Here is a 117,337-nt window from a genome sequence, read left to right on the forward strand (position 1 = left end):
TGAATGTGGAGAATTAAAACCATGGGTTTAGGGACTTCCCTGGAGGTCCAGTGGTTAATATTCCGTGCTTACACTGCAGGGGTTGGGGGTTCGATCCCTGGTTGGGGAACTAAGATCCTTCATGCCGTGCAGCGCGGCCAAAAAAGAATACATAAAATAAAATTTAAACCATTTACCCATTTTTAAGTGTCCAGTTCAGTGACATGAAATACATCCACATTGTTGGGCACCCATTCCCACCACCCACCTCCAGAACTTTTTCATCTTCCGCAACTGAAACTCCGTCCCCATGAAACCCTAACTTCCTATTTTTTCCTTTCCCTAGGTTGTGGGAATTTTTTTTTTTTTTTTTTTTTTTTTTTGCGATACGTGGGCCTCTCACTGTTGTGGACCCTCCCGCTGCGGAGCACAGGCTCCGGGCGCGCAGGCTCAGCGGCCATGGCTCACGGGCCCAGCCGCTCCGCGGCATGTGGGATCTTCCCAGACCGGGGCACGAACCCGCGTCCCCTGCATTGGCAGGCGGACTCTCAACAACTGCGCCACCAGGGAAGCCCGGTTGTGGGAATTTTTGACCTCAGTTTATTTCTCCATGTTTACTGCTTACAGAAAGCTGTATCCAAGGATGATGGACAACATGATTTTGCAAGTTTCTAAACGATCTCACGCTGGTACGATATTGAACATGTTTTTTTGTGACTTGCTTTGTTAGTTCAGACAGAGATTTTTTCATCTTCTCCATGTAGGCACAAGTATTTCTAGTCTTGTCTTTTTAATTGCTTTGAAAATGCTCACCTCAGCAGAGTTAGCTGTTCTCCTACTCATAAACTTTTAGGTACTTCCCATTTTGTTCCTCTTCAAACATCTAGGCATGTGTTGCACGTGGTTAGTATCTCTAGGGTGTCTAAGTATATAAGGAATTAGGAAATTCTGGGTTAGGGAGAAGGTGCATTTTCATCTATCCTGAGTATGATATTCATGCTGGTTGCCCAAACCTCACGATGTACCTTTCAGATCACCACTCTCCCGAGACTCCCTTTTAGCCCTAAGACAAAGTCCAAGTTCTTCTACCTGCGGTTCTGGCCTCACTTGCCACCACACCTCATCAGGAGACCTAGCCTCCTGCACCTTGTGGCCTCAGGGCCTTTGCGCCTGCTCTTCTTTCTGCCCACCACGCCCTGCCAGCTCTTACTCATCCCTCGGATTGCAACTCTGGTGTCACTCCCTGATGCTGACCCCTCAGGCTAGATCTGGGCCCCCTACTCACACTCAGTGAACCCTGCCCATCTGTGCAGGCACCCTACTCCTAACTCTCAATTACTTGAAAACGGGGCTTCCCTAAAGCCAGTGCAGGCTGGGCCTGGATTGAGTGCCTGGTCTCTGCTTGTGGATAGCTGGAGGAGTCTGTGCATCTGCCTTGGGGCTGGGGTGGCAGCTGCACAGAGACCTGGGCTCCACTCCCAGTTCTACCACTTGCTAGCTGTGTGACCTCAGGCAATGGCTTAACCCCTTTGAGCCCCTCACTTTCCTCTCCTGTGAAACCCTTCCCAGGGCTGTTGCAGGGGTTGAAATGAGCCCCAGCCAGGTCTGGCTCAGGGTAGACCGCTTTTGGTAGGAGCTGCTGTGGGTCTGAGCCAAGTTCCGGCCCCATAACCTTGGATTAGGGCTTCTCTCCTTCCTGGCTTGGCAGGGCTGGGAAGTGATGCTAGGTCTCCTTGTCCCGCCAGCTCATTCCTCAATTCCCAGGCCTTTAATGGGAACCACATGCACTGGACGCCTGCCTGTCCACCCGCCCTCCCTCCTCCATATCCTCCCCCAGAGAGGCCTCCTGAGTCATCTGGTCCCCCTCCCCCTCCCCTGCTTCTCACAACCTCATTCCCACACTGCTCTGGCCTGGGGTTTGCGTGTTGTGGGTGTCTGTGTTGTGTCATGGGTCCCTGTGGGTGTGTGTGAACTGTCTGCCTGTACTTTGTGACTGTGTCTGAACTGTGGGTTTTATACAAACGGTGTGCCTCTTTTTTTTTTTTTTTTTTTTTGGTTTTTTGTTTTTTTTGTTTTTTTTTTTTTTTTGCAGTACGCAGGCCTCTCACTGCTGTGGCCTCTCCCGTTGCGGAGCACAGGCTCCGGATGCGCAGGCTCAGCGGCCATGGCTCACGGGCCCAGCCGCTCCGCGGCATGTGGGATCTTCCCCGGACTGGGGCACGAACCCATGTCCCCTGCATCGGCAGGCGGACTCTCAACCACTGCGCCACCAGGGAAGCTCCCCCGGTGTGCCTCTTTTTTTGTGTCTGTGTGTTGTGCTTAAACTACCTGCCCTGTTTTGTGTGATTGTCTTGTGAGTTTGTGCATGTTACTGTATGAACGATATGTCTGTTTCATAGATCTCCACATACATGAATCTGTGTGTGTGAGCTGTGCGTCTGAACCATGGGGTTTGGGTGTTTTTTGTGTCGGGGGTCTGCGTGTGTGTTGGATCAAATGTATTTGTGAGTGCTGGTTCTTGGGTAACTGTGGTTGGGTCACCTCTGACGTTATTCCACCATTTGATGGGTGTGTGTGTGGGTTTCTGTGGGCTCTTCTGCCTGGAACGTGTATCAGGCTGTGTGTTGCATGTGGTTGTATGTGCTGGTTCTGGGTGACACTGTTCCATCTGAGCATGGCATTGTGCCTGGACCATTTATCAGGGTGCAGTGTCCCCGGGTGACTCTAAGTCCATGTTGTGTGTTTGTGTGTCAGTTCACTTGAGGCCAGGCCTGTGCAACTGGGGGACAGATTCTCATTTTCACATGGTCAGTGTGTGTGTGTGTGTGTGTGTGTGTGTGTGTGTGAGATGCCTGGAGGGGAGGGAGTTCCTTTGGTGGCTGCAGCTCCATGGTGAGAAATGTCCAAGAGAAGGAAAGAATGGGGCTGAACAGTGGGGCCAGTCTGTGGGGAAGCCCCAGGCTCAAGGGCTGAACTTAGGAGCTTCTCCTAGGTCATGGAAGGAGAGCTGGGCTCCATTCTGAGTGAACAACTGGAAGAGCAGAGCCCTGGACCTGGAGGGCGCCTGGAATGATCGCCATGGAGTTGCATGTGCAAGCCGGGGAGGGGAAGAGGTGATGCTCAGCTCATCTGGGATGGACCAGGTCTTCTGGATGCCACGTGAACATATCCCCTGCCACGTGAACAGATATCCCCTGCAACCACAGCATAAAAAGCCTCGTGTCTGGAATCCGACACGAACCAAATTATGGTCTTAGCTCTGCTATACACCCTCTCTGTGACCTTGCTCAAGTGTCTTAATTTCTCTGAGCCTCAATTCCTCCATCTGAAAAGTGGGACTGAGGCAGAGGATGTCGGTGTCCTGCCTGTATCCCCCTTGCCCTCATGGGTTCCTGTGCACACTTTAGCCTCAGGGCTTTCTCAACTCATATTCCGGCCAAACCAGAAATGCTGAGGACCTGATGCCCCTGGGAGCAGGCCTCCCACAGTGACACGTGGGACTTGGAGAATAAATACCTCCCTCCCTCACCCTCTGGTGGGACAACTATGAAGGGCAGCATCTATGCTCTCTCCAAGGGGTCTCCAGGAGGACTGATCCTCAGTTGTCTATGTGGATTTGATAGGAAAGGAAAGATGCAGAACAAGTAACCCAGTATCATGCTACAGAGGTCAATAGGTTGGCTTTGAGTCAGACAGAACTGGGTTTGAACCCAATGTCTGCTGTTTGTAGCTGGGTGGCCTTGGTCAAGTTAGCTAACCTCTCTGGGCCTCAGACTTTGCATTCTTAAATTGGGGATAATCATTCCTACCTCATAGGGTTGTTGTAAGAATTCAAGGAAATAGGGACTTCCCTGGTGGTCCAGTGGCTAAACCTCCATCCTCCCAGTGCAAGGAGCCCAGGTTCAATCCCTAGTCAGGGAAGTAGATCTCACATGCTGCAACTAAGAGTTCACATGCCGCAACTAAAGATCCTGCACACGACAACGAAGATCCCACACGTGGCAACGAAGATGCTGCATGCTGCAACAAAGATCCCGTGTCCACAACTAAAAAAAAAAGAAGAAGAATTAAAGGAAATAATGCGTGGAGAGGACTTCACCTGGTGTTGAGTCCTTAGTGGGAGCTCAATGAGTGGGGATGGTTGTTATTAAAGAGATGTAGGGAATTCCCTGGTGGTCCAGTGGTTAGAACTCTGTGCTTCTATGGCAGAGGACATCGGTTTGATCCCTGGTTCATGAACTAAGATCCCGCAAGCCATGTAGTACAGACAAAAAAAAAAAAAAGTGTGTGTGTGTGTGAGAGAGAGAGAGAAAGAGAGAGAGAGAGAGAGAGAGGGAGAGAGAGAGAGATGCAGCCCTGAGTAGGTAGTCGCACATAGCCTGGGGTATTAGGACTTCATGAATGACAAGGTTTTCTCCAAACAGGTAAGGGGAATGAATATTCCAAGAACATATCAATCAGCGTTTAGCTATAGGAAATAAGGACCAAAATCAGGGAAGCTAGTGCTTACAAAACTGTTGGAAGGCAGAAGGATGGGGCTCTAGGCTAAGCCTATTGGATGACTTACTACAGAACATGACTTCTGAATTGACCCTTCCAGGAGCTTCTGCCTCTGATATTCACATAGGAAGGTGGGGAATAACACACTGGGAACCACTGACTTCAAGAATACATCACCATAACAAGAATGAATATATGTATATGTGTAACTGAATCACTTTGCTGTATACCTGAAATTAACACAACATTGTAAGTCAACTATATGCCAATAAAATAAAAAAATACATCACCATAATGCATAAGCAAAATCCGGTCTAGCCATACAATGGAATATTATTCAGCTATAAAAAGGAGTAAAGTTCTGATACATGCCATACCATGAGGTTTTTTTCCGTTGTGGCCTTTCCCGTTGCGGAGCACAGGCTCCGGACGCGCAGGCTCAGCGGCCACGGCTCACGGGCCCAGCCGCTCCGCGGCATGTGGGATCTTCCCGGACTGGGGCACGAACCCATGTCCGCTGCATCGGCAGGCAGACTCTCAACCACTGTGCCACCAGGGAAGCCCATACTTTGAGGTTTTGTTTTGAACCCCATGTTTTGAGGTTTTGATAAACCTCAAAAACATTATGTCTAGTGAAAGAAGCTAGACACAAAAGGACAAATATTTTGTGACTCCACTTATATGAAATATCTTAGATAGGCAAATTCATTGAGACAGAAAGTAGATTAGAGGTTCCAGGGGTGGGGATGGGAAAGATGAGGAGTTATTGTTTAATGGTTACAGAGTTTTGGGGAGACGAAAAAGTTCTGAAAACAGATAGTGTTGATGGTTTCACAACACTGAAGAGGTAATTAATACCACTGAATTGTACCCTTAAAAATGGTTCAGGGAATTCCCTGGTGGTCCAGTGGTAAGGACTTTGTGCTTTCACGGCTGAGGGCCTGGGTTTGATCCCTGGGTTGGGGAACTAAGATCCCACAAGCCACGCAGTGTGGAAGAAAGAAGGAAAGAAAGAAAGAAGAGAAAGAAAGAAAGAGGAAGAAAGGAAGGAAGGAAGGAAGGAAGGAAGAAAGATGGAACTTCCCTGGTTGCACAGTGATTAAGACTCTGAGCTCCCAATGCAGGGGGCCCGGGGTCGATCCCTTGTCAGGGAACTAGATCCCAAATGCATGCCACAACTAAGAGTTCGCATGCTACAAATAAAGAGTTGGCGAGCCGCAACTAAGGAACCCGCCTTCTGCAACTAAGACCCAGAGCAACCAAATAAATAAATTAAATATTTTTTAAAAAGAAAGAAAGATAGTTTAAATGGCAAATTTTATGATACTTATATTTTACTACAACTTAAAAAATTAATAATGTAATATACCAAAAGCCATTGAAGTATACACTAAAGGGTGAATTGTATGGTACGTGAATTATATCTTGATAAGACTGTTTTTTTTTTTTAAAGAAATACATCTCCATGGTTGTAATTTAGAGATTTGGAAGCTACCCTCATTGTCACTTGCAACTGCCTCTCAACAAAAGCTAGTGACACTGGTGACTGAAGACAGTAACATCTCTGCAGGAAAACCCACAATAGAAAGATGACCTCCATCCACTTCCCCCACCCACATCTCAATCTTCCAATTGATAGAATCTCATTGCCATACAGAAATCTAGCTGCAAGGGAGTCTGGAAAACATAGTTTTTAGCTTTGCAGCCTCTGTAGTGTAGGAATGCACACTAGGAGGTTGGGATGGTGCTGAGAGTCAATTCATTGTCTTTTGGTTTTGCTTACACAGGAATTTTTCCCTCTTTCAATGGTAAAAGTTCCATATCTCCCCCTGCCACATACACTTCACTCCCTTGTTTTCCATCCAATATAGATTGAATGAGGCTAACTCCACTTTCTGGGTCCAGAGGGGTGACCTATGAGCCAGGTCTGGTCAAGCCACATAATCAATTCCTCTGAAACCATGATTGGCTCAGGGATGGGCACATGACTTGGGATGGACCAATGAGAGACATTATTTTGCAAGCTCTCTTTTTGCTGAAGTTGCTGAGCTTGGAAGAGGTAAGCTCCTGGGAATTATCTTTAACACCTCCTGGCTAAAAGGGATCCCTTGTAGAGAATAGTAGAGATGATAAATGGAGAGAGACAGAATTCTGATGAGGTAACAGAACCCCTGGATCCAGCCATGCCTGAATTCCATTACCTCTGGATTTTTCTTTCAGTTATGTGAGCTAATAGATATTCTTTTTTTGTTTAAGACGGTTCAAGTTGCCTTTCTGCTACTTGCTATCAAAGGAGCCCTGAATAATATATGGAGGGGTCAGCAAGAGCAAATGTATGGGTAGACATGAATGGCCTAGATTCATTTACTCATTAAATTCTTCTTGATCATCTTCTCCATGTCAGGCCCTGTGCAGAGTATGCAAAAACAAAGGCCTGGACTGTTTCTTCCTCTGGCTGGACACATAGAGGGGTCACAGGTGAGTAAAGCCAATGGCTGCCCAAGCATCAATTAAGAAAACCCAACGGCCAGCTGGCGAGAGTTGGCAGGGGTCCACTGCCCTTCTCCCCTGCCTCTGCACATTGTGGAGAGCAGACTGCGCAGTACCAGACCCCAAGCCTCCTGGTCCATCAGTTTTATTGTACAAGGTCCTCGAGAAGCTGATCTCTCTTCAGTGACGGTGCACAAGGCAGACATCATGCTCATCGTAGCACTGACCATGGTGCTGATCTTGAAGCTGACAACCATACACCTGGGACACCGAGTATGACCCTGACCACAGTACAACACGATAATAATTCTGACCATAGCCTGGCCAGGTCACTGTCCAACGCTAGGTCAGAACACTGACCACAGCATGACCAGGACAGTGATTGTGACTCTGAGCCACACACAGCCAGGAAGCTGACCACCACACTGACCACAGCACAGTCAAGAATGACCAGTGGAGACCACAGTACTGACCACGATGCTGACCACAGTAGAACCGGGATGCTGAGGGCAGTGCAGATCACGGTTTAATAGAACATTGACACAGCATGATCAGGCCACTGGCAGTGCCACTGACCACAGCTGTGGTTACGTCTACAGCACTGAATGTATTGACCAGGGTCTAGTCAGAAAAACAAAGCTCACGCCAGATAGTTCAATAGCAAGAATTTAACATGGGGATTTAGTTACAGACGTGTTAGTTAAGCTTTAAGAGCAAATAGGGGGCGGTGAATCTACTCTAGGATAGCAAGCCACCGCCTTCCAAGATCTGAAGCAGCAAAGGGAGGAGGTGTTTACCAGAGTTACGGCCACCTGGCAGGAGCTGAATGAACCATGGTGGGGACCCTCAAAGGGGCTGAGACCACAGAGGCTGAGACAACAGCCACGGCCAGAGACACCCAAACTGGAGAGAGAGGGAGAAATACCCTGGCTTCTTTTTTTCTCCGGTCCTCCAATCTCTCTCCAGGCTTCCCATTGCCTGAGCCCAGCCTGGGAAATGTAGTTTGTAGGGATCAAGGGAACCTGGGAAATGTAGTTTTCAGGGGCCATCTCTCCTGAAACAGAGCAGGGGAAGGGTGAGGAATGGACCTAAGGGCCTATTGACCCATGTCAACCACACAACACAGGCCATAGCTTGACCATACAATGACCTCCTCCGTGACCAATCCCAAGGAGAACATTGTCCGTGGTTCTGAAACACAGCACTAACAAGGGCAAGGAAAGGGACAGGGACGAGTAGGGCCCTCCTCCACCCGAGTTGACCACAGCCCACTCTTCGTCAAGAGCTCGTGGGTTCCAACAACCAATACCCCTCTCCTATCCCATGCCTAATGCAGGCTTGGCCTGAGGAGTCAGCAAAAAGATCATCTCCCATCTGGGAAAAAGAGGGAGAGGGATGACAAGATGCCTTTCCTGGCTCAGATTCTGTTTGTGTCCCACATCCCATGGCCAGTGTCCTCAACCCCACGCTTCATTGTAGTAATGCCCTCTGGGGATTGGGCGCTGGTTAGGTGCTCTATTCACTCATGAGTCACAGAAGTCCCCAGCACCTCAAGAGGAAACAGGTCTCCTAAGAGAAGGAAAGCTCTTTGCCTGGGGTCACATGGCCAAGAAGTGACAGAACCAGGGTCGAACCCAGATCTTATTGGATAAGAAGCTCTTTCTCCTTGCTTTGACAAAACCATAACTTATCTACAGGGCACACAGTAGGGTAAGAAAAATGCCAGGCTTCCCCACTCCCAATATTTTATGGCTGATTTCTCTATAACCTGACTTGCTTGCTCCCTCACCCAAAAAACCATAGAGGAACTTTGGTGAGGGAAGATATCTGGGGAGACCGATGAGGGGGGACAGGCAGAGAAAGTCCGGAGGCTGGACGAGGACGTCCTTCATATGCAAATAGCTTCGTGTGGAGGTGGCCTTAATATTTTGATTCTCTCAGGATCTGGTCTCTTGTCTTGGGCCATTGCAATGGGAAACAGAGACTGTCCCAGGTGTGATGGGGGAAGGAAGATGCCCACCAGCTGGCCATCCCCTTTGGCCTAGTCTGGAGATCTCCCGCCCCCTGTATCTGTCTCTCACTTTCTGTCTCCATCTCCGCCCCCGTCCCTGCAGTGATCCGTCCCTCGAAGCCCAATTTCACAGACTCTGTGTCAGTTTCTCTGTTGACTCCTGAGCTTTTTAAAGAGGAGGCCTCTCAATTTCTCTTCTTTGCTACCAGGCCTTCCTCCTACGCCCCCTGCCCCTTGATCCCTCTCCCAGCCCCATTTATAACGTGGGAAATGTCCAGGGAGGGTGAAATTGACTACCACGTGAAGGAACCCCCTCACCGTCCCCATCTCCATGAGCCACCCCCAGATTGGCCTTGGGGTTCTGGGTCGCAATCCCAGCTACCCTCTCGGGTGCCGGCTTCCCCCCCGCCCCGCTTCGCCGACCCCAGACCCCGCTCCTTCGGCGCCCTAAGACGAGCTGGGGGCGGGGCGGGGGGCGGAGCCCGCAACAAAGACTCGGAGCGAGCGAGGGGCGGGGGTGGGGCGGAATCCCAGCCGCCCGCGAGGCCGGGGAGGCGGCGGCATAGGGTCGCCCGGCCCGGCGGGCGGGGTAGCGCCTGGTGGCGGTCCCCGTGCCGAGGCGTCGCTAGGGCGGGCGGGGAACGGGACGCCGGGCCGGGGGCACGTCATGTGGCCGCTCACGGTCCCGCCGCCGCCGCCGCCGCCGCTGCCGCTGCCGCTGCTGCTGCTGCTGTGTTCAGGCCTCGCCGGACAGGTAGGGGCCCGGCAGGCAGGTGCGGGCGCCGAGGGCTCCAGAAGGGGCGGGGGCTCAGGGGGCCCCGCAGAAACGGGACTGGGGGCTCCATGAGCCCCCCGCGGCTGCGAGGGAGGGGGCGTCGCGGCGAGGGAGGGGCTGGGACGTCCACCCTGGCTTTGGGAATGGGAAGGGGAGCTTCAGATCCAGCCTCAGAAGTGGGATGGTTTGGGAGACAACCTGATCCCAGCTTTGGGGTTCTCAACCTCTCGGTGACCCGGAGCCCACACCCGCCATCTCGCTCGAGCTAAGTGGGGTCGTGGGGGGACTTCAGGGGGCCTTGTGTGTCGCTTATCCTTCACGTCCCCCATCATGGCAGGAGGTGCCCGGCTTTTATAGCCCCCCACTCCTCGCCCGCACCCCCAAGGTGGGCAAGGGGGCGGGACTCACGTGTGAGTGACTGACGGGGACGTGTGTGAAGTGCTGGAGGGTGCTGGGTAAACGTGTGTGCCTGTGTGTCACAGCTGGGTGTGACTGAGAGTTTGCGTGTGTGGCTGTGCAGGTGTGCCCAACCGTGCATGACCTGGGGCATGATTGGGGGAGGGTGTTTGTACCTGAGGCAGAGTCTGTATGTGACAGTGGGAGGTTGTGACTTGGAGGGCCGCTGAGGAAGGCTTGTGAGCCTGAGACCGGGAGTTGTGTATCTGTGTGTGACCGGCTGTGTGACAGCAAGTGAGGACTGTATTAATCCCAGCGGTATGTGGGCAGCTGTGGCCGTGTATAAAGGACGGTGTGTGTCAGTGTCCCCATGACCCTGGCCCATCTGCCCGGGTGTTGTACAAAATGTGGGTGACCAGGTGTGTGGGAGCTTTGGGTAACCATGTGTCATTCTGTGCCTAAGTCACTCTGAAAGCGGATGTGCGGGGCAAGGGCTGTGTGTGCGAACGTGCACATCCGTGTGTGTGTGTTGGTGCCTTGCACACTACATGCTTTCACAGGAGCACGTCTCCCTCTCCATGGTACCTCATCTCTTGGGCAAGAGATGGGGGCTTTTCAAAATGCGGGGGGGTGGTCCCAGCTTTCTAATGCTATTGGAAACCTCCTTCCTCCCCCATCTTGGGGGTGGGAGCCCCCTAAGTTCTCCAAAATAATAAAATAATTATAATAACAGCTAACACTTATTAAGTGCTTATTATATGCTGGGCACTCTTTCAAGCACACCGAATGAACTAAGACGTTTAATCCTCTGAGCGGCTTACCTTCATTTTACAGATGGTGGGGGCTGAGACACAGAAAAGTTAGGTCACTTGCTTAAGCTCAGACAGCTTGGGAGTGGCAGAGCTAGGATTGAACCAAGGCAGTCCGGCTCCTTAGCCCACACATTTACCCTCTTGTTAAACAGTCCACTCCACGGGTGTGAACAGTGCCTGCGTAAACACTAGGAGGGTTTCTGGGTAGAAGCTCAGAGGAAAAACAGTCCTGGCACCTTCTCTTTCCTGGCCAAGAGAAGAATCAGAACCTTGTACCCACCCTGAGGGGGGCTATTGGGAGGGATGGAGATCAGACTCTAGATAGAAAGATTTCCAGGCTACAAGGAGACCTCGTGAGGTCCCCTCCCTCACTCCTCTGTTTCCCTATCTCAGGACCCACATACTGGCTGGGATGGGAAGTGTGCTCAGAGGCCAAGCATCAGGCCACACACACTGGGTGCTCAACTGATATGTGAGCCCCAAAGAAGTAAAGAGAGTCAGCTGAGCGAGAGACGAGAGACCGAAAGAGGTATCCACTTGAGAGAATGGTGCATAAAAGTGCACCAGGAGTGAAGTTGAATTGGGTCTCCAAGGAGGATCCTTGAAGCCACTACCTGGGGATTTTCCTCCACCCCTGCCAGCCCCTAGGAAACTCTAGATATCCTGTTCGTTCTCCAAGATTGCCTAAGGGTGTGGGAGAGTGCAGTGAGAGGTGATGTTGGGTGACCCCAGAGGAGGGTGGGAGATGCTTGGGGGCAGGGCTAACATGAAGATGCATGAGAGCCATACCAGGCTCTTTAGGGGGCGGGACTAAACTGGGTTCAGTGGAGGTGGGGCTAAATGGCCGGTGGGGCGGAGCTAAGCTGGAGTAATCAGGTGGGGTGAGACTGGTAGGGTCCTGCCACCAACTACAGTGCCTCCAGGCGGCCATGGGCACTACAGTGTTGCGTGCCCCAGCTTGCCCACCCAGCCTGGCACCCCAGGGAAGGAAGAGGTCTGGAGAATGGATGCTCTGTCCCATCTCCGTCCCCTCCATCACTTCCCAGAACCCCCTCCTCGGTCCTTGATGGGCCCTGGTCTCCACCAGGGGTCCTTTCTAGAAATCATTCATTTGTCCATTCATTCAGCAGATATGACGAAGCATTGGAGATATAGCCATGAGCCAAGTCATCAAATCCCTGCCCTCCTGGAGCTGACCTTGTTGCAGGAGAGACAGACAAGAATCGAATAAATATATAATACAATGTCAACAGCTAAATCAATATATAATACAATGCAAGTGGCCTGAAGAATAATAAACAGGGCAAAGGGGATTAAAGTGTGATGGTGGTGCAGTGGGGGGCTATTTTAGCAGGTGTGGTAGAGGCGGTGTCTCTAAGAAGGTGGTATTTGAGGCGACACTTGAAGGAAGTGAGAGAAGGATGCCTTCTGTATCCAGGCGAAGAGAATTCAAAGCAGAAATAGCAAGTGCAAAGGCCCTGAAAGTGGGAACAAGCATGGTATGTTTGGGGAGCAGCAGAGAGGCTGGTGTGGCTGGATAGGTGTGAGTGAAGGGGGAGTTGGGGGGAGATGAGGCCAGGGAAACCAGGAGGGACCGACCAAGTGGGAACTTGTGGGCCGTGGACAGCAGTTTGGATTTGACCCTGAGAACAGGGGAGTGGGACCTGTCAGAGAAGTTGTCCATCCCTCCAGGGTCTGGAACTACCAGAGAGCTTGACAGGTCCAAGGCCCACCATCTTACCCGTGGGAAAGATGGTCCCTTCCTGACCACTGGGGAGTCCTCCTTAAGATCTAGCTACAGGGCTTCCCTGGTGGCACAGTGGTTGAGAATCCGCCTGCCAATGCACGGGACACAGGTTCGAGCCCTGGTCCGGGAAGATCCCACATGCCGCGGAGCAACTAAGCCTGTGCGCCACATCTACTGAACCTGCACTCTGCAGCCCGCAAGCCACAACTACTGAGCTTGCACACCACAACTACTGAAGCCTGTGAGCCTAGCACCCGTGCTCCGCAACAAGAGAAGCCACCGCAATGAGAAGCCCGTGCACTGCAACAAAGCCCCGCTCGCCACAACTAGAGAAAGCCCACGCTTAGCAACGAAGACCCAATGCAGCCAAAAATAAATAAATAAAATAAATACATTTACAACAACAACAAAAAGATCTAGCTACATCTTTGGTACTATCTGGGTTTGGGGTCACCTCTTTCCTGGGGTCCCCACAAGATGGGACAAGAGGAGTAGCTCAGTTTACAATGCATGCCTCAGGACCTTTGCACTTTGCATTTCCTCTGCCTGGGACACTGATCCCCCAGGTAACTACTCAACTTCCTCTCTCTCTTTCTGCTTAAATGTCACCTCCTCTGAGAGGCCATCAAAAATAACCTCCCACTGCCACTTTCTGAGCTCTTACTCTGTGTTATTTTTCTTCATAGGCTTTGTCACTACATTTCCAGGATTTGTTTCTTCACCTATTGTCTGTCTTCCCTTAGAGGGGCAGCTCATCAGGGTCCAGTGGTCTCTGTTGTATCCTCAATGCCTACAGCAGAGCCTGGCACATAGTAGGTTCTCAACAAATATCTGTTGAATGAATGGATGAATCCCCCTCCTCCTCCCACAGAATCTCTTTCTTTCTCAAACAGTGGAACTCTTATGTCAAGGGAGGATCGGGGGAACAACTCTCCCCTTGGGCTATCCCATACCCATTTCAAGTCAACCACAGCTCCTGGATCAGAGGCATCAGGAAAACCCATCTTCTTCATCTGTGCCTAAAATTCCACCATTGCAGGGCACCACTATTTGGGGTTAAGATGCTGTTTCTCCCAGGGCGCCTTTAGAAAATGTAAATGTCCCAGGTAGATGGAAGTAAAAGGAAATCTTGAGGACTCCCAGATAATAAGTGAACTGGACATTTTCTTCCTAAGGAATGGTGGTGTCGATGCTGAGCCGAAGATGAAGGAGCTGGGGCGGCACCTAGTGGTAGAATGAGGTTTGTTCAGAGACTGTGTACGTCCCTGGGACTCTGGGGAAGACGTGTGGGCAGATGCCCCTGGGTGTGTGTGTCAGCCAGGGTCCTGATCAGGGTGTGAAGCAAACGGGGCACTTGCCTTGGGTGCAAGATTGAAGGGAGCGCCCAAAGCCTCAGAGGCCAAGATAAATACTATTTTAATGCAATATTTTAAGAAACTCAAAATTAATGCAAAAGATCCATGATGAACAAAATATCAAAATTTAAATAAAGGCAGGAGCCACCTCTGCTCTTGCATGACTCACCTCACTGTAACTCTGGCCCTATAGGAGTGTGTCCGTAGTGTCCATGGGGGGGTGTGTGTATGTTTAGGGACATGTTTGTGGGTGTGTGGGCACAGTGACTCTGTGTCCATACAGGTTGACCATGTGGGCGTGTGTGGATTTCTCATAATCCCAGCAGTTGTTGTTGGCAATGACTCCGTGTCCCCAGAATTCAGTGTCAGTGCCTGGGAGGCAGTAACTTGCTCTTTTCATTTATTCATGCATTCACGTATTCATTTAGAAAGCGTCCATTGTGAGCCTTCTGTGTTTTGAACCTTATACTGGACACCAAGGCTGGGTGGCTGCTGGAGCTCTCAAGGACTGGGATGGAAGATTTAACTTCTCTAAAGTTGAGCCTGGCTGTGCTGGGGAGAAGGGAGTTGTGACAAGGGCAGGAGATTTTGTTCCCATTTTTCAGGAACTCTTGTCCAAGAACACTGACATATCTTTACTCCCAGAGCGGAAGCCTGGTATGTCTCACAACCTCATCCATGCAGAGCTCAGCCACAAATCAAGGAGAAGCCAGAGGAACAGAGAGGAGTCAGAATAGGTTCCATGAAGTCTGTGTGCAGAAACTGACTTGTGTTGCTTCTGGGAAACCCAGGAGGGTCTCAGTGCCTGTTAGCATCTAAGCCCTGCTTAACAGATGAGAAGACAGGGTGTCGCAGCGTGAGAAGAAAGAAACCAAGAGGCAAAGTCGGTTGAAGCAATTGAGTGAGATGGCAGATAGCTTCTTACCTTTTAGGTGCTGAGAGGATCCTGGTTGTTCCCAAGAAAAATACACGGGGAGCACATGATGAGCCAGATTCTTTCTAGTCCTAATTTCTCTAGTAATTCCTATGTGAATGACACCGAGCGAGGTACTGGGGAAGTGGAGGGGTGCGACACAGCCCACTGTGGAATCGTTCTCAGGGCCAAGTAAGGGTGTGTGTGTGTGTGTGTGTGTGTGTGTGTGTGTGTGTGTGTGTGTTTAAATAAAAGCGTTTTTTAAATTGTGTCAAAATACACAGAATATAAAATTTACCATCTTAACCATTTTTAAGTGTACAATTCAGTAGCATTAAGTACCTTTGCGTTGTGGTGCAAGCATTGCCACCATCCGTCTCCAGAACTCTTTTCATCTTGCGAAACTGAAATTCTACCCACTAAACAACAACTCCGCATCCTCTACCCCCAGCCCCTGGCAATCTTCATTCTACTTTCTGTCTCTATGAATTTGACTCCTCTAGGGACCTCACATGGGTGGAATCATGCAGTGTTTGTCTTTTTGGTTTATTTCACTGAGGATAATGTCCTCTAGGTTCATCCACGTTGTAGCAGGTGTCAGAATTTCCTTCCTTTTTAAGGCTGAATACTGTTTCATTGTATGGTTGGAACACATTTCGTTTATCCATTTATCCTTCAATAGACATTTAGGCTGCTTCCACCTTTGGCTATTGTGAATAATGCTGCTATGAGCATGAGTGTCCTAATATCTCTTCAAGACCTTGCTTCTAACTCTTGGGTGTATACCCAGAGGTGGGTCTTCTGGATTGTATGATAATAATGTGTTTAACTTCCTGAGGAATATGCATACCATTTTCCATAGTGTCTGGACCGTTTTCCGCTCCCACCGACAGTGCACAAGGGTTCCATTTTCTCCACATCCTCACTAACACTTGTTAGTATTTGACTTTTTGATCCTAGCTCATCCTAAGGGGTGTAAGGTGGTTCTTCATCGTGGCTTTGATTTGCATTTTATTAAGAGTTAGCGATGCTGAGCATCTTTTCATGTGTTTATTGGCCATTTGTATATCTTCTCTGGAGAAATGTCTAGTCAAGTCCTTTGTTCCTTTTCAAAACTGGGATGTTTGCTTTTTTGTTGTTTAAATAGAAGGTTTTAAAGCCAGGAATGAGACATGGTTGGATTTGTGTGAGGGACAGATCCTTTGACTGAAACTAGAGTAGGGACAGTAAAGGTGTGAAGACAGAATTATTTCAGGAGCTAACAAGACCTGAGGCAAGTTGGTGACAGCCAGAGGCATAGTAGGACTGATATTTGGGGGAGGACAGGGGGAATGTACCTCTCATTGTCTGGTGTCCAAGGTCCTCAGCCAGGACTACTGTCTCCTTTGGAATCTCCTCTTGGAATTCTGAAGCAGGCAGGAAAGCAGAGATGGCAAGAGAGAGAATTCCAGGGAGAATTCAACACCATTTCCAAACATTTGCTGTAACCGAGCAAAAAACTAAAAGCAGGCATAGGCTAGAAGATTAACACCATTTGTGTTCCAAGGGGTGCAAAGCTGTGTATGTGCAGACGTAAATTCATGCCTTTCCTCTGTGTGAATGAAATACTGTGGAGACCAAGAAGGCAGAGTTGGTTGACAGAGACCACTTGGCTTCTTACAAAGGACAGTGAGTTTTGCTTGGTTTACGTTTTCTAGCTTTTCTACTGGAACTTCTAGCATTTTTACCTGCTGCACATCAAACAGAAATGACCCTTATGTTTTATACTTGATACCTTAATTCATATTTTTGAGTAAACTTCCTTCTTGACATAAAACATAGCTACAAAGAAGTATGCAAATCATAAAGGTGCAGCTTGATAACTTGTCTTGAAGTGACATAATGTACGAGGTCAAGAAACAGAACTTTGCAAGAATCCAGAAACCTCCTCATCCTCCTTCTAGTTGCCACCTGCCCCCTCAAGAGTAACAGCTAAGCTAATGTCTCTCACTCTGCACTGGTTTGACCTGCTTTGTAACTTAATGAAGTCATTAAGCATGTAGTTTTTGTGCCCAGCTTCTTTTGCTCCACATAATGTTTGTAAGATTCCTCCGTATTATTGTTTTGTGATTGATTCTCTGTTATTGTTGCTTTATGGTGTTCCGTTGTGTGGACATATCGCATGTGGTATATCCATTCTACTGTTGCTTGGCATTTGGGCTGGTGAAGTTTGTGGCTGACACAAACTGTGCTGAAATAAACACTCTGACACGTGTCTTTAGTGAATGCTTGTTCACACTTCTGTTTGGTATATGTGTACAGTAGATTCTCTATTCGCGGTAATTATGTTCTATAAAGAATTAGTGAATACTGAATTAGTGAATACTGAATCATCGTGGGGTTAGATTCTTGCAAGCTTCTGGTCACGACATTTTTGTTGACCAAAGAATATGCAACCTTCTTTTATGAATGTTTCTGTTTAAAAACACCTTATTTCATATACATTGTTGATTCATTGGCAGCAAACTCACTGCCAAAGGCACTATATCTCATGCTTGAGTGAAACTTATGGACAAGTTGTATTTTCTCTGGAAGACATGTTACAACCTTCTTGCGCCTAGAGCACTAGACAGAACCTAGCGCTGTGCATGGGGCCACTTAAAAGAGCGAGATCACCAATAAAAAGCACGAGAATGTGAAAATGTTGGCACTAAGTAGACTGTGAAAAAGACACTTGATTACAGTTATGAGAGCTAAAACAAAAAGGCCAGAGCATGGCTGTGGTGGATCTCCATTGGGAACCTGTGTGTCAGTGACTCAAGTTTTTGCTACCCTGTGGATGTCCATGAACCACCACAAAAGCCCCATGAGAATTGACTTGGGGGTTACAAATAAATTGTAGTGAGTAGGCGAGTTTGACAATATGGAACCCACAAATAGTGAGACTCAAGTGTATATACCGAGGAGTCGAATTGCTGAGTCATAGGGGAGGAATATATTGAACTTCAGGAGATAACTGCTGAACAGCCTTCGAAAGTTCCAAAGACTCTTCAAAGAGTTTACCAATTTACTCTCTCACTAGTAGTGTCTGGGCATTCGAGTTGCTCTGCATCATCACCAACACTTGGTGTTGTCTTTATGTTTCACTTTAGACATTCTGATGGGTGTTTAGTGCGATCACATTTTGTATTTAATTTACATTTCCTGATGACTAATATTTAAATACCTTTTCACACGCTTATTGACCACTTGAGTATCCCCTTTTGTGAAATGCCTGCTCAAGTCTTTTGCCCATTTCTCTATTAGGTTGTCTGCCTTTTTCTTATTAATTTGTAAGAACATGTGTTTTTATACATCCAAATTTTATATCTGTGTTTCTCTCTCTTTTACATAAATTAAAAATGAGGATATCGGTTATTTGTTGGACATAGGATTGCAAATATCTTCTCCTACTATGTAGCTTGTCTTTTCATTCTCTTAGTGATGTCTTTGATAAATAGAATTTCTTAACTTGAATGTAGTTTAAATAATAACTGTTTTTCCTTCAGGGTTAATGCTTGTTAGTGTCCTGTTTTAGAAATCTTTGCCTACCTCAGAGTAATGAAGATAGTCTTCTATATTTACTTCTAAAAGATTTATTATCTCTCCCATTTTGATGTAAGATCTACATGGAATTGATTTTTGTATGTGGCTTGAGGTAGGGATCAACATTTATTCTTTCCCCTTTGAATAGGGCCAAATGACCCAGGAACAGGCTCCAGACTCTGGAGCCTGACTGTCTGGGATAGATTCCTGGGGGCTGGGAAAAGTTTCTTAGCATCTCTGTGCCACTATTTCCTCATTAAAAAAAATGGAATTTAACCCAATCTACTTCACAGTGGTATTCTGAGGGTTAAATGAGTTATTACATGTACATTGTTGCAGATGGTGCCGAGCTCATAAGTACTCAATAAACCTTAGCAACTATTGTTATTGTTTCTGAGAGTTATGAACTTTTTTCCTCCTGATCATTTTCAGGTCAGGGAAAAAAAATTTCTTTTCATGGCACCTGGCCTTAGTGTGTTCAGGTTGCTATCATAGAATACCATAGACCAGGTGGCTTACAAGCAACAGAAATCTATTTCTCACAGTTCTGGATTTAGGGAAGTCCAGGACCAAAGTGAAAGTGCTGTCAGGTTTGGTGTCTGGTGAGGACCAGTTTCTTGGTGCCTTCTCATATGATGGAAGGGAGAGGGAGCTCTCTGGGGGGGGTCTCTGTATAAGGGCACTAATCCCATACATGAGGGCTCCACCCTCTTGAACTAATCACCTCCCAGAGACTTCATCTCCAAATACTATCACATTGGGGATTAGCTTTCAACATATGAATTTGGGGAGGGATACAGGCATTCAATCTGTAGCACTCCCCAACACGATGTTTAGAGTAATGATGGTGACAGTGAGAAGGGGATTCTTTCTGGAGATATTTCTATATCAGTTTCAGCTGGCATTGGTGATAATTTGAATGGAGTAGGGAAAGAGAAGGAAGGTGAGAGGGGCACTATCTGTAGTTTCTAACTGTGGGTACATTTGGTCCAGGACCAGGGTGAGGCAAGCAAGAAATCTAGGGTGCAAAATTTAAGGAAGGACTCATTCTCATGTCAGTGCAGGGCTCCTGGGGGGAGGGAACTTGCAGGGAAAGTTTAGGTATATTCCTCCTTTTAAACAGTTTTATTGAGATATAATTTATATACCATTAAATCCACCTGTTTAAGTGTGCTACTCAATGCCTTTTAGTAAATTTGCAGAGTTGTACAAACATCACCCCAATCCAGTTTTAGAACATTTCCATCACTCGCAAAAGATCCCTCATGCCGGGGGCTTCCCTGGTGGCGCAGTGGTTGAGAGTCCGCCTGCAGGGGATACGGGTTCATGCCCCGGTCCGGGAAGATCCCACGTGCCGCGGAGCGGCTGGGCCCGTGAGCCATGGCCGCTGAGCCTGCGCGTCCGGAGCCTGTGCTCCGCAACGGAAGAGGCCACAACAGTGAGAGGCCCGCGTACCGCAAAAAAAAAAAAAAAAAAAAAATCCCTCATGCCATCCCCACCCCATCCCCAGTTCCAGGCAATCACTAATCTAATTTCTGTCTCTATGTATTTGCTTTCTCTGGACATTTTGTGTAAACTACTCATACAAAGTGTGGCCTTTTGTGTCTGACTTCTTTCACTTAGGAAAATATTTTTGAGGTCCATCCATGCTGTAGCATGTATCAGTAGTTCGTTCCTTTTTATCGTTGAACGACATTCCATTGTATGCATGTACCACAGTTTATCCATTCACCAGTTGATGAGCATGTGAATTGTTTCATTCATTGGGAACAATGCTGTTATGAATATTCACATGCAAGTCTTTCCATGGACATAGGCTTTCATTTCTCTTGGGTAGATGGAATTGTTGCGTCTTATGGTAAATTTCAGTTTACATTTTAAGAAACTGCTAAATTGTTTCTTAAAGTAGTTGCAGCATTTTATGTTCCCACTAGAAAGTGGTTTAAGTTTCTCCACTTCATCACCGATACTTGGTACTGCCTGTCTTTTTTTTTTTTTTTTTGCGGTACGTGGGCCTCTCACTGTTGTGGCCTCTCCCGTTGCGGAGCACAGGCTCCGGACGCGCAGGCTCAGCGGCCATGGCTCACGGGCCCAGCCACTCCGCGGCATGTGGGATCTTCCCGGACCGGGGCACGAACCCGTGTGCCCTGCATAGGCAGGCGGACTCTCATCCACTGCGCCACCAGGGAAGCCCTTGCCTTTTGATTGAGGTTGTTCTGGCGGGTGTCATGTGCTATTAGTCCTGTGAAACACACAAGTGGAGATGTCCAAGAAGCAGATGGGCATAGGGGTTTGAGCTCTAGATGGAGATCTGGGCTGCAGAAATGCTTTTGGGAGCCTCAGCTGTAGATTCATTTAGTCAGTCAATAAACAATTTCTTGAGCACCTACTATGTGCCAGTCACTGTGCTAAGCCCTAGGGATGAGGCTGTAAAAAACACAGCCATGTAGGAGCCCTTGCGGAACTGAAAGTCTAGTGGAAGAGACAAACCATAAACAAATAGAAGTACAATATAATGTCACATGGTGATAAATGTTGTTCAACAAGATAGAGCAGAGGAGGGGACGGGGGCAGAGGGGTTGCTGTTGTAGATGAGGTGGCCAGGGGATGTCTTTCAGGATACGGTAGCCAAATCGCTCAGAGACCCATCAGGGAAACAAACCAGTCTAGGTGTTTCAAAGAGAGGAAATTTAATATAGAGAATTGGTTAAGTGTGAGATGGAAGAGTTGAGAAGCCAGACTGATGGGATGATCAGGAATAAACCACAGCACAGAGCTACTGGAGGCACATGACAAAAGGGTGTGATGAAGTGTGATGAAGAAAAGTTTCTTGTGTGGGAGCTGGGATCATGGGATCATGGAGTAAGTATGGCCGCCGTCAGAATACACACCCCCACCCTAAGCAGAAAGAGAGAGAAGAAATACCCTGGCCTCTCCCTTCCTCCCCACTCTCCAGTCTCCCTCCAGTGCCTCTCATTGGGTGAGACTAATAGGAAGCCAGTGTGCCAGGGACCCTGGGAAGTGTAGTTTTCTGGAGAAGGGTAGGGCATTGCTCTGACTTGCACAATGATAGCGCAGAAATATAAATGAAGTAAAGGAACAATCTGCATGTGTATCTGTGGTAATAGTGCTCTGGGTAGAGCAGACAGCAAGTGCAAAGGTCCTGAGGTGGGAGTGTGCCAAATGGAACCTAAACCCTACATGTGAGTGTGATGGATGGTCCAGGCACAGTATACAGAATGACAGTGGCTAGGGACCTAGGGCAAAGCCGTAGGAGACATTTAGGGATAAGGCAGGAGACAGTGATAGTGCAGCCTTTAAGTCAAGGGACAAATGACTTTCAAGAAGGAGGGAATGATTCATGAAGACTTACCTGTGAGAGTGACTAAATGAGGGCTTGTGTGAGACTGTGGGACCAGCAAATCGTAAGGTCACCGGTGCCGTTAGTGAGAGGAGTTTTGGAAGCATACAGGAGGTGGGAGGTAAGGAAGCAGAGACAGCAAGTGCAGATGTGAGTGTAGACCACTCCTTGGAGGAGTTTGGCTGGGAGGAGGCAGGGCAGTTTCCTGCATCACCAATGGTGAGAGAGTGAGAGAGTCTCATTGGGTTCCAGATTATCTAAACAGGAAGGGCTTGGAGCCCAGGTCTGAAATCAGACCCACCTAGGTCCAAATCCTGGGCTCCCATTTATGTGCTGGGTCACCTTGAGCTGGTCCCCTCTCCTCTCTGAGCCTAGTTTCCTCTCTTGTAAATAGGGAAGTTGCTGTACTGTTCATGGGAGGTTGCATCCAGTACTCAGCAAGTGTGTTTGCAAAGTGTTCAGTACTCATAAATGCAAGCTGCAGTACAAGTAGGCAAGGAGGTATCTCATTTTTTAAAGCTCATTATCAGCTGCAAATCATTACAATGTCAGCTACTATTTATGAAACACCATGTTCCAGACCCCAGGCAAAGTGCTTTACAAGCATCATCTCTCCCCAGTCTGCCCCAGTTCACTCTGCTGCAACCACACTGGCCTCGTTCCTGTTCCTTGAACACTTATCCTCCTGCCCCAGGGCCTTTGCACTTGCTGTTCTTGGTGCCTGCAACTCTTCCTTCAGATATCCAAATGGCTCCCTCCCTCACCTTCTTCAGGTCTCTGCTCAAATGTCACATTCCCCAACCACCTCGATTAAAGTTTTACTCCCCTACCTAGTCCATATGCCCCTTCCTCCCGATACCCTAGGTATTTTACTCCCCACCCCACCCCCACTTGTTGTCTGACTTATTCCATAGAATGTTCATCTCCACATAGGCAGGCATTTTTAAAAATAATTAATTAGTTAATTATTTTTTGGCTGCACTCGGTCTTTGTTGCGTGCAGGCTTTCTCTAGTTGCGGCGAGCAGGGGCTACTCTTCGTTGTGGTGCACCGACTTCTCATTGCGGTGGCCTCTCGTTGTGGAGCACGGGCTCTAGGTGCGTGGGCTTCAGTAGTTCTGGTGTAGGGGCTCAGCAATTGTGGCTCGCTGGCTCCAGAGCACGGGCTCAGTAGCTGCCACACTGGGGCTTAGTTGCTCCACGGCATGTGGGATCATCGCGGACCAGAGCTCCAACCTGTGTCCCCTGCATTGGCAGGCAGATTCCCAACCACTGTGCCACCAGGGAAGTCCCAGGCAGGCATTTTTTAAATCTGTTGTTTACAGTGCTTGGGACATAGTAGATGTTCAATAAAGCTTTCACTTGATTCTCAGGACACAGGAGCCATTTACACGTATTAGGTCCATGGGTCCTTAAACCACCCACTTTGCAGATGAGGAAACTGAGGCAGAGAGAGGTCATTGCTGGAAGTCCCATAGGGGCAGAACCTGCCTCTCCCTGCTGTTAAGCTAAAAAAAAAAAAGGATACTTCAAGACCCCCACCATCCCTACCCCCATGTTCAGCGCTTCTCCCGAGACGAGCCCTCGGTGAGCTGCCACGGCCCAGGGAAAGGCCTGAGTCATCGCCGCCTCCATACGGCGGCGGCGGCCGCGAACTGAGGGCGACTGCAGCGGCCGCGGCGGCAGCGCGAGGTGATGCGGGGACGCCACGAGAGGGCGTGAGTGCAGGGAAAACAGAGGAAATTAAACCAGCCGGGCTCTCCTCCTGGCGGCCTCGCCGCCCCGCCGCCGGCTGGTGCGTGGGTGCAAAGCTGGGGCACTGCACTCCCCCTTCCTTCGAAAGGGCGGGCCCCGGAGCTGCTCCCTGGGGTCTGGAGGAAGGTCCGAAGTATCAGTTCCCCGCCCCCACCCCAAGTCCAAGTTGTGAGTGGAGACCCAGCTGGGACTTGCCGGCAAAAGGCTAGCTCCCGTGTCGGCCGTCCGGGGTTGTAATGCCGCCCCCTGGAGTCATGGGGGTCCTCCTGCTGCAGAAGTGACCCCACTCCCCATATCCCAGTAATCGCCTGTTGCTTTCGGACCTGCCACTCTGCGCTTCCCTCGTTCGGAAACAACCAAGCGGTCCCCAAAGTGGTCCTGGTACCAGGGAAGCCCCTTCCCCAAGGGAAAAGGAAACACTTGGCCACCCGATTCAAGGGAGCGCACTGGAGCCCACCGCCCCATACCTGCTCTCCCGGGTTTTAGTGAGCCGGGGTCGGTGTCCTAACAGTAGGTGGGTGGGGACTTGCGACTCCGGCCCCCTGCCAGCTTTGGGTGCACGGGGTGGGGCGGCTGCCCATTTAAACGCAGGCCGAGCGCCCGGGGCTCTGAAAGGGGCTGTGAGCGGAGGGTGGCCCGGGAATACCTCGCTTCGGGGGCAGGGGCGGGAACACCGCTGGGGGCGGGGCTGGGAATGCCGCGGCGGGGGGTGGGGGGCAGGTGGGGAATACCGCCGGAGGGGGCCCCTTGCGGGGTGGGGCGATCCCGGACAGAGGGGTTGAAAGGCCGGGGGAGAGGGGTGGGGACAGCCGGGGCGCCGCCCGCCCCCCGCCGGGCTCCGGGCCGGAGCCGTGACGTCACAGCGGCTGGAAGTGCCCGGCGCGGAGGCTGTGGGAGGCGCGGGAGGGGGTGGGGGGGGGGGGCCGAGGCGGCGCTTTATAAGCGGAGCCCGCCGGGCGCGCCGAGCCGCAGCCCGCGTCCCCGAGCCCCCCCGGCCGGCCCCGGCCCCGGCCCCCCAGCTCGCGCTCGCGTCCCCTGGGCGGCTGGGTGGCAAGGGACCGAGCACCAGGCGGCGGGCGGCCGCGGGGCATGAGGCGGGGGCGCGATGTCGGTGCCGCTGCTCAAGATCGGGGCCGTGCTGAGCACCATGGCCATGGTCACCAACTGGATGTCGCAGACGCTGCCCTCGCTCGTGGGGCTCAACGGCACCGTGTCCCGCGCGGGCGCCTCCGAGAAAATCGTGAGTGGCCGCCGCGCAGGGGGCGCTCCCGGGGGGCGTGGTGCTCGCGCCGCCGCAGCAGCAGCCCCCGGGGGCCCCCGCCCCCCAGCTTCCCGGCGCGCCCGGCCGGGGAGCGCCCTCCTGGGGCTGGGGACTGGACGCGGAGGCGGAGGAGCCCTAGGACCCGCAGCCACCTCCGCGCCTTTTATTATTGTTATTATTATTATTTCTTATTATTAGTGTGCAATGTCCGAGCGGCAACAATGTACTAGGCTCGCTCTGGCCCCGGGGCGCAGGCGGAAGGGCTGCGGAATTCAGCCTGGTCCCGGCTGAGTGGGGCGGAGCTGGAGGGTAGATTCGGGCGGCTGGTTGGAACCCTGCCTCCGAATAGGGAAGTCTCCGGGTCTCCGAGGGTCTCCACCTTCAGCATCTCTCCCTGTTTGTGTCTCGGTGTCTCTGAGTAGCCCCTTGTCTGTCTCTCTCTCTCCCTCTCTTCTCTCTGTCTCTGTCTCTATGTCTCTCTCTTTCTGTCTCTCTCTGTCTCACTCTATTCTTTTTCCTCTGGTTTGCGTCTCTATTTTCCTCTCTGTCTGTCTCTGTCGCGCTGTCTCCGAGTTTGTATCTTTTTTTTTTCTGTCTCTCCTTTTCTCTCCCCTGCACAACACCCCACCCCCTGCATCTCCCTCCTCATTACCTGCCTCACCACGTGCTGAATATTTATTCCCATAACTGACCCTCCGTAGGAGGCCCGGTCTCGTACTGGGGTGGGAGCCGGGGTTGGGGCTCATGCTGCCCCCAGAAACTGCAGGATTGCCCCCTCCCCCGTCCCATCCTATCCTCTTCTATCACCTTCATCCTCCAGCTTCCCAAGCCACAGAGTTTGGCTGGGGGGTGAAGGGGGGCAAGGGGGCACTCCTTCGGGGTTAATAATAGTGGTCCTGGGGTCCTGGGGAGAGGGGAGGAGACATCCTCCACTGCAAACTTCCCTCAGCCTCCTCCAGATACGCCCCTTCCCTCCCATTCCTTACCCTCTTCAATCTGGTTTCGGGACTCCTCCCAATACCTGGAACTGGGATTCATGGGGGCTCCCCCTCTTGCTTGATGTTCTGCCAACTTCATCAGCCCCCCTGTTTAGCCTCCAACTGCCACCACACTGAAAGCTAAGAGGTCTTTGCTCCCAAGCGTTGTGGGCAAGTGGAGAGGGGGGTGCCCTGTGCTCAGGCTTTGTCCAGCTCCTGGAGGGAATTGTCCCTGGGCTTGGCCCAGGTGAGGGCTTGCAGTTTAAATCCTCAGAATTGAAGCCAAGGTGTGAAACAGTGTTTATCTGTCACATCAAGCGATATTTGAATATGTCCTGGTGTATCTATCTATGCATGATGTGTGTATGGGTGTGTGTGTGAGTGGAGGGTGTGAGAAAGTGTATGTGCTTTGCTAGCATGAGGGCACAAGTGTGTCTGCCTGTATATGAGGGTGCATCCCAGAACGAGTGTGGGTGTGTCCCTGAGTACTCGCTGTATCTCGGTGTGGATGTGTCTGCAGTTGTATGTCCCTGACTATGGGTTTGCATGTATGTAATTGCATGTGTGCATATAAGTTTATATACATGAGTCTGAGACAGACTTCTTGCTATTGCCTTCTGAGGGGGGAGAGAGATGGTGTCTCATTGAAATCAGAAGTCAGATTCCCCTCCCCTACCATCTAAAAAGTTTGAGTCAGTGTAAATGTGTTCATGTATTATGTAGAGCATACGTGTAAATGAGAGCATGTATGTCTGGGGAACGTGTACATAGTGTATAAGAGCATGTCTCTGAGTTATGATTTTGTGTGTGTATATGTGTCTTTGCAAATATGTACAAGTACATGTCTTGTGCATATAAATGTGGACATGTATGTCTTTAGAAGTGTGTGCATATATGTTCAAGTGTGTATCTGTGAGTGGTCTATGAATGGTGTGTGTGCCTGGTTTGTATGCATGTGGGTGGATTCCTGTGTGTTTCATGATTTTTCTGTAAGTGTGAGCGTGTGTGTGTACCCAAACTGACCTGGTCTTCACTCTAGCCCATCTGTAGCTGGACCTTGATTCAATGCTTCCATGAAATCACCTGCTGAAAGCTAATAGTTCTCGCATTCCTGAACCCCACCCCATCCCTCAGTCTCACTAAGCCTTGCCAGAAGAGCTCTATGGAGTGAGATGCCAAGTAACTCAGGGTAGCACCTGGGAGGGGACTGTGACATGAGGGTGCTCAGGAAAGTGCCTTGGGAGTCTGATAGACATAGGTTGAAATCCAGACTTTCCCTTAACTTGCTCCACGACTTGCACTCTGGCCCAGTGACATCACCGTTCTGAGGTGCGGTTTCCCATCTATGAAATGAGAATGATAATTCCTACCTCACAGAACTGTGGTGAGTAAGAGGTCTACCATCCAGCCCTTCATCCATCCATCCTTCCATCTATCTCTCCATCCATCCATCTTTACACTCATCCTTTCATCCACCCATCCATCCGTCCACTCACCTATCCATCCATTTGCCCATCCATACATCTCTCCATCTTTCCATCCATCTCTCCATCCAGCTCTCCACCCATCTATCTTTCCATCCACCCATTATCCATCATCTCTCTCTCCATTGATTCTTCCACGCATCCATCCTTCCATCCATCCATCTCTCTATCCATCCACCCATTTTGTTTATTCAACAAAATAATTGAGTACCTCCTCTATGTCAAATGTGTATATGCTTGAAAATCCCAGCTCAGTGCCTGACGTAGTAAATGCTCAGTTAGTGGCAGGACTCTGAGATGAATCTGGGTTTGAATTCTGCTCCTGCAATTTACCAGTGGTATGACCTTGGGGAAATTATTTAATCTCTCTAAACTCCAATAACCTCATTAGTCAAGGGGAGTTCAGAGTCCCCATTAAGCCACAGGATCCATGAGAACATCTGTGTTTTACTCACTATTGAACCCTAAGCCCTGATGCAGAGGAGCCCTACAACAGATATTTGTCAAGTGGCTGAATCAACAATCGCATCTTCATAAGGATTCCATCTTCAAATGGAAAGATAGCTGGTTGCATAGTAGGTGTTCAGTAAGGAGAGTTTGTAGCCAAGCACGTAATAGGCATGGAATAAATATTTGTCAAGTGTCTAAATCAATAATGCACCTTCCTAAGGATTGGGGAGAACAAATGGAAGTGAGGAGGTACAGGGTCAGTGCTCAGTAAGGAGGAGTTGTGCGAAGCTACAGGGCACCGACGTGGGTAAGCTGAGGGGTTCCGGAACCCAGGTAGTGAGAATTCCCAGTCATGAGGCAGACAGTTGGATGCTGGTCTGGACTTTAAAAACGATCTCTGTGAGGTAGGGGTGAGCCCAGACCCTCAGGCCATTCTCTGTGAGGTAGGGGTGAGCCCAGACCCTCAGGCCATTCTTGTCTCTGGTTTCCCCTCCCCGATCTGATCCAGAGAAACAGTTTAGCATGCTAAGAGATTCTGAGAGATGGTGTTACAGATCATCCCTGAAAGGGGGGCGGGGAGGGAGAAGCTGCCACTGCTACTCCCTTTGGCCAACTCCCAGCCATAAACCATCCCTGTGGGATGGAGCCTTCAGTGGAATGGCTTCTCACCTGGGGGGTCATAAATTCAGAACCAGACTAAGAATTGTCAGCCCCATGGCCAGCAGCTGCCGTCATTACGGGGCCTGAAGTGAGTTACCTGCATCCTATATGTTATGCCCTTGTCCATCCCCTCCTCCTTGAGGGATGGAGGGAAGGAAGGGGAGATGGAGGAGGGATATTCTGTTTGGGGAGGACCCTTTTCCTCATGGGAGGAACAGGGAGGGTCTGAGCAGCTATCAGCAAGAGGCTGTTTGAGGACTTCCCAGTAAAAACCAAAGTTCAGAATCTATGTGTTTTCTTGACAGTTTTCTGTGCAGGGGGGAAGGACCCCAATACTCACTATCAGTCAAGAGAGGCAAGGTAACACTGGCATAACTCGTGGCCTCATATCTCGGTGGTTTAATACTGCACAGGTTTATTTTGTGCTTGAACTCTGTATCCGTGTTGGCTGGAGAGCTCTGTCCATGGTCGTCATGGACCTAGAATGATGCAGGCTCTATGGTGACATGATCACTGAAGCAGGGAAAGGAAGGTACAGCGTAGCCCCCACTGGCTCCTAAAACTCTTCCCTAGAAGTGACACGTTACTTCTGCTCACATTTCATTGGCCAGCACAAGTCACATGGCATGCTTAACCTCAAAGAGGGTGAGAAGTGTGGTCCTACTATGACCTGGACAGAGAAGAGCGGCCAAATATTTATGAACAGCCCTAAATACACTACTGATCCCTCTTCCTCTTATTCTACAACAAGAATTCTCTTGGAGGGTCTCTCCATTCATTCATTCACTCATTCATTTATTCAACAAATATTTATTGAGCACCTACTATGTGCCAGGCGCTATTCTAAGTGCCAGCGATATGACAGTGAACAAAACAGAAATCCTTGTCTTTGTGGAGCTGACATTCTAGGGCAGGGTAGGGGAGAAATAAATAAGTATACAGATAAATTTATAATACATGGTGATACCTGTACTATGAAGAAGCATAGAGCAATATAAGGGGAGTGGAGAGTGCTGGGGGGGACTATTTTAGATTGAGTAGGTGACATTTGAGCAGAGATCTGAAGGAAGTAAGCAGAGGGAACAGCAAGTGCAAAGGCCCTGAGGTGGGAATATGCCTGAAATTTTGGAGAGTCAGTGAGGAAACCAGTGTGGCTGAAGCAGAGCGAGTGAGGTGGGAAAGTGAGAAGAGATGAGGGCAGGGAGGTGGTGGGAGCCACATCATGTTCGGGGGAGAGGGACTTGCAGGGATTTTAGATTTAACTTGCAACTTCTCATGCATTCCCTCTCCTCATTTCACGCTTTCCTTTTCAACATGCACTTTTAACCTTCTAACATTCACTGTGTAGTTGATATTTATTTTGTTGTCTGATTCTCCCCACTGTAATGTCAGCTCCATGAGGGCAGAGATTTTTTTAAAAATCCATTTATGTTGACAGTTATAGTTCCAGTGCCTGGCACTGGGTCTAGCACATAGTTGGTGTTCAATAAATACTTGTTAAGTGAATAAATGGGATGCCAGGGAGGGTGCTAAGCAAAGGAGGGATGAGACTTAACTCAGGTGTTCACAGTTTTTCTCTGGCCCCTGTGGGGAGGACAGACTGTAGGAGGTGAGGGTGAGAGCTGGGAGACTGGGGAGGCGGCCACAGCACTGGTCTAGGTGAGTGATGATGGGGGCTGGACCAGGGTAGGGACCAAGGAGGTAGAGAAAAGTAGGCCTATTGTGGATTTGACCCACACCTGCCTATTCACCTGTTCCTAACTGTGGACTTAATGGCTTTTGCTCAAACACCTCAATATGTCAGGAAATATTTATTGAGCGCCTACTTTGTACTGGGAAGGGTCCTAGACTATGGAATATAGAGATGAATAATGCCCCGGCTTCAATCAGATCGCTGTCTCATCAACAGTACTTGTGACACGACATGGCATGTGTAGAGACAGAGATATTTCTGGAATGCTGTTGGGGCACAGAAGTGGGGCACTGAAATCAGCCAGGTTGCAATGGAAGTTTCTTGGAGGTGGTGATGTCCAACTGAGTCTTAAAAGTGGAGAAGGAACTGGCCAGGTGAAAACAGAGCAACGGCATTCCAGACAGAAAGAATAGCACGGACAAAGGCTCAGAAGTGAGGAACATCCTGTTGAGGACGGACACTGCAAGCTGTTCGGAGTTGCTGAAGACAATGTGCCAGGTTGGGAAGAATGTGGAAGTGGCCTGAGTGGCCAGAGGGGTCCATGTCACAAAGGGATTTGGACTGAGGTGTCTGTACTTCATTCTGAGTGTCAAAGGATGGGAAACTTGAAGGGGTTTGGAGCAGGAAAAGAATATGAGGCTGTCAGTTGCATTTTTCAAAAGAGCTGATTGTTAGAAAATCCTTCTAGATTGTGAGTATGAAATTTATCTCATTTTAACATTTTCCTGTCTCACTTGCACCAAATCTAAACTCCTTATCCTGGCCCAACTTGGTAAGCCTCAGTTTCTTCATCCATAAAATGGGGATAATAGTAGATTGTACCATATAGCATTGTGTTCAGCCATGTGCCTGGCATGTGGAAGGTGCCTATAAGGTTTGCTATTATTATTATCGCTAGACCCCTGCCTGAGTCTCAGATCTTAGATCACTCTTCCATCCCTTGCTGCTTTTCCTGCCTCTGGAACTTTTCACTTGTTCCCATCCTCTGGGAACATCCTTCCTCCAGTCCTCCCTCTAGCCAGCTCCTTCTCACCCCTCCTGTTCCAGCTCAAATGTCACCTGCTCAGAGACAGCTCCCCTGACCACCCCAGCTACAGTGTCCCCACTTTATTATTTGAACCTGTTCTATTATCTTCTCAGTACTCATAATGATCTGAAATCATCTTGGTAATTGTTTGTTTACCACCAACAGAACAGAAGTGCTATCTGAGTGAAAACTTTGTCCGTCTTGTTATCACTGGGATTTTCTCATTTGGGGCCATAGGTATTTCCTGAATGGTCTCAGTTCTGCCCCATGAGACCACTGCCCCTTTGTCCTCCTGGTGAAACTTCTGAGCCTTGATGAGTATTTCTGTGACCACTTAGTCTTCTCCCATTGCTCAGAAGTGTCTGCTTCTTATAGTTTTTTTTTATCGTGTCTTTGTTTCTCAACCCTTCCAACAAATGTGCACATTGTCACTTTCTCCATCTCTGTCTCTCGGTCTATGTCTGTCTGTCAGACATAGATCTTGCCACCAGAGAGCAGAGTCATCCCTGACTAGCAATCACTGAGCTCTTCTGTGTGCCAAGTCCTGTGTTGGGGGCTGGGGATACAGCAGTGAACAAGAGAAACTTGATCTCTTTCCTCACAAAGCTTCATAGGGAGACACAGTGAACTTGGAATTGTGCAGATGGCTATATAATTAAAGATTGGTGGGGGCCGTGAGGGCAGAAATTTGGGAAGGGTTAATCAAGGAAGGCTTCCCTGAGGAGGTGATGTTTGCCCTGAGACATGAAGGATGAGTAAGAGTTGGGCAAAGACAGAGCTGGTAACGTGGAGGGAGAGAGGCCAAGAGAACAGGGTGTGTGAAGGTGTTGGGATGGGATGGCAGGTGGCGTGTGAGGATCTGGCGAGATAGGCAGATACCTGACTGCCACTCTAGACCCCAAGCTTGATGCAACACATAGAAATGGCTTGAGATGTTGCCTTTGCCAACAACAGCACCATGGACAGCTACCAAGGGAGGTGGTCTGGGCTTTGGGGCTGCTTGAGTGTAGTTAAAACTGGCTTCCTCCTCTTCCAGAGGGAACCTCTGGTTTCTGCGTCTTGGTGTCTTCGTGCCCCCAGCATCCTTCTCACCTCCTGCCCTGGGCGGCTGACGCCTCTTTGTGAAACTCCAAGAGAGGAGCAACCGCAAAGCTGGGCGAGGAAAAAGCAGGCTTCTGGGGGAGGCTCAGGCGTTTTGAGAGAGTCTGATGTGGCGTTGGGTGTGTTTGTGTGTGGGAGTGAAGAAGTTGCCACTGGGAGATCTGAGGGACCAAGCTGGTTCTCAGTCCTTGTCTCTCTCTGTCTCAGCCTTGAGGCTTCTCTATTTTTAAACTTTGTATTTTGAGTCTGTCTCTGTGTGTGTGTCTCTCTCACATATCTCTGTCTCATTAGTTGTCTTTATTCCTCTCTGTCTTCACGATGTATCTACAACATATGATAGACTTTTGTTCTCTCTCTCTGCCTGTGTCTCATGTCTGCGTCTCTTTGTCTCTATGCTGCTCTCTGTTTTCTCTCCATCTCTGTCTTGTCTCTATCTCTGTCTCTAAGTCTGTGTCATCCTTTCTGTGTGTCTCTATCTCTATGTGTCTCTTTTGTCTCTGGTTCTGCCATCTCTGCCTCTTTGTGTCTCTGTCACTATATCTCTTCCATCTCTGTCTCTCAGTCTATGTCTGTCTGTCAGGATTCTGTCTCTCTCTCTCTAGAATTCTGTTTCCATGTCGCCGTAGTTACTGTATCACGGTCCAGGACCCTGACAGGGAGTGGGGGAGAGACTCAAATTCTCAGACCTAAGAGAGCTCCTGAGACAGGACAGGGCCAGAATGTATGTTGGGTGTTGGGCAGGATTCAGTGAGTGGGACAGGATGAGCCAGACCAGCATCAGCCCTTGAAGGCCCTGGGGGGACAAGGGAGGAGATGTTTGTACCCCTGGAGATGCTGGGAATGGAGGCTGAGCTTTGATTTCAGCCCAGGGTAAAGGGTGGGTGGGTGCCCAAGCTCCAGGTGACCCTGTGCCCTCCCCCACCATTCCCACTCCCCTCTGCTGCCCAGGAGGGCATCCCTCTAGGACCCAGCCGCCAGGCCCCAGCGCTGGCTCCAAGACGGAACAGCTGTCTGGGCTGCAGCTGCAGAAGCTCATTTTGAACAAGGGAGATGATTGCAGGAGTGAGTGGGGGAGGGTGAGAGAAGGGGAGGGTTGCAAGGGCCAAAGAGGAATCAGGCTTGATTGTTGCTGCTGCTGCAGCGGGTAGTGTGCCCAGGAGATGGGAGACTGGGTGAGGCAGAAAAAGGCAGAGGGAGGTCTGTTGGCCCACGCGTGGCCCATCTGTCCCCACTTCTGGTCCTCCCTCGTGTGAAGCTTTTCTGCCTGTCTCTGGCTGTCTCTCCCTCTGGCTGTGTTTCAGAGCCTGCATCTCTGACTCTGCCTGTGTTTCTTATTGTGACACCTTCTGCCCTGTATTTCAGTTTCCCCATCTCCCTGTCTCTCTGGCTGCCACGCCGCCTGGATCTCTGTGTATCTCTGAGCCTCCTCGCCTGCCCCTCGGTGTTGTCTTCATTATCAGAAGCACGGCTAAGTCTCCAGCAGCCCTTCGGACTGCTCTTTCTTTTGTTGGCATTTCTGCGATACTCAGGGGTTGGAGACAAACAGAGATGGCAAATTCCCAGGAAATGATGGGATCGTGTCCTTCCATAAAGGGATATTTACAAAGATATCTCAATTAGGACTAATGAATTAAGCGAGTCACTTCCCCTGCCCTCTCCCCAACCCTGAGGTCCCGCCGTCTCCTGGGAGAAAACCAGCCAATGACTGGATGACAGTCTGGTGCTCAGGTAGCGTCTCAATGTTTAATTTATAACAGCCTTCTCCTTGCTGCCCTACAATCCATCGGGAATGGCAAGGTGGCCTCAGGCGCGTAGACTCAGGCAGAGGCTGGAGACCTGCTGGTCCCCCAGAGCATGCCAAGGCATGTGTGCATATGTTGGAGCCTTCCCTGCATGTCAGGGCATGTTGTGGCATGTTTGAACATGTTGGGGTATGTCTTCATGGCGAACATGTCCCTTCGTGTAAGGAGAGTCCGATGGCCACCAGGCATATCTGAGCACACGGGACATGTTGGAGCAGGTCAGAGCATGTCTCTCATGTGGGGGACGCCTGAGCATGAGGACCCCAACAGAGGATGTGGCACGTGGCAGGGCACAGGGCACAGGATGGCTCCTATGCCATGCAGTGAAGGTCTGCACTTGCAGGTTAAGCATTTATCCTCAAGTGCAAGGCAGACTATGTCTTGCAGAACCCCCCTGGCAGGGATAACAGAGCCATAACAATATCTACAACTTCCAGGAGGAACTGGTCACCCCCACCCGCTGCCACCCCTGCAGCTGTTGCACTCTGAGTTTCCACATCCCCTTCAGCGCTGGTGGGTCAGGAGAGTTGAGTTCCAGCTCTTTTTTTTCTTTTTTTGCTGCACCGCGTGTGATGTGGGATCTTAGTTCCCTGACCAGGGATCGAACCCGTGTCCCCTGCAGTGGAAGCGTGGAGTCCTAACCACTGGACAGCCAGGGAGTCCCCGAGTTCTAACTCTCGATGCACTATTTGCTCCTCTGTCCTCTGTAGTTTCCCTCCGCCAGTGCATGGCATCAGGGTCCCCATTTCCCCCATTGCTACAGTCCTACCAGGTTCCTTGGGATTACTTCTCACCTCTGCCTGCACCTTCCCACCCCACACAGTCTGTTGATGCAACCCTCAGTGTAGCTCCCATCAGAGTGATGCAGCCTAAGATATAATGACAAATCTGGAGATACAGTCCTTAGTGTGATGCCGGGGTAGTGTCGGGGCCATAAACTATCTTGAAATCTGACTTCAGTTCTGCAGACAGGCACTGGCTGGGACATTTGGTGCAGTGAGAAGGAAGAGAAATTTGCTCATTCTGGTGAATACATTCTCTTGCTATTCCAGGAAACAAGGATTCCCCAGACCTGTTGGCCGAAGCTGGCTCCATTAGCCCTTGTAAGTGTCATGTGACCTCAGCAGAACACCAGGCTTATTAGTAACGCATAAATTCTTCAGGAATATTTCAGGACTGACTGCAGTGCTAATGAGTTAGTCGGGGAGACCTAAGAGTGCAACTGACAGAATGTATACAGATGTCAGTTCCTACTGAGAAGAGTGTAGGAATGCTCAAGGCTACAGGATGGACACGAATGGACCTGGAGGATTATACATGGAAGGGTGCGAGGGTTCTTGAAGGGACACAGTTGCGTAACATGTTTGTGGCTTCTGGATAGACCTACACATATGTACGTGGCTGTCCAGAATAGCACACAGAGGGTTGTGGGTATGTAGAGGGGGGCATTCCCCTGTGTGATGGGCACACTGTGGCAGAGCTGTTTGTGGGTTTAGGCAGTGTGCGTTTACATAGGTGGCTACTCTTTATATAAAGAGTCCTCATGCAGACTGACTCGTGGGCTCACAAATTGTGCACAGAATATATGGGAATAGAATGCTTGTGAACACGTCTAAATGAAGGGGATGTACACGGCTATGGACAACAGTGCAAGAGGCATGTATACTGGCATTTGCTCACTGATGCACACTGGCATTCGCTTGAATTTACACAAACGTGCACCTATGCACATAGCTAGTCACTGATGTATCCAGATGTTCCATATGTGTCCGGAATGTAGATGTTCACAGGTGCCTGTGGATAAACATGGATGCCCACAGACAGTCACAGAGCCCCCTGTGTACCCCAGTACCCACATGCCACTATTTGGGGATGCAAATGACCAACTCCCTCGCAAATTCCCCAGATTCCTGGCAAAGTGAGATCTCAGAGCAACAAGAGTGACCTTAGAACTGCCCCCAGACCCTTTTTGGAGGACCACGGAAGGGATGTCTCAAGTCACACGAGTGCCTGGGTGACCCGGCAACGCCATCCAGGAACACAGAGCCCTGAGCCAGCCTCTCACAGGCTGTCTTAGCTGAGATTCTCACCTGTTTGACATCCACCTTGCATAAGGGCCAATTACGGCAGCCAATGCTCAGAAGTGGCTTACAGTAGCGCCCAGCATGTTAAGGAGCATCATTACCACTGAGTAGAAATGTTACTACCATTGTGAATATTCTCCTTGAAATGCAGAGAGATCCTGGTCCTCTGCATTTCCGTCCTGGCATCCACCGCAGTGTCCCACCAGCGTTTCAGCTTCATCTGTTTCTCTCCTGCTCTCGTTGGAGAGAGTCAGTCAGTCCATTAAAGCCGTGGTTTCCTCTCCCACTGTGCACTCTTCCCTGACATCTCTCTTCATTCTCATTTGCCTCCAAGCATCACAGTTCCAGTCTGTCTGCCTGGGGGTGGGGAGGGTGTTAGAGAGTCTGTTTGGAATATAGAGCCCCCTAAAATGGGCTGGTGAAATAGGAGCTTTAGATAAAGAATGGAGGGAGTCTCAGAAAACCCAATAGGTGGGGCTTTAGGGACTCGGAAGGCCGTCATTCACGCACTCATTTAGCAATTCAGTTAGCAAATATTTATTACCCACCTACTAGGAACCAGGTGGACAAGATAGACAGGGTGCTTGCTCTCGTGGAGCTGACATTTTAGTGGGAAGAGACCAGTAGCACACAACGAGAACGTATCACCCAGTAAGAGCTCTGTGCAGACTTAAACCAGGGTGAGGGATGTGGTGGAGGTGGGGCTACTCTGGATTCAGGAGAAAATCCCCACTTTCCTGTCCTCCCCTCCACTCTGGGGGCCCTTCATTTCTGCATCCCTCACTTCAGCCTGCCCATGGCTCTGGTTTCTGCAGCCCCCAATCCCCCATGCATCTTCAGCTCCAGGGCCCCCCTGGCTCCATACCTTTTCATTGCTTTGACCTCCATGTTCCAATTCCATTTCCCTGGACTGGAGGATTTGTCTCTTTCAACTTGTATCAGGAATCCACTTGTTGTCCAATATGCCAGACACCTTGGGCACTTGGGAGAGCAAATACGTAAACAAGTTCATGTTGGATAGATAAGTGCTGTAATAAAAATAACAAGAGTAAAGTAATGTGACTGGGGAACCTCATTTTGTCAGGACACTGGGGTAGCCTCTCTGGGGAGGTGGCTTTTTTCCCAGCTTTATCGAGATATAATTGACATATAACATTGTGTAACTTTAAGGTGTACAACAAGATGTTCTGATACATGTATGTATCACAAAATAATTATCACCGTAGGGTTAGTTAACCCCTCTATCACCTCACATAATTACCATTTTTGTGTGTGTGAGGTGAGAACATTTAAGATTTCTCTCTTAGCAACTTTCAAGTATATAATACAGTGTTGGTAACTAGAGTCACCATGCTATACATAATATCCCCAGAACTTATCCATCTTATAGTTAGAAGTTTGAAGAGGTGACATGTGAACACAGATGAGAAGGAGTCAGTGGTGGAAAGAACTGGGAGAGGAGCATTCTGGGAGAGGGAAGAGCATTCTGGGAGAGAGAAGAAGATTCTGGGAGGAGAGCATTCTGGGAGAGGGAAATAACTGGGAGAAGAGCATTCTGGGAGAGAGAAATGACTGGGAGAAGAGCATTCTGGGAGAGGGAAGAGCATTCTGGGAGAAGAGCATTCTGGGAGAGGGAACCACAGTGCAAATGCTCTGACATAGGAAGGAGCTTCTTGCCTTCTGGAAAGAGGACCAGTTGGATCTAGAGGAGGAGAGGATAAGGTCTTATAGCTTGGCAGGAGACACCGCATGCAGGGCCTCACAGGCCAAAGTGAGCTGTTGGGTTTTATTCTAAATACAGTGAGAAGCCACTTGACAAGTTGCAGTGGAGAGGGGAGCCATGATCTGATTCACATTGTGTAAAGATCCCTCTAACTTCTGTGACGGGGAATGGATTCCAGGGAGTGAGCATGGAAGCAGGGAGATCAAGGAGGAGGTGACTGCAATGGTCCAAGCAAAAGCCGGTGGTGGCTGGGCCGGGATTGAAGCATCCGGAATGGTGAACAGTGGGCAGATTTGGCACATGTCTTAAAGTAGAGCCATCAGGACTTGCTGATGGATCAGATGTTAGGGGTAAGAGAAAGTGAGGAACCGAGAAATGGGGTGATGTTTACAGAGAACCAGAGGCCTAGGAAGCATTTCTAAAAGACCGCGGGGGGACCAGAGCAGACCAGATACCAGCTGGGTCACTCTGCCTCCTAATAACCAGGAAGATATAATGGCCTGAATCCCCTTCTAAGATCCATGGAAGGCCATTTATTCCCCAAGATTCCCCCACCCCCTGGAGGGCCTATATTCTCTTGGTCATCCCTGCCTCTGACTTCCTGCTTCTATGCAATTATTATTCTTCACTTGGTGTCTTGTGTCTTTTGGTCTCTGCTCTGACCTTTACCTGGACTGAGAGCTCAGTCCTTGAGGTCATGGAGAACCTCAAATGCCAGGGCAAGTCACCTAAACTTAATCCTGAAAGCATTGGGGCCATTTATGCAATCATTAATTTATTCAACAAGTACTTTTGAGGACCTACTGTGTGCCCTTGCTGGGAGATAAGATGATGAGCCAAGCAGTGCACGGAGCCTCCTTTGAAACAGGGAGACAGGTAACGATCAGATATTCACAGAGAAATATAAATTGCAACTGTGATAACAGCTTGAGGAAAAGATTCTTGGTGTTATATGAGATTCTAATAAGGGGATTTGATCTAATCTGGAAGGTCAGAGGAAGTAAGAACTGAGATCTGAAGCAGAGAACAAAGGGTATTCCAGGCAGAGAGAATTGCTCATGCAAAGGCTCTGAGGTGAGGGAAAGTGTAGGCAGTATAACAGAGCAAAGAAGGCTTTGGAGGGGAAAGACAGTGTAGGATGAAAGCAGAGAGGTAAATAAAGGGCAGACCTGCAGGGCCTTGTGACTTTGTTAAGGAGTTTTATCTGTATCCTAAGAATAAAAGGTGTCTACCAACGAGGTTTTGGTTGGGAGAATGATATCATCAGATGTGCCTTATAAAATTTCCCTACCCTCCTACACTGTTGCTGGGAATGTAAGTTGGTGCAGCCACTATGGAAAACAGTATGGAGGTTCCTCAAAAAAACTAAAGATAGGGCTTCCCTGGTGGCACAGTGGCTGAGAGTCCGCCTGCTGATGCAGGGGACACGGGTTCGCGCCCCGGTCCGGGAGGATCCCACATGCCGCGGAGCGGCTGGGCCCGTGAGCCATGGCCGCTGAGCCTGCGCGTCCGGAGCCTGTGCTCCACAACGGGAGAGGCCACAACAGTGAGAGGCCCGCGTACCGCAAAAATAAAAACAAACTAAAGATATTATGGTTTTCTCAGGGTACCCAGAGTCTGTCATACAGAGTGAAGTAAGTCAGAAAGAGAGAGACAAATACCGTATGCTAACACATATATATGGAATTTAAGGGAAAAAAATGTCATGAAGAACCTAGGGGTAAGACAGGAATAAAGACACAGACCTACTAGAGAATGGGCTTGAGGATATGGGGAGGGGGAAGGGTAAACTGTGACAAAGCGAGAGAGAGGCATGGACATATATACACTACCAAACGTAAGGTAGATAGCTAGTGGGAAGCAGCCGCATAGCACAGGGAGATCAGCTCGGTGCTTTGTGACCGCCTGGAGGGGTGGGATAGGGAGGGTGGGAGGGAGGGAGACGCAAGAGGGAAGAGATATGGGAACATATGTATGTATATAACTGATTCATTTTGTTGTAAAGTAGAAACTAACACACCATTGTAAAGCAACTATACTCCAATAAAGATGTTAAAAAAAAAAAAACTAAACTAAAGATAGAGTTTCCATATGATCCAGCAATCACACTCCTAAGACATATATCTGGATATATTTGTCTGGACAAAACTATACTTCAAAAAGATAATACACCCGTATGTTCATAGCAGCACTGTTTACAATAGCCAAGACATGAAAACAACCTAAATGTCCATCAACAGATGAATGGATAAAGAAGATGTGGTATATGTATACAACTGAATACTTCTCAGCCATAAAAAAGGATGAAATAATGCCACTTGCAGCAACATGGATGGACCCAAAGATTATCATACTAAGTGAAGTAAGTCCAACAGAGAAGGACAAATATCATATGGTATCACTTACATGTGGAATCTAAAATATGACACAAATGAACTTATCTATGAAACAGAAACAGCCTCACAGATACAGAGAACAGACTTGTGGTTGCCAAGGAGGAGGGGGTTGGGGAGGGATGGATTGGGAGTTTGGGCTTAGCAGATGCAAACTTATGTATAGAATGGATAAACAACAGTGTCCTACTGTATAGCACAGGGAACAATATTCAATATCCTGTAATAAACCATAATGGAAAGAAATACGAGAAAAAAAAGTTCCCTGAGGCTCCCATGTGTGCAGTGGACTGGTAAGAGGAAGCGTAGAGCAAGGTAGACCAGATAGACTTTCTGAATTGTGAGGGTGGCTTGGACCATTGAGTGGTGATAGAGAGTGGAGAACCCTGCATGAGTTGTAAAAATATCTAGGAGTTAAAGTCAACCAGACTTAGTGAGGGAGTGGAAATGGGGCTGGGGATAATGCCTGGGTATCTGAACCACTGGCCTGGGGGGATGGAGAAGGTGGCATAGGGAGTATTGAATGAGAACTGGGCTCAAGAGAGAAGATCTTGCATTTCATTTTGAGAATGTTGAAACTGAGGTGCTTTTGACATGTCCAAAGGTGTTGGGAGGAGGGGATCAAGGAGTCAGATGTATATATGGATTTGGAGTTCTAAGGACGTTAATGCACACAAGTGATGATATAAGATTTGGTTAGAGGAAGCATCCTTAGAGAAAGATTGACGTAAAGAGAGAGCCTAAGGCTGAGTCTAGAGCAGTGGTTCTCAACCCAGAGATGATTTTGCACCCAGGGAGATATTTGGCAATGTCTGGAGACATTTTGTTGTCACAACTGAGAGGGGATAATAGCGGTGTCTAGCGGGTAGAAGCCAGAAACGCTGCTCAACATCCTACAATGCACAGAATTGTTATCTGGCCAAAATGTCCATCGTGCTTAGGTTGAGTTACCCTGGTCTAGAGTAACATTTAATGGCCAGGTAGAGGAAGATGAGCCTGCAAAACAGATGCACTGGGGTAGGAAGGAACCATGCAAACATATGTGATGGCAGCCAAGAGAAGGAAATATATCAAGAAAGAGAGAAGAGTCAACAGAGTTGAACCCTGCTGAGAGGTCAAGAGAGATGGTGGGCTGAAAAGCAACCACTGGATTTAGAAACGTAGAAGCCATGGGTGGACTTTGCAAGAACTATGTTGGTTGTATGATGGGGTCAGAAACTAGATAGGAGCAGTGGAGGTGCGAGTTCAGGAAGTGAGGAAATGGAGGCAGTTAGTGTAGGCAACTAAGAAGAGGAGCAGTAGACAGATGGAAGGAGGAGTCAAGTAAGGCGTTTTGTTTTTTCATAGGAGAGACTTGAGTTTATTTAAAATCCAATGAGAGGGCTTCCCTGGTGGCGCAGTGGTTAAGAATCCGCCTGTCAATGCAGGGGACACAGGTTCGAGCCCTGGTCCGGGATGCCGCGGAGCAACTAAGCCCGTGCGCCATAACTACTGAGCCTGCACTCTAGAGCCCGTGAGCCACAACTAATGAGCCCACGTGCCACAACTACTGAACCCATGTGCCACAACTACTGAGCCCATGAGCCACAACTACTGAACCCATGTGCCACAACTACTGAGCTCACGTGCCATAATTACTGAAGCCTGAGCACCTAGAGCCCGTGTTTAGCAACAAGAGAAGCCACCGCAATGAGAAGCCTGCGCACCACAACGAAGAGTAGGCCCTGCCCGCCGCAACTAGAGAAAGCCCGTGTGCGGCAACAAGGACCCAACACAGCCAAAAATAAATAAAATAAAATAAAATAAAATGCCTTGGAAAAAAAAGAGAAAGTTCACTTGAGAGGGAGAGATTAAATATGTAAGATAAAGGCAAGTAATATGATAGATAGATAAGTATAGACAAGAGACAGATAAATGCAATACATTGTATAAGAAGGCAGAAGAGGACCAAGGCGAGAAAAGCTGCGTGATCCTTACACGATGAAGGGCAGCTCCTCCACTGTAACAGGAGGGAGGGGCTGGGATGGGGCAAAGGTTTGTAAATTATGTCAGGGGAGAAGAGGGGGTTCCATTTTATGGCTCTTATTTTCCCTGGGAGATCAGGGAACGTTGGAGGGGAACGGAGAATGTTTTGAGCCTTCCAGTGTAGCTGGAATTGCCCGTGATGGTGTGCAGGCCTTCCCCATGGTACACACCCATGAAGAAAGCCCTCTTCCACGTCTCTTACTGAACTCCTGTCCTGAGGTTTGGCATATGAGCCTAGAGAGAGATCAGATGGGGAGTGGGGTGTCCAACTCCAATATTTATGAGGTAAGACTCGTGATGGGTTCTCGTAAAGTTCCCAACTCTTGAAGATTAATGCTGTTTGGAATAACTTATCAAGAAAGCCTTGTAATAATCCTTGAAAGACCCGTAAAATCCACTCTAGTGAATTTTAGATAATGGCATTGGAAAAATAAAATCCCCTTACCCTTGTTAATCCTGGAACACACCAATCATTTGCAGTGGACATTCATTCAAGAGGCCTGAGCACTTGTGGGGGAAGCGATCCATGAGTGGGGAGACGCCCAGGAAGAGGAAACTTCAGCTGTTGATTTCCCACCTATTGTTGAAAGCTGAGCTAGGGCAAGGTGGGCTCAGATACTAAGATAGATCTGGGGGAAGCTGGGTTCTGAGATAGATCAGGCTCAGCTCAGGTCCTGAGACTGGAGATGATTTCAAGTCCTGGGGCAGAGCAGAGATACACCCCTGAGGTCTTAAGATACTCCGTGGTTGACCCTGAGACAGGAGCCGAGGAATGAATCCAAGTCCTGGGTGAGTCAGGGCTACAATATGAGTTTGAGAGAGACAAGGCCAAACCCTGGTCCTGGGATAGACAAGAGTTGAACCTGAGTCCTGAGATGGTCCAGTGCTGAACCCATATCCTTAGAGAGACCAGAGCAGAGCTTACGAAGATACAGACAGAAAATGGGCTTCTCTTGGGAAAGCTGGAGAGAGCAGGCTTGCCCTCGGGGGATCTCCCAACCTGTTGAGCCACTTTGCTCTAACTGGTGAGTACCTCTTTGATTAATGTCCATTGTAAATGACACGGCATATCCCAGGACTAATGAGGGGGAGTGAATTTTATTTGCCGATGCCAGGTCATCCTAGGACCCAAGTCAGAGCCAGCTCAGGCCCATAGGCCTAGAAACACGTTCAGCAGAGCTGACAGCTTGGGAATGCCCAGGGTAGCCAAGCCTCCCCTCCCTCCCTGTGTTTTGTTTGTTCTCATTTTTGCTTTTTTGTTTGTTTGTTTGTTTTTGTTTTTCGGGGTTTTTTGGTCGTGCCACACATCTTGCAGGATCTTAGTTCCCTGACCAGGGATCAAACCTGGGCCCCGGTAGTGAAACCACTGGAGTCGTAACCACTGAACTGCCAGGGAATTCCCCTCCTTCCGTATTGACTGTGACCACTCTGATGGAGACTACAGTGACGCTTACACTTCACACGGGCTCATCACACACAGGGGCTCATGCAGTCACACTGCAACAGATACACACACACAGCACACAACCCCATGCATGTGCCTCAAACACACAGCAACACGCTTTGCACAAATACGCACATTGATACAGCTGCCATATACAAATCCTCACACACACACACACACACACACACACACAGAAGCACAGACCGCATCACAAATACACTACCAGCCAGCCAAGGCAGTGCATTCAGACATAGCCTCCCACACCGTAGTCATAACACTTTCATATGTACAACAGTGGCACTACTCTAGGGGACGTGGTGTTCTCTGAGAACAGTGCCCCCAGGAGTTGTGCGTGCAGTGCCTCGCCATTCACATTCACATTTTCTTACCCACCTGCAGAGTCTTGCATAGACTTACTCAGTCCCTGTTTATACACTGATGTGTGCAGTTGCATACAGTTGCTGATGCTTTCACACTTAAGCCTGTACATGGCTACAGACTCACGTGTGTTCTTGGCCACACGGACACAGACGTGCCACTCGTCCATCTCACGCACTCTCAGGCTCTGTGCTAGTCAGCGTAGGCGAGGCTGTGCTGCGTAACACACAGTCCCCAAGTCTCGGGGGATTAGCATGACCCAATGAGCGATTGCTCATGCTACATGAGGGCTGGCAGGGGTCTCTGCCTTGTGTGGCCACCTGCTGGAGGCTTCTCATCAACACACAGTTCCGCAATTCCTGAGGCAAGAACGTGGCAAATTGCACGCTGGATGTTAGAGCTCTTAGCCGGAGGTCACTTCCATTCACATGGCGTTGGCTAAAGGAGGTCCCAGGGCCACACTGGAGAAGTACAGTCCTATCATGTGCCCAAGAGAGAACTGGAAATTGTGTGAACAGTTCTATCAGCTGCCACAGTCTCTTACACATTCGAAGAGTTAGACATTCACAGAGGCAGGCCCATACATGCACATTTTATTTTTCCCCATAAATAAAATATGGGGCACCTGTTCTCCTCCATGGGACGAGGCAGCAGGCCACACATGCCCTGCCCATAGTTTGCCTCCAGAGCTCCATTGTTTCATGGCACATCTGAGGGGTCTTCTGCTCCCTCCTGAGCTGCGGAGTCTCAGGGTAACAAGTTTCCAAGCCCGTGCTACAGTCAGAGCTGAGAAAACAGCATACATACCTTCTCTTCCCCCTGGGGAAGAAGAATAATAGGCATTGGGGGATCTCCGTATTGGCCGAGAACCTTCCCCATCTTGCCAACTGCAGCTTGGAAAAGGAACCCCGAGGGGAGAAGGCGATTCCAGAGAGACCCCAGTCCTCTCCATCCACGTGTCCTCCCATCACCACCAGGACCCTCTCCTTCCCCTCTTACGGCCCGCCCCACTCCTCCTCTGACTACTTAAATATTCCAAGGCAGGAAACTCATGAATATTTATAAGGGCCTGACAGTGAAGGAGATTAAAAAAAAAAAATTGGGAATCTATGAACCAGGATCCGTCTATAAATAATCAGGCCCGTGCCTGACAGGCTCTTCCCTCACCCACCACATTCCTTCGACTTCAGGTCCAGCCCCATCCAAGCCTCTTAGAGCTACCCCTTCTCACTCCCCCCCTCCGCCACACACAGCTTGGCTGTGGATACGTGAATCCGCATCGTCTGGTGCACTGTCACACACACACACACACACACACACGCACACACACATTCCCACACAGCTGAGCACACAGACACACATTCACACCTGCCTGGGATCTAGCCCATTGCCTCCTTTCCACACAGAGACACGCACTTGCAAAATCGGCCTGAACATGTCCAGGCGGCCTCTTCCTGTGTCCACGTTCAGACAGATACAGGCATTTAAGCTCAGACCCGCACACACAGCACAAAGTCGCACACGATCACACACACCCAAAGAGATGCCTGTGGACCACTCCCTTAACCACAAGCCAAGCATGGCGTCTCCCCTCAGTGGGCCTCGGTGTCCTTATCTGTGTAGGGGGACACTCAGAGTCCCTGCCTCATAGGGAGTTGTGAGAAATTTTTTAAATTAAATTAATTTATTTATTTTTGGCTGCGTTGGGTCTTCGTTGCTGCACGTGGGCTTTCTCTAGTTGCGTCTAGCTGGGGCTACCCATCGTTGAGGTGCGCGGGATTCTCATTGCGGTGGCTCCTCTCATTGCAGAGCACAGGCTCTAGGCACTGGGCTTCAGTAGTTGTGGTGCATGGGCTCAGTAATTGTAGCACACGGGCTTAGTTGCTCCGCAGCATGTGGGATCTTCCCAGACCAGGGATCAAACCCGTGTCTCCTGCATTGGCAGGTGGATTCTTAACCACTGCGCCACCAGGGAAGTCCCGGGAGTTGTGAGAATTTTTTAAAGTAAAAAATGGATACCTGTTGTGGTCAAGGTACTATTCTAGGTACTGGTGAAACAGCAGTGAATAAAAACAGATGAAGATCCCTGCCTGACATTCTGGAGGGGAACAAAACATTAATGCATAAATGATGTAGTGTGTTGGAAGCTGATAAAGAAAAGAAGGCAACGGGTGGTGCTGAGACATTCGTAGTTCTGACTGGAGCAGAAGGGGCGTCAAGGAGGCCTTTTGAAACAATGACATTAAATAAAGGAGTTGGAAGGACATTCCCGGCAAGGGGAATAACGGGTGCAAAACCTCATATAGAAGTGTGCTCGGGGTGTTGTAGGAACAGAGAGGAGGCCTGTGTGGCTGGAGCAGTGAGTGAGGGGGAGCATGGAGGAGGCGAGGGCAGGGATGGGACAGGGACCGACTGTGCAGAGCCTTGTGGGCTGCAGGAGGACTTTGGCTTTTACAAGTGAGGTGGGAGTCATAGAGGCTTCTGAGCAGAGGAAGAATATGATCTGACTTGTGCTCACAGGCGCCCTCTGGCTGCTGCAGGGGGAACATACTGTGGGCGGCGAGGGTGGGATCCAGGGTACCAGGGCAGAGACGACTGCACCAGGAAGATGCCCATCCAGAGCGGGAAAAGTGCATAGATTCCGACTGTAAAGAGGTAAGACAAAGAGACAGTTAAAGCTGTCTCCAAATGAATGCATTTAAAGGATTCATTCTTTATTTCCAGAAATGTTTATTGAGCACCTACTGGGTGCCAGGCACCATTCTGGCTTGAGGACACAGCAATGAGCAAAGCAGTAAACATCCCTTGGGTGCTGCCCTTGGAATGTTGACAGCATCGCGGGGCAGACAGAGGAAGCAAGATAAATTTTAATGTAGGGTCAAGGGGCAGTACATTTTATGCAATAAAACGCAGCAGAGGGGCGAGCCTTGGGGAGTGATAGGGGCTGCACATTGTAGGTTGGGTGGACTGGGCAGAACTGGGGATACATTTTGACACGAGAGCTGTTATCAGGATTGGTTGATAGATGGCGTATGTAGGTGGAAATGACAGAACCTGGTGCCTGGGTGTGAAGATGAGCTTTGAAGGGACACCCACATAAATACCCTCTTCTGTTGAATGTTCATTGTTTTCCCCCATCTTAGGTTGGGTTCCTGAGAAGCAGAACCCAAGACAGGGATTTGGAGCACATGACTAATTGTGAGTGGAGGGTAAGGCAAGTGGGACCAGGGAAGGGGACTCGGGTACATTCCAGGCTTGGCCTGATCCACAGGGATGGGGGGAGCTCTGGAACGTAAATTGTACCGCAGAGGGATGGGCTTTTGGACCCATGCGTCAATCAATCATTGGCTGCTCCTGGGGGTGGGGGATGCCTCCGAGGCATCTCCAGTGTGTGGTAGCTCCCCAGAGCCAAGGGCAGGTCTCCAGAAAAGGTCACCAGTGCTAGCTGTGAGCCCCCACTCTCAGCAGCTGTGCGGTGTGTGTGCCCCATTATAAGAAGATTTAGGCAGAGCCCCAAGAGCATTGCCTACACCCCCAGGCTCCAACAAAGAGGGTCATGGGAGCACCAGGCATTTATGCCAATCACAGCGCAGATGTCTGACACCAGAACCTGTTCTCAGCTCTCTCAGGATGAAAATCAGGCCAACTTGGCACTGGGGCTCCCCTCACACAGCTGAGATCCTTTCCGGATTCATTAACTGCTCGAGACTCAGCTCTCCACTGCCCAGACTTGCCTGGGAATTGCAGAAGGGAGCTGTGAGGAAGAGATGCAGCCCTGAAACAGATCCGAGTAGCTCATTTCGTTCTCCCATGGTCCTGTAGGAAGGCACTGCCGTCATGCCCATTTTGCAGATGTGGAAATGGATGCACAGAGAAGTTAAATCACTTGCCAAGGTCACACAGCTAGAAACCAGAGGAGCCAGGATTTGAACTCAAGTCGTTAGTATCTGGGGTCTATGTGCTTCTGAGCTACATTCAACTGCCTTAGACCCCATGCCCCCTTCAAAACCCAAAGCCCCTGTATCCACCCTGAGAGGAGTGGGAAGAAGGGAGGAAACCCTGAGAGAATAGAACAGAGAATATGTGAAGGATGGGGGAGAAAGAGGTCACCTGGAGGACTTGGAGTGGGCAGGAGGCACTCATTCATTCATTCATTTGTTCGTTCATTCATTTACTCCTTCATGTCCTGGTGATGCCTGCCTACTCTGTCCAGCATGTGCTGGTGTTGGGACCTCAGCGGGAACGAGCACCCAACTCCACCCTTTTGGAGCTCAAGGTCTGATAGGGCACGCAGACACTCATCCAGGCAAGAAAATGTATCAGATATAAGAACCTTGTAAGAGGCAAGGGGTAGGGATTTTGGAGACACACACAGAGGGGATTCTGACCTGTCTGCGGGGATGGGGGAGGCTTTTCAGAGGTGGTAATGTTTACTCTGAACCCTGAAGGATGCAGAGAGTTTGGACAGCCCTGGGGTAGTTGGCAGGAGGATGGCAGAGTAGAAACACCAGCATCTCTACAGCGCCACAGAACTGGGTTTGTAATTCTAGCTCTACTATTTAATATACAGAGCAAGCAGCACCACGTCAGGGTTTAAAAAATATTGTACAAATATTTATTGAACACCTACTATGTGCCAAGTGCTGTTCTAGGCATTGGGAACATGGTAGTGACCAAGATATAAGGTCCTTGTATTTGTACACTTCTCATACACTACCCCAGCTAACAAATGTATATAGTATGATTTCTTCCACGACAAGTACCAGGCAGGGAGATGGGGACTGAGAAGATCTTCTTTAAAGAGGTAATCAGGGGAGGCTTCTTGAGGAGGTGACTTTTAAACTTAGGTGACTTTTTCTTTTCTTTCTTTCTTTCTTCTTCTTCTTCTTCTTTTTTTTTTTTTTTGGCCATGCTGCATGGCTTTCGGGATCCTAGTTCCCCGACCAGGGATCGAACCCAGGCCCCTGCAGTGAAAACGCCAAGTCCTAACCACTGGACCACCAGGGAATTCTCATAAACTTAGGTGACTCTTAACTATGGATAAGAAGGATCCAGCATTATCACTGTTCCTTCAAAGACTTATTATTGTGAGGCATGAAATGGGACAGTTGACTGAAACAGATCCTCCCTAAGTGTGTAGCTTCGTAGTTAAGACAACTTTAGAGAGAGGCAGGCTGGGCCCTGAGTCCTGTGGGCTGGTCATTTACATGGTGTCCCTCAGATTCATTCCTTGCCCTCCCCTTGTTTTTGGTATCAGAGGGGGGTTGACCCCTGAAAACTACATTTCCCAGATTCCCTTGCTCACTGGCTTCCTGTTAGACTTGGCCAATGGGAAGCCGTGACGGGAGTTGGAGGCGGGAGGAAGAGAGAAGTCAGGGGATTTCTACCCCTGTTTATTTGCTGCAGGCAGTGGCCTTGTTGTCCCCTCCTTGGGTCCAGCTCCACTAACCCCCTTTGCCCTGCCACCCTGCAGCAGTTTCTTCTTCTTCTTCTTCTTTTTTTTTTTTTTGGTCACGACGCGTGGCATATGGGATCTTAGTTCCCGACGAGGGATGGAACCCGTGCCCCCTGCAGTGGAAGCACAGAGTCTTAAGCGCTGGACCGCCAGGGAAGCTCCCAACCCTGCAGCTTCTTACAGTTGCTATTCTTTTGATCACTTCACCTTCCGCACCTACCCCATCCAGCCCTTCTGGCTCCTTGGCACCACACTCCCCATATTAAATTCCCTCCATGGAACCATCTAGCATAGCTTCTGTCCCTCAACAGACTGATGGCATGGTAGGCTCTGCCCCCTGCCTTTCCTCCCTGACCTTCAGCTTAGGACGCCCCCTACATCCCACAACTGTCGGGAGGTGAATGGAGGTGATCCTATCAGGAGCTGACCCTCCACAGTTCTTACGACGTATGGTTTGAAGCTCTATGTGCTCAGGCACTCATTTACCTCCACCACAACCCTAAGAGGTGGGTGCTGCTGTTAGCCCTGTTGTTTTGTGTGTTTGTTTTGTCTTCGTTGCTGCGCACGGGCTTTCTCTGGTTGTGGCAAGTGGGTGCTACTCTTCGTTGTGGTGCGAGGGCTTCTCATTGTGGTGGCTTCTCTTGTCGCAGAGCACGGTCTCTAGGTGTGCGGGCTTCAGTAGTTGTGGCTCACAGGCTCAGTAGATGTGACGTGCGGGCTCTAGAGCGCAGGCTCAGTAGTTGTGGCACACGGGCTTAGTTGCTCCGCGGCATGTGGGATCTTCCCGGACCAGGGATCGAACCCGTGTCCCCTGCATAGCATTGGCAGGCGGATTCTTATCCACTGTGCCACCAGGGGAGTCCCGGCCCTGTTTTATATACAGGAAACCGAGGCACAGTGAGGTTCAAGGCCCTTGCCCAAGGTCACATGGCTGGGAGGTGGCACTAGGAAGTCCCTCACGCACGCACATGCCTGCATAGGACCTGGCACACGGACGGCACTCGGCAAGGCTGGTGATAATGATCATCATTACATGTAGAGCTGGTCTCTGCTGAGTGCCAAGACTGGAGGTGATGCTGAAACTCCACCTTGGACCAGTGCAGGAGCCGGCAGTCACAATGCATGCTGACTGAAGGTCCTTCTGGGATCCATGACCTGGTAGAACAATCCTCGGGCTCCTGCTGGCTCCTGTCCCAGCCCTGGTGGAGAGAGGGCAAAGGGCCTCTCTACAGCAGCTTTGGCTGGGAGCAGCTGCTCTGTGCTTAGCCAGGATCGATTTCCCTTCAAGCGGGCCATTCACACTAACAAAGGGCTCCGGTGACCCAGGTGGCCATCACTGCCTCCTGCCCTCCGAGCGGAGGATGTGCCTCGCGGCCGGAGCTGTTTTCTTTGAGATCCATTTCTTTGAAAGCTCTGGCAAACTTCAAAGGATGGGCCGAGTCAGACCCGCAATGTGCTCACCTGAACCTTGCTGGTGGATTTCTCTGCCTCTCTGTCTTGCTCTAACCAGCCCACCCTCAATGATCTTCCTGACCAGGTCTTTTCTCTGCTCACACGTGGTTATGGGCTGAACGATGTCCCCCCACACCCCACCCCACAAATTCATAAGTTGAAGTCCGCACCCTCAGGACCTCAGAATATGACTGTACAGTTAAGTCCCCTCTATACAAATGAGTTCTGTTCTGAGATCATGTTCGTAAGTCCAACAAAGTTAGCCTAGGTACCCAACTAACACAATCGGCTATATAGTACTGTACTGTAATAGGTGTATAATACTTTTCACACAAATAACACATAAAAAACAAACAAACACGAAAAATAAAGAAAACATTTTTAATCGTATAGTACAGTACCTTGAAAAGTACAGTACAGTACCAGCTACATCACCACTGCTTTTACACTTGCTTCCGGTCATCCTGGGCTTGACATCCTGGGGAGATGCCCAGAGGAGCCACCAGTGTCAGGAGAGGAACGTTGCCACCGTGAAACCATTGCTTGGCAGGAAGGGAACCAGGGGATTCAATACGCCAGACTCTTTCCTCTGTCCGCCCCCCACCCCAGTCTCCTGTGGTCACACTCACCGGCCAGACGTTGCTGGAAGCTGGAGGGCGGGGGCTTCTGGGAGGTGGAGGCTGCAGGGGTCAGCCTCCCGGAGCACAGAGCAGATGGAGAAGTGGGGAGAGAGGACCTGGAGGGGCAAACAAAATATCCAGCTCATCTCCTGGCCTCCCGATTTGAGCTTCAAATTCTGCACCATCTTCTCCCTACTGGAGTAGAATCTTGGCGAGAACAGGGATCTTTGCCTGTCTTGTTTGCTGCTGTGTCTCCAGTACCCGGCACAGAGTAGGTGCTCAATCAGTATTTGTGGGATGCCTTTGCCCATGCTGTTCCCTTTGCCTGGAACCCGTGTAACCAGGCTCCGTAGCCATCCTCTGCTCTTACTTGTGCTGGCTCCATCACGGCTTTGTCGCGCTGTTTTATAATCGCCTCTTTGTCTCTCAAATATCTTAGCTCCCTTAATCCTCAAAACACCAGCGTTGTCATCACTCTTCTCCGCTTTGAGGAAATTGAGGCGCAGAGAGAGTAACTCGCCCAAGGTAACCCAGAGCCAGGATTTAAATGCAGACTGTCTGAGCCCCAGATACTGGGCTGCCTTTTTGGTTTCCCTGTCAGCAAGTATTTGCCTTTTTTTTTTTTTTTTGGCTGCGCTGCACAGCTTGCGGGATCTTAGTTTCCCGACCAGGGATTGAACCCTGATCCTGGCAGTGAAAGCACTGAGTTCTAATCACTGGGCCACCAGGGAATTCCCTCTGTTTGCTTATTTTCATGCCATAATCAATTTTATTGCACTCACGTGTATATTACATTGCCGATGTTAAGCTATTCAAATACACTAACAACAACCTCAATGACATCACTACTATTCTTAGCTCCATATCACTAGTGGGGAAACGGAGGCCCAGGGTGGCTAAGTCACTCGCCCAAGGTCACACAGCAGAGCTGAGATTGGAACCCAGGCGACCTGGCTCCAGATTCGGTGCCCTCAATGACCATGCTCTGTTGCCTCACCTTGGCTGGGGGAATTGAATGCCTGTCTTTGAAATCCTGAATGTGAGTCCAAGGTGTAGCCAAACGATAAAAGGTTTGGACCCCAAATTAACTTGCCACCCCCAGTGGCGCACACAGAGCCCACGGAAGTCAGTTTTCAGGCAGTGCTTATGCCTGGCTGTCTCTGTGAGTTATTAGCCAGCAGATCGGGCTCCTGTCACCTCCTGGTCACACTGTCCAGCCTTCAAGGCCTCCCTCCCTCCCTCCCCCACGTGGGAGCCTCATAGCAAACACCTTCATTTTGTGCAGGGGCTTCCCTGGCACCCAGCGTGAGATTCCTGAGCCAGCCAAAGAAGGTCAGCTTCCACCGTGACGACCTTTTCCGTGCACCGATGGATTGATTTCAGAAATCCAACTCCAGCCAATGGGCCCATCCCCTACCGCAGGCACTGATGGCTGCAAATTTATGCCCAAGCCAGAAATTGAATTCCTATAGGTCGAGAGAATTGTCAGAAAACCTCATCCAGGCTCATTTTTACTTCTGACAAACGTCAGGAGAGAGATTAAACCTGGGCCGGTGTCTTCCAGCAGCAGGGACTGTGGTGGCGGGGAAATGACCTTGACGTGGGTATTTTTCTTACATTCCCTGGCTTCACCTTGGCCTCCCAGAGCTGAGAAATAAAAAGCAACCGGACCCACAGGCCTGTGTGGTTAAAGGGAATTCCCATTTCTGACCAGCTAATGTTCAAAAGGGGCAAGCTCTGTGTACCCAAAGGCAAGTCTCTTGGTCCCTGTGGCAAACACTGAGCCATTCAGAGGGATGGGAATCACGTGACAGCCAGGCCACTTCCTGCACCAGGTCCTGAGGCCGATTCAGTCCCGGCAACTTTACAATGTTCTAATTAATCTTCCCTGTGCTATGACAAAGAGGACATAAAAATGTGGATAATGGGATGGGACTACCCTGGTGGTCCAGTGGTTAAGACTCCGCATTTCCACTGAAGGCGTTGCAGGTTCGATCCCAGGTCAGGGAACTAAGATCCCACATGTCACACAGCGAGACCAAAAGATTTCGTTTTAAATGTGGATAATTCCGTAGCCCCTCACCCCTACTCTGCCGCCTGCCCGAAGGCCGGGAAGGAAGAAACAGAAATCAAATGATAGCTCTGGGAAGGAAGAATCCCCGTCTTGCTAGAAAAAATCTCTCTCACTTGCCTTGAAAAATGAGACGTCTGATGCAAATGTAGCTGCTTCCCTTTGGTACAAAAGCCCCTAAATATTAAAGAAATGAATCCTTGATGTCTACAAAGAAAGGATCAAAAACGAAACTTTCTGAAAGGAGAAGAGCTTTTATTTCGCTGTGAACCTTTCTAGATGTGGCCTCTGGCAGGGATGCCTGCAGAACATGGAGTGCGGGAGGATAAAGAAATAAATGACTGCCGTTCTTGTATTCATTCATTCATTCATTCAGGAAGTGTCTGTGAAGCAGCTACTGCATGCCAGGTATTGGGCTGTGAGCCAGGGAAACCTCAGGGAGAAATTAGGACCTGCTTCCCGCCCTTCAAAGCTGGTGGGGCATTCTACAAAGTCTCTGACCTGTAGTCCTCAAAACTGCCAAGGTCATGAAAAGCAAGGAAAGATGAAGGAACTATTACAGACCAGAGGAGATTAAGGAGATGTGACAACTAAATGCAATGTGCAATCCTAGGTGGGATTCTGGACCAGAAAAGACATGAGTGGAAAAACTGGAGGAATCTCAATAAAGTCTGGAGTTTAGTAAGAGTGATGAACCAATGCTGGTTTCTTAGTTATGACAAATATGCCATGGATATATGAGATGTTAACAACAAGGGAAATCGGGTGAGGGGCGTATGGAAGCTCTCTGTCCTGTCTTTACAATTTTCCTGTACATCTAAAATCCTTCTGGGACTTCCCTGGTGGTCCAGTGGTTAGGACTCCACGCTTCCACCGCAGGGGAAGCTGTTCGGGGAACTAAGATCCCGCCTGCCCCACAGTGCAGCCAAAAAATAAAATTAAAAATGATCCATTAAAAAATAATAATTAAAAAGGTAAAAAATAAAATACTTCCAATATAAAAAGTTTATTTAAAAAAAAGTTAGCAGGGGACATGGAACGGTTCTAGAACAGTGCTGGTTCCGTGAATTGACATAAAAGCTCCCACTGACTGGGCAGTCACAATGTACCAGACTCCGTGACTGACTCTTGACATGTACCAATTTCATCATTTTCACAAGAATCCTGTGAAGCCTGGCCGTTATTATCCCAACTTTTAGATGAGGAAATGGAGAGGTTAAGAAAGGCACAGAGGGGTTAAGCTACTTGCCCAAGGTCACACAGGAAGGAGTAGATCAGAATTTGGACTGAAGCAGCCTGTGTGATAAGATCTACAGCTGGCTGTTCATGCACAGTATTTACTGAGCAGTTACTATACCCTTCAGAGGCTGACCAGGGAAACAACTCTTCTAGGGCTTTCGGCGATTTTAGTTCAGGGGATTGGTTACAAAGATGATGGAAGAGATGAAAAACTAAACAGAGATGGAAACGAAAACCAGAGATTAGCAACAGCTGAGAGCATTTATTCCCCTAGGACGGGTGGTGGTGGGGTGTTGGATAGAAGAGGTGGTATAAACAGAGCCCAGGCCTGGGATTACCAGGGGGAGCTGAAGCCACGGAACCAATGCTGGAGCACAGGAGGCAGAGAAAGCAGGGAAATACCGCTGCTTCTCCCCTTGTCCTGCCCTCATATCCTCCATGAGTGCCTCCCATTGGCTGAACCTTTCTGAAAGCAAAGGAGTGTGAGAGCTGTAGTTCCCAACCGTACGCAGCAGAGCAGGGGAAGGAAAGGATGAAAATTCAGCCATCAGGCAGCTTACACTTAAGTGTGTGTGTGCATGGGGGGGCTAGGCAGGAAGGGGATGGGATGGTTTTGGTTCTCATTTTACAAATGAAAGAGGCAAAGGGATCTGCTTAGAAACTCACAAAGAGGAAGTGGCAGATCCAGGATTTGGACATGTATTATGGGTTCAACCTCGTAGGGTTCTTCTGAGGATTGGTGAGAAATGAGCTGCAAAGCCCTTAGAATAGAGCCTGGCGTACAGGATATGCTCCATAAATGTTAGTTGTTATTGATGATGAGGAGGATAATAATAATTATTATTACAACTACTGTCATTTTTATGATGCTAAAGGACCTTCCTTTGCATAGAACTGCTGTATCCCACTGTCACAGGACTCTGTGTGTGTATGTGTGTGTGGGGGGGTGGGGTGGAGGTGGGGACCATTTAAGAGAGGGGTCCATCCTGGAACCAGAACACCTCACTCTGCTGAGACCTGAGCAGATTTTCCCCATGTGAAGGAGGAGAGGGAGAGTGTCCTAAGCAAAGAACACTGCGCGGACAAAGATTCAGAGGCAGCAAGGGGAACTGAAACAGCTGTATGTGGGTGAAGACAAGTAAGCGGTGAGGCTGAGAATTCAGCCGTAGCCCAGTGGGCAGGACTGGTGAGTGCGTCCAGGTGGCATTTGGGCTTTATACTGAGGGCACTGGGGGCCATGAAGGGTCCAGTGTGGGGGGTGACACTTTGTAAATTTATTTATTTTTGGCTGCTTTGGGTCTTCGTTGCTGTGCGCTGCTTTCTCTAGTTGCGGCGAGCGGGGTCTGCTCTTCGTTGTGGTGCGCGGTGGCTTCTCTTGTTGTGGAGCACGGGCTCTAGGCGCGCGGGCTTCAGTAGTTACAGCGTGTGAGCTCAGTGGTTGTGGTGCGCAGGCTTAGTTGCTCCGCGGCATGTGGGATCTTCCCAGACCAGGACTCGAACCCGTGTCCCCTGCATTGGCAGGCGGATTCTTAACCACTGCGCCACCAGGGAAGCCCGGGGGTGACACTTTGAAAGCTGGCTCTGGCTTCTCTGGGGAGAATGGATCAGTGGATGAAAGGCTTGAAGCCAAGCTTCCATGGAGAGAGAGAGTCTTCTCCCATAAGCATAGCGGCTAAGAGTGAGGACTTGAGAGTCTCACAGGCTGGGGTCCAAATTCCAGCTCAGACACTTGCTCTGTGAGTTTGGGCAACTAACTTTCCTCTCTCTGCCTCAGTTTTTCCATCTGTAAAGTGGAGCTAATGTTAGTACGTACCTCATTGGTGGAGGGGAGGTTACAAGGATTTAAAATTTGTAAAGCAGCTTAGAAGAGCATCTTAGTTCGTTTAGGCTGCTATAACAAAAATACTGTAGACGGGGTGGCTTAAACAACAACATTTATTTCTCACAGTTCTGGAGGCTGGGAAGTCCAAGATCAAGGTGCTGGCAGATTCAGTACCCAGTGAGAACCAGATTCCTTGTTCATAGACGATGTCTTTTCGCTGTGTTCTCACGTGCCAGAAGGGTTCAGGGAGCTCCCTGGGGAGTCTTATAAGGGCACTAATCCGACTCCCAAAGACCCCACCCCAAAATACCATCACACTGTGGATTAGTTTTCAACATATGAATTCTGGGGAGACAGAAAGAGTCTATAGCAAAGAGCACTCTATAAGTGTTAAATAAAGTAAAAACCCAGGGCTTCCCTGGTGGCACAGTGGTTGAGAGTCCGCCTGCCGATGCAGGGGACACGGGTTCATGCCCCGGTCCGGGAAGATCCCACATGCCACGGAGCGGCTGGGCCCATGAGCCATGGCTGCTGAGCCTGCGCGTCCAGAGCCTGTGCTCTGCAACGGGAGAGGCCACAACAGTGAGAGGCCCGCATACCGCAAAAAAAAAAAAAAAAATTTTTTAAATTAAAAACCAGTAGGAGAGGCTTCTCATGGCTTTTAATCCCATCTCTCTGCTGAGGGCACCCAAATATGTATCTCTAGCCAAACCCTCTCTCCTCCTCTCCCCAGCTACCTACTTGATATTTCCACTTGGAGGTGGTCACAAGCAGCATAAATGGGACATGTCTTCAGGCTGGACTCTTGATTTTCCTCCCCCTCTAATTTTCCTCCCCGCCCCACTCCACATGGGCTCCTCCTCCAGCCTTTTTCAGCTCAGTAAATGGTACCCCCCCATCCATGCACTCCATTGCTTGGGCCCCAAAAGTTGGACTCATCCTCAACTCCCCTCTTTCCCTTCCGCCCCACATCTAGTCCCTCAAATCCTGTGGGCTCTGCCTTTATACTTATTTATTTATTTAGCTGTGTCGTGAGACATATGGGATCTTAGTTCCAACCAAGGATCAAACCTGTGCCCCCTGCAGTGGCAGCGCGGAGTCTTAATCACTGGACCGCCAGGGAAGTCCCGGGCTCTGCCTTTAAAACATAGGAATCTACCCATTTGCTGTCCCCATTCCATCTACCCTGGTGCAAGCCCTCATCATGGCTCACCTGGATGACTGTGGGGGTGAACAGCATGTTCAAAGGCCCTGGGGTGATAAAGAGCTCAGGAGTCATTGGGAATCTGAATGTAGGCTGGTGAGATTCAGGAGACTCGAGTGAGGGTTTGTTTCTTCCCTGAGGGGTCTCCTCAAATGGGGTGTTATTGAGTGCTGGGGACGGGCAGGAACTTGTCCTTTCTCAAAGCAAACTGGTCTGACGACTGGAGTGGCCCTCGTGTTGTAGCCTGGATGCAGACCTCTGTCCATCAGCCCAACCCTTAGGGCTGTCTGCGTGCGGGCATCCACGGTGTTTCCGACAGTCTGGGCCACACTGCAAGGGAATGGACTGTGTTTGTAAATTCTTACACAAGGCAAGCCTCCTCCAGGGAGAAGGACCCCAGGGAGGGCAGTCAGTCAAACTCAGAGACCTGTGTCTCTTCCCACCTTTCCCAAGGAAGTCTATTTCATTCATTTTGGTCCACGTCGGCACTGTAATGGCAGAGCCTAAGACATCCAGGAATGTATGTCTGGACCGGGGCCCAAGGGGCAGTGGGGGTCTTCTGCCATGGCTTGGCTGGCTTCAGAGGGTGAGAGGTGGTGTGTGCCAGCCTGAATAGCCTCTCAGGGCAAGATGGGTTATCTGCATTGGAAGGGAACGAATGAACAAATGAATCGGGAATTCCCTGGCGGTCCAGTGATTGGGACTCTGCTTTCACTGTCGAGGGCTTGGGTTCAATCCCTGGTGGGGGAACTAGGATCCTGCAAGCCGCAGGACGCGGCCAAAAAAAAGAATGCATGAATGAATGAACTCACAGTCGCCCCCCCCATCCCATCCCAGCCCCTCCCCCGGCCACAGGCTCTCACAGGCCAAGCCCCAGCTGCTCAGACTGAGGGAGGCTCTGGTTCTCCATCTCGGCACGGGTGAGCTGATATCTTCTTTAAAGGCTGTCAAGCTTATCACTCAGCAGGGATTTGCCCAATACCGCTAGGTCTGACCGGAGCAGCCTGCTATCATCTCAAGCCCTCCAAAGGGACTCAGGCCCCATCACGGCTGAGACGTGGCAGATAGGTATGTCCCTGATCATTCATCACGGCCTTTCTGCCGTCCCTGCGGTCAGAGGGGAGCCGCCGCCGCCTCTGTGCCTGCCACAGATGATCTGCAACTTGATCTCAGACAGTCCCTCCCTGGGACAGGCGGAAACCGATTTGGTGGTGGAGAGGAAACGCATGGTGAATCCATGATGGGCTGTTTGCCCATCAGCATCTAATTATTCAACAAACATTCATCATGCCAGGCCTGGGGGATTCAGCAATGAGCAAAGCAGACAGAACTCCCCTTTCCCATCCTCTTTCCCGTCGCGGGGCGGAGGCAGGCTTTGAGCCAGTGGTCACACCCAAGAGGTCCCAATGGCCATTGTGATCAGGGCTTGAAGGAGAACAGGGGAGGTGCAGCATGGTGGTGTAGACTGTGGAGCCATGTGGCCTGTGTTCAAATCCCAGCTCCACCACTTATAGATTGTGAAGCTCTGGGCAAGAGATTTGAGCCCTCTCTCCCCTCGTTTTCTTCACCTCTCAAAGGTGGATAATGACAGTGCCTGTCTCCTAGTGCCATGGTGAGAGCTCCACCAGTTAAATCGTGCAAAGTGCTTAGAACAAGGCTTGACATACAGTAAGAAATACAAGTATTAGGGGAAAAAAGCACAGGGTGCCTTGAGAAGTGGGTAGCATGGGGAAGGGACAGCGGAGGCTGCTTTCGGAAGAGACGTTTATGCTTGAGTCCTAGAAATGGGGAAGAGTTAGCCCAGCCATGAGATGGGGCAAGAGTTTTGATGGCTCAGGGACCAGCCAGTGCAAAGACCTGAAGGTGGGAGAAAGCATGGTGTGATCCAGGAAGAGGAGGTTGCCTAGAGGATGGGCCACAGAGAACACGGCCGTGTGAGCCTTGGGGTTTCGTTGTTGTCTTTTTTTTTGTTGTTCTTTTTTGTTTTGTTTTGTTTTGGCTGGACCGCATGGCACGTGGGGTCTTAGTTCCCCTACAGGATTGAACCCGTGCCCCCTGCAGTGGAAGTGAGGAGTCTTAACCACTGGACCACCAGGGAAGTCCCATGAGCTTTGCTGATTGCCTGTTACACTGAAACAGGACTCCCCTCCACCAAATTACATCAGGGAGATGTAACGAGGACCAGAAACTGAACTGGCCGAGTCACGTGGCGAATAGGATGGAGCCGTGTCTCTGTCTGTCTTTGGTAGGACTCGACACCCTCTCTCTCCCTGTATCTCTTTCTCTCTCTCACTGCCATCTGGCTGTGACTTCTCATCATCTTGCATTCTCAGCCCCAAATCCAATGGACTTTCACCCATTCTTCCAGATCATCTCAGTTCAGTGCCCGCATCAGATTCCAACCATTTTGACTTCAGGAAGTTACCAAATTGGCTTTAGAGCATCATGGGGATTATAACAATAATAGCAAACGTTTCTGTAGCACTTACTACATGCTGATGACTGTTCTAATTGCTCACAAGTATAGTATTTTTTTTTTTTTGGCCACGCCACACGGTATGCAGGATCTCAATTCCCCACCCAGGGATTGAACCCGTGCCCGCTGCATTGGGAACGTGGCATCTTAACCACTTGACCACCAGGGAAGTCCCCTCTCACATGTATGGTATTGACTCGTTCAAGCTTCCCAGCAACGCTGTGAGGTAGGTACAGATTATCGTGTCCAATTTACAGATGAGGGCAAGGAGGCACAGGGAGGTTAAACAACTCACACAGCAGGTGAGTGGCCAAGCCAGGACATCAACCCAGGCAGCCTGACCCTCAGACCCTGCTCTTAACCACCTGTCTCTACTCTACCAGCTGAGTAGAAAGAAGGGACATCCAGAAGAAACGAGTCATTTCCATTGTAAGGATGTTGTCTGGAAAGATGCTGGTGACATCACACGGACTCCTTTTTGGGAGGACCGTGGGAGAGATCCTTGCCTGTTCTTGGTACTAAAAATAGTTAAGTTTTCTCCTGAGCATCTGGCGTGTTTTTGTTTCAGGACACTGGGAGCCGCATAAATGACCAGCTTTCCCTTTTTGAGTTGGCTGCTAAGGAGCTTGAAGCCAAATTTATGGCCCAACCATATGCTGGTTGTTCAAGTTTTTAAGGGATGGGTTTTTCTTAGCCTCACTTCTGGCTCTATGTCCCCACTTTTTCTCTCTCTTCCTTGCAAAAAAAAAAAAAAAGAAACCCGCAAAACTTTAAACGGACTGAGAAAAAACTTCACAAGAACAATACGTGTCTATTGTAGAAAACTTAGAAGGTAAATTTGAAGATGGGAATAAAAATCCCTACTCGTCCCCGATTTTAATGGCTGCATAGTATTCCCTCGTGTAGAGTTTTAAAATCAATGCCCCTACTGGCAAACGACTGGAGGGGAAAAAAATTCCAGTTGTCCAATTTTAGACAACACTTTAATGAGCATTCTTGTAGCAATTGAGTACTTTTCACATGGTTTCCTTGGGCTAAATTCTTAGACTCAGATTAGGGTTAAATACAAATGCAGAAACCTTAAGGTTTTGGATTGGCAGACAGCCCTCCAGAAATATCTAATTCCTGCTCTCCTATTTAATTGGAGCTATCGTGTGGTATTTTACATATCCTTGTAAACCATTTGCAGTCTTCTCTGGAACAAGGCAGCCAACAAATAAATATACGAGCCCCAAGCCACTTCTGCTTCCCGATTAAATTATCCAGCCTCAAACGCAATAATATCCTTGACTTATCAAGAGGCAGCTGCTTGCTCTAGTCCTGTTTGCTCATCCCCAGTAGCCGGTGCTCAATGGTTGGCTGCCCCTGGGATCCTGTAGCAATCCCTCGGCCCCCGGAAGAACCAAGAATTGTTTTTTGAACCAAGACGTAGGTGACGGAGCTGTAGGCTGAGCTGATGATCCCGGACGCGAGAGCTAGAAAAACTTTTCCTGCGTGTCCTGTACTCAGTCAATCCTGGACCTGTTACATAGACGGCTGCTTAATTGGGGCAGCAGCCTAGGTGAAAGCATTTGAAAAATCCCAGCCACTGTGGAGAACAGTATGGAGTTTCCTTAAAAAACTAAAAATAGAATTACCATACGACCCAGCAATCCCACTACTGGGCATATGCCCTGAGAAAACCGTAATTCAAAAAGAGTCATGTACCAAAATGTTCACTGCAGCTCTATGTACAATAGCCAGGACATGGAAGCAACCTAAGTGTCCACTGACAGATGAATGGATAAAGAAGATGTGGCACATATATACAATGGAATATTACTCAGCCATAAAAAGAAACGAAATCGAGTTATTTGCAGTGAGGTGGATGGACCTAGAGTCTGTCATACGGAGTGAAGTAAGTCAGAAAGAGAAAAACAAATACCGTATGCTAACACATATATATGGAATCTAAGAAAAAAAGGTCATGAAGAACCTAAGGGCAAGATGGGAATAAAGACACAGACCTACTAGAGAATGGACTTGAGGACACGGGGAGGGGGAACGGTAAGCTGGGACAGAGTGAGAGGGTGGCATGGACACATATACATGTGAGGTGAGACAGGCCACCAGATCAGAAGTGTCTGTACCGGGAGAAGTCTGCGGCTCTCACACCTGCTGTTATAAACATTTCCCTTAGTTATAGGCATTCTCTATCCCTAGGAGTGTGACCTCTGAGAATCTGTGACTTTGGTTTGAAGCTAAACCCAGTCTGGGAGAGCTGGCCTTTGGACTGTCAAACACGGAGCCTCCCGGGACATTCCAGTGGGTTCCCAAGGACATGAATTGACTGTGTATTTGAACTTGAACCCGATGGGTGAAACTCAGGCTCTTTGCCGTGCTGAGATTTGGCAGCCAAACCCCGCGCATTTAATTACGCTGCTGCAGAGAACACTCCAGCGAGGTGCGTCCAACGCAGACAATTATTTTAGGAAAGCCGTGGAGGCCTTCTCTCTGCGCCGCTTAAATCATGCTTCTCTTTTACAATTCAATATTTCGTGTGTTGAGAGAAAATGGCTTGTTTGCTTCAAAGCACACGCTACAGAATGTAGGAAGGGGATGTTAATTATGTTGAACCGGGCTGCTTTGTCTCTGCACAAATGAGAATCTTCGGGGGGTTCTATCCAAATTGCTTGGGGATCAGAGCCAGGGGAGCACAGATGGAGATGTTTGGACTCAAGTTCATGGTTTTGTTTTTTTGGTCTTTGTTTTTTAAGAACTGTATTTGTCATGAAAAAAGGTGAAGCTAGTTCTGCATTCTCCTAGAACCAAAGGGGAAGGCATTCCTGAATCACTTTTCTTTTTTTTAATTTTTATCTTTTACTGGAGTTTAGTTGATTTACAATGTGGTGTTAGTTTCAGGTGTACAGCAAAGTGATACGTATACATATATCTATTCTTTTTCAGATTCTTTTCCCATACAGGTTATTACAGAATATTGAATAGAGTTCCCTGTGCTATACAGTCAGATCTTATTATCTTTTTTTTTTTTTTTTTTTTTTTTTTGCGGTTCGCGGGCCTCTCACTGTTGTGGCCTCTCCCGTTGCGGAGCACAGGCTCCGGACGCGCAGGCTCAGCGGCCATGGCTCACGGGCCCAGCCGCTCCGCTCCGGGAAGATGTGGGATCTTCCCGTACCGGGGCTCAAACCTGCATCCCCTGCATCGGCAGGCAGATTCTTAACCACTGCGCCACCGGGGAAGCCCTGATTATCTATTTTATATAGAGTAGTATGTGTATGTTAATCCCAGCCTCCTAATTTATCCCTTCCCCTCTGGGTCACCCTTTTTGTCTTAGGCCATCCTTCTCGGTTTTGGTCGGGCTTCTTCAGGAGCAGAGCTGGATGAGAGGAGTTGAGTGCAAATACTTAGCTGGGAGGCGATCCCAGGAGGAACCAGTGGCGAAAGGGAGATGGGAAATGAAGGAAACCCAGGCAGGGCAATCTAATGGTCCCACTGTGGGCACCTGGAGCACAGATCCCCATGGGATCCTCTGGGAAACTGCAGGCAGCAGGCACCCCAGCGTTCTCCCACTGGAGAGGCGAGAGGGCTGGTATTTATCACGAACTCCGTGGGGACTTCCGGGTGGGAGGTGCTTCTGCCTGCCCAGTGCAAAGGCAGGGTGGGCTCGGACCACCCGAGGAAGCCCTTGGCAGTGAGGCGCTCTGCAGTAAGGCTGGAGTGTGGGCTCCACTTGGACCATGCCTACATGCAAGGGAGCCTGGGAAGGTGAGTGACTTCATTCCTCCGCCGGGGAAACATGGACTTGTAAAGAGGGAGTTCCCTCAACCTCTGAAGTGAGTACGTAAGGCTCAAAGAATGACTAATGACAATAGTTTCAGATGGCATCTATGAATGTTTTCTTTTTTTCTTATAAATTAGCGGACGAGTCAAGCTCATCTGAACAGTGATATCACTTGCTCACATTCCAATAACCTAAAAAAAAAAAGGCTTTATTGAGTGGGAGAGAAAAAGTGGGCTAACAGCTGGAGTCTCTGGGATTGCTCATTGCCCATTGCTCACAGCCTGGCTTATCTCTGCTACAGCTCATGGGAACAGCTTCTGCGGGGTGATAAGTAGCGGCTGTGCAAATGATCCATGATGGTGAAGCTTTGTTTCTCTGTAAAACACTTGGGGTTTTATCAGACTTTCTTCCCTGTCTTAGGAATGCATTCTGGATAGGACCAGCATCTTCTACTTCCCATCTCCTCGGTTTCCACCCATCACCGCTTGCCTGGACCCTTGCAGTCACCTCTGCCCTGGTTTCCCACCCTTGCCACCTCACACCCACAGTCTGTTCCCCCCCACAGCAGCCAGGGGGCGCTTGTGAACACCTGAGTCAGGTCCTGTCCATCCTCTGCACAGAACCCTCCTTGGCTCCTACCTCACTCAGAGCAAAAATGTGTCCTCCCCATGGTCCACAAGGCCCTGCACATGCTGTCCTGTCCCATCTCTGTCCTCATCTCCCCCACCCCGCGCACAATCTCTCCCTCGGTGACTCTGTTCTAGCTGAACTAGCCTCCTCCATGTTTCCCAACCATACCAGGCATGGTCCGGCCTCAGGGCCTTTGCACTTGCTGGTCTCTCTGCCTGGAGCATCTTTCCCCAAATATCCTCATGGCTCCTCCCTCACCTCCTTCAGGTCTTTACTCAAATGACATCTTCTCATTAAGCCCTTCCCAGGGCCCCTAAAATTGCAACCCTAACCACCCCCCAACCCTAGCATCCTCCATCATTTCTTCCCTGCTTTACTTCTCTCTATGGCACTCAAAACCCTTTAAATACTTGGTGTTAACTTATTTATTTCTGTTGCTCTCCACTTTAAAGTAACTCCTAGAGGAGCTTTTGTGTTTATTTACTATGTTTTCAATGTCCAGAACAGAGCCTGACACACAGCAGGAGCTTAACAAATATTTGTTGAACAAATGAGACCACCATGCCCTGATTAAAAACGAAAAGACTGGGACTTGTGACTGACTCCAGTACGTTCTGGGGAAGCTCAAGGGGGCCTGATCTGGGGGCCCAACACGTTCCATCCAGTGAGGATTCAATGCTTTTTGAGCAATGTTTCTCCAATCCCTCCAGGTATTGGTCAGAATTTGTGTGCCAGAAGTGTCCCTTCCCCTCTCCCCTTCTCCTGGCTCACTCATCCCTCAAGTTCAGCTTACTTGTCCCTTCCCTGGGGCACCTCCTCTGAGACCCTCAGCCTGGGAGGGTCTGTTACTCTCTGTACTTTCTTTGTATCATTCACTGCAGCATATAGTTCTAGAAGTAATGGTAGGATTCCATAATTCATGTCTGTCTCCTGCACATCTATGGGCAGCAATCGATATGCTTTCTTCGTCTCTCTCTTCCTAGACCCTATCCCAGACCCATGCCTGGCATAGAATAGGCATTCACTAGATATTTTCTAATAATTTTGGAAAAATATGGCTCTGATGAACATGAGCCATAGGACACATGCATCCCTTAAAAACCTGAACAACCAACATCAGTTCCCCGATGAAGACGAGCATTTCAAAGGTTCTGATAAGTCCTGCATTAAAGAAACTCGTTTCAGGAATTCCCTGGTGGTCCAGTGGTTGGAGCTCTGTGCTTTCACTGCTGAGGGCCCGGGTTTGATCCCTGATCGGGGAACTAAGCCCTCAAGCCGCGCAGCACGGCCAAAAAAAAAAAAAAAAAAAGACAGAAAGAAACTCGTTTCACTCAGCAATGCACAAACATATTTGACCTCAGAGTACCATCTTCCCAGCATGCCTGCTAAGATTGCCAGGGTTCCAAGGAGCCTGGTTTGGGAAGCACAGCCATAATTGATCCCTGAATTATCTGAGCAGCATCAACTGACTTGAAGTTTAGTTTAGGAGGAGTCTAAAAGTGATGCCTTCTAGTCAAGGGCTTGGAGGTCTCTGTGAGGAGTCTGTCACCCTTTGGCCATCACCCTGCCTCTTCTCAGGAACAGGGGTTGGTGCAAGGGGGAATGACAATAGTAGAGTTATGCTTAGTGGCCCCCAAGATATATCCAGAACCTGTCTGTCACTGTGGGTTAAGAAGCAGAGAGGAATGTTCAGGTGTGAGGGTTGGTAGGAGTCTGAGTCTATGTTCTAATGGTGGTTATGGAGGCATTGTTGCATGCGTGTGCAAATGTGTTTGAGAGAATGAATTCCACTCTTTGGAAGGGCTCAAATCCCACAATTCCTTGCCATGTTCCTTCGCCCCTCATACCTCAGTCTTATCATCTGTAAAATGGGGCTCCCTGAGGAGGGATTGAGATCACACACGTCTGGCACTTAGCACACTGTCTGGCACATTCCAAGGGTCCAGCAAAAGACCTCTGTCATCTCTCCGGGGCCCCTTTTCTCTCCCAGGAGTGATGGGGTGATTCCCCCATTGGGTTCCCACTCTCTGACTCCGACCTCCCCGCAGACCCTCTTCCAAAGCCCAGAGGAAGGCTGGCAGCTGTACACCTCGGCCCAGGCTCCCGACGGAAAATGCATCTGCACGGCCGTGATCCCCGCGCAGAGCACCTGCTCCCGCGATGGCCGAAGCCGGGAGCTGCGGCAGATGATGGAGAAGGTAAGAACCTTCCAGGTTCCCTTATGAAAATCTCCCAATTCCCACCCTGCCCTCTGCCCCCATCCAGATCAGCCGGGGCCAGATCTAGCCAAGCAGATTATTCAGAACTGGTGGATGACCTGGCTCCCCTCCAGGTGGATATTTCGGTCAATATCTGTTTAGTGCTTTCTTTGGAGGAGAAGCTGAGCGCTGTATGGGGACAGGGAAGGAGAACCCCAGTGGCAGCATCTGAGTCTTCGGTGCATGAGCTCTGGCCCCACCACGCACTCAGCCAGACTCACCTGCTAAGACCCTTTCTCACCCTCCATCCCAAGAGACTTACATAAAGATGCCTTCCCCTTCTGATTGTGGTTGATATAAACTGGTCCCCATTCAGTACATTCCCAAGGATATTTCGGTGCCCTTTAGAGGCCGACTGCTGTCTCTTGCCACTACCCAGCTGAACGGCCCATTAGTCACCTCTGATGTCGGTGTTGAAAGGGACTAGCAACTTCCCACCGCCATCCTGTAGAGGAGGAAGCTGAGGACAGAAGGGACCCTTGTTGGCACTGGAGTCTTCCACTCATTAACTCTGTAGGATCCTGCCCTGCCCGTGACACCGGAACTGCTTTCCCCAACAGTGCAGAATGGCCATGTGGTGTCCCCTGATTGCTGACCATGACCATAAAAATGTTTTGTGGCATCCAGGATGGGTATCAGGCTCTTGACTTTCTGAGAACTTCCAAGTGTCACGTGAACGATGGTTCAGGAAAGTCTGTATATTTCAACAAGCATCCAGTGTTGCCTCTGAGTTCACCTTGGCCGGGAGGAACTCAACTTAGCCAAGTGGAGGTGGGAGCTAGGGGGCCCTCGGTCTGGATTAGGAGAGGTCAGGGCAAGGGGAAGTTCAGTTCCCTCATTTAGCCTAAAGGTATTTATTGAGCATCTAGTATTTACTGAGCATTCAGCTGTGGACAAGCCAGACACTGGGTCTGCCTCTGAGGATCCCACCTAAAGGAGACAGATGAATAAGAATGTTCCAGGTAGTAGTCATAGCTGGAAAGAAAATAACCACGTAAGGGGGAGAGGGTGAGTGGCTGCTTAAGGCAGGGTGATCAGGGAAGGCCACTCTGAGGAGGTGATGCTGGAGTTGAGACATGAAGGATGAGGCGAAGCCAGCGACGAAGACAAAGGGAACAGCGCTCCAGGTAGAGGGATCAGCAAGTGCAAAGGCCCTGAGGACGGAAGAAGCTTCAAATCTATGTGAGCGAAGTTGGGCTGGTGGTTGCAGTGGATGAACACGGCGAGTAGGCAGGCAAAGGGGCAGGACCAGCTCGCAGGGTCTGCAGGGGAAGGTGATCCAATCTTCCTTTTGAAAAACTCCCTCTCGGGACTTCCCCGGTGGTCCAGCGGTTAAGACTCCGTGCTTCCACTGCAGGAGGCCTGGGTTCGATCCCTGGTTGGGGAACTAAGATCCCACATGCCTCGCAGTGTGGCCAAAAGAAGAAAAAAGAAAAACCTCTGTCTGGCTGCTCTGTGGAGACTTGACTGCTGGGGACGAGAGTGGTGGCAGGGAGAGCAGGGAGGAGGGAAGAGGTGGGAGGTGGTGGTGGCCAGACTAGTAGCCAGTGGATGGATTGGGCCTGCCATTGGGAGGTCAGGTTGCTGGTAAGGTTGGGAGGAGAAGGTTGGTTGGGTGTTTGGCCTCTGGCCCCGCCAGGTCTTGTCTGTGGCATCCCGGGGACGGGGACAGGAGTGTGGCTCTTCCTAACCCTCCAAGTTCCTAGGTTCAGAACGTCTCCCAGTCCATGGAGGTCCTTGAGTTGCGGACGTACCGTGACCTCCAGTACGTGCGAAGCATGGAGACCCTCATGCGGAGCCTGGATGCGAGGCTCCGGGCGGCCGACGGGTCCCTTTCGGCCAAGAGCTTCCAGGTGGGTCCTTCTGGGTTCAGGTCAGAGGTCAAGAGAAGCATTGGGATCGGTGCCCATTAGTTCCCAGAGTGGGGGTCACATCTGGGAAGGACCGAGTGTTGGCTGGCCCAGATCTAGGGTCCAGTGTGGGCTGAATGCCAAGGGCCAGGTGTGCATCAGAGATAAGGGGTGAAGTTGTGGGTTGAAGGCTGGGCTCAGGTCTGGGCCACTGGTCAGGGGTTGGGATCAGCAATGGTTCCACCTTGGGAGCAGGAGATGAAGGACAGGATGACGGAGCTGTTGCCCCTGAGCTCGGTCCTGGAGCAGTACAAGGCGGACATGAGGACCATTGTGCGCCTGCGGGAGGAGGTGAGGAATCTCTCCGGCAGCCTTGCAGCCATCCAGGAGGAGATGGGCGCCTACGGCTACGGGGACCTGCAGCAGCGGGTGATGGCACTGGAGGCCCGGCTCCACGCCTGTGCCCAGAAGCTGGGTATGCCTTGATGCTTGACCTTGACCCCTGGCCTCCACACCCAACCCCAAAACCCTCTGTGTGCCCAGGGCATGGTTTTGACCTCTAACTTCGAAACTTTGACCCTTGACCTCCCTACCCAAGGCCAAAAATAGACCCAGAAGCTGGAAATGCTCCTGACCCTACACTTCCAGTCCCTCACCCCCAACCTCACTCCACCTTGGGACCAGATTTCTGGATCCTTCCTCACCCCTGTTCCCAGCTCTTCAGTTTGATCACACTACCTCATCCTTGCCCTGCCTCCCTTGCGCTCTTCCCATTCTCCACCCTCATCCCCCCTGTTCCTGCCTCCCAGGCTGTGGGAAGCTGACGGGGGTCAGTAACCCCATCACCATTCGGGCCATGGGGTCCCGCTTCGGCTCCTGGATGACTGACACGATGGCCCCCAGTGCGGATAGCCGGGTGAGTGACTGGGCCCACACCAGGGGTCAGAACCTATACTGAGGAGGAGACATAGCCTGTGGCTGCCCCTAGGCGCCAAGCAATTCCACATCAATGATTATCTTGTAAGCCAAAGTGTCCTAGGGGGTCCAGGGCCCTTGGACCTCCCGCTGACTGTCTAGCGACCACCAAGTGACCAAGAACTTTCCAGCCCTGTGAATCTGTAAGTCAGCTGACCTCCAATGACTGTATAGAGACTAATGGTTCCTAGTACTAATGACCAGCTTCTAGTGACCACTGACCTCAAAGTAACCACCAGTGACCACTGCCTTCCCAAGGACTAGGACCTACCAGCACCACTCAATGATTTTTTTTTTTTTTTTTTTTGCGGTACGCGGGCCTCTCACTGTTGTGGCTTCTCCCGTTGCGGAGCACAGGCTCCGGACGCGCAGGCTCAGCGGCCATGGCTCACTGGCCCAGCTGCTCCGCGGCATGTGGGATCCTCCCGGACCAGGGCATGAACCCGTGTCCCCTGCAACGGCAGGCGGACTCTCAACCGCTGCGCCACCAGGGAAGCCCTCAATGACCTTTAAACTTCCGGTGGCCACCATGGTCACGATTGCCTATCACCTCTGATCCACAGGAACCATCTGTTAACTGCCTAGTGACTATCCTAGTGATGGATGTTGGTCACTGGGCAGCCATAGAGCGTCATAGATTAGAGGCAGCAAATAGCCACTGCCCCACTGTGATCGTTGGCCTCCCAGGCATCATGGTGGTTCAACCAAGGGGTTACGAGCTTGGGTTTGGGGGGAACTGCCCGGTGGTCCAGTGGTTAGGATTGGTGCTTCCACTGCTGGGGCATGGGTTCAGTCCCTCGTCGGGGAACTAAGATCCCACAAGCCACGAGGCACCAAAAAAAAAAAAAGAAATCAGACTTGGAGTTATATCCCGCTTCCACCAATTCTTAGCTGGGAAACTTGGGGAGGTTCCTTAATGTCTCTGAGCCTCAATTTTCCTTATCTTAAAAATGGTTATGATAACATCAGCGTTACAGTTTTTAGGTTGCTTAGCCCAATAACCAGCATGAGTAAGGGCACTCACAAACGCTAATACCATGGTGACAGCGAAAGACGTTGACGGAGAGGATGCTGACGTACAGGAATTACCCACGGGCGATGGATTCACGTGACCTCTTACCACCCAAGGGCAGCCTAATGACCACTAACCATCCCATATCCAATGACCAGTGAACTCTTAGGCCCAGTGAGTCGCCAGGGACTGCAGTTTCCCCGATTCTTGGGGATCAAGCACTGTCCTCTGAGCGTCTGAGACCAATAGCACTCCCTGACCAAATGATCCCAGTCACTGGGATGATGCCTGGTCATGAAAGGACATCCCATGACTGAGTAATGACAACTTAGTGACTGTTGATCCCTAATGACCATATGATTCCTTAGTGGCTGCTGGGACCTTTGGGTCATTGGTGGTGGTCCACCAGTGACCAGCGGCTCTCTCGTAGGTCTGGTACATGGATGGCTATTACAAGGGCCGGCGGGTCCTGGAGTTCCGTACTCTGGGAGACTTCATCAAAGGCCAGAACTTTATCCAGCACCTACTGCCCCAGCCGTGGGCAGGCACGGGCCACGTGGTGTACAATGGCTCCCTGTTCTACAACAAGTACCAGAGCAACGTGGTGGTCAAGTACCACTTCCGCTCGCGTTCCGTGCTGGTGCAGAGGAGCCTCCCTGGGGCCGGCTACAATAACACCTTCCCCTACTCCTGGGGTGGCTTCTCGGACATGGACTTCATGGTGGACGAGAGTGGGCTCTGGGCCGTGTACACCACCAACCAGAACGCAGGCAACATCGTGGTCAGCCGGCTGGACCCGCACACCCTCGAGGTCGTGCGGTCCTGGGACACCGGCTACCCCAAGCGCAGCGCCGGCGAGGCCTTCATGATCTGTGGCGTGCTCTACGTGACCAACTCCCACCTGGCCGGGGCCAAGGTCTACTTCGCCTACTTCACCAACACGTCCAGCTACGAGTACACAGACGTGCCCTTCCACAACCAGTACTCCCACATCTCCATGCTGGATTACAACCCCCGCGAGCGGGCCCTCTACACCTGGAACAATGGCCACCAGGTGCTCTACAATGTCACCCTCTTCCACGTCATCAGCACCGCTGGGGGCCCCTAGGGGCTGCCGTCGTCGCTCACGCAGCCACGTGAGGGCCACGGGAGCCCTTTCTACTCCACCTGTGTCCTTCCAAATTTATCTTTCTGTCTGTGTCCTGCCCTCTCTCTCTCTCTCCCTCTCCCCTCCTGTACTGTTTTTTCTCCCTCCACCTTTGCGCCCAGCTTTCATTCTCTGCTTCTGTTGTCAGTGCATTTTCTCAGTATTGTCTCTTCTTTATTGATCTCTGATTTTGATACTTCGCTTTCTGTTTATTGAGGCCTCTCTATCTTTTATTCGATGTGACTCTCCAGCTATCTCTGCCTGTCTCTCTCCCTCCCTCCCTTCCCTCTTTGCGTCCCACTCAGTCCTCCTCCTCCTGGCTTCACGTCCCCTCCTCCCGACCCAAGGAGTTGAGTGCATGGATGTTCATTTTATTTACACCTTTTCTTTCCGGGTTGCTGGAATAAACGGGACCTTTGACATTTCATGCTTCAGCGGCTCTGTGTGTCTGGAAGGGGCAGAAGAGGCCAGGTGGAGGGTGAACCTGGAGGCCCACCCCAGCTGGGTCCCCTTGTCCCAGGCCACAAGCTTTGTGAACAGGGGCAGGTAAGCCCAGCCTGGGGGGGCGGTGGCTGAGGGCCCTGGCAGAGCCCTTTGGGAAGAGAGGAGAGGATACCCGATCCAAACTTGTTTCAAACAACATGATCCAGATAACCAAGAACTCTATCACAATGAAGACTGGCCTCAAATGAATATTCTTTGTCACTGTTTTTTTTTTTTCACTCGCTGATCACACAGGTGCATCAGTAACCCATCTGGCAGCTTTTAAAATGGGTTTTTAACAAGTTGGCTGCTTTTAAGAATATGGATATGAGAGGGTAGCACACAGAATTTTTCCTTTTTCTTCTCTTTTTTCTTTGTAACATCAAAATCATTTTGTATGAGTTGCACCTGTTCTGAGTTAGCTGATTAAGAAAAGACAGCAAGTCTGAAAGTGCATGGGGGCCCTTCCGCTGGACACACCCACGCCCCGTGCCCGGGCTTGGGCAGGGACAGTCCCTGACATGGGGACCTACATGGGGACTGGAGCTCCTGGAGGGGAAGGACGGGCAAAGCTAGCAAGTATCAGAGACAGGAAGGGAAGGGGTGTGTGAGCGCGTGGGGAAGACCGAAGTAAGCAAAGGCCAAGTCCTCAGGAACCTCGGCAGTGTGACTAAGGTGGGGTGGGAGGGGGTCATAGAAGGGGAAAAACAAAATGAAGGCTTTATTTTAGCCAGATCTTTGGTAGCCTGGGTGACAGACTGCAAGGAGATGGGGGAGACAGTCGCCTCTGAAGCTGTGGCCGGGAACAAAGGTAGTGCTGACCACTCCCCACCCCCGCGTACGCCCCAACACACGGCCCCCCCGAAATCCCCAGCAGAAACATTGTGCAAACAGCCCACCGGCCCAGACAACACCCCCCCCCGCCCGGCCCTGCTGAGGCCACGGAGGCCAAGCTTGCTCCTCTGGGAGGAACCGTCCCTCCCTGTCTCCCCGTCTCTAATTAATGGCCTGATTAAATCATCTCCGCTCCGTGATGGCATCTCCGGGAACTCGGGACACTGGGGCCGTACTGCCGATGAAACCAATGAATAATAAATGCGACTGCCTAATGCACTCATTTAAAACCAATTTTTAAAGAAATCTTCAAGAAAAGCAATTAATTTCCATTTAAATTAACAAGTTCGACATTGAAGAGAATCGATTCCTGGATAAGCACCTTGAGAGGCACTTCGCTCTGTATCTGCTTTTAAAAAACAAACACACAAACAAAAAACAGGCACAGGGCGAGGGCACCTAGAACATCTGCGCCCCATCCCTCCGATTTGTATTGGGCATCAGACAGATGCCCACAGGCGCCCCTTCTCTCTTTCACACACACACACAGAGAGGCAGGCCCAGCCCTCCTTATACTTTGGGGTTGGTGGCTTTTGTTCCAACCAAGGTAGGCAAGGAGTAATTAACTCCCTGCCCCTCGACCCAGGCGAGGGTTGCGTGTCATCTGCGTGTGTCCTAGGCTGCCTACTGCTTCCCCTGCTTCCCCTTTTGTGGAGGTGTGTCTGTCTACATCGGGGAAGCTTTGTAGCCCATCCCGTGGCAGTACCCATGTTACCCCGAGTTGAAGTAACTGGCTCTAGCCCTGCTCTGCGGCCACAGAAGCCTGAGCTGGTGAAAACGGCAAGAGTGGAAACCAGCCCCCTGGGTCGAGTGGGCCAGGAGATGCCAGACCAGTGACAAAGAGTATACTCTCACCACGCTGAAGGCCTGGGATTTAGGGCCTCACTTCTGGGCAGGAGGGGTGTGGAGCAGGTGACACAAGCCACAGCTCGTGAATCACGCGTGCTGAGTGGGCTCTGGGGGCATGTTTACCAAAGAGCAACGTTCTTTTGTGTTGGGTTTTGGCCGCTGCACAGCTAGACAAAGGAAGAGGGAGGTCCATGGAGGCAGGTGGTCACGCCCAGACGGAGGGACCCCCGGGTCACACAGGACAGACACACACCTAAGGCCAACTAGTCACATGGGCACATGCAGGCTTGGGCGTGCACGCACATACACACACACACACACACACACACACACACATCCCGCACCCTCCCTTCCCCGGCAGCATCTCAGATGCCTGGGAGCCCAGGGAGACCTTCCCCAGGCCTTTGGTGCTGAGAGCGAGGCACAGGCCCACCCTCAGGCGGTGCCTTGGAGCAGGACCCTGAAAACCCTTCCGCCCCCAAGTACTCATTTCCAATCCTTCCCAGAGGCTCCTTTGGACCTGGAGGGGTGCAGTGGCTCCCCCGACACCACAGAACGGTTGGCGCAGACAGCAGGGCTGCTGCCTGCCTTGTGGCCTCCACGGGCGGTGGGAGAGGATTCTGCCTGGAGGCGCAGCCAACCATCCGGCTCTCCCCAGCCCACCAGAGCTGAGAGGAAATTCATTAAACCTTCCTAATGACAAACGCTCTGGCAGGCGGCAGGCAGAGAGCGATGGCTCCAGAAGCTGGCCAGATGGGAGTCGGCCCAGGTGGCTGTTTGATTCTCGGGGCTTTTATCAGAGACTCAGCTTCGTCGGGGACGGGGGGCGGGGGGCGGGGTGTTCCCTGGTGTCAGGCCAGGAAGGGCTTTATTTTCCTCAGGTGCCCAAGCCCCGCTAGCCCGCCACCTGCCCCCCGCCTCCGCCCCGGGCTGGTCCCCGTGAAGCAGGTGGGCAGACCAGGCCTAACCGCCTCTCAGCAGCGCCGCAAACCTCCTGACTGACCTGAGCCCCCAGCCCAGGCCCTGGCCCCGGGGCAGCTCCGAGGAGGTGATGCACAAGAGGTGGGCCGCACCCCAGCCCCCAATCTGAAGAGGAGGAAGAGTCCCCTCCACCCCCACCCCCATGTGCCACAGCGATTCCCTCTGCTCCACGGAGGCCCCTCCCCCAGAGGGCGGGGCAGGATCCCTGCTCTCAGAGGCGCCCGGCAGGAACCCCCACCCGCCTGGCCCCCTGCTGCCATGGTAACGGCGCCTGCAGAGGGCGCAGGACCCAAGCACAATCTTCCAGAGCGCTTGTGGCGACAGGGAAGCAGGCCTCAGGGTGCTGGGCGTAGTTCATTCTAACTCAAGTGGCCCACGTGCGTGGAGGGAGTTGGTGGGAGGGGGGCGGCGAGAGCACCCAGGGCACGGGGGCTTCAATCTGGCTCCCCGAGGATGCCCTGCTCCACCCGACCTGCTGAATCCAGAGCTGGGGGGTCAGGGCCCTTGAACACCCGAGTGTGAGGAGCGCTGGCGCTGAGCAATGCTCCAATTCCCCGAGAGTCCAGCTGCCGCTAGGATGCCCCCAAGCCCAGGAAGAGGAGAGGCTGCTCAGGGAGGAAAGGCGGCCTGGACACCTGGACGCCAGGGATGGTGGGAGATGATCGCTCCTCCAATCGAGCCCCACTCACCTCCGCAGGGAGGAAATGAGAGACAGGGACAGCAGAACACCGGTTCCAGGTTTAATGGAGGCTGGGGAAGGTGCTGCACTGCTGCTTAGAGAGGGCCCCCAAGCAGCAGGCAGCCCGGGCCCCAGGCGGAGCGTTTGCTTTTTGCAACCGAATAGAGGGAGGTGGCAAAACCAGAAATAACTCAAGGCCCTCCTGCCCCCCCCCCCCGCCCCCGTCCCGGACCTGGGGGGACACAGGGGGCGGCTCAGCTAGCCAGGCCTTCTCTTTGGGACAGGTCACCCCCAGCCCTTGGATGTGGAAGCCCGGCGAGCCTCTCCACCCCGCGCCCTTCTGAAGTCAATTCCTAAAGGGGAGGCGAGTCTGGCAGGGAGCCCCCGGTGGTGAAGAGCCCCCCTCCCAGCCATTTTGGGATCAATAAATACTGTGTGACACGAGCAGGGAGGGGTGCCCGCTGGTCAGCGGCAGCAGGGAGCGGAGTCTGCGCACCCGGCCACCCTGCCCCGCACCCACCCGGGCGGGGGCGGGGTGTGTGTGCGGCGGGCCTGGGCCGTCCACGCCCCTCACTCCGTGCGCAGGATGATGTGGATGCCGGAATCCGTGAACACGGGCCCGCTCATCTCCCCTGTCCGCAGTGCAAAGGAGGCGTCTTCAAACGGCTTCTGCATCTGACCTGGGGAAGGAAGCATGAGGGATGGCAGGTGGGGGGTCAAGACCCGGGCTGCAGGCCAGGACCAGGCAGGGCAGGCAGATGGGGCTCCCGCCTGCACCCCCGGGCGCTCATTTGGACTCATCTGTCACGTGCTTTAGGGCCCGGTCACAGTGGCGAGTGGGGCCCAGCTGAGGGCAGCAGGGCAATTAGGGAGGCCCCGGGAAGGCTGAGGACAGCAAGTGAAGGATGAGGGCAGAGCTGCGGTCTCTGCCGCGCATGTAGAGACGCGTTCTAGGGATGAACTGGTCTCCCTGTGCCGGTCCCCAGCCCCTGCCACACTGTCTGTCTCCCTTGCCTCCTGGGGCGGGCAGGCGGTCCACAGACCCTTGCTGGCTCCCCGACACCCCTCGCCCCATCCTGGGCCCCTCCCCGATGCTCTGTAGACCCCAGGGATGGAGTGGGAAGGAGGCGGAGGCCTGGTTCCCTCCGCCCCTCCCTTTCCACAGCCCCAGCTGGAGATGCCTGAACTCGGGGTTGCTGATCTGACCCCCTCCTCCCCTCACCCCTGGTTTCCCCACCCATGAGGGCGGGGCAGGGGATGCTGGGGGACATGCCCTGGGGCTCTAAGGGGCCCCAGCCTTACACCTCCAACAGGAGGAGAGGAAAATGGCAGCAAGTACCCACCTTGGTGGGCCCGTGATGGGGACAACTGAGCAGAGAGACACACGGATGGACTCCCCACCGCAAGAGAGAATGTCACCGGGGAGAAGGCTCTGCGGCCACGACCCCCAGCAGGGCGGCCTCTGAAGCCTGAGGGAGGGACTTTGCTGCCACCTGGTGGACTCCAAAGGCCCATGCGACAGGCGTTACCCCTCCCGATCTCTAGGTGGTGGGCGGGCGCTGGTGGGTCAGAGGGTCCTGCCGGGGTTTGGTGGTGCCCATTCCTCGCGCACCTCTGCTGAAGGCACCCAGGTCTCCCCTGGCCTTGGCGGAGCTGCAGTCACTGAACTGTGAGGCCAGAGATTCAAAGTCCTCTTCTCCCGACTTAATCTTCTGGATGTAGCCTGCAAGGGGGACACACAGGGAGACCTCCCCGTCAGGGGTGGGGCGGGGCAGAGGGCTCCAGGGAGGGCGGCACTCCACTCAGAAAGTGCCTTTCACATGCATGCACACCGTGACCCTGTGGTGACCGCAACAGCCAGCTGGTCTCACGTCCCATCCCAATACCGCCCGCTGTGTCACTCCCCACCACACATACACTCAGCAACATACAATGAACAGAGCATGGCCTCTTCCTACCCTCACACATACTCTGAGAAAATCTACCCCCCAGGCCCTTCTGGGGAGGACAGCAGAAGACAGAAGTTACAAAGGGACACTGGGACCCAGGGGTCCCCCAAGAGCCCCAGGGCAGTGGTGGAAGCCCCAGTGGAGAGTTTTCTAGAGGCTTCTAGGAGAAAGGCAGGAGGCCAGGGCGCCAGCCCAACTCTGCCACAGGAGACGGCTGGGTCCTCAGCTGTCTCATCTGTCCAAAGTGTGAGGAAGGCCAGGGCCGCTTACTGGGGCATCGTGAAGAGACCCAGCGGCGGCCTAGCCGGGGCTCGGGAAGGGACACGCGTCATTCCCACAGACTGCGCCCCAGAGACAGCAGGGTGTGTTGGTAGTGCACCAGATTCACCCTCTGTGCAGCCCAAACTGTCCCCATTGGGTACCGATTCTCCCCGGAGGGACAGGGAGGCCGGGCTGATGGGAGGGAAGGAAAAGGATGACTGAGGTGAAGGGCTCCCAGCAGAGGGCGCCAGGGGGCAGCACCGAGCACCTGTGTGACTCTCCCAGACCCTGCGTGTGCGGGGGTAGGAAAGGGCCGCCAGCCACTCTCCTGAGTCCAGTCAGGAGCCTTTGGAGCAAGAACCCATCCTGTCCTCCCCAGACCACCACCGAACAGCCCCTTGCCTCGAGCTAGGCCTACGTTGGCTTCCCTGACAGCCACTCTCCTGGGGGGCATTATCCCTGAGGCCCCTGGGGGGACCTGGGACCACGCACCACCCCCAGCTTAGCGACGGGACACCAGCCCACGCTGGATGTGAGAGGCACCCTGTCACACCCACCGGTGGGTTTCTGAACTCCATGGTGACACCTCTGCCCGTTGCTCCTGTCTGACCTAAACGAGGCTGTGACACGCCTGGTACCTGTCTGAGCACCACAGTGACACCGCGGATTAATCTACCTGGTGCTCTGAGGTCCAGACACGCAGCCAGGCCATCTGCCTTATGAGCGGCTGGTGCAAACTTCACCTCGGCCCATGGGTCTCCGACTCCTGTCCGACCTCAACATCACTGGTATCCATCTATCTCCCTGGAACGACGGTGAGAGCACACCTATCACTCCCCGCCCACCCCCGTCTCACTGCATGTCACAGCAGCAACTGCGTGTCCCGGCATCTGATCTGCACGGCTGCTTCCACGGCTGTCCCGGTAACCCCTGCCTCCCCCGTGGCCCTGTCACTCTCGCTCTGTCCTCACCGTCCCTTTGCTTCTGAGCCTCAACTGTCAGCCATTTGCCAGCAGGCCACAGTGCCCCGCAGCACAGTGCCCGGCACAGACAGACGCCTTGACAAATGGCCCTTGCTGTCACCATCCTGTTCCCTCTTCCGTGTGGGCTGTGCCAGCCGCTGATGAGGCTGCCCCTACTTCTCTCTGACCTGCCCATCCCTGGTCCTCGTCGCCCGCACCTCGCAGTCTGCGCTGGCCGTCACCGTGGCGCGCCGCCTGGTCAGGCAGGCTCTCCGTCGGATGCGACACAAGCCCCACCCTCTGTGGACTGCACGCATGCTGCAGTGGCTTCTGCCGTAATGCTCTGCTGTGCTCTCTACACCGCCCTGGGGCTGCCAGGTAGGTGATCCCCCTGTGCCAGACGCATTCACAGGTGACTGCGATCTGAACCGGATGTCACTAGGATACCCCTCCTCTACCTCCTCCTCTCCCTGGATTCTGGTTGTGCCCTCAGCCTCACCCGGGCAGCACCAGGATATCTCCTCTCTCTTCTGTCCGGACCTCAGTAACACCAGCCAGGGAATCCTGAGTGCACAGTGCTCCCCAGTGCACCTGCCCGCCTCCAGGTACCTTGGCGGGCACTGCTGCACATGCCCAGCACTTGGGGAGTCGGGCCCAGCCCTGAGCCCTGCACAAGCACCCCCCTGCTGCATCCTCCAGCAGCTGGAGCTGTGGGCACAGTGGCAGGGAACCCCTGAGAGTAGGTGGCCCGGCCAAGGTGTGCACACAGTGCATGTGTGCAAGCAACAGCAGCCTAAAGACTGATAAAAGCCAAGCGTTTGCCCCCCAATAGTTTTTTGTTTTTGTTTTTGTTTTTGCGGTACGCGGCCCTCTCACTGTTGTGGCCTCTCCCGTTGCGGAGCACAGGCTCCAGACGCGCAGGCTCAGCGGCCATGGCTCACGGGCCCAGCTGCTCCGCGGCATGTGGGATCCTCCCGGACCGGGGCACGAACCCGTGTCCCCTGCATCGGCAGGCGGACTCTCAACCACTGCGCCACCAGGGAAGCCCTGTTTGTTTGTTTTTTGGGGGGTTATCTGGCCAGCCGCATGGCTTGTGGGATCTTAGTTCACTGGGTCCTTAGCAGTGAAAGCGGAGTCCTAATCACTGAAATGCCAAAGAATTCCCATGTCCCCTATAGTTCATAGCACCCAAAACTTCCTCTGAGCAGCCAACTGTCTCAGAAAATATTCTGCTTGGATAGGAGCCTGAAATGATTTTGTTTAAAGAAACAACGCTTCCTTCCTGAGCTTTCCTTTCAAAAGCTGACCTTCAGGGGTCTGGCCATAAGTCAGGATGCAAGGCTACATTCAGAACTCCCTGTGTCCCCTCAGCTCAGTCTTACACCCCCCATGGTGTCCCGCCCAGTCTTGCCCACCCCCGCCCCCCACCTCTCAGCCTTTGCTTAACCTTTGTTTAATCGTCTCTTCCCACCCGAAGCTCATCTGCTGTCCTCTGGTCTCACCCAGGAGTCTCCCTAAGGCCTCACTAGGCGAGGTGCCTCCCTGGGCCCTGCATTTACCCCTTTCCTGTTTGTGCGTCTGTTGCCGCCTCACACGGGGAGGACAGGGACCAGGTCGGCCTTGCTCACTGCTGTGTCCCCAGCTCCCCGTGCTGTGCACTGAACAGGTGTTCACTAATGTTGAAGGAATTCGTGAATAAATGAGACAGAAACAGGTCATGGGGAAGGAGAGAGAGGGATCCACCACTGGGTTCTGTAGATGGAAATGCTGGAATCTCATGCCTTTTTTCTGTGAACCTCAGGCTCAAATGCTACAGAGGAGGCAAGAAAGGAAGTGCAAACCAGACACCCTGGGCTGCTCTCAGCAATGCCCTGCCTCACCTGACCGGCAACACCCCCTACCCAGACAGCGTCCATCTAACCCTCACCCAACGGGGCAGCTGAGGCAGAGCAGGGTAGATTGTGGACCCCAACTACTGTGTTCGGATCCCAGCTCTACCGATCCTGAGCTCTGCAACCCTGGTACGTGACTTCGTCTCTTGGAGCTTCACTTGCCTGGTCTGTAAAATGGGCTAATTATCAGCTCTGACCTTGGAGGGCTGCTGTGAAGGGTAAAGGAATTACTGCCAGAACAGTGCCTGGTGCAGAGTGAGCCCCTGACAATTACTAGCTGTCAGTCCATAAATAATACAGGTTGAATGTTTATGTCCCTCCAGAATTCATATATTGAAACCCTAACCATCCAATGTGATATTTGGACATAGGGCCTTTGCTGAAGTAATTAAGGTTGAGTGGTAAGGGAGGGGCCCTGATCTGACAGGATTAGTGTCCTTTTAAGAAGAGACACCAAAAAGCTCTCTCTCTCTTTCCCCACTGCATGCACTGAGGTAAGGCCCTGTGAGCACACAAAAGGTGGCTGTCTGCAAGCCAAGGAGAGAGGCCTCAGAAGAAAACAAACCTGTCGATACCTTGATCTTGGACTTCCAGCCTCCAGAACTGTGAGAAATAAATGTCACCCAGCCTCTGGTATTCTGTCATAGCAGCCTGAGCTGCACCATAATTATTTCAGGGAAAGTGAGTGAACAAACGGACTGGTCTCTGACTCTAAAAAGGTTTAGATGGGACCTCCCTGGAGGTTCAGTGGTTAAGACTCTGAGCTTCCAATGCAGGGTGCGTGGGTTCTACCCCTGGTCGGGGAACTAAGATCCCACATGCTGCACAGCACGGCCAGAAAAAATAAAAAGGTTTAGAGACAAACTAGGGAAGGGGCCTGGACAGGGAAAAAGGTGACAGGATTAGGTCTGCCTTCCTTCAAGGCCCAAATCCCAGCAGGGGGTGCCTAGAGAGGCCAGACACCCAGCCTGAAACCAGCAGGCTAGAAGGGAGCCACCCACCTTGGGTGGGGACACTGGGCCAAAGGTGCTCACCGACCCTCAGGCCCTGGGCACAGTTACATGTAGGGGGGGGCTGCTGCTCACATCAGGGCCTCCCTGGGACCCTCAGGCCCTGGGCATGTGGGGATGGAGGGATGGGAGTAGGCAGGGAGGGCTTCTCCATGGCCTGGCTTCCTTACACAAGGACACTGGCAATGACAGGCAGCCGGTACCCAGATCCCTGACAAGCCTGTGGCCGCAGCCCAGCAGCTGCAGAGGAGCCAGCACTGGGAAAAGGAGCCTCAGCAGAAAATGTGGACACACTGCCGGCAGCCTGTCCCCTCGGGGCAACTGGGGAGCACAGGACCTAAAATCGAACTGACAGACCCAGGCTGCCAGCTGCAGAGTGTGCCGCCCAAATCCTGGTCTCTTTATCACCTGGAACAAGCCCATGACGAGAACAGGGGAGGGGGGACAACATCCACTTTCACGAAACAGAAAACCAAGCCCAGGCGCCCAAAGCTTGCTGATGTGCCACACAAGTGTTTGGTTACGGAGTGCACCATGGCCCGGGCCATCTCACTGCTCCCTTGTAATGACCCTCGAGGGGGCCTGCCTCAGGCCAAGGTCACTGGAGGGTCTGCACGCTAAACCCACCAGGCCTCCCACGTCCTGGCCCAGAGCTCCACCCATGGGCCATGGGGAAGCAGCGGGGAGCTCTTGGTAGGCGGAAGCCTTGTCCAGACCATGGTGCCCACCGCACACTCCTAAATGACTGGGGTCGAGGCTCTGCTGTGTAGACAGGAAGCGTCCGACACTGAGCCCATTGCTCTGCTGAGCATTCAGCTGCTGGCTGGCCCCTGGATCTTCATGGCCACCCTGTCCCCATCCTACAGATGAGGCAACTGAGGCTCCGAGAGTAAAGACACTTTCTTGAAGCTACACCGCTGGCACCGAGATCCATCTCTGTGTGACTCCAGGGCTGGGCCACACTGGTTCTGACCTTACCCCACCCCTGCCCCTCTAATCCATCACCCTATCCTCCCGATTCTGCCTCCTAAATCTCTCTAGAATCTACTCTACCTGCTTCGTACCTGCCCCAAGTTCAAGTCACAGTGTTTCTAGTTGAAATTCCTCCCACAGCTTCCACCAGGCCCTCTGGCACAGGCAGGCATGTCGACCCCTGCTGACACTCCCGAGTGTGCGCTGACTTAAGGCTAGGCCCCAGGGCCCAGCTGCTTACTGAGCACACCCCCAGACACCCCTTCCCAAGACCCCGGCTGACCTCAGCACCGCCAGGCTCCCACTGCAGTGTGAGCCCCACCAGACACACCCCTGTCCATTCTAGAGATGGGTTGGGGGGCATCCTCATCTGCCACTCCCAGGCAGTCCCCAGGGCCCAACAGCTTTCCTTCCACGTGATGCTCAGATATCCCCATGTCCACCTGCCATCTCTGGCCAGGACTGTCGCAAGGGCTTCTGTCTCTGGCCTGCTGCTCTGCTGAATCCAGGTCCTCTCACGGTTGCCTTGCCAACGTCTCCTCCTCAGACCCTCAGATTTAGTGAGTCCCTCCCCAGACTGTGCCTCTTCCCAACCCCCTCAACCAGTGACGGCACCTCCTCTGCTCAACCTCCAAGTGCCCATCACCTCTTGCTCACTCTCATGTGGTTCGGAAGCCTCAGAACAGGGACCCCTCTAGGAGCTAGGAGGACCCAAGAGGTCATCTCGTGATTCCTCCGGGTTTCCTGCCACGTCCTCTTCCCCTGGGGCCGCCAGACCCCACTCATTGCTCACAGCTCACCGCTGGTCCAGCCAGCCTGGGCCCTGGGCCTTCTGGCTTTCTTGGTCCGTCACCCTCCAGCCACACGGCTCTTTCCTAAAAGCCAGCGCCACAGGGCCCCCCTCCCAGTCACACGTGGCCATGTGTTTCCTGCGGTCTCTGGGAAAGGACCCAAACTCTTGGCCTCACTCTGAGCCGTCCTCCACCTGGCTGGGACCTGCCCTTGAGGGGTCTCATCCCTCTTCAGTCCCCTGCACAGCCTTCCTACCTACAGCCCAGCCACAGGCCTTCATTTCTGCCACTTCCTCTGCCAGGGATCCTTCTCGCTTCCTCCTGATTCAGGAAACCAGGCTGTGAGCAATGCCGTGGGCCAGGCTTTGTGTTGGGTGGCAGGAATACAGTGGGGAAAGAGACAGATCCAGTCCCTGCCCTCACGGAGCTCAGGAGGTGAGCTCTTTGAATCTGCCTTCAAGATTCTGTGCAAGAGCTTGGCTCTGCTCTACCAGGCTGGGAGGTAGGAGGCTAAGAGGTGCTATTTATCAGGTGCCAGACACCGTATGGGGGGTGTAGGTGTGGGCAGAGGTGTGTTTAAGAATATCCCACAGGCCAGGGACTCTCCTGGTGGCGCAGTGGTTAAGAATCCACCTGCCAAGGCAGGGGACACAGGTTTGATCCCTGGTCCGGGAAGATCCCACACGCCACAGAGCAACTAAGCCCACGCGCCACAACTACTGAGCCCGTGTGCCACAACTACTGAAGCCCGCGCACCTAGAGTCTGTGCTCCGCAACAAGAGAAGCCACCACAATGAGAAGCCTGCGCACCGCAACGAAGAGTAGCCTCCGCTCGCTGCAACTAGAGAAAGCCCATGCGCAGCAATGAAGACCCAACACAACCAGGAATGAATAAATAAATAACAAAAATAAATAAAATAAAATCCCACTGGCCAAGTACCAGACCAGTGATGTCATAGCAAAACAACAGCCAATATGGACTGATTATGCCAGGGCTGTGCTAATAACAACCATCATAATCGCCACCAGCAATTACAGAACATTTACTAGATGCCAAGGCTGGTATTCATGCTTTACTGCATTAGGTCAGAGTCTTCTCAAGTACCCTATGCAGTGGGTCCTATTATCATAACTCTCATTTTACAAGTGAAAAGATCGAGGCTCTGAGATGTTAAGTAACATGCTCAAGGTCACACAGCCAGGACCTGGCAGAGCTGGATGGGCGCTCAGGCTATTTGGGCATGGGAGAGAGACGGGTTATGTGGGGTTGGAGGGCCCAGGAGGGGTCTGGGATCTCTGGTGAGAGAGGCTGAGTGGATGATGAAACCACACGTGTGATCCAGACCAGCACTGTCCAACAGAACTTCCTGCAAGGATGGAAACTTTCTCTATCTGTGCTGTCTGAGATGGCAGCCACTAGCCACATGTGGCTACTGAACAGTGTGCCCAGTGTGACTGAGGACCCAATCTTTAATATGACTCAAATTTAATTAATTTAAATGGAAATAACCACATGTAGGTGGTGGTGGCCACGCTGGACAGCTGTAGCCCAGGCTGCTGCAAACTATGTCCCACGGGTCAAATCCTGCTGTTTTTGTAAATAAAGTTTTATTGGCACACAGCCGCACCCATCTGTTTACATATCATCTATGGCTGCTATGGAGTTACCAAGCAGAGCTGACAGAGACTGTATGGCCCGCAAAACCTAAAATATTTACCATCTGGCCTTTTCAGAAAAAGTTTGCCTATCGACTGCTGCTCTAGACTGTGGAGGAAACACAGAACAGAACGAGGAACAGCCTCCTCCTTCAGGGCAGAGTTAATTCACCGACTCTACCTTTCCAACCTGCCTCCTGACCCATCCATACATGTGCCCCAGGACCCTGCTTGATGATACTACTCTCAAGGATAGCTCCCACTGAATGCGGACCCACTGTGTGCCACGCACTCTCATCTCACTGGGCTTTCACGATGGCCCTTGGAGGCAGGTATATGATGATGCCCATTTTACAGAGGTGAAAACTGAGTCTCAAGGAAGCAACGTGAATGTCCCAAAGTCAAGGAGCTTATAGTGGCATGGCTACCGTCTGAACCCAGGTCTGCCAGCCCCAAGGTTGGGTCCTCCACCCCTACCCTGGCTCACCCTCAAATACCAGCTGGAGAGGAAAAGGAGAGGCAGCCGTGGGAGGCAGGCTTGAGGCACTTCCAGGTCTGTCAAGGCCACAGCTGACAGCTGAGCAAGCTGGGGTAGAGGGTCTGGCATGATTTCTGCAAGGCCCAGTCTGGCCCCTGGGGAGAGGGACCTGCCCCCCGCCGGCCCCCAGACCCTGTCTCCACCTCTGCTCACCATTGATCAGCTCCAGAGCCTCCTCCTTGGTCCGGGTGATCTTCTCCTGCCGCCAGGACGAGGGCCGCCGCGACTGGCTGTGCTTGACCAGCAGGTGTGAGCAGCGGACCCTGGCAGGCTCCCCTTGTCCATTTTTGCCGCCGCCAGTGCTATTGCCACTCGGCCGCTCCCACTGGCTGGCGTTAGTGATGTGATTGAAGTAGTACACCCGGCCTGGAAGAGGGGGGAGTGGAATTCAGCTGGGACCTGCTCAGAGGACACCACCGTAAGGCCGTGATAAGGGACTGGCCAGTGAGATGCCTCCATTCAGCCAACCCACTGTTGTCCACCAGTGCCACCAGGTCTTAGCGAGCTAACATTCTAGGTGGGGGCAGACAGACACCAAACAAGCAATAAGACCACGTTATAACTTCAGTCATTCATAACTTCAAGGGGGAAAGTAACCCCAGGTGAGGAAGAAAGGTTCCAAGCGTGCACTCAGCAGCCAGACCGCCCGTTCAAATCTGCCACTCTGCCACTCACTCACTGTATGATCAACCTTCCCTGGGCCTCGGTTTTCTCACCTGTAAAATGGAGATAACGGCAATACCTGCCTGGAGGGTTGCTGTAAGGGCTGTATGAGTTCATATCTGTAACGTCCTTAGGATAGCAGCTGGCACACATCAGGAGTGTGGTAGCAACTATTATGTCCATTTTATAGACCACAAAACTAAGCAACATTTCCTGGGTGTTTACTCTGCTCCAGGCACATGTGGGGGAGGCAGGAACTGTACCCATGTGCGTCAGACACAAAAGCTCTGCTCTTTTCCCCTACCCAGTGTACTCTGCTGCAGAACTGGGGGCCAGCATTACTGGGGCCAGATGTTACCCAGAGACTAAGGAGCATGGAGTGAGGGCCGCAAACAATAAGCTTGAAGTAGGACCCAGTAGAGATAGGCTGTCATCCCAGGGGCAGAGAGTTTGCCTGGGTTACGTGGAGGACTTGTGCCCACCAACGTGAAGGAACGGATGTCACCCATGGGGAACACTGTTAGGGTTGCACTGGGAAGAAATGGAGAGAGTGGGGGCCCTGAATTGAGCAGAGCATCAGCTTCATGCTGCAGGTCACAGCCAGGGCTGCAGCAGGGTGCGTGACAGCTGAGCCACTGACTGCCTCTAACACCTTGGCAATGGGCTCCATCTCCCTGAACCTCAGTTTTCTCATCTGAAAAGTGGGGGTGAGGTGAGAGAATAAGGACATCAAACCTCATGGGGTTAATGTGGAGAGTCGATGATGATGTATGCAAAGTGCTCACCAGAGCTCCTGGCGTTCAATAAATCGGAATTCTTACTGCGACTGTGATTTACTGTGAGCTCTGGTCCAGCGGAGTGAAACACTGGACCTCAGTGTATCTCAGTGGTTTGCAGTAAGAAGGGCAGGGGGCTGTGGAGTCAGACTGACTGGATTCTAACCCAGTCCCCACCCCCCGAAATGAATGACCTTGAGCGAGTTCCTTCAGTTTTCTGGCCTCAGTTTCCTGACCTGCAAAATGGGAGTAATAACTACCTACCTTCCAGAATTGCAGCCAATCAGAGAAAGAAAACACCTAGCTTGGCACTGAGATAAACGTGCCCTATTATTGACATTATTATTGGGGGAAAAGCCTTAAATCGGGTCCCGGAGCACGGGGGGATGTTCTCAGGCAGAATACCACCGGGCGGATATCGCAAACTCAGAATTAGGTATGGATGGCAGTAGGCATGTTAGCAGTAGGAGGTTGTGGACCCGAGGCCGAGCAACCCTGGGGCCCCGCCCTGAGCATGGGGTTGGGGTGTCCTCCCCCAGGGGTGCCCCCTGGGCCCAGCGGGGTGCAAAGACCTTCTCCCCGGACGTCACGTGCATTAGGCCGAAAGAAAGGTGTCAGATCGGCAGGGCCAGGGCCATCGTCTGAGAGAGTGCCGAGGGATCACCGTCCCCCTATCACCCCGGCCGTGCGAGGGGCCTCTCCGGCCCCGCTCCTTGCCTCAGTTTCCTCAGGGTTCCCCACTCCTCAGGCTCGCAGCCCCCACGGGGTGAGCCGGGCCGTCACCCTGGGACGACGCGGAGGAGCCAAGACCCCACGGCAATCGAGGGGCGGCGCCGCGCCCGAGGGGCGAGCTCGAGCCCTGCTTCCGCGGGCCCTCGCGGCCCCGCCCCAGCCCCGACCCCCACGGCACCTGAGCTGCGGCTCATGCGCTTCTCCCAGCCGGGCGGCAGCTTCTCCTCGTCCGCCATCTTCCCTCCTGCCGCAGAGCCCGCTCCGCCTCCGCCGCACCGCCTCTGCCGCCCGCGCCTGCCCACCGCCGCTGCCGATTGGATGGGCCCGCCCCGCACCGGGGTCTAGCGACGACACTCATTGGACACCCCAACTGTCCGGACGGGCTCTCTGGCTTCCTATTGAGCAGAAGCGGGGGTGGGCGGAACCCCACACGGTTTTACCTGGGCCCCGCCCCCGGTCGGCCTCACCCAGGCCCCGCCCTCCTCCTTTCCTCGGCCCCTAAGTGGTGGGAAAGGGACACGAGCCCTCCTTGTCAACGCCCTTTGCCGAGCTTCAAAGAAGTCCTCACCTCTCCTTTGCGTCCTTCGCCGCAGAGCTCATCCGATTGGCTACTGCAGCAGCAATTCCCGCCTTCCTAAGCCGTACCCGGAGGGCCGCAGCTCCCCATGCGGAAGTGTCTGGTTTGTATGGAGGTAATTGCAGCAGAGAAGGTTCTTGGCAGAGGCTGTGCTGCCTTTGCTGTTGCCATAGCAACGCAGTTACCTTGGTGATGAACAGCTAGGAACCCAGAAGCCTAAATTTGGCTCCTGCATCCTCCGTCTTCCCACCTGTTTCCTCCAGATGTCCAAAGCTAGCCCACCTCCTTTTAATTTTTTGTGCAAGTCTCTTTCCCTATGCTACTGACCCATGACCCAAGCACCTTACATTTCCGTTGGAGTCTACTTTACTTCACCTATTTCCTTCCAGTCTGGCTCCTGCCTCCGTCCTGGGTGACTAGTGGGTGTTGGCATTGCCATTCAGATGGGAGGCGCGGATGGAAGGATGATGAGCTCAGTTTGAGTCAATTTATTTTTTTAATTTATTTTTTTATTTAAGTATAGTTGAATGAGTCAATTTAAAATTAAGTCTGTGGCACTCGTGGGACACTGAGGAGGTGGTTGGAGACCTAGGGCTGGAGATAGACATGGGAGTCAAGACACCAACAGGGAAGAGTTCAACTACAGTTCATCTATAGCACAGGCCCTTACATAACCGTTAAAAAGAATGAGGTGTAATGACATGAAACACAGGGAAACATGTCTATGACAAATTATAGAGGCAGGATGGGAATTGAAGGTTAAGAGCACTCAGGAGCCAGATTGCTTTAGATTCAAAGCCTGGCTCTACCATTTGCTATGACCTTGAACAAATTACTTAACTTGTGCACTTCAGCTTCTCCATCAGCAAAATGAGGGTAAGAAAAATACATATCTCATAAATACCTTTGATGTCAAGGTTAAATGAGTTAATCTATGTAAAGCACTCAAAAACAATGTCTGGTCCATAGCAAGGATATGTGTTGCTGGGTGAAAAAAAAAAGCAAGTCACAGTACAGTGTGGCAATTATAGTATGTATGAAAGCATAACAAAACCAAAAAAAATCAACAAAAAATAATTTAATTATGTGTATTATTACAGTATGTACAATTATCTCAATTGTGTAAAAACTAGTTTTATATCACAGAAAATTTCTGGATTTATTCAAATATGTTAATGACTAACACTGGTGATTCAGGTGAAGGAAGAAATGGGAACTTAAGTTCTAACATAACATTTTGATTCTTTTTTACAAGCATATATGAGCACAGTAGTAATAATACTTTTTAAAAGATAATTTTAGACTTAGGGCAGAGCTGCAAAAGTAGTATAGTTTTCAGTGTCCTTCACCCAGCCTTCCCTTATATTAGCATCTTACATAATAGAACAGAGGCTCTCAACTAGGGGTGATTTTGTTCCCCAAGGGACATTTGGCAATGTTTTAAGACATTTTTGATTGTCACAAATGGAAGAAAGGAGATGCTACTCGCATTTAGTGGGTAGAGGCTGAGTATGTTACTGAACATCCTACAATGCACAAAGAATTATCCACCCAAAATGTCAACAGTGCCAAAACTTGAGAAATTCTGCCACAGAATAATGATCAAAACTAAGAAATCAACATTGGTACAATACTATTAACTAAACTAGACTTTAAAAGAATTTCCCCAGTTTTCCCACCAATATCCTTTTTACGTTCCAGGATCTACATTGTCATGTCTCCTTAGTCTCCTCCAATATATGTCAATTTCTAGGTCTTTCCTTGTCTTTCATGCTCTTGATACTTTTGTAGAGTAGAATGTCTCTCATTCTGATGTTTGGTCATGATGGGGTTTGTCTGGTATTTCCTCATGATTAGACTGAGGTTATGCATTATTGGGAGGGATACCACAGAGATCATATGCCCTTCTCAGTGCATCATACTGGGTGATCAATGATGTTGCAATGTATTACTGGTAGTATTAGAGTTTCAACTGCTGCATAACAAATTACCCCGCAATTTAGTGGATTAACATTTGCCATCTCAGTTTCCAGTACAGTTTAGCTGGTGTCAGCAAGGGTGTCTGTGGTCTTATCTGAAGGCTTAACTGGATAGGATCTGCTTCCAAGTTCCCTCCTATGGTTGCTAGCACGATTCAGTTGCTAAGAGGATACTGGACTGAGGACCACAAGTTCTTCACTGGCTACTGGCTGGGGGCCAGTAAGGCAGCTCACATGGCATCTGGCTTTCATCAATGAGCAAGAGAGCAAGCAAGATAGAAACCAGTCTCTTCACAACCCAATCTCAGATGTGATATACCATCACTTATGCCATATTCTGTTTGTCAGAAGTTTGATCTACCCTATACTCAAGAGGAGAGGATCACACAAGGGTATGAATACATGAGATCACTAGGGGCCATCTTAGAAGCTGCCTCTCAGTTGTGACGTTTTTGATCACTTGGTTAGGGCAGTATCTGAACTATTTTCCCCTTTGTAATGAATAACTACTTTTGGGAGAGATACTTTTGAGACTGTGCAAATATCCTACTTCTGCTTAAACTTTTGCCCACCAATTTTAGCATCTATTAATGCATCTTGCCTACAGCAATTATTACTACGGTGATGCAAGGGTGGGTGATTTCTTATTTCTCTCTTTCCTTCTACAACTAACTGAAATCCTTTTGTAATGAAGAGTTGTCCCTTCTCCCCCACTCATTTACATATTCAGTTATTTATTTATATGAGCATGGGCTCAAGGACATTTAATTCTTTGGGTTATAATCCAATACTATCGTTATTTTGTTGCTCAAGTTGTTCCAAATTTGGCCACTGAGAGCTTTTTCACAGGTTGGCCTCTGTGCCCTTTCAACATGCTTCCATCCTTTTTATTTGAGTACTTCTTACCTTCTGGTACACAAATTTTGGGGGGTTGTTTTTTAAGCAGACAGGTAAGGAGGATACTGACCTATAAGAGCAGGAAAATACGGGCTCAGCTTATATTTTCCCTGCCCTAGCTCTGGAATCAATTACTTCTCCTCCCCCCCACCCCCACCCCAAATTACTTCTCCCAGAAGCCCTGGTTCCTTTTATTGGAGAATATTATTTAGAAAGCAAGATCTGGCTGCTGGGTGTGCTCACTGATACTGGGGTGTCACGGCTTCTGGTCCCTCTAAGTGGGTAAAGGAAATATAGGGATATATGCACATGTCTGTATTTCTACATGTGTCTGTAAACATATTAAACAAAAACCATGAGTCCACACTGATAACGCCCAACTCTAATCCAGCCCCACAGGGTTCATTCTACCCACTCCCTTCCACTGTACCCTCTCCTAGTTTGATTTGTAACTTCTTTCTCCAGCAGCAAGAAACCTGGCTCTAATTATATACAATATATTATCCAACTCTGTGTGTGTATACATGTACAAAACTAGTTTCAGATTTGCTAAGTTATACCACTGTAAGGAACACAGTTACCAACTAAAGTACAGTGTTTGTGTACAATTCTTTTTTCTTTATCCTTACAGTATTAAATCAAATTACTTTTTCAAGGTTATTTAGGTCAGCTCCTTTCTCCCCTAACCCCTTTGGTGGGGACATGTGATTCATTTGTAATACAGGCAGATTTATTTGACAGCCTGCATTCCATCTTTCTCCCTATGTCCTGGTTGGCAAATGCTGAGTCCTGCATCCACCACTACAGTTCCAGCCATCACCACAAAAATCCCTGCATACTGCCCTTTGATGTAAAAAAAAAAAAAAGCAAACAAAAATCAATAAAAATACTAATGAAAAAGAATGAAACAGATAATTTATATAGAAAGAAGCATAAAAAAGCAAACTGCTGAATGGTATGCAAATATTACATAATATATAATTATTCCAACTGTATAAAAACTATAGGTTGTATTTCAGAAAACTTCTGGATTCACTCAAATGTTAATTATTGCCACTGTCGGTGGGGATATTATAAAAATAAGAAACAATTTTTAACAAAACATTTGGATTTTTTTTACAAGTAGTTATTGGCACAGTCTTTTTAAAAATAAAACTGAGGTTTATATAAATGCACTGAAAAAGGCCTGACCTCAGGAGAGAGAATGGGGCCAGGAGTGGGGTCTTATTTTTGGCCTGTACTTTTCTATGCTGATTTGAAAACAAGGACTCACCTTGTCAAGGTTGTCATGAAATCAAAAAAAATTGGGGGGGTTTGTTTTTAAGCAGACAGGTAAGGAGGATACTGACCTATAAGAGCAGGGTTACCAGAAAACAGATTTCTACCTTGTCAGGAGGAAGTGGAGTCCTAGGGACAGAAGGGAAGCCAAGGGAGCAGGTAGGGAGGTGGCCAATGGAGACCAAGGTGAGACCATCACCCCAGGGAGCTGGCAGGTCTGCATCCCAAGAAGCTTGGTGGCAAAAGGCAGGCAGGAGCCTGGGTGGGGCAGTGGGCTAGACTTGAACATGGTTATGTCCTGAGGAGGATCAGCCAAGTCAATACACAGAGAGGGGAGAAGGGATGGAGCAAGGTTCTAGGTGAAACTCTCAAAGCAGCTCCAGAATGTGGCTCTGGGAAAGGACAGGGCCAAGGTTGACCCCAGGGTCTGTGGCCAGGGGAACAGAAATGGAGTGTTTGGGGTCCTGTCTACTCAAACCTGAGGGAAGAAGGCAGGAGACAGCTAATAATGCCAGGCATCCTGCTGTTTTTTTTGTTTTTTTTGGAACGTGGGCCTCTCACTGTTGTGGTCTCTCCCGTTGCGGAGCACAGGCTCCGGACGCGCAGGCTCAGCGGCCATGGCTCACGGGCCCAGCCGCTCCGTGGCATGTGGGATCTTCCCAGACCGGGACAGGAACCTGTGTCCCCTGCATCGGCAGGTGGACTCAACCACTACGCCACCAGGGAAGCCCCATCCTGCTGTTTTAACTCCATTATCTCATCATTATCCATTATCTCATCATTATCTCATGGAAACGTGATTGTCATCATGGTTCCCCCTTTTAGAGGAAGAAACTGAGGATCAGAGAGTCTGACTCCTCCAAATTCCACTGCTAATGATCAAAATTCAAACCCAGTTGGTCTGACTGTTGAGGCTGGGTTCTTCTTATAGCCTATGCCACACTGTTTCACTCTGTCCACAAGGATTTCATAAGCGCTAAGAACTGTGGCTGCTTAATCATGTTTTATCTCATCTCCACTTCACAACACACCACTGAAGTAAACACTGTCGGTTCCAGTTTGGATAAGGAAATGAAGGTTAACGGAGATTAAGTAACTTGCCCAGGGTCACAGTTGGTGGCAGAGCTGGGATTCCACCCACAGTCTCTCTGAATCTAAACCTGTATTCCTAACTACTACATCTACTGTCCTTACCCAGAGGTTCCTTGGTCTATTAGGGTGACAATAATCCCAGGATCTGTTGACCTTCAGAGACACATGGCTAGCCCCAGAGCTCTGGTCTTCCATTCAGGCTCCCAGTCTACTGGCTCCCTCATTGATCCAATCTTGAACTCTTATTGAGCAGCTGGGTACTGAGAATATAGTGACGACCAGATGCCAACCCTCTCCTCAAGAGATAGCCCTCACTCAAAGATGACAACAGTGAATGAAGCAACCTCTAAGTTTTTATTAACATGAGTTTTCAAACACAAGCATCCATATTAGTGTGGGGGGCGAGGGTGGGGGAAGAGAGGACAGGGAGAAGGAATTCTGCCCTATTGGTAATAAAGCTCCAGGTTCATCCCATCGTGGATTTCATCTGAAGTACAGGCGTTAAGGAATCCTCACTGTGGGCTCCATCCCCACCCCTCCCATGTGTCACAGTTGGGTCAGGGTGGCCACATTTTAGTTTGGATCATTTTAATTTGAAAAGAATCCAAACTTTTAAAAAAGTTCATGTTCCTTTTGCACAACAAACATGCCCGAGTCTCCCTCCACTCTGACCTCCCGTACCCAACTCAAGTGGAGCTCAGTAATAAATACTTTGACTGAAAAATGTCAAAGTCTTACAAGCCAAGTCAAATCAAAACATTTCACCAACCACCCTCCTCCCCCAACAAAATAATTACATGGCTCCCATTTTCTAAATACTTAGCATGTGCCACATATTAAGTTAAACACATTATGTGCATAATCTCATATAGACTCCAGTATTGAACAAAGAGAACCAAGTCCGGGTATGGAGACCCTTCCTCAAGAAGTCAAAGGATACAGTCCCCCAGAGATACGTGGTCCTTAAAAATCGTGTACCTGTGGGATAAAAACTTTTCAGGAAAAAGCCTAAGGAGGCCCTTCAGCCTGGAGGCAAGCTGAGGAAGTTCTGCCTAAGCAAAGGGCTGGCTGCAGCCCTCCCCCAACCAAAAACTTCTGGCCTGCTCCTGTCCAGCCCCCAGCTCTACCCCTGTACTCACCACTTCTTCAATACGATCTTGTTCCAACGGGTGCCAGTTTGGGCTGCAATCAGCTTCTTAAGGTCCCCGATGGTGTCATCAGTACTGGGCGCAGACGAATTAAGGAAAATGGAAGGGGGAGATAGAACGCGACGAGGACATTTCCAGTAGTGAATGCACTCTGCCAGGACCCCATTCCCACCCCTGCCCCCGGGTTTAACTAAAATCACCCTACAACATAGACTGAGTTGCCTGCCTCATTCATGTCAAGCACCCTCCGGAAGCCACCGCCTCTCGGCCGCCAGTGGATACTTGCATTTAACGCGGACCTTCTTCCCCAGACGGTCGTTGCAAACAACCTCGATCATCCTGGCTGGAGCTGCACAGGGCGGGGATAGAGGCAAAAGAATCAGGACTTCAGGATGGAGCTACACAGAGCGGGGACAGAAGCAAAAGAATCAGGACTTCAGGGGTCCCTCAGGCCCCAAGGCACCCCGTTATTGAGACTTAATGTTCACGCCCCCCTCAATCCCCCAGAACGCAGTCTTCCTGGGCCCCAAGTCCCAGGACCTCGGACCCCACGGCGACCGCAGACCCCAGGCAGCCGCACGTCCCACCCCCCCGGCCCGGCCCAGTCCCATTTCAGGTAGCCTGAAGGCCGAGCCTCGCCTCTCGCAGGCGGGCGGATCCTCGATGGCCGGGTCCCATCAACTTTCCGCTACTCCGGGCCTCTCCACCTGGCCACCTCACCTTGAATCTCCTGGCACCAGCAGACGCCACAACAAGCTCGCTCGAAGGCAGAGCCCCAACCAGCGCTGACGCTAAGAACCGGAAGCGGAAGTGCGCAGCCGAAAGCTCCTCCCTCCGCTCCTCCCAGTGCCCGTCAACACCGCGCGGAGTACGCCCCTCCGGGCCGGAAGTGGGCTTGCGATTCCCAGGAGCAGCTTTGGGGTCCCGAGCCTGAGTAGAGGGACACATGTGGACGGACCGTGGAGACGAATGAGGGTCCGGGCGGGGGAGGGGCGTGGAGAGTCAGAGGTCATGAACCGGCGCCCAGCCGTTTGGATGCAGTTAGTTGAAGGCTTTTCGCTGTGCTGAGACGCCATCTGGTGTGGCATCTCGGTGGGCGGGGATGACCTCTCGTTCCTGAGCCTGACGGAGCCTCTAACTGCAGCTTTAGGGCTTTGGGGAGCCTGGGTCAAGTCCTGCGGGCATCCCGTCCGCCCCCCTGCCTTCATTCAGGGCTGGGCCTCGGAAGCGTTTTGCTCACCCCTTCCCTCTGCTTATCTCGCCTGACCCCAGGGACATCTTGGGTGCAGACTGCAGTCAATAAGTGAAGGAGCCTCCTGATCCTGGCCTGGATACCAGCACTTACCAGAATGGAGTTCACGTTGCACGCCTACCTGCAACTGCAGAATCTCCCAGGTCTGTATCTTCAAGGAAGGTCGCTCCCGCCCTACAGGGGGCACTGTGTACCAGTTCCCAACCTTGCCTTTCAGCGCCAAAGCAGCCCCTGAACTGGTCTGGTTCCCCAGAGCTGGTGGGACAGAGAACACCCCTCCCTAAGTCCAACCTGTCAATGGAACTGACTCTTGAACTGTTCCTTCTCAGCAGACAGGATTCTCCTAGTTTGGTGAGCCTAAAAGGATTCACTCTGAAAAGGGGCCACCACTTCTTTTTTTTTTAAATTTTTATTTATTTATTTTTGGCTGCGTTGGGTCTTCGTTGCTGCGCGTGGGCTTTCTCTAGTTGCCCCGAGCAGGGGCTACTCTTCATTGCGGTGCGTGGGCTTCTCATTGTGGTGGCTCCTCTTCTTGCGGAGCACGGGGACTCTAGGTGCACGGGCTTCAGTAGTTGTGGCACATGGGCTCAGTAGTTGTGGCTCGCGGGCTCTAGAGCGCAGGCTCAGTAGTTGTGGCGCACAGGCTTAGCTGCTCCGCGGCGTGTCGGATCTTCCCGGACCAAGGCTCGAACCCGTGTCCCCTGCATTGGCAGGCAGATTCTCAACCACTGCGCCACCAGGGCAGCCGCGGGGCCACCACTTCTGATTCACCCAATCCGCCTTCTCAATCTAGGATATGAGATTAGGTGGAAGACATGAGATGCTTTCCTGGGGAAAGGGAGGATGCTCTGTGATCCTGTTAGGACTGTCCTGCCTTAGGGAACTGGCCCAAGGAGTCCCACCTCAAACACTAGACTCAGGGGCCTTCCTGCCTCAGGACTTTGATCCGTTATTTCTCCGACCCCTGCAGAATCCCTCTGAGTGGGCTTGAGAAGGCAGGGAATCTGAACGGAAAGCTTATTCAGATTGGAGACACAGGCTTTGGATCCAGACAGATGAGTCAAAACCCCTTAATATTAAGCTGTGTGATCTCAACTCTTCCCCTCTCTGATTCTCATCTTCCTCACCTATGAATGGGGAGAGCAATCCCCACCCTAGGATTGTAGTAAGAATCGGTCTTGGACCAGCCCCTGACAGTCCTCTTGCAGAAGAACAGATGGGGCAAGAGGGGGAGATGGGAAGGTCAAGGGTGAGCCTGAGGGGACTAATGTGCCCGAGAAAGTTTGGAAGGAACACATTTTTGCAGTCACATAGAAATACTAGGACACACCAGATGTTGATGGTGTTTACCACTAGACGGTGGAATTGCTGTGTCTCATGTTCCTCTTTTTGGTGCTTTTGGTGTTTTCCCAGATTACCTACAATGAACATATGTTACTTTTGTAATCAGAAGAAAAAGTAAATGTTATTTTTTTAAACAAGAAGTTCTATTTTTTCAATGTTTGATTCAAAGATAGCTAGGGAATTCCCTGGCGGTCCAGTGGTTAGGACTCTGCGCTCTCACTGCCGAGGGCCTGGGTTCAATCCGTGCCCAGGGAACTAAGATCCCAGAAGCTGTGTGGTGCAGCCAAAAAAAAAAAAAAACCCAAATGTTTTTAAAAATTAAAAAAAAAAAAGGGGAGCTAAGGCACAGGATGGTGATGCTGAGTTATGGGCTGGGGGAGATTGGAAAGGGGTGAGGAGTGCTGCTGAAAGGGGAGGAATATAAAGTCTGGGATTGTTGGGGGCTTGGGCTCCATGGGCAGTAGTGGGGATCTAGTCGGGGGCCGCCAGCCCCAACTGGGCTAAGGCATCCTGAGGAAGTGGAGGGGATGGGCAATGGGAAGTCCCAGGACTAGGCTGCCACTGCTGCACGGACTGCCTCCTCCAGAGCCAGGTGGGAGGGGGAAAGGCCTCAGGAGACAGGACACCTCACCTTAGAGACCTCTCTCCACATCCTGGTAAATATCATTCGGCGCTTCCCATGAAGGGCCTCAGTGCCTGCCCGTTGAGGGGCCAGGACAGTCCCATCCTCCTGTCTAGGCAGCCGAAGGACCTGCTGTCAGAGCTGCTCTTGTGAGGAGGTAGATGCTTCCCAGGAGGGAGAGTTCTGGGTCAGAACTCAAGGAGCAAGCTGGGCAGGGCCCCTCTGCCCCTTGTTGCCTAGTTTCTGACCCAGAGGAAGGAGCTTATACTTGGGGATTCCCATCCCTCCACTCCTGTATGCTTGATGGGGAGGAGATGGTTCTTAGGAAACCCCTGTAACTGAGCTGGGGTCAGCGACACCTGCGTTCCGCTGAACTTAAAGGTTCACCAGAGGGGAAATAATCTTAGAGGTGGAGAGAGTTGCTCAGGAGGTCCCTTCTCCCAACATCTCAGCCTGTCAGCAGGCCTTGGAGATGCAGCAGTGTCCAAGGCCGACCTGCCACCCCAGAATTCAGTCTGATACAGGAGGAAAACAAGTAAAGAAGACAAGTGAAGAGGTCCTTGCAATACAGTGTGACACAGGTGCTGTGAAGGGGAAGCCCAAGGCGCTGGGAGCAGAGGAGTCATTGCCCCTGCGTGCTGGCATGGGCTTTCCAGAGGGAATCGGAGAGCACTGTGATAGAGGCCCACGCTCTGGCATCAGAAAAATCTGGGCTTGTGGCCCTGGCAAGCGACTTGACCTCTATGTGATTCTTTTGGTCTTTTCTCCCACAGTCGTAAAATGGTTGCCAGAGCATGAAGCATTTTTTTTCTGTGCTCTTGTTTGAGGAAAAATATGAAAGGGGTTGGATTTATTAATAAACATTTGGAACTTTCTTGCACACGGTAAAAATTCAAGCAGTACAGAAGTATTATATACAGCAGCATAAAGTTTCCTCACCCTCCAGACCCCAGGCCCTCCGCAGGGACAATTACAGTTAAAAGTTTTCATTTCATCTCTGTGTCTTCAAACATGTGATACAGAGCCTCCCAAGAAAATGATGAAACCTCTCAGATGTCAATAACGCGTTTCAATGGAGATAGGGACTTTGTATTTTCAAGTAATATACAATATTTTAAGTTGTGTCAAAGGGCAGAAATGAATGACTTTGTTTTCATACAGGCCTTTATGTATAAAATGAAACACAACAAATATGTATATCCAACGAGATCAAACTATATACACTGTTCTCTACACCTTTTGCTTTTAAAAGAAAACAATATCCTAGCGATTGTTCCAAACAGCACAGAAAGACCTACCTCATTCTTTCTGACAATTTGAGATCCTAGAAGTGGAATTATTGGGCCCTACAGGGGCTGCAATCTGATATTGCCAAACTGTCTTCAAAGATTTTGCATCAATTCTGCCCCATCTGCAGTGGTTGAGAAGGTCTACTTCCTCACACCAAGGCTAGTGTGGGTATTTTCTGGCTTCCTCATCTTAATCTGATAGGTGAATACCACAGTGTTTTACTTTTTATTTATTTATGGATAAGTGAAAGCATACAGATTTTTAAGCTTTATTCAGATATAGTTGATATACAAAATTGCACACATTTAACATATACATCTTTTTTTTTTTTTTTTGCAGTACGCGGGCCTCTCACTGTTGTGGCCTCTCCCGTTGCGGAGCACAGGCTCCGGACGCGTAGGCTCAGCGGCCATGGCTCACGGGCCCAGCCGCTCCGTGGCATGTGGGATCTTCCCGTTCCGGGGCACGAACCCATGTCCCCTGCATCGGCAGGCGGACTCTCAACCACTGCGCCACCAGGGAAGCCCTAACATATACATCTTAATGAGTTTGCTTTCTTTTGAGGGGGGGCGCCGGGCTGCCCGTCATGCGGGATCTTAATCCCCCCACCAGAAAACGAACCTGCACCCCCTGCAATGGAAGCACAGAGTCTTAACCACTGGACCGCCAGGGAAGTCCCAGTTTGCATTTATTTCTAAAACAGTTTTCAACGTCTCCAATTTCTTCTCTGTGTGTGTATTAAAAACATGTATTGCCAGGGAATTTCCTGGCGGTCCAGTGGTTAGGACTCGGTGCTTTCACTGCCCTGGCCGGGTTCAATCTCTGGTCGAGGAACTAAGATCCTGCAAGCCGCACAGCGCGGCAAAAACAAAACCAAACCAAAACAAACAAAAAAAACAACCCAAAACCATGTATTGCCATTATAGGCTCTTGGGAGTGTGATTTGGCAAAACCTATTCAGAATTAAACTTCACATGTCCTCTGACCCATCAACCCAACTCCTGGTTATTTATCCTATAGAAATAAAAACATAGGAGGTATATATTACATATGTATGTGTGTGTGTGTGTGTGTGTATATATATATATATATATATACACACACACACACATATGCATGTACATGCATATATAAAGAGAATGTTTAGCGCCGATATTGCGGTGATAGAACTGGAAGCAACGTGAATACTCATCAATACGGGAATGTTTGAATAAATTTCACTGCCCTTATGAATTGCAACTTTAAAAGTGAGTAATATATTTAGAAAAAAAAGAGTGATATATATCTGGAGGGAGTGTCAGTTCAGGCTCTGTGGAGAACAATTTGGCGCCATCAATAAAAGCGAAAAATTCAACACGCCTTTTAACATGCTATTTCACTTCTACAAATTTATTCTCGAACTCTCCACCTTGTCCTCCGCTCTTGGTTCCGCCCTCAATCCTTCCCTTTAGGGCTCGTGACCGCCCCAGCCACGCTTTCCCCCAGTCTCGTTCCCGCCCTTAACCCCGCCCCCGGGCCTCGTCACCGCTCTAGCCACGCCTTCAGGGCGTGGTCCTAGTTCCCCAGGCACGCCCCCCGAGTCTCGTTCCCGCCCTTAACCCCGCCCCCGGGTATCGTCATCGCCCTAGCCACGCCTTCCGGGCTTGGTCCTAGTCCCTAACCCCACCTTCGGTGCCGCGTTCAGATCCCGTGCTGGTCTGGCTCCAGGGCCCAACCACGTCCCCGCAAGAGGAAAGCCAGAACTCTGCCGGCTACCGGAAGCCACGACCACCTCCCTGCCGGCACCCTCACTTCCTGCCGTCTCTTAGGGGCTTCCAAGGCGAGTCAACGAGTCCCTTTCGCCGGAAGCGGAAGTGCGTGTCGGCGGGATCATGGCGACTTTTGCGGACTTGCCGGACTCTGTCCTGTTGGAGATCTTCTCTTACCTCCCGGTTCGGGACAGGATCCGCATCTCCAGGTGCGGCCCCGCCCCGCGCGAGGGAAGGGCCGGGCGGGGGGGGGGGGTTGCACCAGGAGATGGACATCTGGTCCCCGCGGGGCCGGGACGTTCTAACGGCAGGTCCCCTTCCCCAGGGTCTGTCACCGCTGGAAGAGGCTAGTGGACGACCGGTGGCTGTGGCGACATGTCGACCTGACGCTCTACACGGTATGCGGGGCTGGCCGGGCAGGTCTGGGCCAAGGTCGGGCTGGCCCAACCTCGAGGACCACGCCTCCAACCCTGTGTTTCGAGCGAGGCTGTTCCGGGTGCATCCCGGCCGCGTCAGTTATTTGCTCCACTGTGACGTCCAGGCCTCAGTTTCCCCACCTCCAGAATGGGTGTTACCAAAGTCGTGCAGGGAAAGGGCTTATTGATGAGTTTTCATGGAGAAATCATTTTCCATAGTCAACTTATTTCCAGAATTAATCTCCTGAGTGGTGCAGGCAAACCATTTCCACTTTCTCCCATTTGCATTTTATTTTTTTCTTTTTATTATGAACTATTTCAAATATATGTAGAAATGTACAGAGGATAATATCTGAAACTATTTCCCCCCCTACCTAGATTTAACCTTTTTTAACCTTTGGCCTTATTTACTGCTGATCTTGTGAAACACACATACAAATGTTTATATATACACATCTGCATACAACAGTTTTAGGTATATCTCTTGCACTTTTGAAACCCTCCTCAGAGGTAACCACTATCATAAAGTGGATTTGTATCCCTTCGCGTTTTTATTTACTTCTTATGTGTGTGCCCGTAAGCAATACACAGTATTGTTAACGTATTTCTAAAATTTAGATAATGCTGCTCTACTCTTTAGATCGTTAAATGCTGTTTTACTTATATAACCAGCTTTATTCACACATCGCTTTTGAGATTTATTCTAATCAGCACTTGTAAATCTAATTCATTCCTTTTAACTGCTGTTAAATGAATATACCACAAATTGTTTATCTATTTTCCTGTTGACAGATGGTTAGGTTATTTCCAACTTTCTACTGTTGTGAACAGCTTTATAAGTGTCTCAGACTTTACTGTGCATACGAATCACCTATGGGGATCTTGTTAAAATGCAGATTCTGATTCAGTGGCCTGGAGTGGGGGCCCCAGATTCCCAATTTCTAATAACTTTCAAGGTGTTACTGATGCTGTTGCTTCTTGTTCCACAAGAATGTCCTTGTGTCTGTCTTCTTGCATCCAGGTACCAGTTACTCTGAAACCTAGAAGTACAATTTCTGAGAGGTAGGATCCTTTATATTTTCTCACTTTCAGTTCTTCATCTGCAATTCCAAAATCAGAAAGCCAGAAAAGTGAAAAGGTTTTTTGTAAGCTTGGCACAAATTCATTTGGTGGCAACACCTGATGTGAACTGGTGTGAGGCTATTAATGTCCTTTTCCTTATCCCACTTGGAATAAAAGTCATGTTATACTGAAAAATATTAATCTGATAACAAGGTGCTGCCCTTGACCCTTCTGATGGTATTATATATGGTATTTGTACCACATTAATTCTGAATTCTGAAACCCATCTGTCTTCAGGAGTTTTAGATAAGGAGTTGTGGCCTTGTATAGAAATTATTTTTATTGAAATCACCTTTAAAAATGGTTATTTTTTCTGTACTAAAAAACTAACACATTACATAATAATGTAGTTCTTAGTTATTTTTTCTGCCATTTTATTATGAGAAATTTCCAACATATATAAAAGTTGAAAGAATAGTACAGAGAACACGAAGTTGCCCACTATTAGTATTTAACTACATTTGTTTTATCCCCTGTTGACCGATCCATCCATCCCTCTTTCCATCCATCAATCCATTTTATTTTTTAAATACACTTCAAAATAAGTTGCAGACAAGAGTCCACTTCATCCCTAAATGCTTTAGCATACGTAATAGAGATTAACTAGAACATTTGTTTTGCGTTTCTCTTTTTGAGGTTTAATTTTTAAAAATCACACAAGTCATGAATAATTCTTGTAAAAATGTTGAAGTAGTATAACTATGTGTGGTGATGGATGTTAACTAGACTTATGTGGTGATCATTTCACAAGATATACAAATATCGAACCATTGTGTGTACACCTGAAACTAATATAATATGTCAATTATATCTAAAAACAAAAAACCATTGAAGTATTGCCACAGATGAAGCTAAGAGCCTTTGACAGTCATCCCCTGGTATCTTCAACCCTTCCCCAGAGTAACCACTATTATAAGTGTGGAATATTTCCTTCTATCCCATCTTCTATGCCTTTATATCCTTGGGCCTGTATAAGGGAAGGAAAGTAAAGTGGTTACAAGAGCAAGATTGGCCTTTGGAGTCAGGCTGTGTTGAATCATAGCTGTACTCTTGCAACAAGATTCTGGCCACTGCATTTTTCCAGAGGTACCTGCTACACAACCAGGTACTGTGTGAGCTTTCTAGTTCAGTGCTCATCACTGCACCTGGCAAACAGTAGGTACTCAATACAGGTTAGCCATTATGGTTGGAATAATTGTACCCATATAAAATATATAGTATTGTTTCTTTTTTCTTTAACCTTTAAAGTATCATTTTGCCACTCTTTCCTGCATGTTTTGAGGAGTTACCAGGGTTCATATCTCTGGATCTACTTTGTTCTTAGTTACTACCTACATGGCTGTTATCTTATCAGTGGACATTTGGTTTTTGCTGTTAAAACCACGATGTCAGAAACTAATGTTTCTGTAGGGTAAATTCCACAAAAGAGGTCTTACTAGGTCAGGCAGTATGTGCATTTAAACAAACTGAAAAATTAGTTTAAAAAAATAATAAAGGGGGCGGTGCAAAAAAAGATATACACAGGATTCAAAAGGTACAAAATAATAAAGATTGGAAAGTAAGGTCTCCCTACTTCTGTCACCCAGGTCATCTTGTTCTTTCCCAGAGAAGCAGCAGATGCTCCCCACCCCCTTTTTTTTGTGGGATCTTAGTTCCCTGACCAGGGATCAAACCCGGGCCCTCGGCAGTGAAAGTGCGGAGTCCTAACCACTGGACCGCCAGGGAATTCCTGCTCCCATATTCTTAAAAACAAAACAGGTGCCAGTGGGTGTCCACATTTTACATTTCAGTAAAACCCACCAGATCGCATTCCAAAGTATCCAGACCAAATGCCACCAGCAGGACCTGAGAACTGCTTCTCCACATCCTGGCCAGTGTTTGATATTATGAAACTTAAAGGATTTTCTAATTTTGTCCTTTTACAAGTAAAAGGGATTCAACCTCTGGCTTCGTGGGCATTTAAAATTTTGCCAACGGTCGCTTCTACTTTTGTGAGTTCCCTTTTAGTGGGCAATATTTCTAGTGAGTCCCTTTCCCTCGGCCCAAACTTGCAGGTCCAGATTTTATCAGGAAGATTTGATTCCTCTGTCAAGAGTAGTCAACAGGGAGAAAGGATAAATTAGGAGTTCGGGATTAAAATATACACACTACCGTATATAAAATAGGTAACCAACAAGGACCTACAGTATAGCACAGGGAACTATACTAAAAATCTTGTAATAACCTAAAATGGAAGACAATGTAAAAAAAGAATATATATATATATATTCTGAATCACTTTGCTGTACACTGAAACTAACCCAAGATAGTAAATCAACTATATTTCAATAAAAAATTTTAAAAAAGAATTTAGGAATAAAAGGATTAGGGATACCAAGAACCCAACAGAAAAGGTGTAACTGAGAGGCAGCAAAATATCCTCTTGCCTGGTCGTGGATTTTGCTAATAAAAAAGTCATATTTAAAAAAAAAAAAAACTCGTCAACAGATTTTATGGTATGCAGTTTCTTTTTAATTTTATTTATTTATGGTTGCGTTGGGTCTTCGTTGTAGTTGTGGAGAGCGGGGGCTACTCTTCGTTGCAGTGTGCGGGCTTCTCACTGCAGTGGCTTCTCTTTTTGCAGAGCACGAGCTCTAGACACGCAGGCTTCAGTAGTTGTGGCATGCAGGCTCAGTGTGGCTTGTGGGCTCTAGAGTGTAGGCTCAGTAGTTGTGGCGCACGGGCTTAGTTGCTCTGCGGCATGTGGGATCTTCCCGGACCAGGGCTCGAACCGTTGTCCCCTGCATTGGCAGGCGGATTCTTAACCACTGCGCCACCAGGGAAGTCCCTACAATTTCTTTTTTCTGTCCTTTTTTTTTTTGAAGCTAAAATGTACATATAATGAAATGCACAGGGTACCAGTTAGTTATAGTTCATTTGTTTGTTTTCTACTAATTTCCCAGGGTTAATTTTTGCAGCTTTCACTATTACCAAGCTGTGATTTTTATTTTTTTCTTTTAACCTAGATCTGATTTACCCTGGGCAGTTTTAGCCTTTTTCAGTTTTATTTTATGTTGCTTATTTCTATGAGGAGGTAGTCATTAAGAAAGGGATAAAAATATTGCCAGGTGGATTTACTTTCTTGCTTACTGCAGAAGATAACTCTTGCTAGAGACAGATCTGTTATGGTCTCTTATCGCCATTGCTTTTTTTCCAACCTAGAGGTCAACACAGATTAAATCATCCTGTTGCTCCTGGGGAGGTATCTGGTGGCGTGAGGCTGGTGAGGGAAGGACAGAATTCCCAGGGAACATCAGAGCCCCAGCTGGGGACTGCCTGTCTCCAGGCAGGTGGGGGCCTTGGAAGATGCCCCACATCTCTCCCCCAGTCACAGCCCCCCCCCCACCCCGTTTCTGGTTCTTACAGATGCGGCCTAAAGTCATGTGGCACCTCCTTCGCCGGTACATGGCATCCCGGCTCCATTCCCTGCGGATGGGTGGCTACCTGTTCTCGGGCTCTCAGGCTCCCCAGCTGTCCCCCGCCCTGATGAGGGCCCTGGGCCAGAAGTGCCCCAACCTCAAGCGCCTCTGCCTGCACGTGGCCAACCTGAGCATGGTGCCCATCACCAGCCTCCCCTGCACCCTGAGGACCCTGGAGCTGCACAGCTGTGAGATCTCCATGGCCTGGCTCCTCAAGGAGCAGGACCCCACCGTGCTGCCCCTGCTCGAGTGCATCGTGCTGGACCGTGTCCCCGCCTTCCGCGACGAGCACCTGCAGGGCCTGACGCGCTTCCGCGCGCTGCGCTCGCTGGTGCTGGGCGGCACCTACCGGGTGACCGAGACCGGGCTGGATATGGGCCTGCAGGAGCTGAGCTACCTGCAGAGGCTGGAGGTGCTGGGCTGCACCCTCTCGGCCGACAGCACCCTCCTGGCCATCAGCCGCCACCTCCGAGATGTGCGGAAGATCCGGCTGACCGTGCGGGGCCTCTCGGCCCCTGGCCTGTCGGTCCTGGAGGGCATGCCGGCCCTGGAGAGTCTGTGCCTGCTGGGGCCGCTCATCACCCCAGAAATGCCTTCCCCGCGTGAAATCCTCTCCTCCTGCCTCACCATGCCCAAGCTCAGGGTCCTTGAGCTGCAGGGGCTGGGCTGGGAGGGTCAGGAGGCAGAGAGGATCCTGTCTAAGGGGCTACCCCACTGTATGGTCATTGTCAGGGCCTGCCCCAAAGAGTCCATGGACTGGTGGATGTGACTGCACCAGCCAAGCCTGAGACCCCTCTCAGCTTTTATTAATGAGTCCCAGACCCTCTGAGCAGCACCTTACCATGGGCAGGTAATCCGGCTGGAGAGCTATGAAGGCCACAGGTAGAAAGAACCTAAGCCTTGGCTCCTCCAGATCATTAGAATCATGGTTTGCCAGCTGTGTGGCCTCTGTGACATCAGCCAGCCTCTCGGAGGCCCTGTCCTCACCTCCAGAAATGAGGAAGACCATAGCTACCTCTCGGTTATGTTGCAAAGCCTTACTCTTTACCAGCCCTGAGGCCCGAGAAGGTCCTGGATGAAGAGCCATTCTCAGGAACAGGACAGATGTGGAAGGGTGGGTTAGGAGTTAGGGAGACCTGAGGGGTCAAGGCCCCTTAGGAAGCCTGGAAGGGCTGTCAACGCATGTGCACCAGCACACTGACACATCATTGACACGCCGACACACCACTGACACGCCGACACACCACTGATAGTCCTACATGCACGCAGGAGACACGGAGAGAAGGGCAGATACAACTCATGCTTTGATGTTCGAAATGTTAATAAAGTTTCTAAGTTGTCCTTTCAGTATTTTGTATTCTGTATTTTCCAAGTTTTGCGCAATATATATTATTTTGCTATTAAAGAAAGATAATCACGTTTTTCAAAAAAGCATTTGGTTTATTCATTCAACAAATGTGCCTTCAGCCTCCGCTCTCTTGCAAGCATGGTTCTAGGCACTGGGACCACAGCAGTGAACAAAATAGACAAGGAAGAAGGATGATAAACAGGTGAACACACGCATGGAACGGTTTCAGAGACTCTGAGACAATAAACCAGGGCCACGTGATGGGGGCACACGTGTTTGGTTGAGTGGGCAGGGTGGGCCTCTCTGAGCCCAGAGCTGAGAGGTGAGGAACCAGCCCCGGGAAGCGCGGGGGAAGGCAGAAAAGGCAAAGACTTGAGATGGGAGTGAGCTTGGCAATTTCCAGGGATGGGAAGAAGGTCCAAGTGGCCGAGGGAACAGGGGGTGAGCAATCAAGAGTGAAGTCAGAGATGATGGGGAGAGGTTAGAAGGGCCTCACAGGTGGCTTTGGTTTTAGGGGTTCAAAAGGTAGCAACTCCTTTTCCTGCCCTTTGAGTCTGAACCACTTGAAAGATGCAGGTGGCAGACTGATAGTGATCCTAAGTAACTTAGGATCACTGCCCATGAAATGAGCGTTATTTTTTTTTTGAAGTATAGTTGATTTACAATGTTGTGTTAATTTCTGCTGTACAGCAAAGTGACTCGTGACTCAGTTATACATATGTATATACTTTTTTTTTTTTTTTTGGGCCACGCCGCACGGCATGCAGGATCTTAGTTCCCCAGCCAGGGATCAAACCCGTGCCCCCTGCAGTGGAAGCGTGGAGTGTCAACCACTGGACCTCCAGGGAAGTCCCTGTCATCTGTTTTAAAATGTACCTGGACAATAGTGCAGCCTTGGGACAGGGTCCTGGTACACCCCCCTCAAGGGATATACATAACAATATCTTCAAGCTGTTTTGCAGATACTGAAACCTCCACCAGGTGGGAGAAGTTAACTAACGGTATGGTGCCCACAAGCATTTAGACCCCAGAACGGTTAGAACCAGAAGGTTAATGATGCTGACTCCCACCTACCTCACAACCAACAAATCAGAAGAATGTCCACGAGCTGATCACGCCCTCCTCTTTGAACCATTACTATAAAACTCCTCACTACCCCACTCCAGGTCGGGACATACAGTTTTGAGGACATTAGTCTGCTGTGGCCCCCTTTGCCTGGCAACGCAAAAAAGCTATTTTTTTTCTAATTCACCCCCACCAAAATAAAAATAAAACAAGACAGAATGTACCTGGAACTTGTTTTAATCACGTATAGTAAGGTGATAGACGTGGAGACAGCGGTTGTATGGCCATTAGCATAACTGACACCATCTTGGGCCCTGTTCCTCCTGTCCTTCCACTGACCCTATGCAAGACTGTACTGTACAGTAAATGACTTCTCTGTCGTCAAGGGCTTTGTAGTTAATACTGTTTCATAATCATTAGGTTCAGGTGGCCTCTATGCTCTGTTAGGCCCCAAACAATGATGAAAACTTTCACTGCTGATGTATTCCCGGCACCCATGAGACTAGTTACCCATTTATAAATCTTGACTTAGGAACGCACATCCTGTTTCCAAGCACCTTCCCCCATCCCCTAGGTTAACTATAAATTGTCCAAATGGCCCCTCGGGGGTGTGGAGTGAGGCTGTGAATGCTTCCGGATCGCTGTCCAATTGATCCCACCCTGTGAGCAAGTTACCCTCTAATAAACGGATCCATTGATTACATGGAGCTGCCTGCCTTGTTTTTCGGTCTCAAGATGATTTCTTATTTCGGTGGTCTCTTCATTCTCTCCATCCTCCAACTGTCCTTTAAAGAAGGGCTTATTACTACAATTCCCAAGAGCAGGGGCATGCCATGCCAAGCACGGCCACACGGGGGCGCACCAGGACTGGTCAGCAGGAGTGAGGGAAAAGCATGGGCCAGAGCCTCTGTTATAGTTTTTGCTGGAAGGAATGGGAGAGGCAGGGGAGGCCAGCAGAGCAAGCTAAGAATTGGATGGTTTAAATAATTTCAGTGGGGGACTTCCCTGGTGGTCCAGTGGTTAAGAATCCGCCTTCCAATGCAGGGGACGTGGGTTTGATCCCTGGTCGGGGAACTAAGATCCCACATGCCGTGGGATCACAACTGAGCCAGCAGGCTGAAACTAGGGAGAGAAGACCACGTGCCACAACAAAAGATCCCGCATGCTGCAAGAAAGATCCTGCGTGCTGCAACTAAGACCCAATGCAGCCAACAATTAAATCAATATATATATAAATAAATAAATGTTTTTAAAGGCATTTAAATAAATAAATAAATAATTTCAGTGGGTTCTAGGCTCTAGGGGTGGTCCCTAGTTGCATGCTACATGGTCCTGGGATGATTTAGGGCAGAGGGAATATTGGTGTAGGGTCCCAGGGTTAGATAAAGGAGGTGATCAGATTGGCTGGTTTGCATATGAGAAGCGGGCTCCCAAGCATGTGGTTTGCTATCTCTAGGAACTAGCTAACCCTGGGAGGGGCGGTCTTTCCCCAGGTTTGCAAGACCTAAGATGTCAAAGCATCATAAAATGTAGAAAATAAAAAACATGATTAATACACCCTCCCATGGGAATTCCCTGGCTGTCCAGTGGTTAGGATCCGAGCTCTCACTGCCAAGGGTCCGGGGTTCAATCCCTGGTCGGGGAACTAAAATCCCACAAGCCACGCAGCGTGACCAAAAAATAACCCCCCAAAACAAAACAAACAAAAAATACACCATCCCATGAAGGTAAGGTATCATTTATCAAGTGCTTGCTTATTGCATGTCAGGTACTGTGCTCAGTCCTTCATGTACAGACTCCTATCAGCAGCCCAGTGAGAAAGGCACAGAGGAGGAAACTGAGGCACAGAGAAGTTAAGCTGCCCAAAGCCACACAGCTAATGACGTAGCAAAACTTGAGTAATCTTATTCCATGATCTTAACCATTATGTGAATTTGCTTTGTTGACATGGAACATTATGTGAAAGGATGGCCCAGTAACTGTGCCCCATTAGACAAAAAAATTTTTTTCGTTTATTGAGGCATAATTAATGTATAACAAACCACATGTTTAAGTAATTTGATGACTTTTGACATGTGTGCACTCATAAAACCACCACTACAATCAAAATAACAAACATTTCCATCACCCCCAAAAGTTTCCTTGTGGCCCCTCATAACCCTCCCTCTGTTCCTGTCCCCAGGACCACTGATCTTTCTGTCACTATAGATTATTTTGCTTTTCCTAGAATATTATATAAATGGAATCATATAGTGTGTTATTTTCTCTGTGTGTATGGGAGGGGTCTTGTTTCTTTCACTCAGCGTAATAATTTTGAGATTTATCCAGACAGTTGCAGGGATCAAAAATTTGTTCCCAGGAATTCCCAGGCAGTCTAGTGGTTAGGACTCCATGCTTCCACTGTAGGGTGCCCCTGTTTGATCCCTGGTGGTCGGGGGAACTAAGATCCCGCATGCCCTGCAGCGTGACCAAAAAAATAAAAACCAAAAAACTTAAGAAAAAAATTTGTTCCTGAGCAGTATTCCATCATACGGCTAGAGACAATTTGTTATCCATTCACTGATGGATGGTTATTTGCGTTTAAACATATAATTCTTGAGAAGAAATTAACACAATGTTGTAAATCAACTATACTTCAGTTAAAAAAGTAAAGTATAAAATAAGCCTTGGGACTTCCCTGGTGGTCCAGTGGTTAAGACTCCGCAGTCCCAATGCAGGGGGCCCGCGTTCGATCCCTGGTCAGGGAACTAAAGATCTCACATGCTACAACTAAAGATCCCGCATGCTGCAACTAAGACCCAGTGCAGCCAAATAAATAAATAATTTTTTTAAAAGAGCCTTAAAAAACATATAATTTCTGGTTAACAAGAAATTTTCCTGATGTTGATAATAATACCTGCTTGTAAATAATTTTAACATTACAGAAATTGAATCTATTTCTAATCTCCGGCCCGCAGGGAATCATTGTAAGTTTGGCTTATCGTCTTCTAAAATTTTCTTTGTCTTGTTGACTGAAAAAAAAATGCACCATGTGAGAGTTGTGAGTTAAGTTTTATTAGGGACAAAATGAGGACTATAGCCCAGGAGACAGCCTCTCAGATAGCTCTGAGGAACTGCTCCCAAGAGGTGGGGGAGGAGGTCAGTATACATATGGCTTTAATGAAGGGGGATACGTGCAACAAAGCACACATTTGGTAGAAGGTCGCTGCTAGTCGCAAGGGGCAGATGTCTCCGTTAATAATTTTAGTGCTTTTCTAAATATGAGAAGATGGAAGAAACTAGACTGATAAAATCTTCTGAAAAATCTAACTATCGGAAGACCTGTTCTGCCAGTTTTTCCCAGAGCACAGAGTGCCTCATTCCTGATCTCCACCCTGAACTCCTTGCAGGGTGAGTTGAAGGTCAGCCACTGCAGTGGCTAGTGACTTCATTCCTGTAGAACCAGAAGGCAAGTGACAATTTTTAGTTGGCAGTCTATTATTGTGACTTTGGACAAAAAAAAAACGTGGGCATCTCTTCATTTCCCTCCTGAGTTTGAGACCAGTCACAGGAATCAGCAATGAAAACATCAGCTTCATGGCCCATAAAAGCAGGACTGAAACACGTGGCTCCACTATGCAGCCTGGTGGGTTTTCTGATATTTCACCCCTAAATTTGCCAGACCTACTCGGGCATGGCAGAGCTGGTCAACCACAAGGCTCCTGTAGATGCTTACTGCATGGCCCCAGCCTGATCAAAATACCCTCTGTCTGGGGCCCAGAAGACTCCAAAAGGCAGAGAGAAAGGGTGTGAACCGTTCAGACTCAGCTCCTTCTTCCAAACCCACTATTCAGATAAAGTGTGTGCACGTGTATGTGCAGAGAGGGATCAGAACTGTTGCTTCAGCTGAAATTCCCCCCACTCGGACCCAGGGAGCCAGAGGAATGGAGTTTCTGCCCTAACTCAGACTAAAGTGATGCATACCTGTTTAAAATTTTTTTTTTGATTTTTTAAAAATAAATTTATTTATTTACATATTTTTGGCTGTGTTGGGTCTTTGTTGCTTGCACGCTGGCTTTCTCTAGTTGCGGCGAGCGGGGGCTAGTCTTTGTTGCGGTGCGCGGGCTTCTCATTGCGGTGGCTTCTGTCGTTGCGGAGCATGGGCTCTAGGTGCGCGGGCTTCAGTAGTTGTGGCACATGGGCTCAGTAGTTGTGGCTTGAGGGCTTAGTTGCTCCACGGCATGGGGAATCTTCCCGGACCAGGGATCGAACCCATGACCCCTGCATTAGCAGGCGGATTCTTAACCACTGCGCCACCAGGGAAGTCCCCATACCTGTTTTGCGTCTATCTCAGCCTATCGACAAGGATGCTATCAGCTAGGGATGCCTGGAGCACTCACCTGGGCCCAGACTAAATGCAGCGAGCCTCCACAGACATTTCCCCAACCTGAGCCACTGCTATGTGGCTGGACTGGCCCTTATGGTTTCTTATTATGATTGTGATGAAATAAATTTATTTTAAGGCTGGACAAGAAAAAATTAAACATAGATTCTCTCTCTGCCCATTTGGGCCACTACCTCCTCTCCTTCGTGTACAACGTGCTTCTGCATTATACATTAACCAGACCTCCTCAGAAGACACAAGAATACCTGCCTGATTGCAAAGAGCAATTTTCTCCTGGCACCAGCAAGGTAACTCCTTGGGAGATAACATTCCTTTCTTAATCTTGTAAAAGGTCACAATGACTAACTATTTGCCTTGTACGTGCAGATCTGTACTGTGTGAACTCTCAGCATGTCACTTTGATGTATAACCTTTTTCTCAAAAAAATGTACATAACTGTGCTTTGACCTGTAGCTGGTGGAAAAGTCCTCAGAGCTTTCTGAAAGACTGTCTCCCAGGTTATAATCCTCAGGTTGGCTAGAATAAAATTCTCTATTTCTTTATTAGATTGGCTACTAATTTTTTTTTCACTGAGAATTTCAAGAAGCACCTCAGCAACAATCGACAGGGAACTTGAAAAAACAAGGTTTATTAGTCACAGGTCCTAAAGGGTACGAGGGCATGCCTAAGGTCTCAAATAGAAGGAGATAGGAAGCACAGACCTGGGTTCTGTCTTTCTTGGGGTGGAGGGTGGGGTGACAAGTATTTTAAGGTTTCATTCTGTATTGGTGAATTTAAAACATAAGAGCAGGAACTAGGGGGCAGGAAGAGAAAAATGCGATCACTTAAACAATCAGTTATCTAGGTTGCCCAGGGATCGCTAAAAGAGGACCTTCGTGGATGGGGCAGCCTTGTTTCTATCTGGTTGTTTAGCTAGTAACTGTGTTATGCAACTGGTAATAGATTTATCTGAAACGGATATCTTTGAAATAGATGCCTCAGCAATCAAAAGCTAATGTCAGCCATGTACACTGCACCTCCTTAAATGCAAAGATATCCCTGAGCTTCTTGGGGAGAAACTCCCCCAACAAAAGAAGAGCCTTTTTCTGCCTAACTCGTTAAGATGCTTGCAGATCTCGTCGGAGTGTTCTCCCTCTTGCAATAACCATTTTGAATAAAGTCTCCTCTTACCAATGTCCAGAATTATTTTTATTTGACAATACAGAACAAACAAACAAAAATCCTCATTTTTAAAAGTATCTATATATTTCTTTTATTATTTGGTTGCGCTAGGTCTTAGTTGTGGCAGGCGGGCTCCTTAGTTGTGGCATGTGAACTCTTAGTTGCAGCATGCATGTGGGACCTAATTCTCTGACCAGGGATTGAACCTGGGCCCCCTGCATTGGGATTGCAGAGTCTTAACCACTGCACCACCAGGGAAGTCCCTCAGAGTCATTCTTGACTCCTTGCCCCCAAACTACACAACAAATCCATCAGCAGACAGTCATTGGCTCTGCCTTATTTCTAGCATCAGAGCACTGTCCCACTCCTTCCATCCTCCCCTGCCACCTTTGTCCAGACATCTTCATCTGTCATCAGGATTATTTCCTTAACTTTCTAATTGTCCTCCCCAATTCTATATTTGCTTCCATGGAGTCACACACAAGACAGAGATCTTTTAAAAAATATACATCAGATAATGTAGCTCAAAACCCTTCAGGGGCTCCCCACCGCACTCAGAGTAAAACCCAAAATTCTTACAGTTGCCCAGATGGCCTCATATGATCTGACTCTGTTACTTCTCTGATTTTTATCTCCTGCTGGTCTCCAACCTTCACAATTCACTTCAACCATTTTAGGTATTGAGCTTCTGTTGTTGGTCAAAGAGGCGAAACTTTTCCTGCCTCAGGACGTTTGCACTTGCTGTTCATTCTTCCTCCAGAAATTCTCACAGTCCCCAAATTCCTTCAGCCTGATTGCTGGGGGTAATGTGGAAATACTGTGTCTAGATAACTCTGGGCCTTAGTTTTCCCATTTGCCAAACCGTCGCTCTTCCCCGCTACAAGCCCAAGCACTAAACACTGTTAGAACCCAAAGGTATAGTGGTAAGGAAAAATGCTTTTTTTAAAAAAATCTTTTTTCTCTTTTTTTGTTTTTTTTTCTCTTTTTGTTTATTCTTTTCTTTTCTTTTAATTTTAAAATTTTTATTATTTTTATTATTCTTATTTATTTTTTTACTCAGATGGCATTCTCTCCCTCTCACTCTCCCGAAGGAAGAGAAGAGCGATCATCAATGGCTAATGGCAGCTGCAGAAGCAACACCAATAACCAGCTTCATGCTCAGGACAGAACACCACACCTCCTCCTCGTGGTTTCAGGTGCTCTACACATTCAGAGAAACTTCTCTAGAAACGACCTATAGAAATGATCCCTGAAAGTACAGTCTTGAAAAATGCTTTCTTAAAATGAGAACTTTCCAATACGGAAAGGGAAGTTTTATGGTTGATTTCAAAAGTAGCCAGTTGAGATAGAATCTAATACCCTTGATTCCCAGCAGATGGCAGCACATCACCAAATTTGCCATGTAAATTATTCACTATAACTTCTTGGGACTTCCCTGGTGGCACACTGGTTAAGAATCCGCCTGCCAGTGCAGGGGACACAGATTCCAGTCCTGGTCCGGAAAGATCCCACATGCCGCGGAGCAACTAAGCCCACGCACCACAACTACTGAGCCTGTGCTCTAGAGCCTGTGAGCCACAACTACTGAGCCTGTGTGCCACAACTATTGAAGCCCGTGTGCCTGGAGCCCATGCTCCGCAACGAGAAGCCACTGCAATGAGAAGCCTGCACACTGCAAAGAAGAGTAGCCCCTGCTCTCCGCAACTAGAGAAAGCCTGTGAGCAGCAATGAAGACCCAACGCAGCCAAAAATAAATAAATTTATTTGAAAAATATTATAACTTCGTAACACAGGAATTAAGAGAAGCTGCTGACATTTGTATTCCTCTTCACCCTTCATAAGGGGAAAAATGAAAGGAATTCGTATTTGTTGAATATCCACTTTATCAGCAGGATACTCTGACTTACACCTATGATTTAAACCAGAGCACATCCCTCATCTCTCAGAACTCCCCAAAAATAGTCAAATGGGAAATGAAACGAAAATTTAGATGTATGTATGTACAGTGTCTAGGAGTTAACCTAATAGAAAGATACAACCCACTGAAGAAGAAAAATTTAAACTTTAACACCCTAAAGAAGAAACAGGGTAAACAGAGGATGATCCCTTTGTGGACAGATACCTTCCTAAACCTGGTGTTCTGTTGTATAAGGGTCTCGGAATGGTAGAGAAAAGGAGCAAGAAAAGCCTGTATTGGATATCCTGAGGACTGGCCAACTAGAAGCGAGGCCCCGCCCAAGCCCCGCCCTCGCACCTGAAACCCTCCCCCAGCTCAGACCCTGAGCCTGGAGCCCGGCTTAGCCCCGCCCACCAGATCCTGTACTTACGCCCAGCCTCGCCTTCTAGGATTGGTCTTCAGCCCCGGTCACGCCCCCAGGCCTTATCTCTGCCCAGGCCACGCCCTCCAAGAATCTTTCTCCTCTCTAGCTCCGTCCACTTACCTTGGTAAGTGGCGCCAGGCTGGAGCGATTTCAGGAACATGGCCGCCCCTCTGGCTTCTTTAGGCTCCTCCCTAGGGCCCCGCCCCTTTCCGGCTCACAAAACCGGAAGCGAAGTGGGAATCAGCGCCTGCAGCCTCAGCGGGCGTAAAGGTCACTCAGCAGAGGTATGGACTGCCGGGTTGGGGGGTGGGTCAGGGTCACCGGGTAGGTTCAGTCCTGCCCCAGTAGTGCTTTTTTCCCGACCCACTGGGTGGAGGAAGAGCTGAAGTGGAATTACGTTCAGGTGACGCTGGGCCTTTATTTTCTCATCTTTCAAACTGTTGTCCACCCTCCCGTCCACAAGCACAAGGCAGATGTTATAACCCAAAGGTATGGTGGGATGAGAAAATGCTTCTTTAAATGAGAACTTTCAAAACGACATGGGCATGGATGATGGCAAACTACCTGCACACACCCTAATCTTGTCAGCAACCCCAC

General features: G+C 50.2%; 4 protein-coding genes and 1 non-coding gene across 10 annotated transcripts; 2 read left to right on the top strand and 3 right to left on the bottom strand.

The window, feature by feature from the left end:
- The first annotated feature begins 9,500 nt into the window (after positions 1-9,500).
- Positions 9,501-72,577, top strand: OLFM2 (olfactomedin 2). 2 transcript variants are annotated; one of them, XM_033854398.2, is made up of 6 exons: positions 9,501-9,734; positions 66,957-67,106; positions 68,873-69,019; positions 69,272-69,491; positions 69,826-69,932; positions 71,434-72,577. In XM_033854398.2, exons 1-6 carry the CDS (start codon positions 9,648-9,650, stop codon positions 72,109-72,111), a joined length of 1,389 nt encoding a protein of 462 aa, XP_033710289.1. In that variant the 5' UTR covers positions 9,501-9,647; the 3' UTR covers positions 72,112-72,577. The 2 variants fall into 2 exon arrangements, with proteins under 2 accessions (XP_033710289.1, XP_033710288.1); XM_033854397.2 differs by lacking the exon at positions 9,501-9,734 and adding an exon at positions 24,746-24,896.
- Positions 72,578-76,084: 3,507 nt separating this feature from the next.
- Positions 76,085-88,574, bottom strand: PIN1 (peptidylprolyl cis/trans isomerase, NIMA-interacting 1). 2 transcript variants are annotated; one of them, XM_033854400.2, is made up of 4 exons: positions 88,417-88,574; positions 86,221-86,433; positions 77,649-77,759; positions 76,085-76,716 (listed from the first exon to the last, which is right to left on the bottom strand). In XM_033854400.2, exons 1-4 carry the CDS (start codon positions 88,472-88,474, stop codon positions 76,607-76,609), a joined length of 492 nt encoding a protein of 163 aa, XP_033710291.1. In that variant the 5' UTR covers positions 88,475-88,574; the 3' UTR covers positions 76,085-76,606. The 2 variants fall into 2 exon arrangements, with proteins under 2 accessions (XP_033710291.1, XP_033710290.1); XM_033854399.2 differs by lacking the exon at positions 88,417-88,574 and adding an exon at positions 86,784-88,389.
- Positions 88,575-94,396: 5,822 nt separating this feature from the next.
- UBL5 (ubiquitin like 5) lies at positions 94,397-96,078 on the bottom strand. 2 transcript variants are annotated; one of them, XM_033854408.2, is made up of 5 exons: positions 95,930-96,078; positions 95,492-95,558; positions 95,201-95,284; positions 95,002-95,039; positions 94,397-94,548 (listed from the first exon to the last, which is right to left on the bottom strand). In XM_033854408.2, the coding sequence occupies exons 2-5, from the start codon at positions 95,545-95,547 to the stop codon at positions 94,505-94,507; spliced, it is 222 nt and encodes a 73-aa protein (XP_033710299.1). In that variant the 5' UTR covers positions 95,548-95,558; positions 95,930-96,078; the 3' UTR covers positions 94,397-94,504. The 2 variants fall into 2 exon arrangements, with proteins under 2 accessions (XP_033710299.1, XP_033710298.1); XM_033854407.2 differs by having other exon boundaries at positions 95,492-95,607; positions 95,930-96,043.
- A 6-nt stretch (positions 96,079-96,084) lies between these two features.
- Positions 96,085-107,892, top strand: FBXL12 (F-box and leucine rich repeat protein 12). Of its 3 annotated transcripts, XM_033854404.2 has the most exons (4): positions 96,085-96,604; positions 101,526-101,674; positions 101,791-101,863; positions 106,409-107,892. In XM_033854404.2, the coding sequence occupies exons 2-4, from the start codon at positions 101,589-101,591 to the stop codon at positions 107,228-107,230; spliced, it is 981 nt and encodes a 326-aa protein (XP_033710295.1). In that variant the 5' UTR covers positions 96,085-96,604; positions 101,526-101,588; the 3' UTR covers positions 107,231-107,892. The 3 variants fall into 3 exon arrangements, with proteins under 3 accessions (XP_033710295.1, XP_033710294.1, XP_033710297.1); XM_033854403.2 differs by lacking the exon at positions 96,085-96,604 and having other exon boundaries at positions 100,811-101,674; XM_033854406.2 differs by lacking the exons at positions 96,085-96,604; positions 101,526-101,674 and adding an exon at positions 102,903-102,943.
- A 7,581-nt stretch (positions 107,893-115,473) lies between these two features.
- On the bottom strand, positions 115,474-115,684 carry LOC117312045 (small nucleolar RNA U3). The gene has a single exon (XR_004526215.1). It is a non-coding gene; the product is annotated as a small nucleolar RNA U3 (small nucleolar RNA).
- Positions 115,685-117,337: the final 1,653 nt, after the last annotated feature.

Source organism: Tursiops truncatus, chromosome 3 (genome assembly GCF_011762595.2).
Source record: "Tursiops truncatus isolate mTurTru1 chromosome 3, mTurTru1.mat.Y, whole genome shotgun sequence".
NCBI lineage: Eukaryota > Metazoa > Chordata > Mammalia > Artiodactyla > Delphinidae > Tursiops > Tursiops truncatus.

What these genes read in the sequence shown, in the direction of transcription:
- OLFM2 (XM_033854397.2), top strand. Translation starts at nt 24,762, where the DNA reads ATGTCGGTGCCGCTGCTCAAGATCGGGGCCGTGCTGAGCACCATGGCC. An exon ending in TGCGGCAGATGATGGAGAAG is followed by an intron (nt 67,107 to 68,872) that starts GTAAGAACCTTC and finishes CCAAGTTCCTAG; the next exon opens with GTTCAGAACGTCTCCCAGTC. An exon ending in CGCCTGTGCCCAGAAGCTGG is followed by an intron (nt 69,492 to 69,825) that starts GTATGCCTTGAT and finishes CCTGCCTCCCAG; the next exon opens with GCTGTGGGAAGCTGACGGGG.
- PIN1 (XM_033854399.2), bottom strand. Translation starts at nt 86,997, where the DNA reads ATGGGTACAGTTCCTGCCTCCCCCACATGTGCCTGGAGCAGAGTAAAC. An exon ending in CCGTTATCTCCATTTTACAG is followed by an intron (nt 86,434 to 86,783) that starts GTGAGAAAACCG and finishes CCCCTCTTCCAG; the next exon opens with GCCGGGTGTACTACTTCAAT. An exon ending in CCTGGGTGCCTTCAGCAGAG is followed by an intron (nt 76,717 to 77,648) that starts GTGCGCGAGGAA and finishes TTCCTTCCCCAG; the next exon opens with GTCAGATGCAGAAGCCGTTT.
- UBL5 (XM_033854408.2), bottom strand. Translation starts at nt 95,547, where the DNA reads ATGATCGAGGTTGTTTGCAACGACCGTCTGGGGAAGAAGGTCCGCGTT. An exon ending in AAGGTCCGCGTTAAATGCAA is followed by an intron (nt 95,285 to 95,491) that starts GTATCCACTGGC and finishes GTCTGCGCCCAG; the next exon opens with TACTGATGACACCATCGGGG. An exon ending in CCACGTATCTCTGGGGGACT is followed by an intron (nt 94,549 to 95,001) that starts GTATCCTTTGAC and finishes CCTGTACTTCAG; the next exon opens with ATGAAATCCACGATGGGATG.
- FBXL12 (XM_033854404.2), top strand. Translation starts at nt 101,589, where the DNA reads ATGGCGACTTTTGCGGACTTGCCGGACTCTGTCCTGTTGGAGATCTTC. An exon ending in GACAGGATCCGCATCTCCAG is followed by an intron (nt 101,675 to 101,790) that starts GTGCGGCCCCGC and finishes CCCCTTCCCCAG; the next exon opens with GGTCTGTCACCGCTGGAAGA. An exon ending in TCGACCTGACGCTCTACACG is followed by an intron (nt 101,864 to 106,408) that starts GTATGCGGGGCT and finishes TGGTTCTTACAG; the next exon opens with ATGCGGCCTAAAGTCATGTG.